We start from the raw sequence: 144179 nt of genomic DNA on the forward strand, positions 1-144179 counted from the left end.
TCACTTTCCTCACTCCCCACTCTCATTTTTCTCCCTCTTTCTCCTTCCTCTGCTCCCAAGTGCCATTCGCTGAAGATGATCAGCAGAGATGGAATCACCAACAGCAATGAACTTCTGGGGTTCAGACCCCAAACCAGCAAGCCAGGCCAGATGACCTGATAACGTTCAGCTGACCCGGCTCCTGAGGAAATGAGATTAAGGATCTCCAGCAAAAAATCTCCCTCTACCTGTAGCAGAATGTCTGGAAGCAGCATTGCTAGTACCTGTGGCCTCAGGCGCCCACTCTCTACCTCTTCCTCACCTCCACATCCTAGGAAACAAACAGAAAACAAAGAGTTCATTGTGGCTCAAGATCCCCAAAGGTGGCTGGCACAGGAAACTCTGGAAACCTAGCCTGGGGGTCCAGGTTTTGGAAGACTGCCTTCCTCCACTAGCCGGAAGATTTGCTGAGGGCAAATAGGAGGGACGCCCTCTCACGTCTCCTGAGCTGTCAGAAATCAGGTCCTGTCTTCTCTAGCTTCAAACCAAGCTCACCACCAGCCCACACCAGCTCCACCAATCTCAGGAAACCAACTCCAGCCCACTCTATCGGCAAGCAGGCGTTCCCCACCACCTTCTCCAAACTTGTGGAGTTTTCAGCCTCCACCTCTCCCTGTTCCTTCCCTTCTTAGCAAATGTGTCCCTCCACTGGATCGGTTTTATCCTCCCTTCTCCTTTGGGCTTCCCTTTGTGAACTCCCACAGAACTCAATTTCTTCTCTCCACAGCTTTTCCACAGAAGAGCCCCCACGTGCATCTCATTCTTTCGCTGCTTCCTCCGTGACACCACTCTGCCACTGACCCTGTGTTTTGTTTTTTAAATAAATAACCGATGACATAAACTTCCTTTACTTAAAAAAAAAAAATCCCGTTTAACTCCTGCAGGGCATTAAAGTTTAATACTATTGTTATAAAATTAATATTAAAAGTTTTATTAGACAGAATTCAACCACCAAAGTGGACAGAGTAGAAAGAGGGATGTCACTACCCCTGCCCCCTCTGTGCCCTTTCCTAGAGGTAAAGGCTACAAATGGTTTCATAAAAATGTCTTGATTTGGTTGCTTATGGACTTGGCGATTTATGGTCACTTACCATACCTTCTGCAAACTGGCATTTTTATTTAGCAATATGACATAGAGACCATCCCGTGCAAGTCTATGTAGGTAGGCTTCATGAAAATGTTCAAGTAGTATTCCATTCTATGTCTGTATTAACTTCAACTACATAGTCTCCTTTAGATGGATCCTGAGGCTGTCTCTGTGAACTTCCTCCTCCATTCCTGTGCCCATTCATTTCCGCCATGAACAGTGCTGCAGCACGCTCCTTACACACGTGTCTCTCCGTCCTTGGAGCACTGGACACCACTGCCATTCTCGGCTTTTCACATCTTTTGGCATCGTTGGCTCTGTCTTGGTTCTCTTCTGCCGTAGCAGACTAAGCTGTTTCCGGGTGCAGAATTGCCGTTCTGGATTCTCCCTTCTCTCTGTGACTAGTCTCTTCTGAAATGGTCAGGTCGATTCCTTTTCTCATCAGTTCTGATGGAGAAGCGCCCCTGCACGCCAGACTAGCTTTCTCAAATGGCTTCATCCATGTATTCCTTACTACGTGGAAGGTCGCACGCTGGAGCAGACACCTAGCCGGTCTGTGGCGTTGGGGTGGGGAGTGAGCCATTTGCTGGGATTGTTCTCAAAGTGCTAACACCCAGAAGCTCAGAAGTTCAGAACCCAAGTGACTGAATGTGGTGATATTGTGCTCCCCAATATATTGTGCACCCTAATAAACTTATCTGGGGTCAGAGAACAGAACAGCCACTAGATAGACATAGAGGCCAGAAAATGGTGGCACACACACCTTTAATCCTAGCATTCTGGAGATAGAGATCCAGATCTCTGTGAGTTCAAATCCACACTGGAAACAGCCAGGCATGGTGACTCACGCCCAGGAAGTGATGGCAGGAAGCAGAAAGGTATATAAGGCGTGAGGATCAGGAACTAGAGCCTTTTTAAGCATTTAGCTTTTAGCAGCAGTTCAGCTGAGATCCATTCGGATCAGCTGAGGAATTGGCAAGGTGAGGTTGGATGTGGCTGGTTCTGTTTCTCTGATCTTCCAGCATTCACCCCAGTACCTGGCTCCATATTTTTTATTAATAAGACCTTTTAAGATTCGTGCTACAACTGAACCAGCCAAATGAAGGACGTTGGATGGACTCTCAGGCCTGTCTTCTTGTGTAACCCATGACCTCCAATAACCTCCCATGACCTCCAATAACCTCTGTGCTATCTTCCTCCTTGGCTGTAGTGGGCACAGGGCCTTACACACATACTAACTGCCACAACTGCAAAGCTGTGAGAGGAACATTTCTGAGAAAAATGTGTCCACTCTTTCCAACCTCGAACGGGGACTCCTAGACACTCAAATGGTTGCTTCTTATGTTTAGTACTTCCTATATTCAGTAGTCATTACACATGTTTGCTGACATATATGTGACTGAACTAACCTGTGTTTGCTGGAGGAAGAATCACAGAAGCCCCTGAAATAGAGTAAAACCCCACATTTATCTCTCAATGGCACATGCTTCGATTGTGTTCATTTTTCTGCCGATTCACGAACACAGAATGCCTCCTTTTCCTAGGGCCCTAATTAAATAAAGAACTATGAAGGGCTTCTTATATTGGCAAGCAGTAGAACATAGTGGTTTAAGAAACACAATCCGTGGGCTAGGGAGTTGGCTTAGGAGATAGCGTGCTTGCTTTTGAAGTTGAGATCACAGTGCCTGCATAATTGCTGGGTGGGTGTGGCAGCTTGTCTGTAATCCTGGAACTCAAGGGGCAGAGACAGCATATCCTGGAGCAAGCTAGGCTACTCAGATTGATGACCTCTGGGTTCAGTGATAGACCCTGTATCAACATAAGGTGGACAGTGACTGAGGCAGAGACACCTGATGTCAAACCTGTGGCTTCTGCATGCACATAAGTTTACATGCAGCTCTGGAATCAGAGGTCCTGGGTTACTGAAGACCATCCATCACCAGTAATATGGAGCCATGGGTGTAGAGTTAAGCAGCAGGTTTAATGAGGTAGCCAGGCTGGAACACTTGGCACAGTGCCCAGCACACAGGAGGCACGTGACATTTGTCAGCTGCATTGTGGTCCTTATAATCGGTGGCGTCCGTGTTCATTTTTGATCAGGTATTTATTTTCCCTAACACCGTGGAAAGCACTGCCTGGGATAATTTGTCAGCTTAGGTTTTCACACTGGTGGGATTTCTTTCTTGCCTCTGTTTATAAAACAAATTCTTTTTGAGGCTGACTGCATGTCAGTCTTCCTGGCAGCACCTGGGCTGGTCCTTAAGCCTTTAGAGGAGTCCACTGGAGAGAAAAGGAACATGCTGTGGTCAGGGCTAGGGAGAGAGGGAGGATGCGGGAGTGGGGGTGGGGTGGGGTGGTGGTGGTGGTGGCGGTGGTGGTGGTGGTGGTGGTCAGACCTGCCTTGCCTTTTTTGTAGTTTAGAATGTTGCGGGAATCTCTGAAAAGCACGCCTCCTTTTTTCACACTGCAAGGTTTTGTTTCAAAATGGCGTTTCCTCACAGTCGGGGGCCTGGGTAGCTTCTGGAGTCTGGTTATTGGAGATGACGGTACAACCTTGGCTGCTTAGGATGGAAAGCTTCCCCATGACAGCGGCTCCTCAGGGTGATTCGGGAAACAGCATTTGTTCTGTTCATGCGCATGCTCCTGCCCACATCCAGTTAGGAATTTTGTCCAGTGGTGGCTGGTGGTTGTTTTGTTTGCGCTTTCCTGGATCTTTCCAAGGACCGTCTTAGTGTAGGACCCCACCCTCAAAAGGAAACAAAACAAATCAGTTAAAAAACAAACAAACAAACAAACAACCCAAGATAATCCCCCAGACTCAAATCTGTTGGAACAAACTCTTCTGACCTAAACTATAGGTTCTGCATGTCCAGAACTATAAATTCCGGAGAACTACATCAAGTATTTTAATCAAATTACCTCCAACAGAAGAAAGGAATTCCGGCCGGGCGGTGGTGGCGCACGCCTTTAATCCCAGCACTCGGGAGGCAGAGCCGGCGGATCTCTGTGAGTTCGAGGCCAGCCTGGGCTACCAAGTTAGTTCAGGAAAGCGCAAAGCTACACAAGAGAAACTGTTCGAAAAAAAAAAAAAAAAAAAAAAAAAAAAAAAAAAAGAAAGGAATTCCTTAGCAATGCCATTCATCATGCTTGGGGCTGCTTCCTTGCATCTGGTCTCCATGTTTCCTGACGCAAGGAAGGCTTGTCCTTCAGCTGGCACACCTGACAGGAAGTCCAGTTTCAGCTGCTGGACATACCAAGGGGAGAGAGGCTCTGCATTTCTTCTCTGTGACTCTGCATCCGAGAGAGAGAGAGGAAGCTCTGTGCTGGGTTCAAAAAAATCTCAGGTCTGCTGCCCTGAGAGGCTAGTATTCTCGGGGACAGACCCTCCAGGGTGACAAATGCATTCCACAGCTCAGTCACAGAGGGCTGGGTGTTGTGGTCACATCGGGGTTGCTTCTTTCTCCTCTCTTTCTCCCTCTTCCCCTGTCTGGCTTCTTGGTCACATCCTCTGTCACGTGAAATGATTGTTCAGATTACTACTGTAGAGTCAAAGGAAAGATTACCAGCCGAAGGACAGAAAGCTCACCTTGAACACTGAGTGTGACCTTGGACAAGCCCCTATCCTTTGTGAGACCCCGATTCTTTCTACGGAAAGTAAGGGGTTCCTTTTATCAGAGCACCTCTGAGATGCTACCACCTTCAACATTCCGGAGGTCCCAAGTACATTGTCCCGCCAAGCCAGTGACCTACTTGTAGAGGACAGAGAGAGCAAGCCATGGCTTGGAATTCTCCAGAGCAACCAGGTAGGAGGGGTTCCTCCCAATAAACTTGACCACAGATTGGAGCAGGCTGTTTCTCCGAAGCTCTGGTGAGGGTTGGCTGGGCCACACCTTTGGCGGTGCCCCAGCAACATCTGGAATGTGCTTATCAGAGAGCATCGGACTCCTCAGCCTGACACCTCCACCATCCAAATACCAAGGGAGATGAGGGCTGGCAGGAGGTGGGGCCCAGGGGATGGATGGATGGATGCCAGATCAGCATTTCCATTCTGCCGCTGTTGAAAGTTCTGCTCAGAAAGAACGCGCTCTGATGATGCCTGAACACACGGAATAGGTTGTTCTCCCTGAATGACGCGTCCTCAAGAGGAACCGAGGGAGGGCCCTTGGGGACACTGACAGCTTAGCGAAGTCACTTCTGTGCCTAATGGTTTTGAAAAGAATCAATTAGTTAGTTAATTAATCTAATTAGAGAGGTGGTGGCAGAAGCCTGGGGTTGGAAGTCGGGACACTTGGGCTCTAGCTCTGGCTCTGCCACTACCTGGCCGAGCAGCCTTGGGCAAGTTGCTTCATCAATCTGGGTCTTAGTGTTCCCTATTAGTATTAGTCTCTTCCTGCCCTGGCACTCCTCCACTGAGCTCTGGAGACAGAAACCATCTTGTTGTTAGAACAGGGCCAGAGCCACCTCCAGGGTTTTTTCTTCCTTCCTTCCTTCCTTCCTTCCTTCCTTCCTTCCTTCCTTCCTTCCTTCCTTCCTTCCTTTCTTCCTTTCTTTTTTTTTTGTGTGTGGTTACTTCCCTTTTGTGGAGGTGTGTCTCTGGTAGAAAAGTCACATTCTCTTCCCATGCTCTTCCACCTGAAGAAGACCTTTGGGATCTAGCCAAGAAGGTGGTGGGTGTTGTAGCATGGATGCTTGAAAAACTTAGAAGGGGGCTTTGGCAATAGTCACCTAGCTATGCCAAGAATGCCACCGGCCCTGTTGTTTGCTCAGGATGCTTGGCGTGTGTGGGAACCAGCATTTCCTAACTCTGAAGAGCCAGGTGCCAGGGTGAGGCTGTCTTCATTGTACATCCTAGCCACACCACGGGGAATCATTCTGAGCGCTTCGCTCAGGATCAGGCGCTTATTTCCTGCCAAGGATTTCACTGAGCTGTTTTGCATGGATCACCACACCCTCTCCTCAGAGTCCTATAATGCAGGTGTGAATTGGATCTGCATCTTACAAACGAGGAGACCAAAATGTAGAAGGGTCATGTGACCTACTCAAAGTCCAGTAGCTGCAAACGGCACTTGAGACTTGAATTCTGGGTCTATTGACTCCAACACTATGGCTTAGCTATCTTCCAGACCTTAATTTATTTAATTTTCACTCAAAAAAATCTATAAATAGGCATTACAGTCCCCATTTTACAACTAGCCCTTGAGAGCCTGAGGGCTAACTAGTTCCAGCTGGTTGAGATTACTGTAGGAGAGGCAGAACACAGCGCAACCCTTCTCAACCCTCAGGTCCTGGCTGTTGATTGCTCCGGGCCATACTTAGAGTTCAGTGGCTAAAGTTTAGTCTTTTAGGAAAAGCCCCACTGAGTTTGACAGGGCACACTGTGGGCTGGCCAGAGTGTCTGCTTCAAAAGCAGGGAAGAACAGACAGACACTGTACAGTGCTGTGAGGAAATCTCTAAAGAGTGGATGATCTCACCCAGCCCTGGGTCTGCTTGTCTCGCCTCAGGCCGTTCCAGCTTAGGCACATCTAGTCTCCCAGGGTGACTGGCCTTAACTTACCTCATGAGGATATTTATTTTAAGAATCAACTGAGATTTGGCTGTGAAAAGACTTTGTAAGTGAGAAATGGATGCAAACCGGATCATTATTATGGATAGTCTGTATCTCTGCTTTGATCTTTCACCAAATTGGGCGTTGAACTGTATCACCTTCAAGGTTCTTGAGACACAGTGCCTCATCATCTGAGCCTACTGTCCTGTGATGAAGCAGCATGAAGCCGTGTTAGCAGCTCAAGAGAGCGCCTGCCTGACTCATGAAGAGATGTCACACCTAGGATGTGAGGCATTCCAATGACTGCCTCGGTGACACATCCTTCATCCCAGAAAGTCTGGAATGGGGCATTCCTGAACAGATTCAGGCATGAGAAGAGCAAGGACAAGTTATAAACAGATGGCCCAGGGCTTAGGACAGGCAAGAGGTTGTTTTCATGTTTTTATGTTCTCGTTTTGAAAGGCTCTGCAGGTATAGTTGAGCGTCCATTTCTCTGACGTTATTACCCTTTGGGAAGCATACATTTCCATACACCCATGGATTCCTTCACACCAGGGCTTCGTGCTTCTCAGCCTACTTATTCTAGCAGGGGCTGGGTAGGGATTCCCTTGCACTCTTACCCGCTCAGTCATCCAAGGAACAAGAGGAGAGGAAGTCTGAGGACAACATCTCCCAGTGACTGGCCAGCTCTGCAGGATTTTGTGCAAATTCTTCCTCATGAGACAGTAGTTCCCCACTTTGACCTAGTGGTCCTCAGGTGGCAAGGGATGGGGAACTTAGCTCCTTTGGGGCTTTCTTTGAGTCTCCGAGGAAGACAGAAGCAGCCTCACAGCTTTAGCTTAGAGTAAGAACATCTCTTCATCACTTCACCCAACAGGCTGTGGGAGAGCCACCGGAAGAGCTCAGAGGCATGACGTGACTCAGCGGGAAAGGAGGGACTGTGGCACAATGGCAGCTCCCTCAGGTGTCTCCCCACTTGATCCCGTCCCATCCGTGAAAATAGGAATGCGAAGATATTGACATCTTTGTCTAATAATTAGCTGCTGGAGAAGTCCCTGCTTGGGGTGGTACAAAAACGTAGTTGTTCTCAGGCAAAGGAAGAAGGCAACCTTCAGGAAGAGGGCCAAGCCAACCAGCACTGATGGAGGGCCGGGCAGGGGGCAAAATTTGATTCTGTGTGATAAAATAAGATTTTTGTCCTACAAATAAGAATGAAAGGTGAGAAGAGAGTGAAGAAAGCTTAAAAATCAAGCCACAGAAGTTCTGACACAGATTTATGGAAAACGGGACTTAAGGATGATGTATGTCTGATGATTACCATTCCTGAGCTTATTATAGTGATCCACTCTTGGTGACATCGGAAAGAACTGGCTTAAAAAAAAAAAAAAAAAAAGACTGTGTCTACCTTGAGCTTTTGTTAACTTTGTTAGTCTTTCACAACTTGGGGAAATTGAGTCATAACAAAATCATGTATTTAAACTGGCTTTTTCTTTTTGGCTTTTAAAAACACCTATTTACTTAAATGTTACACAAAAGCTTCATCACAAGATTGGTAAATCTGTCCTTCTGTGTGCTCAACAACCAATGCTTAGAGGCCTACACCAATGAGGATAAGAGAGTCCAAAGGGACAGCCTACAGTTTGGTCTTTGCCCTCCAAGGGAAAAACATGACCCAGAGGAGGATGGCACCTCTCTGGTCATATGTCTCTTTAGTGGAGAGGCCACAGTCTCTAGAGGGTGGACAACTAGCCAGTGTTCATCTTAGAAGAAGAAGGCGGGATTACTAAGTTTGATGACAAACCTATAAACACTTTGTTGGATTTATTTGGTGGGTGATACTCTTTCTGTATATCCTTTGGCTTTCTTTCTTTCTTTTTATTTTATCATCAAAGAAAGGCTACGGTTGACTATGTGTTTACTCTTCCAGCCTACACCAAAGTTACTGTAGACTTTGGCAAAATACTCTTGCTTTTCACATTCTGTTAGCTAGATGATAGTGGAGTTTGTGTAAGTGGAGAAGATGTATAACTTCATTTATTATCAGGAGAAATAAAATTTGCTCCTTTTTATTCAATTTACTAAGACTTCTTCATAAGACTTCAGAAGGTCGAATGTTTGATAATTTCTGATTGTGTGCTAATGAAAGCCAGCACTTCAACCTTCTGATCAAAGAGTGTTGATCCACACTGTGGTCCTATTGTGAGGTGGTGCCTAACATCATCAAAGAACTGTTGATCGGCCTGGAACTCCGTATTTATAGGCTTAGTTTTGATTTTAACAATTCTTTAAAAATCGTAAAAAGACAAACATGTCTTAACTCCTCTTTAGACTGGAAAAACTTGGTTAATCACAAGAACAACAAGTTAGTCAATGTTAAGTCCTTGGTAAACTAAAGACTCCTTTATACTACAAATAGACTTTATGCATCAAAATAGACTTTGTGACATTGAAAAATCTTGTATATGCTTAAAATTTCTTAAAGGATGCTTATTTCTTACTATATAAATGTGTACTTTTAATGAACTATAAAGATGATGGAAAAAAGATATACCCTTTTAAAATTGTGCCTCCAATCTGTAACCATGGAAACTGAAGATTAATTTTTGAAAAGCCATCTACTGGTAATTTGTCTTTTCTATATTACCATCCTTCAGGACCCAGAGACTTCTTGTCCAAGCCCCTCCTTTGGAGTTTGTAGTTTATTGGTTTTAGTCTTATGAACTGGTGCTGATGAAAACTTGGAAAGAGGACAAGCTCCCATCCATGGGCAGTGGTGGGGAGGGGTGTCTTAATAAATACTGCTGACCCCACAGCTGTATAGATTGCTGAAAGAAGTGAAATTATCATCCCTGAGTCAAGGAGCCAATTTAGGAGGCTCTAACACCCAAAGGGGGAGATCAAAGAGAAGCATCCAGGGAGGCTGTCAGTTACTTCTAAAGAGGACCCCATGGTATCGAATCTACACAAGGGACACAATGTTGGTGGAGTTGACTTTGTTTTTACTTTTACTAAATATGATGCTTGTGTTACTGTTAGGGGCAAAGCCTCTTAATGGGAAGAATATTTCTAGTCTGCAATTTAGATAGAAAAACTATTGAACTAATCCAACTTTAAAATCCCCCCATTTTGTGATTGGGATCCCTGGTTAGTTCAACTTCTGGAGTCTAAGCTATGCAGGGAAGATTACATTGTACAGAGACTAGGTTTCAGATAGGAAAAAAAAAAATCAAAGCTTGACATCAAGAATTGAATGCTTGGGTAAAATGGGTCACATTTACCATGCAGGCACACTGGGCAAGAGTGATAGTTGTGCCTGCACAGCAGGGCATCTCAGTCTCAGATAGTACCCTTTCCCTAGAATGGGACACAGCCCTTACTGGAGTAATTCCACGGTAGCCTAGTTTCAGGATGAAGCTACCTGGAGAATAAGATTCCCAGAGTCTGTGTCTCCGGTGTGTCTCTTCAGGCCCATCAAAATGGTGGTACTGGGAAATGACTCAAGCCTCCCATCCAACTGGTATAGGAGCTCTGTGCTAGTTCAGTTGGCCAGACCCTTCACCCTGGCCTTCTTTATCCTCTCTTAGTGAAACTAATCTCGGGGCTAAGAGGCTAATACCTGTGTATTTTGGTGTCTATGTTGACTCTATAGGAATCCTCAGGAGAGTTCTAAACAAATGTAAGACTAAACATCAAATAGCTACAGGACAACAACTGGCTATCAGCAACAGTAAACGAGAATGTAAGGATGAGCTCTAACTGTTCTAACCTATAGGGTTTATCAGTCCTGTCAGGGATGCCCTTAAAGTGTGGGTCGCGATACCTTTGGGTGTCCAATGACCCTTTCATAGGCATGTCATATCAGATATCCTGCGTATCAGATATTTATACTACAATTTATATATAATATATAATGTACAAATATATACAGTAGCAAAATTTCAGTTATGAAGTGGCGGCAAAGATAATTTTAATGTTTGGGGGTCACCCCAACATGGGAACCTGTATTAAAGAGTCCCAGCGTTAGGAAGGTTGAGAATCATTGCCTTAAAAGAATGCCCAGCCAGCTGGATCCCTCAGCTGGATAATTCGGGAGAACAAGATTGCACTTACCGTGAAGCTAACAGAAAGAAAATGTTTGTGTCACGCTTGATGAAAGATGGTTACGCTTTTATCCCCAAGAACACAGCTCCTGAACCCACAATTTACCAGGGCCTTTCAAGGCTTAGCCACCCTGGCCAATCCATTTTAGAAAAATTAACTAATTAAAACAAAAGTGAAACTAGAACCAATAAGAGAAGAAGAAAAGGAGGAAGGCACTGTAAGAGACAAGTGGTTAGGGTCCAGTTTCAGTCTGAAGTACACTGAAGTTCATCAGAGTCACAAATAATCAAAGTGCCCTCCTCTCCCCTGGAGGGTGGCAGGTGCTGGCTTCTCTTGGAGCTCTGAGATCTGGAAGTTGTAGGAATTCTCCATGTGACTGCGGGCAGCCTCAAGCCTCGGAGTATTCATTACATAACACTTCATGTCTTAGACCAGTAGGATGGGGAATTTGGGAAGGTGGCATGTCCTAGCCTATGGGAAGACAGGACCAGGATTTGAAAACCCTTGACTTGTGCTGAGTCAGAGTGCCAGCCATATTGCACCGTTTCTCTGTGCTGATGTCCCTTTCCGCAGAACAGCATATTAAAAAGCTCTCTCACCAGCCTCCTGAATTGTCATTTTCTTTCCAACGGTGATGATGACTCCCCAGCTCATTGTTCCGTTCCAGCCATGGTCCATTTCTCCTGGCTGTTAAGGGTGAGGCTGTTTTGACAAGGCTGACTAAATCCAGAGAATAATTTCTACCCTGATGGGCTGCCCGTTGTTTCTCTTTCTAAGAGGGACCCCCTCACACATGGAGGACTGAAAAAGTTCAAGGTTTCAGACGAGGGTGACAGGGCAGAGGAAGGCAAGAGCTGTGTGGCCCCTGATGCCCGATCACCGCCACACACCTGACCCATCCCAGGACTCCCCGTCTACCCCTGGCACTCCTTCATTGTGCTGGCTTTTCATTTGTTTATGTTGCTTCCTGAGCACAAAGACTTGCGTAAGACATTGGCTTCGACTTCTACAGCGATCGATCGGCCGTGTGGTGGGGGCAGACTGGCTTATGGGCACCTGCCTGCGATGTGGCTGATGCTCCAGTACGTGCGTGCGTGCGTGCGTGCGTGCGTGCGTGCGTCCTGTTGCAATGAAAGGACAGCTGATTCTTTTTTGCCTAGGGTGACTCCTGGGTGGCTCTAAGAATGTGGACGAGTCACAGGTGGAGCATGGGTGGGAGGAAGCCAGTGTGCCTGGCAAGGGAAACGGCACACAAAGGTAACTCGTCTCTTTGTCTCCCTCTGTCACCCACTGTGAGTGACCGAGTGGGTGGCGATGGGTCAGAGATTGCTAGGCAGGAGGCCAAGGAGGCAGAGCTAGTGTACTGGCACACTCAATAGCCTATTTCCTATTTCCCAGGGCCTAGCAGGCCCCAGCCCCACACCCCTCCCTTTCCTCCTCGCTCCTCAGCACGCCTGCCTCTTTGCTGTCAAAAGCTCAGCTCTGACCCCCAACTCTGCCTCCACCCAGCCTACCTTTCCCCATCTTCTGCATTCCACGCTCTTTTTACAGCTTTCTCCTCCTGGATTATTGCAACACCTTCCTCATCAGTCTTCAGGACTCAGTCCCTTTACTGCTCCTCAGGTACTGTGCTTCCAAGGAATCTTTCTGAAAGCGTTTTCTTGCCTCGAGCATCCATGCTAGTCTTTCTAAGCACAATTCCGCAGATTCCACTTTCCACTGTGAACAAACAGGGCTGCATTCATATTCATGGCCTAGATGTCTTTCCCTCCTGCCTCTGTCTACTCACACAGGACCCTCATCTTTTCCTAAGTGCAACCCAAGGTTTTTGGGGTCCCTCGGGGAAATAAATGCCACCGAAAGCATGCTGTACCACCAGCACCGATCTGTACATACTTGCCGGTGGTCTTCAATGAGATCAGCATCTGCACTAAGGAAAAATTGAACTTCCATAGCAACGTGGCATTCTGTGGACTTTAGCTGATGTGATTTGAAAACAAATTATACACAAATACAACAACAAAAAGCACCATGTCCTTCACGGATCACTTGAGAAACACCACCCTAGCTTGTCTCATGCTCAGTCAAGCCTGGTCTCTCTGTGTGCTCTCTCCTCAGCTCCCTGGTACCCTGTTGGCTTCTTGGAGCTGTTTTTTTGTTTTTGCATTGGGAACTCAGTCCCCAGTTCCGCTTCCTCCTGGAGGACAGCCTTCCAGAACATGTGTGGAGCAGCTGCCTTTAAAAATGCACCTGCTGTTCAGAACATCTGCTCTCTGGTGTGAAATCTGGACTCAAATTTTAAAGCACAGTTTACTCTGCCCCTCTAAAACAAATTTTTCCCCCTGTTTTAACACAGTAATTTTTTCTAAAGAGTTTAAAAAAATCAACTATTGAAATATAAATTATAAACAATAAAGTGCACTGACGTGTGTGTGTGTGTGTGTGTGTGTGTGTGTGTGTATGGGTGTGTGTGACTTGTGTGACAGGTGGACATGCACAGGTATGTATGTCTGTGCATCTGTATTTGGAGGTCAGAGGTCGCCGGCATCTCGGGCATCTTCATCAATTGCACTTTGCCCTACTTTTTTTCCAGACAGGGTCACTTAATTTGGAGCTTTCAGATTTTGCTAGACAAGCTGGCCAGCAAGCTCCCAGCCCTCCTGTCTCTGCTCCCGAAATGCTGAAATTAAAATCGCATGCTGTGACAAGCAGCTTCTTATATGTGAGTGCTGGGGATCCAAAGTCAGGACCTCATGCTCACGTGGTGATTACTGATTGAGCCGTCTCCCCAGCCCAAACACACTCTACTTTTATTGTACAATTGGATGGATTTTGACCAAAGTATACACTCGGATGATCACCATCCCAGTTAGAGATGGAGCAAGGCCTGTTCCCCCTGGAAATTCCTCTTAGCACTGAGTTGCCAATCCCACTTCCGATGCAGGGTCATAGTGGGTGCCTCTGGCTGATTTGCCTGGTGTGGTAGTTTTCAGAGTCCCCATGATTTGTATGTATCAGTGGTTCAATCCTTGGAGCTGCTGAGAAGCGTTTCACTGCAAGTGGTACATTTTGTTTACTCGTTCTCTTGTTGATAGACATCTGTCTGGGCTAGTTCCAGCTTTCGGCTGCTTGAATAAGTTCTCCGAACAGTCATGTACAAATCTTTGTTTTGACAACTGTTTTCATTTCCCTTGGGTACATGCCTAGTAGTAGTATTGCCGGGTCATCTGGTGAGGATTATGATTAACTTCATTAGGAGCCAACATTAATCCCAGGTCACATGGCTTTGACAGAATCACATGACTTCTGGTTGGACCCTAGGTTCGATGATCCTTGCTGAACTGCACTTTGCCCTGGCAAAGTTCCTATCTGCAATGACCTCATTCCTTTGCTCCAGGGACTCGCTCTACTGGGTCACACAGGGAATTCTCTCCCTGGTTCTTCATCTGGGGTCCTCTAGAAGAGTCAAAACCTTTCAGTTTGCTTCCTGCTGCAGACACTGCTTAGCTCAAGGCCCTGTTAGAGGTCAGACTGCTTGCAAATTAAAAAGTGACCGAATATCCTTCTCTCCATTTCTGGAACCACTCGTGATGTAAGGCCAAGTCACGTTTTCCAACTGACTCCAGGAAATATGTCTCCATCTTTGCTCCCAGTGACACCATGTTGCCTTTTCATCATTCAGATTGGAATTTCCTTGGAAAAGCCTTTCTGTTGTTGTTGATCATGAGAAAGCAGGTGTCCTTGTTACTTTATCAGCAACCATTTCTCACTTCCTTCACTACCCTTCATAACTTGTAACCCTACGTTTGCTTCCCCAAACATTTCCTTTTCTTTTTCTTTCTTTTCACTAAAAAACTACAAAAGCAAGTTTTTTTTTTAAGGTTGATGTTGTAGAATATTATTTTAAGGCGTGTTACATTTGTTTGTACTGTGGAACATTTGTTTAATGATGCAAAGATGTGTTGCATTCTTTTATGTTGCAGTTGTTTAACTCTGTGAAGCTGTGTTGTTACTATGCCTGTGTAAAATACCTGATGGTCTAATAAAGAGTTGAATGGCCAATAGTGAGGCAGGAGAAACGATAAGTGGGACTGCCAGGCAGAGAGAATAAATCTGGAGGAGAAATCTGGGAGGAAAGGGGGAAAAAGCAAGAGAACAAGGAGGGGAGGACACCAGGGGCCAGCAACCCAGCCACCCAGCCAGTCACGGAGTAAGAGTGAAAGTAAGATATACAGAAGTAAGAAGAGGAAAAGCTCAGAGGCAAAAGATAGATGGGATAATGTAAAGTTAAGAAAAGCTGGCAGAAAAAAAAAAAAAAACAAGCGGAGCTAAGGCTGGGAATTTATAATTTAAGAATAAGCCTCCGTGTGTGATTTATTTGGGAGCTGAGTGGCGGGCCCCCCAAAAGAGCAAAAACAACCAGCAACAGGTTAGTCTGTCTGTCTTGTCAGTATGTACAAGGACCAAACACAGTATCTATTTTTAGTAAGTGCCCAAAGAACTCATGGATAATAAAATGATTACCCAAGCCATTTATCTATATAGGTTACCTGAAAATGAGTAACCCTTTCACACACACTCCTGTACTCACATGTGTGAACACACACACAGACATGCACACACGTATACATTATGCACATACATGGTACATACATTAACATCGTAACACAATTTGTCTAGAATTTGGTTAAATTTGTTTTCCATCATAAAACTTATACAAGGTTTTTTTAATATTCTGACAGATTATAAATTTCCAAGAGTGTGAGTGAAACAGTTAGCTTTGCCCACACTTGAGATCCATTGAGATCACACACAAGCTCCATGGCCCATACTCTTTCATCAGTCTTTCCTTATTTTCTCATTTATCTCTTTATTTCCTCCGGCTTTTCTTCCAATCATCTTCCCTCTTAAAAGAATTCCTTTGTAAGTTCTGATGTCTTGGACCTCTCATCTGCATGGTGAGGTGTGTAGGTATCATTATTTTAGCCTCACTTACCATTAGCCTGCCTCTAAGGCTTGCAAATCTTGGAATCTGGCATGCCCGACTTCACAGAAACATACATACTTGTGGGTCTTATTCCTCACTCAGGTTTAGCCAGTAGAAAAATAAAGAGTGACTTTATTGGTATGTTGTAGCGGTAACGCCCGCATTACCGATAACCGTTCACCATGTCCGAGCGAAGGGCTGCGGATTAAAAAATAGAGACAAGGCCGGGCGGTGGTGGCGCACGCCTTTAATCCCAGCACTCGGGAGGCAGAGGCAGGCGGATCTCTGTGAGTTTGAGGCCAGCCTGGTCTCCAAAGCGAGTTCCAGGAAAGGCGCAAAGCTACACAGAGAAACCCTGTCTCGAAAAACCAAAAAAAAAAAAAAAAAAAAAAATAGAGACAAAAGACAGCGGGTCATCCGCACGATTGGATGTCGAATGCCGTTTATTGAAAGAGGGAAGAAACCTTAAATACGTACAGGCTTACAGCACAAATGGAGGATCCCCGGAGGGCAGAAGTTTGCTGTCAATGGTCCACATTCCAGACTCAATGTTCTATATTCTTGCATCTAAGTAGTTAACGCCCAAAATGCAGGATACACAACAAGGAACTTCCCTTAAGCATTCAGAAGGGTGGATACCGGCAGGGAATCTGAATAGGGAGGACATCTGATCAAGGTCAAGCAAGCAAGGCTACAGCCACTCCCAGTCGGGGGGCCGGGGGCCAGGGCCCATGGCGCCCACAGTATGTGTGTTGGGGGAATACCATTCAGATCTCATATTATCTGTGGGATACATCTCTGGCTGGGGAGATGAGATTGGTCATCAGTTGGGAAAGGAAGGCAAGATACTATGCTTCCTCTCTTCATACAGAACAATAGGGGTTCAGACCACTCTGTAAATCTTCCTCAGCACTGTCCTCCTCACCTTCTGATAAAATGGGGCCCAACTTACTGAGACACAATCTCTGGGCCTGCTTGATGAAGAATGCTTCCTGGCTTACTGTTAGTGTGTGGTGTGCCCGCACTAGCAGTTGCAGATAAGAAGCCAACAAAACAGAATGAAAATAAAAATATCTCACCTAAATTTATGGGAGATCTCCCTACATCTCTGAGAAGACTTATTCTACCTGAGACATTTCTGGAAAAGCAGAGCCGGTTTAACACAGGGATACCATTGTACAAGTGACAAGACAGTGGCCTGGTTAGGTCTGCATGGTTGAGGCTGGGATGGAGAGGGTCCAGCATCTGGCTTCCCCATCCTGATGCTGGTGCCCTTTAATTTCATCCGTCTGTCTCACTAAAGGATATTTTTAGTACATTGTACTTATTAAATATAGTTTTATGTTCTCTGACCCGTCCTAAAAGCTTGTGAGCCAAATGTTTCATATCCCTCTGAGAAACATAAATTAAATAGCTCATTTTATGTGTTCTCTAATTGATCTTGCAGCTTTGTTTGGAGGCTCAACTCAGGCAGAGGTGAAGGAACACAGTAAAATAACCACTGCACAAGGAGGAGGTGGTAGTGTTCTCATTCTAGTGACTCCTTTGGGTGACCAAGGACACCCCATGTTCTACTTTGGTTTCTATTGCTGTGATAAGCACCATGACCAAAGCCACTTGGGGGAGGAAATTTTTTTTTTTTTCAGTTTACAGTTTATAGTCCATTATGAAGGAAGTCAGAGCAGGAAGTCAGGGCAGGATCTGGAGGCAGGAACTGAAGCAGAGGCCATGGAGGAATGCTACTTACTGGCTCATTCCCCCGTGGCTTGCTCAACCTTCCTTTTTAGACAACAAAGCCCACTTGCCCAGGGTTGGCAATGCCCACAGTGGGCTGAGCCTTCCCACATCAATGGTTAGTCAAGAAAATGTCCCGAGCTGGCATACAGGCTGGTCTGAAAGAAGCGTTTCTCAAATTGAGGTTTCCCCTTCCCAGACATTCTGCTTTACTCTCTGTGGCTGTGATAAAGACCATGACCAAAAGCCACTTGGGGAGGAAAGGGTTTATTGGGTTTATCCATCCCTAAGGCAACCCATCACTGAAGGAAGTCAGGACAAGAACTAAAGCAGGGCAGGACCCTGGGGGCAGGAACTTAAGCAGAGACCATGGAGGAATACTGTTCAAGGGCTCTTTCTCCATGCCTCTCTCAGCTTGTTTCCTTATACTACCTGCCCAAGGGTGGCGTTTGCCCACAATGATCCAGGCTCTTACACAACACATCAGTCATTAATGAAGACGATGTCCCACAGATTTGCCTACAGGCCAGTTTCGATGGAGGCACGTTCTCAGTTGAGGTTTCCTCTTCTCAGATGACCTTAGCTGTGTCAAGTTGACAAGAAACTAACGAGCATGCCTCCTTGAAATTGGCAGAGGGTCAGAAAACATACAAGTTGCAAAACATATCGGTGAACAGTGTGTGTGTGTGTGTGTGTGTGTGTGGTGTGTGTGTGTGTGTGTGTAAACTGAAGCCCAGAGAGGGGAAGGGTTGTCATCGGAGTTGTGCTATGGTTAGTTAGCTGCAGAGAAAGGAGTAGAACTTGGGTTTCAGTCCTCCCACAGCGATGCCCTTCTATCTACTTCATCATTGATCCTGTTTAGTCTGGTTAGAGATGTCTATACCAAGCACCACTGGTCCTGGTTAGAGATACCTATACCAGGCATCATTGGTCCTGGTTAGAGATGCCTATTCCAGGCATCACTGGTCCTGGTTAGAGATGCCTGTATCAGTTATCTCATTGCAAACTTTTTTTTTGTCACTCTAGGGCTAAACAAGATGAAGTGGAATCCCACAAGGGTTAGCAAACACTCTCCGTGGAGCTACTGACTATGTATGTACAGTGTTAGGTCTCTCCTTTTGGGGAGAAGACTAAAGCCTTATTTGTCTGGGACTTGGCTTCAGCATCTATCCCCAGGAAACATCCGTCTCACGTGGCATCCCTATTGCTAAAGGGTAAAGTTTACATTTCCTCAGAATGTTCCTGAAAGCTAGCCACCAGGTCTTCTAGCTGGGAAGACAGCGGACTCACAGTGAGAGGCTGGCAAGGGGGCTGGATCTGCCAGCGGTGCCAACACAGCCCCTCAGCACAGGCTCGGGTTGCCTCTGAGCCCCGATAGAGAGGCCTTGCTGGGTCTAGTGTTGTCCAGTGCAGGACATAAAGGGAAGATGATGGTCCAGGTGTGTCTGTGAGAGTTTCTAGATTAGGTTAATTGAGGTTTGGAGATCCACCCTAAACGCTGGCTGTACCATTCTGTGGGCTAGGAGTCCTGGACTGTATAAAAAGAGGAAACAGGCTGGGTACCAGCATTTCTCCATCTTTGCTTCCTATCTGCGGATAGTGTGACCAGCTACTCTGACCCACACCTTCCTTGCCATGATGGATGCTGTCCTCAGACTGTGAGCCCAAATAAACCCTTTCTTCTTTAAGTCACTCCAGTCCAATGATTAACACAGCGACAAGAAGACTAACTAGAGATGTCTCTGCTAATTTAAAAGAAGATCCTTACAATCAGCCATCAGACATCAAGTTTTGAGCTCTATTGCCTTTGAGCCATATGACCGAACATAACCTAGCTATTCATTTTGTCTCTTTGTACAAGTGTATACATGTTGTATCTATAATCTTGGGTTATGCTAAATGAGCTAATGCAAGGAAAACAGTGGTCACACTCCTTGACATATAGACATGTTGCAATAAATGTTAGCTCTTTTTATTGTTACCATTTTCCTTGCCGCCATTTTCGTTATCATCATCCATGCCTAAAGCTCTCTCTGCTCTGGTGGCCTGTGTTCAGTTAAGCTACTGTTGCAGTGACCCAGTGGAAACAACATGTCTCCCTAAGTCTACCCTTACCAGCGGGCTGGGGTATCCTAGTTGATTCTCTTGGCCTATTCCCGTCTTGTGCATGGGGAATCAACCAACTCAGACTTGAGCTCCTGGGCACAGTTGCCTCCCCTCTAACCAGATCATATTTCCCATAGGGAAGAGGGAAGGAAAGAAGACTAAGTTTCAGCTAAGCTCTTTGAGTACACTGTGGATGTCCTAACTCCTAAGGTGTGTCCACCGCGGATTCTGAGCTTAGTGGGTCCCTCCACAAATGCCATATGTAGACGCCAAGCTTGAGTTTCATTGTTAATTCCATGAATGGGTGACCTTGGCCAAGGTGTTTCATCCACACAAAGACTCTGGATTCTCTGAGCTCTGATGTGGAGTTGAGAGGGATGCCTTTACCAACAGGCCACTGAGTGATGGAAAAGCTTGCTAACAATGTGAAAGATGCAGATTTTGAGCTGGAGGGTGACCCTTGTGTGGGGTGCTCTGAGGACCAGGATCTATCTTAGGGCTTAATCTTAGGGCTTAAAAGAAGCACGCAAGACCATGGAACACAGTGTCACCAGACTGCTCCTGAGCTGCGAGAGAAGTAGTAGTTAGAGGCATTCTCAGCTGCCCTAGTATTTGTGTTCTGCCTGTCTTGGAAAATGGCTTACTCTTCTCTGACTTTTTTCAGTTGCTGTTGTCAAGTAAATGGCTTGGTGATGTCCTGCCATTGGTAGTCAAGGCACACTGGGTGGCTATAGTCATCATCTGAGATTCATTTTAAACACTGATATACTTACTGCCTAATGACTTGAGATCCCTTCCTATGTTGGGAGTGATGGCAGGAAGAATGATGGTGACGAATTACATTGTTTATAAAAGCAGTTTCTCTCTGGTACTGGGAGGCATGCACCATCCATTAGAAATGTGGCATCTCATAGGCATCATGGTCTATTTGTTTGTAGCAGGGTGAGCTGTTACAGATTTGGACTGGACATTAAAACAACATATCAGTTGTCACTAAGTAGAGATATAATTATAGTACAGCCTTTCTAATAAATGCCTGAGTTTATATTTGAATAATCATCTTCAATGATACCTGTTTATTTAAGGAGCATGTATACTGATTAGGATCCTAGACCAAGCACTTGTAACTCCAGGAGCATGGTAAGTTTAACATTCTTAGTTATAAACCAAAGATAATAGAACCTACTTCATGGGCTTGTTCTGAGTGTTAACAGAGACAATTCATTGATACGTGTAGCATCATTTGTGGCACAGGCAAGCACTTGATATGTGTTGAATACAACTATCACTAGTAGTTAGAAAGCAGAATAGGGAAAAAAGGGAGGGGAAGATTGAGCTGAGTCAACCATGTAAATGTCATGAAACTATGAAATATGCTGCCTGAGATTTGGCTGGCTCACCATGCCACCTTTCTCTGCTGGGATCTGAGCTCTAGATCTCAGTATCTCTGAGCAGTGAAAGTTCTCAGCACTCTCCCACAGTGTATGTTTTATTGTTTATAAGTTGTATGATACACTAATATACTATTAAATATAAGCATATGACATGCAATTTCACAAAGGCTAAGGTAGATATAAATATCAAGAGCATCTCTAACATTTTCCCATGTTCTTGGAGATTTCTGTGCTCATCTTCTATGAGGCTGCAGTCCTGAGAGAGCCCTTCTGTCAGACTCCATGCTGTGAAGGTCAAACTAGGTAATTCTAGACTCTTAGGTTTGCTTAGCATTGTGCTTTCTCAAACCACATACGCACATAGACAAACGTAAGAATGGTTTCTGAATTCTGTCAATGAAAACTCAATGACAACTTCGAAGGGTCTGCTTTTCAAACCCATCCCAACACATGGGAGGCAGAGGCAGGAGGATTTCTGGGAGTTCCAGATCAGCCTGAACTGTATAGCAAGACTTTGTCTCAAAAAACCAACGAACCAACCAACCAACTGAATATCATATTGAGTCTCTACTATATTGCAAATGCCACTGGAAGAATAAGAATGGGATGTATAGCACACAATCCCAACTACAGAGCATCTGGACTTCCAAAAGGGCAGAACTACACAGTGTGAATAGTATAGTACCATGAAACGTGTACAGTGAAAGAATAAAATCAAAACAAGAGGAAGGGGGGCTTTCAGGAAGCTCCCTGAAAAGGGTTCTAAGACAGCTACATCAACAGACAGACCAAGGAGAGGAGTGCTTGAACTAAAGGCCCAGAGTGTGAGTGTGCCTCCACATCCAGCAATCCGCATGCTGTCTGAGATGCTTCACAAGCTAGATATGTGGATTGTGAGGCAGGCAAGGAAGCCACGGTGATACCAGACAGGATGGTCGAGTGACAGGGTCTCTGCACCTTGGGCCTCAGGATCATATTTGGACCGAAGCTAAGATGGAGAATCCCTTAAGGGTTAGGAGGCGTGGCAGTCAGATTTTCATGTTAAAGGCGACTTGTGGTTGCTCTGTGGATGAAGGCATGAAGTTGGGAGGCTAGGGTCTCCTGAGATTCCAAAAGAGACAGAGAGGCTGAACGGACTTCATACAAAAAGTGATGTTAAAGAGGATGCAAAAAGCTGGAACTTAGGAGCCCGTCTTGGAATATGCATCACCCCCCTGCTTGTTCCAGGCTGAATTCTGTGGAGTTCTTCTCTCCTGAGAGGCAGTGAGACTTGATAGGGGAGCTTTCAGCCAATGGTACACAGGTATCGATGCTTCTGTATTTTCTAATGTTCTTTCAAGGTCAGCCAAACCATTCCAAATGACAATTTTTAATTCTATCAGGGATCTTTGCCCATCAGATCAATGGGCAAAAGTGCCACCCTATGACTCCTACAAGTCCTTCTTGTAAGAAAGGTGCTCCATGGAATCAGTCTTGCTTCGTCTATTGGGGAAGGTTCAACACGCAGAAGCCTCCCGCACAGATCTGGCATCTCTTAGTGAGGAAAGACCACAGGTTCCTAGGTTAGTTAGTACCACCTACATTTGCAGTTCCAAGATTTGGAGATATGAGCACAAGTCAACTCATTTTATGCACTTTGTTAACTGATATAGCAGGACATTGAGGGACAATGTGGTGGTCTGAATGGAAATGGCCCCATAGACTCATGTGTTTGGATGCTTGGCCCATAGGGAGTGGCACTATTAAAAGGTGTGACCTTAGCTGGCCAGTAGCGGTGGTGGCGCATACCTTTAATCCCAGCACTCAGGAGGCAGAGGCAGGGAGTTTGAGGCCTGCCTGGTTTACAGAGCAACATCCAGGACAAGCTCCAAAGCTACACAGAGAAACCCTGTTTCCAAAAAACCAAAAAAAAAAAAAAAAAAAAAAAAAAAAAACAAACAAACAAAAAAGGTGTGGCCGTGTTGGAGGAAGTGTGTCACTGTGGAAGCAGGCTTTGAGGTCTCAGATGCTTGAGCTAGGCCTAATGTGTCAGTTACTCCTGCTGCCTGGATCAAGATGTAGACCTTGATCTACCTGTCCAGTACCTTGTCTGCCTGCATCCCACCATGTCCTGCAATGACAATAATGGACTAAACCTCTGAACTGTAAGTCAGCCCCAACTAAATATTTTCCTTTATAAGAGTTGCCGTGGTCCTGGGGTCTCTTTGAAGCAATAGAAACCCAAACTAAGACAAAAGATGCTGCAGTTTCCTCACTGTAGCTAAAAGGTGATTTAATTACTGTCCAGTTCAAATCTGCTCCATGATGAGGTGCTGTCAATGTTCCTATATGTCTCCCGGTATGACTCGCATCTATTTCTAGCCATGTATTAGTCATATGTCTAGCACCGTAGTTGTGTCTTTGTCCAGCTTTAGTAGTAAAGTTGATAGTGTCTGTCTGTTTTCTGAAGTGATTGTGCAGAGTTCCAATACATTCACATCACTGTCAGCATTGCCTTTTAAAACGTACTTGCTTTGATATGTGATGGCGCCACTTTATGATTGATTTGATTTCTCTGATGACTCACGGAATAGACAATGACCACGCTTTTTTTTTTTAAAAAAATTTTTTTTTAATCCTCTCCATTTCTTCCCTTTCCAAGTTGCTCCAATTTATACTCAATATCAACTTCTCCACTAATGTTGCTCTAAAGTCACTCTTCTCCTAGTGATGTACACCAAAATGCCTGCTCTTTCACAGTTCTCCTTGGCTAATGTACTTAGGTCCTTCAAATGCAAAGATCCCTAAAGCCACCTCACAGTGGCTTAGGTCACAAAAACGGAGGAGGGAAATTAATTGTTAAACTTAATGACTGGACAGTCTCGGACTGCATGACTCCAGGGACATCTTGATTCAGACTTAAATAAGACCACTACTAGCCAGGTGGTGCACGCCTTTAATCCCAGCACTTGGGAGGCAGAGGCAGGTGGATCTATGAGTTCAAGGCCAGCCTGGACTACAGAACAAGTTCCAGGTACAGCCAGGGTTATGCAGAGAAGCCCTGTCTCAAAAACAAAACAAAAAAAGACAAAGCACAAAAATGAACAAGAAACAAACAAAAACCAAACCAAACCAAGAACACCTCAGACTGGGTATGGTGATGCATGCCACCAAGTAAAACAAAACAAAACAAAAAGCAAAGCAAAAACAATACCACTGCTTTCTGGTTTTCCTCTGTCCACCTGCTGTGTTGGCTCTATTTTTGTATGTGATAGCTACAGTAGCTGAAGGGACTAGAAGAGGGTGCTGGGTCCCCTCAGGCTGGGGTTACAGTCGCTTGTGATCCACCATGTAAGTACTCTAAATTGAACCAGGTCCTCTGGAAGAACAGCCAGTGCTCTTAAGCCCTGAGCCATCTTTTTAGTTTCAAGAATCCACTTATTTCAAATCAAAGCAAAAAACAAGAGACAAACCAAACGAAAAACCCCAAAACTATTCTATTCAAAACTTCAAAGCAAAGTGCCACCATGGGGTCCTGTTGATTCCTGTTGGACTGTTTGTGTCAAGAGTCAATTTGGGGACCATTTTTCTTGGGAGATTGGCTCTGTATAGGTAATGTATCTAACCTGAAGGGGGAAGAGGGTTGAATCAGCGGTGCTCAGGTCAGATGGGCAGAGAGTTGAGAGGCAATTGTTTCTTCTACTTGTTGACTTAATTCAAGGTTAGAAGCCTTGACCTTATTGTGGGGGTTTCCTCCATATCCATCAGTTATAATTGCCCACCAGTTCTGTATGCTAAATGGCCCCCTAAACTGTTCACTTTATCAGTACTCTCATCAATCTAGTCTAAGTGATTATCTTTTGATTTTTAAAATAATTTGTCATCTTTTCTTAAACCTTAAAAGCAGTGACAATGATACATAATATACATATGTGTGTGATGTATGCAGTTATTAGTGTACGGTGTGTGTGTGTGTGTGTGTGTGTGTGTGTGTGTGTGTGTGTGTGTGTTTATGGGTATATGAAAGTGCACTTGGATGTGGAGGCCTGCAGTTGATGTTTGACCTATTCCTCCATGCCTTTGTTTTTTGAGACACCCTCTCACTGAAAATGAGAGTTGATATGGCTGGCCCATGAACATCAGGGATCCTCCTGTCTCTGCCTCTAGCCAGCACTGGGACTGCAGGGTCTCTCCACTGTTTCTGCTAGTGCAGCAGACACCTTGCCAACTGAGCCATCTCCCTAGCACCAACACGACACTTTCTGAGGGCTTATTAAACACTCAACACTGTGCAAAGCACTTTTCTTTCAGAATCGCATTCAGTTCTCAGAGCACCTTAGTGAAATAATTACTATTTGGCACTGTAGGGAACTAAAGAAAGCTGCAATTAAACAAACTTCTTAACACTCAAAGGTTTTTGGTGGTTTGTTACTTTTCTGTGCTCCTGATCCCCATTATTATGTATAAAGACTCCCAAGTTTAGTGTCTTGAAAATGATAGCAACTGTTTATTTGTATTGAGTCGACAGCATAAGCAAGCAGCGGCAGGGAAGGCTTAGTTCTGATCCTTGCAGCATTAGCTCAAGCGTGTGGACAGGAAGACAGAGAACGGCTTTCAAGCCGGATCACTCATGTGGTTGAGACATTAAGTGGGAACTGCTTATAACTGTTAGATCAGGGGAGGTTGAGCCAGGGCCTGCAGGTTCTGTCCATATGGTTCCTCTGTTGGTTGTGTGTGTTTGCTTACTTGATAGTAACTATGTTCCAAGAGCCCCAGAAGATAAGAAGTAGATAGAGGGTTCAAGTTAACATCTGTACCTAGGAATCTACTGGAGTATCAATGAGCCTAGATTCAAAGGGAGGGACAGGAAGTGTCTCTTGATCGGTGGAGTGGCAAAGGGTTTCTGGATTAAGTCTTCAAACTGCCACATACTAGACTACTGGAATCTGTAAAATGGACTAGAAGGCTTTCCATGGTTTGGAATGCGCTAACCAATCCCTGATCCCATTTCTTGATACTTCTATGCACTTCCTTGGGTTTCTTCAGTGTACTATATTCTTCCTTACCTCAGGGTCATTGCACTCACCTAGAATGCTTTCCCCAATGCCCTACCTCTGAATCCTAGTGAAAAAAAGTCATTATGAATGCTAATCTAAGTTCTTATACACAGTGTGGCTCATAGTAGGACATCAGACATACTTTGAACAAAACAAATGATTGAATAAAGGAGGCCTTTCCATCCCTTCAACTGGAAGCTCCCTATCTGTCTCCAAGTCTCTTTGTGTTGTACCCCACCTCTCATGTCTGGGTAGAGGGGCTGCAGCTCTTCCTAAAATTCTGTCTTCTCTAAGAAGGTACCAGCTTCCCTGAGGATTTACATAGGTTGAACATCCAGCATCCAGCACATGCGTGAATGGAAAGTCTCGAGAGCTTGTTTTCATGGAATCTCTGTCTAATGCTTGCAGTGTTCCTATCAGTAACGCCACTATTTGTTTTGAAGCTTCTGGAAGGTAGGTATGATATTTCTCTGAGTCACAATTTTTTTATATTCTTAGAAAACAGGAAACAGATGTCCTCAGGGCCAGCAGAACACAGCTGGATTTTAATGGGCAGAAAGCACAGCAGGAGGGAAGCAGGAGCTTGCTGTACTCCCCGCTGTTCAATGAGTGAAATTTTGTTCTCATCACGCCATGGCCCTGGACAGTTTCTGTTCAGAGAAGGAGACAAACAGATTTTGTACCGGGGGTGTGCAGGTCATCAGGCTAGACTTGGTTTGCCACCAACTGGGGCTGTCTCTTAGCTTCCCTGGGAATTGTTCTTTATACTCTTGAAACAAGGACTCTAAGGCAAGACATCTCCATCTCAGTGCCACCAATTGGTGACTAGGACCAGGAGTAATATAGTGGAATGGTGAGCTGGTCCAGCTCTGGAGTCAGACCAGGTTTCAGCTTTGTTTTTTTCCTCTTCGATTCTGCGACTCACAACAGGAAGTTTTGTCTCTCTGAATCTTGTCTCTGTTATGTTTTTGTTTGCTTGCTTTAAGAGAGGATTTCACTATTCCTCCCAGACTGGCTTTGAACTCTCTCATAGCCTATGTTGGCTTTGAATTCATAATCCTCTCAGCTAGGATTTCTGAGTGCTGGGACTAGGAGTGAGCTATCACACCCATCCCATAAAGCTGCTTTGAGAATTCAAGCATGATAGCTCTATATGGAACATTTAGGATTTAGCAAGCATGCATTGAAATACTACAGTTACTAAGAAGTTCTTACAGGAGGATGTGGTATAATGGGGCACTTAGAATCTTGATTTTGGAATTAGATAATTACACACTTTAAAGACATTATCTATGAACTGTGTGACTTTGGCAAGTGACTTTCTGAACTTTGACTTTTTTTCATGCCCTTAAGGAAAAGATGAAAATGATATTGTGATAATTCAGTAAGATAAAATATATGAAACATGCTCAACAATGTCTAACACATAGCGTATGTTCAAAAAGTAAATAAAAGTTGTACTTTGAATGTAGCTCAGTATACTTAGTGTGGATTAGTAGGTGGAGTTTGGAGGTCCAATGCCCACCCCCCCAAATTTGTGTTTTGAAAATTATTTTTGCAAACAATTGCTCTTGATTGGGAGATACAGGGGATTCATATAGACAGATAGTGTTTAGTGGGCATAGACTGGGAACATATGCTATGGTGCTGGAAAGATGAGATGAGGACTTTGGGTCCTTTCTACTGCTCATGACAAACCGCTGAAGAAGATGAGCTTTTCCAAAATACAATTTGAATGTATATTATGAAGATATTAGAGGAAGACTGAATATGGAGAGATAGTCACTCACCAATAAATCTATCAGTTATTCAACCATTATCAAGCCCCTATATGCCAGATTCTACTGTTGGAAGATGGAGAAGACAGATTAATAAAATCCAAGGTGTAATAAGTACTAAAAGAGAGAAACACATCAGTAAGCTATCTAGCTTGAATTTTTTCTTTTTTCTTTTTGTTTTTTTTTTTTCGAGACAGGGTTTCTCTGTGTAGCTTTGGTGCTTTTCCTGGATCTCACTCTGTAGCCCAGGCTGGCCTCGAACTCACAGAGATCTGCCTGCCTCAGCCTCCTAAGTGCTGGGACTAAAGGCGTGCGCCACCACCGCCCGGCCTAGCTTGAATTTTTGAGTTTTCCGGAAAGGCTTTCAGAAGGAAGTGGTGTTTACACTGAAGGAAAAGGCTCGTTCTAGCAGAAGAAATGCCAAGAGCAAAAGAGTGCCTGGGCTGGAGAGTAGGGTGGGCGTGGTGCTCGAATGGCGTTCAGCCCTCAAGACAAGAGAGGTGGCTATGGGGACGTGGTAGAAAGGAGATAAACCAGCCCATGACCCAGAGGACAAAAGCTATAGAACGTGATGGAAACTGGGTGGGTAGGAGGTGCAAGGGGTCATGGTGACTGCTTAACATCCCTCCCCATGCTAGTTAAACCTTTAGAGTGCCTTCTACTTCTTGTTGGGCATCTCCAGCTGGGGGCGTGGGGGGGGCATTCCAAACTCCACCCTCAGCATGCCAAACAGCAGCTCCTCGGACCTGCCCTTTCCAGACCCTGCCTCTCAGAAAGCCCACTGAGGGTCAGCCCTCCCCGGGGGTTGCTCAAGGTCACGTCTACAGGGCATTTGAGACCTCGCCACCAGATCTGCCATGTGATTCCTCTCCTACCTTCCCAAGGGTCACCCAGGAGTTGCTTTGCTCTGTTTATTAGGCCTGGACTTATTAATTCAGTTTGATTGGCTTCTTGCATCGGCGGAGGATACCCAATGACCAGGGATCCAATACTTACCACTTTTTATGGGTACTTCTTGGGTATTTGCCATGCCAACTTCGCTTAGTTGGGAACTGTGTGTGTTTGATTTTGTGTTCCAAGCTGGTGAGAAGGAGGAACTTGTATAGCTTTGGAGATCAGAAGCAGAAGTGGCCATGGTTACTCTGTGCAGGTCATTGGGTTCAGATGCGGTGATAGATAGGCACGGTACTCTCTGGTAGATCTCAGCCCTTATAGCTTTTCATGATAGACAACTCCAGGCCCCATGATTTGTTTGTGGAGCCCAGTGGCAGAAGCCTCCAGCAGGCAATAGTTTCTCCTCCTACTTCTCTTTTGTAAGCCCACTGGTGGTTGTGAGTGCCCACTTTTCTGATTTACCGTTAGACTCCTTTCTGATCCTTCCAGAAATCTCCTTTCCCAGTTTCTTCCCCAGTTGGGTGATATCTAACTCTGACTTTGTTGTTCTATTACAATCACAGCGACTCTTCTCCTGAGTGAAACTAACTGGTGCGGGGCTTTTAAGCCTCCAAGCAGTTTATCCTTCAGTATTTCTGGTATGCCCAGGAAGCCAGGGAAGGGATGATATTTGTGTTTCTTTGCCCTAAGACACAGGTCATCATCTCCTCATTTAGTCCAGAACCAAATAAAGGTATTTGTTTAAGAGTCTGACTATTCTCCTTCCGTTTAGCCAAGAAGATCAAAACATAGGAAATGATAAGCCAGATTACTATGTAATAACATAGAAAAAGAAAGAGACTGAATGTTCCAGCAGGAAAGAACAGTGTGTGCAAAGATCCGGGGGCCATGATCATCTTGTCTACTGTAGGCTTGCCATGGAGATGAATAGATTAATGCATATGAAGAACTTCATCCAATTGTACTAAGCTGTGCAGACATGGACTCAAATTGCAAGGCCATTTATAAGGCAGACTTTGTGCTGTCTACACTCCAGCAGTCCTCTGGAATATTTTACTCTTCTCCATGCTTCTGCCTTCAGAAAACTAAAATTTCAAGGAACATACTGAAGTGGTTGGAGTCAGCAAGACCTAAAGTAGTTGACTCAGGGACTTCTTTGGCTTCTTCCTGAGCTATTGAGGAAAAGACACCAAGAGAACCCATTAACAAGTTCATTCTCTTCTCATACCATAAGTTTTCTTCCCCTGACACTTCCAATTTCTTTCTCTTCTGTCTTTGGGACAAATGAGAGTGAAACAACCTTTTGAACCTCAACTTTAATAACTACTTGCATCTAAATGTGGACAAGTTATCTCACCTCTCTGAATCATAGATTCTGCTTGTATAAGATGAGGATAACTTACCTCATGGAGTTGCTATATGTGTGGTACCTAATCAATGATTAGCAAATGTTAGATACTGTTACATAAAAATAACATTACTTTGTATTATTGTGTAGGATCAGTATGTTGTTGGTAGCCTTCATGGCATCTAAATATCATGTAGTGAGGGCATGAGAGATGGTTAAGAGTGCTGGATGCTCTTTCAGAGGATTACAGTCCAGTTCCCAGAACCCATGCTGGGCATCTCACACCTGCCTCTAATGCCAGCTCCAGGGGATCTGATGAACTCTTCTGGCCTCTGCAAACACCCACACATCCATGCATGCACACACACCCTTACACAGACACACAAATATATACATGCTTTAAAAAGAAATATATAGTGAAGGTCACCATGATCTAAAAGAAATCAGGAGATTGACAAGCTTGGTGGTTCTCATAATGCTACCATACATCTATTCTAGCATGTGTGAGGAGAACCAGTTGAACTCATCTACTCAAATCATCAGAGCTATGGTGAAAAGGAACCAATATTTGGCCCAGGTTCCGTGGCAGCCTCCATGCTGTCCATCTCCTGGTCTTTACAGCTGGACTTCTGTGTGCCTGTATGTGTTGACTCTAAATTTTCCTACTGCTTGCCTACAGTCTAATATCTGTTCTCACCTTGCCACTGAAGCTGGCTTTCCATTGGTGACCAATATCTTTCTTGTTTCTAAACTCGAAGAACATATCTTTATCTCCTGACCACTCCCACCTCTGGGGATGACTCCTTTGTCGGGTTCCCTGACGCTATCACACCCCTCCTCTATAGAGATTTTACTTTCTACCTTTGTAACTGCTGTTCATTTTCTAGTCTTTTCATCTTTTTTTTTAACTCTTGTTTTTATTTGTCTGATCATTCAGATCCTGTCCTAAGAATTCTTGTCTTCTTTCTGTGTACTTCACCGGGGGATTCATCCATATCCATGGGTCAGACACCAAGCTATATGGAGGTAGCCCAGTTCCCTTGCTTAGGCTTCATACTGTCCTATGTACCTCTTTACCATTGCTACAGGAGCCACAAGGGTGATTCAAACCAAGTCTGTTCTAAAAGGAATGAATCTCTCCATAAAATGATATTCTTTCTTTTATCCCGCTCAATGACTGGTACCTCAGTTGGCATGATATTAGAGAATCATCAGAGCACTTTACTTCTGTCCTTCTCATGTCTCTCATTCTTTATTTTTTTTTTTTGCTTTGAAATTTAGAAACAAGTTTTATTTAAAATCTGGAATACAATTCCTAAAATATCAACTTTTCAGAAAACTGTGGCTACACGATAATGCATTGCCTCTATCATGTTAGAACGTGCATTAGACTCAAAATACAAAAACCAGGAGACAAACCACCATCCTTCCACAATTTGAGCGAAGATGGAATGAATGCCTAAGGAACAACAAAGATGGATTTCCAGAGGATGGGCTGTTTACGTCAAGCACCATAAAAAAAAAAAAAGAGCACAAATGCATGGGTTTTCAGGTATATACATTAAGTTGAACCTTTGGCACTAGGAACCAGGGCATCTTATCACGTAGCATTAACACATATTAGAGAACCGTGTAGTGCAAAGGGATAGAACCACCAGCATTCAAGCAATGTTGTCAACTAGGCAATAAAATGTTCTACTGAATTTCTTCTTTGTCTAATTACTGCATACACTGGTAGCAACTTTGAAATGAGGAAAGGAGCCAGGCACTCCTTTTATTTTCTGCTTACAACAGAACAGGAAACAAGCTGAAACATAAGCTCTGTTTTACATTGACAGTTTTAAAGAACGTCAATTATACAATGAAAGGACTAAACAGAAGTGTTTACAGATACCAGACAATAGTGAGTGGTCAGTAGACCTTCACAGGGCTTTGCGATGGTACTCGGCAGAAGCCACTTTGTAATCACTGGCAGTAAACAGAGAGGCAGGATTCTGTGCCAGATACTTAAGGAAATCATGCAAATAGCCCAACAATAATGCAAGGCTTTTCTCATCAAAGTCCAACATTGCCCCAATTCTCACAAATAATCTCAGTAGGTGTGGAGCCCCGTAGATCTGCGACATTGGCGCATCAGGGTGAGCCAAAAGAACTTCAGCATATTGGGGCCTTTCAAACTTGTAGAGCAGCTGAGTGCCCAGAATCACATTGAAATACTCCTTTATCCCTCCCACAACTTCATTAACTGCATACTCCTTATTATCAACATTTCCCCGCGACTTCTTGCAATTGGCATACTCCTCAAGAATGGCATCTACATTCTTTTTAGCAGGGAGCTGGAACAACTGCTTCTGCCTAGTAACCAAGTCCCAGTCCTCTACCAGCCATGGTTTCAATTCTTCAGGAATCTTCACTTTCACCTCCATTCTATTCTTAAACGCTTCCTTGCTCTCCACAGTGGGGTCAGCCCTTTTCTTGTGAGGGGGCTGGGCCACTTCGCTGGTACTGCCACCGGCTCCATTGCCCGGAGTCTTCTGCTTGTTCTTCCTTGTCTTCCTCACAGAGCCAGAAGGGGGGTTCTCAGCGGAGTGACCCCCCTCCCACCTTCCTGGGAGGGTTGGTTCAAGATTCTTTGGCTGTGAACCAGCTGACTTCTTTCCTGAGGCAGCTCCCCTCATCTTACTTCTATGCATGTTGCCTCGAGCTGGCTTCTTAAAGTTGTCTTCTTCAGCAGATTGTTGTCCACAAGTTTGAGAAGCCTGCTTTCTGGAACTCGTTCAACCCTGCTTTTTATTCCAACCAACAATCTTCTTTCTTTCCCTTCCAAGGACTCCTAGGAGATTCCCAGATGGAATCTTACAGATCTCCTATGGTCTGAAGGATGAGGTGGGAATACAAGCCTGTATTCTGCAAACAGAAATGGTTCTGCAACCAGGGTCAGAGCTCCTGATCCTTATTGTATAGCAAACTTAGCTTTTCTGATGGTGACCCCTTTTCTCCTGCAGGGAGGCATTATGGGTTTGTGGGTCCGTTCTCCTTACGTCTCTCATTCTTTTTTTTTTTTTTTTTTATTTTACAACATCATTTATTTCAACATAATAGCCACAGATTCCCCTGTTCTCCCACTCTCGCCCCCCTTCCCCTTCCCCCATCCCACCCCCCATTCCCACCTCCTCCAGATCAAGGTCTTCCCGAGGACCGGGATCGACCTGGTAGACTCAGTCCAGCCAGGACCAGTCCCCCCCTCCCAGACCGAGCCAAGTGTCCCTGCATATGTCCCGATTCAAACAGTCAACTCATGCAACAAGCCCAGGACCCGGCACTAACACACGGCTGCCTCCCAAACAGATCAAGCCAAATGACTGTCTCACCCGTTCAGGGGGCCTGATGCAGTTGGGGCCCCTCAGCCTTTGGTTCATAGATCCTGTGCTTCCATTCGTTTGGCTATTTGTCCCTGTGCTTTATCCAACCCTGGCTTCAACAATTCTCGCTCATATAAACCCTCTTCTTTCTCACTAATTAGACTCCCAGTGCTCCACCAGGGGCCCAGCCGTGGATGTCTGCATCCAGATTCCTCAGTCCTTGGATGGGGTTTATGGCACAACTAACAGGGTGTCTGGCCATCCCATCACCGGAGTAGGTCAGTTCCTGCCGTCTCTCGTCCATTGCCAGCAGTCTTTTCTGGCAGTATCTTTGTGGATCTCCGTGGGCCTCCCTAGCTCTCTGCTTCCTCCCCTTCTCATGTGGTCTTCATTTACCATGGGGAAATGCAACTCAAAACAACTCTGAGATACCACCTTACGCCTGTCAGAATGGCTAAGATCAAAAACACTGAAGACACTTTATGCTGGAGAGGTTGTGGAGCTAGAGGAACTCTCCTCCACTGCTGGTGGAATGCAAGCTTGTACAACCACTTTGGAAATCAATATGGCGCTTTCTTAGAAAATTGGGAATCAATCTCCCCAAGATCCAGCTATACCACTTTTGGGCATATACCCAAGAAATGCTCAATCATACCACAAGAGCACTTGCTCAGCTATGTTCATATCAGCATTGTTTGTAATAGCCAAAACCTGGAAACAACCTAGATGCCCTTCAACTGAAGAATGGATAAAGAAATTGTGGCACATATACACAATGGAATACTACTCAGCAGAGAAAAACAATGACATCATACGGTTTGCAGACAAATGGATGGATCTAGAAAAAATCATCCTGAGTGAGGTGACCCAGACTCAGAAAGACAAATATGGTATGTACCCACTCATAGGAAGATACTAGATGTGGAACAAGGATGACTGAACTGCTACTCACATCACCAGTGAGGCTACCTGGAAAACGGGACCCCAAAAAAGACATGGAGAAATGGATGAGATCTACATGAACAGCCTGGTCATGAGTGGGAACAATGAAGAGCGACGGTCGAGGGAAAGAGAGTGGGAGATCCTAGCTGGATCAAGAAAAGAGAGGGAGAACAACGAATAGGAGACCATGGTAAATGAAGACGTCTCTCATTCTTATATTTTTGGTTGTGAGCCTGGCCTTTAACGGCTGAGCCATCTCTCCAGCCCACGTCTCTCATTCTTAATCACTGCTCTGTCAGCTCCCAAAATGTCTCTGTGGTCGGTTGTCTCTACGCACTTCTTGTTAGGTCTCCCTCATCTTTCCGTATCCTAGCAGCAGAGAGCAGATGAGGCTAGTCCACTTCCTGGGAGGGGTCTTAGGTGGCTTCTCTCCTAATTGTCCTTATGACTTAATCCCAGCATTGGAGTCAGGCTGTGGGGACTTGAATTCTGCCTTCTACTAGCTGTTCTTTAGCCTCAGCGAGTCTCACTGTCTTCATCTGTAAAATGGATCCAGTAACAAAATTGATCTTACACATTGGAGATGAGGACTGAGTGGGATGGCATTCATGAAGTGTTCACTCAGCTTCCTGCCCGTATTGCCACCCTGTTTACCTGTCTAGTCCCATTATCAGACTTAAAGTTTGTGTCAGATTCCTGATCTCCTATCTACTAGTATCTTCTAGTACTTTATGCAGAAAAATCAAAGATCACTGCCTACATTTGTTTTCTGAGTAGGTCAAGAGGTAGGAGGTATCATTGGTGTTTCTCAATGAAAAAAAAGGAAGCTGAAAAAAATTAATCAAAAGAGTACTACTCACCATCAACTACTCACCATCATGATTTTAAAAGTAATATAAGTCCAGAAAACGTAGAAGATACAAAACCAACAATGACAATATCATAACTATAGTTTTAACATCTAAAATCCCTATCATCAATATTTTATGTTTCATATAGCTCTTTTTAAATTCACATTTCTTTATTGTGGTAGAGATTAAATGACATGAAATGAGTTCTTTGTGTATAAACTGATGAAAATCCTTATTCCCCGTTTGAATTTAGGCTAAGTGAAACAGAGACTAATGCTTAGTATTTGCTATACTGCGAGCAGCTACTTATTAAAAGAGATATTTAGTCAATCACAAAATAGGTTAGGCATTTTGGCTGTTTAAAAAACAATGCTATCCTGTTAGCATTTCTTCTTGACATTGTTTCTCTGTCCTTTCTGTTAGTTGCTTATTGAATAGGCATCCCAGAAATAATTAACTTATTACTTATTGTTGGACATTTAGGGTACATTATTCTTCCTTATCCACATTAATACTGGGGGAAACATTCCAGTGAAAAATTGTTACCTCCATATTAGATAATTCCCTTAGGTTTTTATCCAAAAACAAAGAATCACCTTCTTATGAGTCTTCTTTTGAAAATATTCCAGAATTTTCTATTCAATTTTTTATTCATTGCTTGTAAAACATTCACTTACACTTTGTGACTTCTTTCTTTTTGATGATGTCTAAAGCCCAGGGTGATTTTCCTGGTCTCTATACAGGAAGGAGATGCTCTTGCTCACACATGAACAGACACCACCACTGACAGCCTTGAGGAATTAACTTGTCAACAGTGGTAGAGCAAAAGCAGTCATTTATTTTTTATTGATTATTTTATTGTTTGACAAGTTCATACATGTATATGTATTCTGATCACTCTCCCCGCCTGCTACCTTCTTTTATCTCCTCTCCACCCTGTCAGCCCCCACTTCTTCCTACAAGTCCATGTCCCACACTCAGTGTGTGTGTGTGTGTGTGTGTGTGTGTGTGTGTGTGTGTGTGTGTCTGTGACTGGTTTTTCACCAGGGTTGTTGTATTATTACAAGCTTGGCACAACCCATTTGAGCTTGGTGGGCTCAGCATTTGGTAATAACTGAAGACAATGGCTGTCCCTGTCCCAGAATCCATCAGCAGCCAATATTTCAGCAGGGAGTGGTGGGGCCCCATGAGCCTCTCCCTGATGTGTGATTGACGGGCCCAGTCTTGTGTAAACCCAGTGGAGGTAAACTTAGCGGGTGTGAGATCATGTTGGCAATGGCTGTGTTATGCCCTGCAGATAGCATTTCACAGCCTTTCTCCTCCCTCTCTTCTGGCTCATACAGTCCTCTTTGGAACCTCTTCTTTGATGCTTACTGAGCCTCAGAGGGGAATGGTACAAGTACCTATTTATGGATGGATGCAATTATTCTTATTAGCATCTTAAGTAACCATGGGTCTCTGCCTTCAGCACCATCCACTGCAAAGAGAACGTTATGTGATTAAGGTTGAAAGTAGCGTTTGTCTATGGTTAGAAACAAAAACATTTAAGAGGCAGTCTGGTGCCATGGTCAGTTTAGCTAAACAATAGTCATAAGATTCTCTCCCAGGGCCTATGACCTTTCTAGCCATGGGTTTAGAGTACCAGCCAGGTATGTATTCCTTTCCATGTAGAGGTTCACAAATACAGTCCTAGAGCGGTTGGTTAACCCCAAAGCTGTTGGCCTACTATTGTGCTGGTGGACATATCATGCCTGGCAGGTTGGCATTGTACTTTGTAGGGTTCACAGCTAGATAGGACCATTGATGGCTTCTTCCACCCCACTACCCCTGCCACAGCAATCTGCATAAAAATCTAGTGAAAACTAGCCATCAGGGAGGAAACTTCTAACCTGATATCTCTGTGTCTTACAACTAACGCTTATGGTAGCTTCAGCAACAGGGGCTTTACAGCTACTTTTGGTTGGCAGCCGGCAGCCAAGCAGAATGGCAAGAGCATGTATTGTTTGGGGGGGGCATCTTGGGTCTTCCTGACCAACAGCTCGTAAGGAGATACAGTGGCTAGGAAATGGAGTCAGTCTAGCTTCCCGCTAACAGATAAGTGGACAGTGTGCTACATACACACAATGGAACTATATTCAACTGTAAAGAAGAATTAAGTGATGAAATTTGCAGCTAAATGGATATAACTAGGAAAAAAAAGTTACACTGAGGGAGGCTACCCAGACTCAGAAGGATGAATGCTGAATGTTCTCTCTCAAATGTGGCTCCTTGCTTTGAATCTTTAGGTTTGTGCGTTTAACTTGGGGGGATATGTGGCAGGCAGGAAACTAGAGGGGGCCATGGTGGGGGCTAGCAGAACACAGTGAAGTGAAATATATGGAGAGGAATCTATGCAGAAGACTAGCTCAGACCCACACAGGCTCCCTGGTTGTTGCTTCAGTCTCTGTGAGCCCCTATGAGCCCTGCTTAGTTGATCCTGTGGGCCGTGTTCTTGTAGTGTCCTCGACCCCTCTGGCTCCTACAATCCTTCTGACCCATCTTCCATGAGGTTCTCTGAACTTGGTCCAATGTTTGGCTGTGGGTCTCTGCATCTGTTCTGCATCAGTTGCTGGGTGAAGCCTCTCTGACGACAGCTGGGCTAGGTTCTGGTCTATGAGTCTAGCAGAATATCATTGGGAATCATTTTATTGACTTTTTTTTTTTTTTTGTCCAGTCATGTTTGCCAACCAATATTTTTGAGAAGAAAGAATAATTAGAAAACTAGAAGAAAACAGAAGGGAAAAAAAAAACCTCTGCATATAAAAGCATTGATTTGGGGCCATTTTATTCTATCTTTGTCTAGAATTTTATCTAACAACCTCTCAGAGATTTAAAGAGACTCTCAAAATTCTCAAGTTTTGTTTTTGTTTTTTCTGTTCTCCAGGATACATCTCCCTGATTATTTCCTTTGCTCTCCTGTGGGATACAATTTTCATACTTCTCAATAGTCCAGTTACCATTTCTGGGGCAGGGCTCACTCTGTCAATTTCACTATTACCATGTGATGCTTCCAGTTGATTGTGGCGTTCCTGAGTGCTCTCAGCAACGGGACAACCACTTCTAAGCTGCACATGTGAGGCTCTTTCCTCTTTCACTCTCTGTCTCTCAGTCATTTACAACAACAGGTCCATGCTTCAGTCTTAGACTCCTCCCTTTTAAGAAAAACTGAGGACTATAAACAATTTTTGTTGGTTATAACCTAGTGATGTCAGATAAGAGACCAAAACTAAATTCTAATAACTGAGTTGTGAATTCATTTGAAAACAACGAAAATAAGTCAATAGTGTTAACATTATTAGCATATTGTTGTAAAAAAAATTTCCCATTTGAGACATGGAGGGATATAACATGATTTTACGCTTGTCCTGTCTTCAACATAGGGCTGAGCCTTGAAATTAATGCTTGAAGTGGAAAGTCATGGGTCTTCATCGGACCTTCTTTCCTATCTGGTTCTCTGGAACATCCTCTGAGGTGGCCTCTGAAGTTCGTGTTTCCACTCGTGTGTGATGAGAGCAGTGTGATTTAGCACACATGCATCTCCCTATAGCCCCGAGTCACAGACTGAGAGGATTCCAGGTTTTGTCCCACACCAAAGACTTTGGGCCTTTGTTGGCAACTTCCCCGATTGTGTCCCAGGCTATGGGGGTGGCACCTGGTAGAACGGGTAGTAGAATCAAGAGGTGCACATGGGTGTGTGGATGCTTGTGTTTGTGTGTCCACACACGGTATTGCCTAAGAGCCTCCCTTAGCTCTTGTCTGGGACTTACACCCACTGATCCCCATATAGGGATGAAGTTCTACAGACAGGAGGACACAGTTTGTTTGCCATCAGGAAAGGGGTACTTGTGCAGTGTGTGTGTGTGTGTGTAAACAAACAAAACCAACAACATCTCAAACACATCCTTATTTGTGGAATGAGACGCTGAGCCCTGCAGAGGGGAAAAAAACTTGCAAGTCATGCCCAGTTGGCCCAGGCCCCCAGATGTTCCATTCCCAGCACTCGGAAAAGACACCTAAGACTCCCTGCCTGGAGTCTTTCATCGGATCCACCAGAGTACCCCAAGGCACAGCTGGCAACTAGGGCTGTTTTTCAAGAGTTCAACCTCTGGGGACACTGGCCCTGCCTTGACCTGTCACGGAGTCTGAGGAGCTGCAGGGAATCGCTTCCCTTCCTCAGGACCCTTCCTCAAGGATTGTGGCGGTGGGCCATCCGTTTCAATGCCAGGTGGGTACTGTGTCCTGCGCAGTTCGCGCTGAGATTGCTTCCCTTCCAAAGAGCTGGTTGCGCCTTTTGTTCTTTGTTTATATTTCTTGGACAGTTGACAGTTCCTGAAAGCCATGCACTTCCTGGGTACAGAAGGGGCGGAGGTGGTTTCGGGACAATTCCTCAATGTCCAGGGCAGCAAAGAGCTATTTGAGGGGAGCATATGAGGCCCAGAATGGAGGGGAGGGTCTGTATGGGGCAGAGGCTGCCATAGCAAAGAAGCTGTACTCTCAACTCTCAGATCTCCAGGGTTCGCTTGTCTAGGGAGGAACCCAGCACTCTTTCTTAGGGGATGCCGCGCAGGGGACATCAGCAGCACGGAGAGGATAGCTCGCTCCTCCAGCTCCCTTCCTCAGCAGCAGGCTGACTTCTGGACTTTCACCAGTACTAGTTAACTTTCTGGCGATAGGTTTTGCTAATCAGGACAAAGGAAAAGTGTCTTCCACGACACTTCCCGCTTCCTCCCTCTATCCAGGGACACTTGCTGAGAACCTGCTGTGTTTGAGGCTCTGTCTTAAAAGCTGAGGATTCAGGCTGGGGATGGGGTGTAGGGTAGAGTGCTTGCCTAGCCTAGGAAAGGCCCTGGATTTGATAACCAGTGGTACATAAACTGGGTGTGGTGGGAGTATATACCAGTATTCTCAGCTCTGGGAAAAGCACAGACAGGAAGGATCAGAACTTCAAGATTATCCTTGGCTACAAAGCAAGTTCAAGGCCAGCCTCAGCAATGTGAGAGTCACTCTCAACAAATAAACAAACTAGCTGGGGGCTGGGGGTGGGGGTGGGGCTCAGCAATGAATAAAGCAAGCAAGTCTTCTGCTTTGTTGAAGCTGGCCATTCCTTTAGGGGTCAGATGATTGACAGGGAGGCAGTCGGTACCAGATGATAGGGTAGCAATTGATACAAGAAAAAGACTAGGGCCCAGATTGGAATGAAGGATGTGACGGGTCAGGCTAGGGGGAGATGGGCTCAGAGTTGGCCAGGGTGGGAAGCAGAGATGTGAGGAGATACTCAAATGAGACCTTGAGGGGGAGAGAATAATAATGTCCTGTTGAGGGGAGAAATATTGACCAGAATTATCACCCTTAAAAACAGGTGAAGTGCTAGCACTATCTCCTCCCTGTTTGTGACTGGTGGCCTCTTCCATGGACTGGATAGGCCTGAGCCCAGCTAACTCTCCTGACTCTAGCTGGCCTCACTGATACTGCTGCTGAATGGTACCTCTCCAAACAAATGTACTTAGCGAGCAAAAGAAAACAAAAATCTCCAGCCTTTCTTGAGTCTGGGTCAGTTGGTTGAATTTTGCTTCTTGGCTTGCTGCTGCAGCATCAGCCACAGAAGCAGCCAAGTGGGACCCGTACCTGGGAGCCCCTCTGATTGGCTGTTCCTGGCTTGCCCCCACCCCATCCACATCTAGTTCATATACTTAGAGAACAACACTAACATCTCATGTTTCCCCGGAACTTGAATTTCCTCTTGCAATGTTGTTCTGTTCTTCTCTGAGGACATTTTCTGAGAAGGAGAACTCTCTGTAGGTTTCTTTTCTTCCTTTTAAACTAAATATTGTCTTTTGCTCACACCAGGCCCTGGGCTAAAGGCTTTACACTCGGAATGTTGCTTAACCCTCACAACCGCCTTCGGGAGGCATTATTGTTATAATCATTCTTACTGAAAGACAGAAATGTCACACAGAAGGGTAGAGCTGGGCTAACGTTCTGCAGGCTCACTGACTAGTGTATTCTCCATGCCTAACATTTGTCCTCAGTCGGATAGGAGAAAGGGTGTTCTTGTGAAGGAAGCATTTGCCCCTTCACACTCATGGATCCTCTGTCTCATTGGCCATTTTGGTTCTCTTACCCCTGTGGTCATACCAAGTAAGCCATGCAAAGAGGCTTACTGTCCTGCATCCTATCTATAGAAAGCGCTGACATCTGCACTCTTGGCATTCCTGAGTAATGGCTAGACCCAGAGACAGCTAGCTACAGGCTGGCAGGCAGCCTGTGAGGCGTGAACGCTCCGTCTGGCAGTAACGCTGTGCCATGGATGGTCACTGCCTGAACCAACCAAGCCTTTTATTTTGGAAAGCAGCGAGAGAAGGCTAGGGCTAGAATAGCACCATCAGAGGAGGCAGCAACAGATGCTGGAGGTGAGAAGATGCCCACGCAGAGAAGATCCAGCCAATAGGACTAAATGAATTCTGGGGCTGACCAAGGTTTGGTCTCCACAGCATTTGGTTCTGCAGTCGGATGGTTCTTAACCCTCCCTTCCCTGTGAATTCTTACAGTATTCTTGTAGTAGCTGACCATACACCATGAAAACAAAGAGAGTTGGGCTTTGGTTGTGGGGTGCAGGATCCCTCTTGTATGGTTTGAGAGAATGCAGCACAGGAAGAGGAAGGACCCTTCCCGAATCATGCAGGGAATGGAGCATGGCCTGTCATGGCGGCTCAGCCTTCTCTTCTTGGGTCGAGCTCTTTCTAGAACCTCACGTAATGGTCCCTGATTTTTGTCAGCAGCGCCATTTCCTCTGAAGATCTTCAAGGGAAGTGACAGCTACGATTGGATAATGAAGGTCTGTGAGCAAGAAGGATCTGTTTCAGTGTCATAGAGAGAATGCTGTCTCACATGTTAGGGCCAATGGTCTCTAGAGCCCAGGTGGACACAAGACCCTTATAGTTCATGCACCACTGTTCTCTCTCTCTCTCTCTCTCTCTCTCTCTCTCTCTCTCTCTCTCTCTCTCTCTCTCCTCTTTTCTCTCTCTTTCCAAGACAGGGTTTCTGTGTAACCCTGGCCATCCTGGAATTAGCTCTGCAGATGAGGCTGGCCTTGAATCTACAGAGATCTGTCTGCCTCTGCCTCCCGAATGCTGGGATTAAAGGTGTGCGCCACCACTGCAAGATACCCCTTATTCACAGCTGTCAGTTAGAGTGCAGAGAGATGCTGCGGTTGTGTGTTTCTCAAATTGGGAGAGTGGGGTGGTGATTCTTCATCACTGAAGATCCCAGCACCCCAGAAAGAGTGGACTGTGCAAGTGGTTTCTGTAGCGTGCTTCAAAGCATCCTAGTTTCCTACTAGGCACATCTGAGGGCTTTACAACAGAAAAAAAAAAGTGTACCACCAAAAGCAACGACTCACACTTGCTGAAGAATATACATATCACTTATTTATAAACTATGTTCCATATTGGGGGTTAGGGCAAGATGCCATTTAAAGGAAAAGTTCTGCCACTGAGAAATGATTGAGGAACGTCTTTTCTGAAATGCCATACATCGTGAAGCCACAGTCGTCTATCTGCAGAGGGAGAGAGCAATGGAGCATTTACATTTCCCAGCAAAAAAAAAGGACAACAAACACTCTCCTTCCTGTTTCCCAGTGCCCCACCCGCTAGGGCAGCAGCAGGATTTCTCAGTCCTTGCTGGGCAAGTGCTGACCTTCCTGTCTTTGAGACATAAGCCCTGGAATGCCTCGCTACCCCGTTGGCAGGATGCTCTGCACCTGCTGGCTGTCCTGATTAATACTCCGGCTTGCTTGTGCCGTTCTCTAGAACTTCAGTTTCTGGCCCCGTGATCCTGGGGAGCAAAAGGTCAGAGGCTGAGGTGGCAGGCACATAGGCAGGCCAGTTCTTCCTCTGGCCCCCCATGCTGTAACCTTTTCTGGTTTAACCTCCATCCTTACCGAAGAAGTGGATTAACGAGTCAGGCCAGATAACCGGTTTCTGTCTCTGCTAGCCTTCCCACTTTGCTTGTTTATCTTTCTGCACAGCAGCTAAATACCTACGGGTACTTAAGTTTCTCTGTGCCGCAGCTCAGCTCGTCCAGCTTTGGACCCCTTCAAAACGTCATCTCCCCAACACCACCAAGGCCAGACTTCCTAATGCCAGACACAGGTGACTCTGTCTTCCAAAGGCACCTGCTCCCCAGGCTGCTTCCTCAAGCTGGACACTTGCCTTAAACTGGATTCCACCATGATAGCCTCGGGCACCACTCCCCAGATCTGTTCCATGTGGCCCACATTTCTTTGTAATTTAAATCCAGCATTAACACTTACAAAATTGGAATTTCATACTCAAAAAAAAAAAAAAACAAAAAAAAACAAAAAAAACCCTACATTCCTGTTTTCTTTTGAAAATTGCAAGGTGTGGCCATCCGTCTGTGCCAGTAATTTGCAGAATGTGAACAGCTGTTGATGTTTCTTGGGGGAAAATGGTCTGTGCTATTACTCTTTCTACTTGGCCTCTATAAATATTCATACTTTTAACCTCAGTCTTAAGTAAAGTAACAACTTATTGCTAAGAATTATTACTATGTATTGAGTTCTTTGCATAGTAGATAGCACGTTGAGGACTTCACATACACATGCTTTGTCTCCACAAAGGCTCCATGAGATATTTATACTATCATTCCTATTCCACAGATGCCAAAGCAGAGGCTTTGATGAGCTGAGAGCTGTCCGGAGCCACAGACTTACACACACATAATAAAAGGCAGTTTCCTCCACTGTGGAAACCATGTGATTCTCAGACTTGGTAGACTCCCTCCATGGAGATGGTATCCGTGAGTATGACCTTAAAAATCCTTTCAGCACTTACTCACATTTGGGGTTGAAGCTTGTGTTCCCAGGTGTCTCTGGGACTTAGCCTCTTGTATGTCCGTAAGTGCTCACCCAGTGGGAAATGTGAGTCCGGACAAGGTCAGGCTTTATGTAATTCTCCTCCTCCTGTCCCCAGTCTCTCCTCCCTCCCCCTCCTGACCTCTCTGCTCCTGCTGCAGGCAGTGACATTACCTCCAGCTTCCACTCGACTATGTGGCCATAATGACCTCATCTCTGGCTCTTCTTGCCTGCCTGTGGATGTAAGGATGCTTTGATCTGTGGATGCTTTGAGCTGTGTTTATACTTGCTCCATGACCCTGGCTTCAGATCTCTGCCTCCCATCTATTCTATCCCAAATCTACTCGCTGGGTCATGGATATATTCCTCCGAAAGCGCTCATTAGATCACATTATTGTATAGACTTCACTGACTCTCTAAATGCAAACACAGGCAGCCAGTGCTCATGGGCACAGCCTTCAGAACTCTGTGATGCTGGGAAGCTTCTCTCAACATGGTTAACTTGTAATTCCCCTTTACGGCTCTAGACCTTCAGCCAGTCAGAACTGCGTCGCCAGGTCTCAAATGCTCCCTGTGCTTTTTACGTCTCAACACCAGTCCTTGGTCCTTTGCAATGCTCTGTGCCTCAGCCTTTCTTAGGAAACGTCACTCCAGTGTTTGAGGTGAGTCTCAAGTGTTGTCTCAAAGGAGACTTCCCTGAACAAAATCCTCTCCCTGTCTTGTCGCCTTCACCCCCATTCTCAGCCAGAGAGGCAAACCTTCACCATTTGACAAGCATGTATCAGACATTCCTCATCATGCGTTTTTGTCCAGCATAATGGTAATCCTAAGTGTTTACAACATGGCAAGTGTTGCCTTAATGCTATCAGGTGGTGATGCATGCAATGTGGAAAATATAGAGTAGCAGATTCTGATTGACATGGTGATAATAAACATGTGAGGAATGTCCATACCCACCTGGACTTGTGACTGGGGGAAGCCTGTGCCACCGATGTTCAGACCAGCGAGCTCCACCTAGAAGCAAAAGTTCACCCACAGCTCTGGCGGGTCTGTTAACTCCTCCTGCGTGCTTGGTTAGACACTATGGCTGCATGACCTCTTTGTCGAGCTCTCCCTAAAGGAAATGCAGCCAGGAAAAGAAGCTGCCTCCGGGACCTGTAGATTCGAGGACAGTCATGTCTGCAGTGACAGGCTCTGTCCCGTTATGGGCAGAGAAGCGAACCACAGGTGAGGCCGGGCAACCATGCTGATTATAATCGAGGCTGCTAAGAGGTGATGCTCTGTCTGTAGCGCCACTCCGGAGAGTGCAAGTTCTACCTAGCAGTCACCGAGGTGAGCTGTAGAAATCAGAGTCAAGCTGGCTCTCCCTTGGGACTCTGCTTCCTCATCTTTCTCCCTATCTTTCCTACTTTCTTAGATGCCAGTGGTGACAACCACCCTGAAGAACAAGGACAGACACTCTGAGCTTTATGTGTTGTGTACTTTTTTGATCTGATACCCACAGGTACGTTCTATTATTACTCTTATTTTGTAGGCAAAGCAGCTCAGGCTCGGAGGAGTTCAGAAAGGTCTTCAGAGGAAAACCTAGCACATGACAGTGTCAGAATTCACACGCCATCTGGTGCCCAACTCCAGAACCCTGTGTTCCATCACATGATAGCATAGCTTCCAATGTTCCAAAAATTATACCCGACCATGGTTTCGTTCAATGTTACCTGCCCTTGGAAGCTTTTCTTGATTGCCAACCCTACCCCCACACATGTCTTGTATAACTGACTTGAACAGTAGCTGGCATTCATTTATTCAATGTTTATTACATATTCAACACTGACTCTGGGCTGGGCCCTGGGGATAGCTCTGCCCATCCTAGGGAAGTTACTGTAGGGCAAGATCAAGGCTTGTATGGGATCTGTCTGTTGCATTCTTATTCCTTTATTCTTATTCCTTCCAGGGCCAGAGAAGGTCTTTTCCTATGGGCACGCCAATGAAGCCATTATTAACAATCCGGGCTGAAGACATGGAAATTCAGGAAGCTGCCAAACAGGCAGGTGGAGACACAGCAGGCTGGTCCACCCCGCAAAGGGGTTCTGGGATGGAGATGTGCGTTACGATTCTTTCTGCAACAGTCCTGTGGAGCTCGACTTCCGAGTCCTCGGAAAAAGAAAGGAATGGATCTGCCCAAGCTGTGCTCTGTAGGAGTGTGGTGTTGGGGGTGTTTGCCAAGTATTCTAGAGGTCACTTGAAGTAAAATCTCTCTCCTTTCCCCAGGGCACTGCCATTCCAATGCCTCAAAGACAATCTTGTCTGGGATAAAGATGGAGCCAAGATTAGGCTGTGCCCTGTTGACTTCCCAGGCTCGGTCCAGGAGTGGCTCTCTCCATTCTCACCCACCAAGTTAAATGAACAGCATGTCCTTAGCCACATTTAAAAAGGGATATGGGAGAAAACTTGCTAAAAAAAGGGCCTTAGGCAGGGTGTTTAAAAACTGAAGTTTGTTTTTCTCAGTTGCTTCCCCAAAAGGACCTGATGGGTTCCTCGAGACCCCACTGGAACTAATGGCCCTCGGCTTCTCAATGGATGCAGTGGACCACCGAGAACCACAAGAAATTCATATACACATTTAAGTATTTAGGAATTTAAGTATCCCTAAAGTATACACATATAATTTAGAATGCAAATTTAGGGGCTTCTTGGAGTCCATCAGTGAACCCAAAGTATAGTCTTTTTGAGGAGACATGTACAAATATATAAAAATGACTTCAGATAGTATGTGACAAAAACAGCTTTTAATTTTAATTCCTCAGTATTTATTTCAATGTATATTAAAGTCATAATTAACACACTACACCTAGAGTTTTGCAAGTGTTTTTGCCTTGTACAAGATTAACTGAAAAAATGACTAAGTCGGTTTTAGAGGAACACGAAACTATCACTACTTTAGGGGGGATCATTGAGGCAGCAGATGAAGGACACTTTTGGGTGCACTGTCCTAGTTAGTGGAAGCTAATTAAATAATTCCATTGCACAATAAGGACATTAGTGGTTCCCAAGAGCTCCTGATAGCCAGAGGCAGACAGAGAAAGTCGTCAGGGTGTCAAATTCTAAACCAGAGTTTTCTATGACACTCTTGCTAGTCTGGCTTTCTGCTTGTGAGGTTTTAATCTCATAGGGGAAAAACACACACATATACACACCACACACACACACACACACACACATACATATGCACATAAACACATGCATACACATACACATGCACATAAACACATATATACACATACACAAACACATACACACATACACATAAACATATACACACATACAAATGCACATAAACACACACACACACACACACACACACACACACACACACACACACACCTGGTTTAACTCTGAAAACAGATAAAACAGGCTCTAACTCCATCCAGCTGTTATATTGGCACCGTTTTATAAGGGCTTTATAAGTAGATTCCTCAGGCTCTTCTCTCTGCTTACATTTATAAACAGAAAACAATCTCAAAAATGCCTGTCATTCCTCTCGCATTGTTAGAGATCTGCCTGTGTACAGTCTCAGAAAATAATGTTCTGTTTTCTCTGGAGTCTCTTCTCTTCTGCTGTTTTCAAGGGGAAGAATCAATTTCAGATGCTATGAAGCTTCTTTCTATTTGGGTTGTCATCATGCTTGGTGGCCCTAGATGCCAAGTAGAAACTATGGTACATAAATATGAAAGATGTCTTTAAATCTTCTCTATGGGTAAGCACATCTGGGGAGCACTGTGCTTGATTCTGAATGCATCCCTTTCCAAGGGAGGTGGGCATGGAGAACTGTGTCCAGAAAGAGGGCAGTAGAAAAGGGAGGGAGGGAGGCTACCGTCTACTGGAGCAACAGCTGACGGGCCTGGTACTGTCATGTGGACAGAAGAATCCATGGTCACTCCAAGGTTATCATTTACAGGTCTTTAAAAGGCTATTATGGGGTGGGGTGGGGCAGGGCAGGGCACACATGCAGCCAGTCTGTAGGACCCTAGGTGACAAATGCACCTGTCACTTCAGGAATCAGGAAAAGAGGGCAGGTGGGCAGTCAGCAGTAGCTCTAGGGAATTTATTACATATGAAATCTGACTCCTAAACAGTAGCAATAAATTTCAAAAACATTTAGAAATATCGTGTGGCCAAACAAAACATACCTGTGGGTTACCTCTGGCCTGTGAATGGCCATCTGCCTTTGCTGGCCCTGAGTTCTTTTGATTTTCCTGGCTAATGATGAATATGAGAACATGTGAGCCTCCTGTAATTTCCCCTCTTTTTTCTTTCTTCTTCCTCCTCCTTCTCCTCCTCTTCCTCTTCCTCCATCTCCTCTTCTTTCTTTCCTTTCTCTTTTTTCCTCACAGGGTCTCATGTTTACCAGTCTGGTTCAAATTTCCTTTGTGGCCGAGGATGACTTTGAACTTCTGATTCTCTTGCCTATCTCCCACAAGTGCTGGTATTGGAGATGTGTAACACAATGCCTACACAGTGATGGAACTGAACCCAGGGCCTTGTGTCAGCAAGCACAGCTGAGCTACAGCCCCAATCTGATCTATCCTCTCTCCTTCCTTTCCTTTACTTATTGTTATTATGTACACACACACACACACACACACACACACACACACACACACACACACATTTGCAAGGTGGAATGGGATGGGGTGGAGGTGAGCATTCCATGGCACATGCCTGGATGTCAGAGGATAACCTGTGGGTCCATCACATAGGGTACAGGGATCAAACGACCTTGTCAGACTTGGTCATCTCCTTGGTCCCACTAATTCCTCTTTCTTGTGTGCCAGTTTTGACTCAATATTCAGTTTTCAGTAGACACACAGACTCAAGAGAGCCTCTTTGAGAAATTTTTAAGGGAAGAAGTGTGATAGTCAAGAGCAAGCAAGAACACTGAAACCCCAAGAGTTGAGGGACTTCCTGGAGGTCCTGGCAATTTCAGGCAGCCTGGTCTCTCATGCCACCTAGGTGTCAGGTCCAAAGGAAACTCTAATTTCTACCAATTCTGGCACTTAGACAAAAGCTAGCATTCCTCAGGAACTCATGAAGCCAGTGCCCCTCTACCAAAAGGAGCAATTTCACTTATCCCTGGCAGAAGGGACAAATGGCTACCTGTGGTGCCTATTAGCATACCAAAGCGCATGCTGGCCTCCAGGTTCCCACAGTGTTAAAATTACCTAGCTTTATTTTTTTTGAACCTCCTCCCTCACCCTAAACTTCTCCAGCTCATGGGCCTCCCTCTCCCTAGCTACTCATTTCTCCTTATAGCCCTGCTATTTTGTCTGTGTGCTCTCTTGATTCTCTCTTTGTCTTGCCACCACGCCACCCCCAGCTCCTGCCTCTCTCCTGACCTGGTCCAGCCTGCTGGCCATGCCCAGTTGACTATTTTTCCCTCCCTGCTCTGGACTCTTCCAGATGGCTTTGGCTGCTCTCTCCCTCACACCTACAATAAGAAAGAGCCTTCCCCTTAACCTATACGATGGCGTGGCTGCGTCATCAGTTTATACATCAGGTAATTCCCTAACTGAACAAGTAACTTCCCTACACTTGTTTTCTCCTCTATGAAAATGAGAGACGGGATTGGATTGGGTCCTGTGATGGTGATGACAGCACCGGACCCCTCCCTTCAGGATTTCCAAGGTCCCATTCTTTCCGGCAGTTTTCACAAGTTTGCAGTAGCTGCCCTCTTGCTGTCAGGGTTCTTTTTGCTTCAAATGACTTCCTCCTTTCACTCTCTATATAACGCTGACTAATGCATGCCCTAGACAGACCTCCCCTGACCCCCAGACTAGGACCACACTCCATTACTAGACACAGTTCCTTCAGAACACTCACTGTATTTGTGTGCTCGTCAGATGATGGTTACTAGGTTACATTAATCACAATGAATGTGGTCTCTTCTAATTCTGTTATGTCTGATTCTGGGGTAACCAGTCAGTGAGGGCTGTCACACTGGGCAATAGTTCTCTGTGCCAGTTAATGCGTTAAAGATAACCTCAGAGAACACTAAAATACATCAGAGCCACCTTAAAGAGTGTAAACAAAGAACTTCCTTTTGGACTAATTTGATCAAAAGTGAGCCCAAATTTGAACTCTTCACTTCTCTCCCTGTGCCTTCCGTCTGTCTGGAGTTTGTGGTTGCTGATCTGTCTCTACCCTGTATGTTACATATGTCTGCTTCCGTCTGTTTGTGTTGCCTCTATTTGTTCTGTGTCTGAATCTGGGCCTATCAGCTGTGACTGTCCCTGTGTTTGGCTTTCCTAGCAAAGGTTTTGATAGGAAAGGCTTGGGGTTACGGTTTTGCCCTGCATTTATTGAGTAGCAGAGAAAACATGGCATGGGCGAAGAATGAGAGGTTCTTTACAGAAATCTCTAACAAAGTTTTACCAGGGAAGAAGTCACTTTACTGACCTCAGTAGGTCCCAACACTTCAAAGAGATGGTATCAACCTATATCTACATTGCTTGCAACATAAATGGTAGATATTTATAGCTTAAGGTTGATTCCAACCTGTTGGCAGCTTTCAGCAAATGATGAGCACAGCAAGCACGTACATTGTTCTGGATCAAGGGCATGGAGGAGTACGCAACCTCAGATTGAAGCTGTACATTCCGCATGGGCAATGAAGGGCACAGGAAGATTGGTTATACTGTTCTCTCAAGCGCAAGATAAACTCAAACAGGATGAGGACACAGGAGGATGACCACAAGCTAAGTCCATGATTTGAAATGATCTCAAGGGGACTAATTATTCTGTGAGGTCTTCCAGAAATTCAGCCTTTGGTTGTAGGAGTGGTCAAGAGATAATTTTCACAAAAATGTATCACTGCAGTTCTCCAGCTTTACCTCTGCCCCTCATACCCAAGAGTACAATGAACCCAGCATGAACTTCCGGAGTTGAGAAACCTTTACATACAGGCCAAGAGCAATGAGCAGTGTTGACATCCTTTGCTGTCACTTGTTAAGTGTGTGACCCTCAGGAGACTGAACTTCACTTTTTCTCGTCGTGTTGGTGGTGGCGACACCATTATCGGGGATGAAAGGTTTACTGCTGCTTGTTCAGAGAACAATTGCCAGGACCATTGTGTTACAAGAAAGCATCAGCAAAGGTCAGTTTGGAGAAATTGCTATGAAAATATTCTCTTCTAGGGAAGAATGTTTTCTCTGTGTAGCTTTGCCCCTTTTCTGGAACTCGCTCTGTAGACCAGGCTGGCCCGATCTTACAGAGATCCACCTGCCTCTGCTTCCCGAGTGCTGGGATTAAAGGTGTGCGCTACCACTGCCCGGCAAGAGGCAGACATTTATCAGACTGTGATTGCTCCAAATCACAGAGGATTCAACATCAACTATGATAAGGCCATTAAATTGATTAATACCACCCAAAGATTGGCTTTGGACTACAAACTGCTCAGGAGAATTTCAAGATGGCTAGCTGAGATGATCCAGATTCACAGACTACTCGAGCAAGGACTTGAGACAAGCCCTGCACTTTCCCGTTATGCAGAGACTGGACAAATGATACAGCTAACTCTTCCAGGACTTGACAATTAACCCAAAATTTTTCTTTTCAGGATTCCCTAAAGATGTCTTCACTCCCAGAAAGCAGGAAGTAATTTTAAGAAAACAACACCCACATTCCCAAGAGTGGGGTGGGTAGTTTTTGGTCGTTCAATGGCTTATGGATAATTGTCATTGTTTACGAAGGTTGGTTACAGGTTGTTAATTGTTAATGGTCAGAAAAAAATCTAAACAAAGGAGAATAGATATAGGGTACTTGTTTGAAAAAAAGAAAAAGAAAAAAGAAAAAAGAGGATATAGAAAAGAGTAGATTATTTAATCTGAAAAGAAAAAAGGAAGATATAGAAATGATAAGATAAAAGGTAGATTTTTGAATCTACTCAGAAAAGAAAAAAGAGAGAATATAGATATAAGAAGATAAAAAGATTATTAAATCTACTTTTAAAAAAGAATTACTTGTTTTAAGTAGGAAAAGTAATAAAAATTTTTGTTTGATTTTGTCAAATGTTATTGGACCGGATATTGTTAATGTATATAATGGAGTTTTTTGTCTGAATCTGTCAAATGTTAATGGACTAGACATTGTTAATGTAATTCTTGACTATATATATTGTATATACTTTTTCTTATATTAGTTATAACTTTTTTATTTTAAACAAGAAAAGGAGAAATGTGGTTGATATATTGTGTACCTCAGTAAACTTATCTGGGAACAGAACAGCCACTATATTAAACATAGAGGTTAGGCAGTGGTAGCACACACCTTTAATCCTAGCATTCCAGAGACAGAGATCCATCTGGATCTCTGTGAGTTCAAGGCCACACTGGAAACAGCCAGGCATGGTGACACATGCCTTTAATCCCAGCACTTGAGATCTCATGTCTTGCTTGGGAAAGACACATGCCTTTAATCCCAGGAAGTGATGGCAGGAAGCAGAAAGGTATATAAGGCATGAGGACTAGGAACTAGAGGCTTTTAAGCTTTTAGCAGCAGTTCAGCTGAGATCCATTTGGATGAGGACTCAGAGGCTTCCAGTTTGAGGAAACAGGATTTGTAGCTGGAGTTATCTCCAGTCCTGTCCGGGCTGGCAGCCACTCAGACTCAAATAAACCCCTTATATTACTTATAAACTATATGGCCATGGCAGGCTTCTTACTATCTAGATCTTACATCTAAAATTAACCCATTTCTATTAATCTATAAGTTGCCATGTGGCTTGTGGCTTAGTGGTACTTTACATCTTCTCATGGTAGCTGCTATGGGCAGCATCTCCTGCCTCAGCCTTCCGTTTCCCAGAATTCTCTTCTTTATCCTACCTATACTTCCTGCCTGGCTACTGGCCAATCACACTTTACTTATTAACCAATCAGAGCAGCACATTTACAGCATACAGAACATCCCACAGCAAGGATTGGCTGAGCAGTTGGTAAGGTGAAGTTAGCTGTGGCTTGTTCTGCTTCTCCGATCTTCCAGAATTCACCCTGAAAGCCAGGTAGACAGCAGGCTAGTAGGAATTATCAATAGTGGGTTAAACAGTAACCAACGGCATGTCTGTGATGTTGTGTTTATCCCAGAGCCTGTACACATGCAATCAACCAGCAACCAACACAAGACAAAGGCATGGCACGGACTCCCAGCCACGAGCCAAGCTGACTCACTTACCGGAGGCTGACTTACGGGAATGGAGAAGCCGGCATTTGATCTACGCACAAATCCTCAGGAAAATAAAGCTGTAGGGAAGTTGGGTGTCCTACACAAGAGCGATCAAGTAGCATGAAACACATCTGCATCCACACCCTCTTCCTTCCTATGCTTTCCAGTACTGAGCAATTACTGTCCTGTGTTCAGGAAAATTAGAGGTAGAGTGGCGACCGGCAGGCAGTAGGGGAAATGGTGTGCATGCGGCGTACTTTCCTCTCTTCGGTTCCGATGTTTTCATCAGTGAAATGCAGGGGTGGGGTGGGTGACTGTGCAATTCCTCTTTGTGCTTAAGTCATGCCGAATCTTCAGAAGGTGAGACCGAAATTCTCTTGGGGGAGACTCATTCCTCCAGCAACTATGCTAGGAAGAATATCACAGAATAGGAGATGCCTCGGATTGAGAATCAGAGACCTTTACAAAACCATGTTGGGATTGTATCTTTCTTCTATATTCTTCACGGAACGTTACTTGAGTGGAAATAGTAACACTAGTCCCAGTAGATTAATGTAAGATTATATAAGCTGTTGAAGGCTGTCTAACACAGAGTACTTCATTAAATGGAAACTGTTGTTATTATTGGGTGGGGTGGTGGCATCTGCAGTGATGAATTAAATTGAATATGAAATGTTCTTTACAAGAGAGGAACTTAACATTCCACCAAAGTGATAAGAGACACATAGTAGGGTGAAATGCTAGACAGAAGAATGCCCACTGAGACACAGATGGGCTGTGTTTAGAAAGAAGATAAATTCAACCGGAGACCAAAGGAGGCTTGGATGGGTGAAAAACTGAATCATGGGCTGTGGCATCCCAGCATGTGTTGGCAGACAACCTCAGCTTCCCTAAGGAACAGTTAAAGGTTGCAAGCAAGCTTTCTCTGTAGTCCATGTTCACCCTACATGTCAGCGGAACTGATGGAACCCACAGAATACTTTACATCCTACCTGAGAGCATCAACCCTACCTGCGAACACCAAATATATTGTGTATCCAAAAGGAGTACTGATAGCAGCATCTCATGACACAGATGAAGAGTGTGTGTGTGTGTGTGTGTGTGTGTGTGTGTGTGTGTGTGTGTGTGTGTCAGGGGAACTGAGAAGAGCAAGAACACATGCTGAGTGTCTTACTCACCGGTACTTCCAACTGGGGAGTTGAAAGAGTAAATGTCTTCTAATCAATCCCGTTTGCTGTGCAAGGCTCCTCCCGAAACTGCCCGTGCTCACCTACTCCCAGGGCTCTCAGAAAGCAAGGATGCTTGCACAGGAGGAGTGTAAGACAGGAGTGAAGAGAAGGAGCAGACAGCAGAACAGAAGCCGGGCCCACACAGCGCATGAGCGCCCACGGGCTTACCGTTAACATTGGTGCCTCCTCACTTACAGGAGACGTGGAGGGGAAGTTGGAAGGTCCCGCCAACACGGCGTGAACAGACTTGGGCTATTCTAGTTTCACAACGTGCCTATTTTGGTATCTCCGACTTTATAGGTTGTAATGGGATTAAACAGGAAGCCACAGGTAAAAGGCCTATTGCAAAATGCAGTGTTCCATAGTAACAGCTACTATTGTTGATGTTTTTAAAAATAAGACAACAAAGAGAGGAGAGTCTTTGCCAGGGTCTTTGAAGAAATGATGGCGAAGCTTGATGAGCCCTGCGCTCCAGGGCTGGAAGCTTTAGGGGTGAAATGTAGGAAGAACTGAGCCACCTGACCTGTCCAAGCTCTTTGTTTCCGCCATCTTCAGCCCCAGGAGTCTGGGCTGGGGCTGATAAACACAGCCAGAGACATATCCGGTATGTATTTCAGCAGCCCCTCCTTGGAGAGGACGCCAAAAGCAGGTTTGTTGTGGGAAGCCCTGGGGGAACTGAGAGGAAGAGCTTGGGAGAACATGTGGGAAATCAAGCCAGCCAAGAGAAATGAAAAACACATTAGCTGGTGTGAAGGGAAGAGGATGCAGAGCCCCGATCTGATCCATAGCTTGAAATATTTCCGTCATCTGCTGCAGAAAGGTGAAAGTACCTTCTGTAGGACCAACTCAATCCCCAACCTTATACTGCTGCAAGAAGACCACTCTGGGATTTTCGCTCAAAACTTCACACAGAGAATAACGGCAATCCCATCCCTCCGGGTGCAACCTTGTAGAGTTCTCACAGCCTGGCCTCCAGGTTCGTCTTCGGAGAGGACAAACTTTTTGTGCATAGTGTCTTTTCTGCCAGTTAGCTGCCTGTGGTTTGTGGAGCATGGCTATTGACCTCTTTGGGACTCTCATTCCCTAACAAGGCATCCAAATGGGACATTATGAAGTCTTTTCTAGGTTTAAAAATATGTGGGGTGTGGGGGAGGAAGAGAGAGCACAAACATTTCTTAAGTAGGACTGGTTGCCAAGTACTTTACATATTTATGCATAGCGTATCTCGAGTGAGTCCTCATGGTTTCCCCTAAAAAAAGGCACTGATTCTGGTTTAGCTGAGGCACCCAGAGGTCTGAGATACATCATGAAGTTGAGATTTAAAATCGTATCGATTGCTCTTCAAAGATCATGGTAGAATCATGGTAATAGATACATTTGCCTTCTGCAGATGCCACCCATAAAGCATGTACAGTTTCCTTCATGCTGTAATTAGACTGTGAAACGTCCCCCACAAGCTCACATGTGGGAACATTTGGACCCCAGTTGGTGATGCTCTTTTGTGACACGGGAACCTTCAGGAGCTAGGGCCTCGATGGAGGAAGTGGTCACTGGGGGGTGGTTTTTGAGGTTGTGTGGCCCAGCCTTGCTTGCTGTCTGTGCTCTACTTCCGGACTGAAAGTGCAGAGAGACCAACTGCCCTGCACGATTACAGTCACGCCTTTGCCTGCCCTGTTAGGTTTTATCCCCTGAAGCCGTAAACCCAAACAAACCCTGCCTCCTCTAAGTTGCTCCTTGTTAGATAGCTTTATTCTAGCAACCAGAAAAGAATCCAAAGATCTCAGTCTGTCTTGTGTCCCAGCTTTGGATATTTTTGAGAGAAGAACTCTAACTTCGGAAGTGGGACAGGCTGATACTTCCTCTTTGCTGAACTCCACATTCACTGATGTCATTGCATTGGCACCTTGAAATTGGTCATGGCATGACACTTGACATCATAGCTATAGATAAATATTGCGAATGAAGGGATGCTGCACCCACATGAAGGAAGGCCGACTCTGTGACTCCATGTTATCTCTTCTTTATCGTGAGCTGAGAGAATATGCACTTTGAATCAGATGGCGACCTGATGTTGCTGGGATGTCTGAGAGTGCCAGGCCTGGCCTGGCATAGACCAGCAGAAGGGTGTCATCCCCTGGAGAGCTGAAGGAGATGAGAGTCCCGCTCTGTCTAGCTAAGTAGAATCTCCTGTGATTTCGGGATCCATAGCCCAGAACTGCCTGCTTAAACTACCGCTCAGGCGAAGAACCTCCTCCCTTGCGCTTTGGAATGAGGATGGCGACAAGCCGAAAGTCAAATCTCTAGAAAGTGGTAACTGCTAAGGCATGGGTCTGAATTTCACTCTCATTCCTTCACTAGGATAGCTCCTGCCTTATCTGGTGAGCCGCAGCAGGGCACGGCACTGTGATGGCCAACAAGAAGGCTTGCCTTGGCCCCATCCCTGGGAGGGCTAGGGGAAAGCGTCTTTTTACCTTCTGATCCTACATCTGGTGTTTGACCCTGGCAGGCTTTGGTCTGGAGAGTAAATGACCAGTGGGACTGATAAACCTGTGCCACTGCCCCAACCCATGTGTTTTCTGGAAGTTTCCGCTCCTTGCAGCAGCTGCTCTGCTTCCCCAGCACTGACCACCAGCCTCTGGCCTGGCTGGAGAGATACAACTATCCCAACTCTTTTCCAACTTCCTCCTCAAAAGCCAGGTTAGCTTCTTATGCCGTGGTGTCCCATTCAAGGGGCTACTTGGCTTTAATTTTAAAGCATCCTTTTCTTCTTTGTGTTTAGAGTATGACCAACCTAAGCCTAGCCAGCAGAGTCTCCTTCGGGCAAGGAGACAAGTCCTTGAGTCTGTAGGACACAAGCAAGCATGCCAGTGACGTTTGCTGTCATCTTGCCAGATGGTGTTGCCTGTCTGGGCTTCTGCTTCCTCCTTTGGTGTTCTCCAGTAGAGATCTACTATCTATTGGCATTTTGTGTAGGAAGATACTTTATTGTCCTGCAGGAAGTTCTGAATTCTTGGACTCTAGCCACAAAATGCCATAGAACCGGCTTTGTCATGGTGACAAGTCCAAACACCCCCACACGTGTTAGAGGCCCCACTGGCTGGATGCTCCTCTGGGTCTGCATTTCCAGTGCCCTTGTTTCCTTATCTGGTTTTCCAGAACCAGGACTTCAGAGCAGCTTCAAGAACGTCACGGGGCTGGAAGGGGAGGCCGAGCGTGCTCCTGACCTATGGGGGGAACCTGTACTGTTTCGGTTTATGTTTTTTTCAGCCTGTAACAGCCAATAAAATAACTTGCTTGGTCAAAACCTGCTGTGGCTAAAAAAAAAAAAAAAAAAAAAAAAAAAAAAAAAAAAAAAAAAAAAGTGCAAAGCCGCTGGCCTGACCCAGAGGCTGCTAAATGACAGCCTTGGAGTCCAGAGCACTTCACAGACATGTTTTGTTTGGCATGGGTTTTTTGAGATAGTTGGGGCTAACGCCTAAAAATCGAGATTTTTAGCTTTGGGAGGAAATAGATATTGAGAACCAGAGAACAAAAAGACTTGGCAATACTGGCTTCAGATTTCCACAAGGGTGATGTGGGTTGCTGCTGGCTGATGGAGGCTGCCCCTTTAGGAAGAGCTGCCCTGTCCCTCCTTCCCTATGTCTGTCCCTATGGGCATCCGAAAGAGAATGTGAGGAATAGACTGCTATTTTGCAATCTAGAATACATGGGAGAACTTTTGAAATTCCAAGGCTAAAGCCCTAAACCAGACTAACTCGAGAATCTCTGGAGGTGAGGCCTGAGTGTACATACTTTAAAAATCCCAGCCCACTCCAGGTGACATCCAGTTTAGAAGCCCGCCCCTGGAAGCCCATATCTCTAGAGGGGTTTCCTCCTTCTATCCTATTTCCCTAAGGACCCCCAGCTTCTTCCTCCACCCTTGCGGTTGCCAGGACACATTGTATCAATTCTCTTGCCCTGTTGTTGAAGTCTTCCTGGGAGGTAGGTACGCCAGTCCCCAGCTTTTACTAGGTTCCTTCTTTCTAATTGAATCTTAATGTATCAGTAATGTGTTCTGTAAAGGCCCCCAAAATCTTAGACCTCTCTACCGGGACCTCAGCCGCTCCCACAGGGAAACTAAAGCACCTTCACTAGCCTCGTCTGTCAGCCTCTGCTACAGAAGCAAGTCCATGCTCCTGCCTCACACTTCACATCTGGAGGGATAATTTCAGGGCTCCTCACTCCTCTCTCTCTGGCACCTTATTTACCTAGATGTCAGAATTATCTGTGAAGCAGGGCTTCTCAACTCTGGCACTTCGGACAGGTTTTAGGATGGCTGACTTTCTGCTTTGGGAGATGTGGCCAACATAGGTTCAGCGCCACACCTGTCCAGTATCCCTTCAGGGCAGAATCACATGCACTGAATACCACTGCTGTATAGTAATTCGGGCAGGAATGAAATGTGCTGATATTCCAGTTCTATGCCATGACTCCTCTTGTATTCCTGGCATCCCCATTTCCCTTTATGGCCCTGCCTCAGGATCTAAAGTGGGTGGGTTCCGCCTACAGATATCAAAACCCACGGTGTGCAAGTCTCTTACGTAACCTGACAAAGGGTCTGAATACAGCCTCTCCCTTCTCCCTGTATATGTATTAGGTCATCTTTAGCTCACTTATTATATCTAATACCAAGTCAAGGAGCCATAAATATTGTACTGTATTGTTTAGGAAATAATGACGGGGAAAAACTGTTCATATTCAGTATGGATGCCCTTTTTCTGAATATCTGTTATTTGAATATTAAATTTTTTTGTTTTTCAATACATCCTGACAGCAATTTCCCCTCCCTCTACTTCTCCCAACTCCCGCACCCCAGATCCACTCCTCCTCCATTTCCCTTCAGAAAAGAGCAGGCCTGCCAGCGATATCAACCAAACGCAGCATAGTAAGTTGCAATAAGACTAGGCACAAACCCTCAAATCAGTTGGTTGACAGGGCAAGAGGCTGTTGTCTCTCTGATCCCACCCTCTCCGATTGTTTATCACCATGGCAACAATGGATTATCCAGTCACTCCACTGTTAATACATCCGGCATTCTTAGATTCCTCTGGTTCTCTCTGTTGAGACGTCTAAGTTGTCATCACATTTTACCATTTTGCCACCTCCGGTGTCTAGAACGTCTGGAGCCCCTCCCCCACTTCTTCCCATCATTCCCCTTTGTGCCGATCTTACCTCTCCTTCCCACCTTTGACGAGGACTACGGCAACAGCTTCGTTCCCTCGTTCACAATCCACTCTCCTCCCTGCATCCAGGAGCCTTTAAGGGCTGTAAACCTGCTTGGGCCATTTTTCTGTGCAGGAGCCTTCAAAGACTTCCCACATTTAGAATAAACTCCGTATTCCTTACTAAGGCCTGTGATGCTGAGCCGGCCCCAAACAGCGATCCCAGCAATTCCCCAATCACATCTTCCTTACTTCATTCCGGTCATATTGGCTGGCTTCCACTCACTCTACCCAACAGTTTCCTGCCCAGGGCTTTTGACCATCCCATTTTCTCTCCTCCTCTTCTTACATCTTACTTTCCACAGTTGGTTTCATCACCGGATTCAGATTTCAGCTTTAGTACTCTTTACCTTCCTAACTCCCAGTTTACTAAGTGTTCCTGTGGTGGTATTGTGTATTCTAATAAATTTATCTGGGGTCAGAGAACAGACAGCCACTAGATACAAAGGCTAGAAAATGGTGGCACTCACACCTTTAATCCTAGCATTCCAGAGATAGAAATCCCTCTGGATCTCTGTGAGTTCAAGGCCACATTGGAAACAGCCAAGCATGGTGACACGCCTTTAATCCCAGAAAGCCAGCCTTTAATCCCAGGGAGTGGTGGTAGAAAGTAGAAAGATATATAAGGCGTGAGAACCAGAAACTAGAAGGTTTTGGCTGGTTAAGCATGTGGCTGGTTAAGCTTCAGGCTTTTGAGCAGCAATTCAGCTGAGACCCATTTCGGATGAGGACTCAGAGGCCTCCAGTCTGAGGAGACAAGACCAGCTGAGGATCCGGCGAGGTGAGATAGCTGTGGCTTGTTCTGTCTCTCTGATCTACCAGCATGGACCCCAATAACTCGCCTCAGGTTTGATTTTATTGATAAGAACTTTTAAGATTCCTGCTACAGTTCCTGAAATCAAGCGAATGAATGCGTCACGTTAATACCTTTCCAACAAATTTTTACAAACTGGAACTACTACGTTTATTTTTAGTTTCACGGTTGTCATGCATTTTATTCCACTAGTGTGTGTGATGTCCAAACCTCGTGTCTTACTCTTCCTGGCTCCCAGCACAGGGCTCGGCACACAGTATGACCAAGCAATCCCCTGGAAGGGATCAGTGGATGCAGAATGGTTTGCTTCAGGGCTGAGCACCCCCCCCCCAAATGCTCTCATAGCCAATGTTGACTGCTTTTCTTTACGTACTGACATTTCATGATGCCCCACAGACTCCGAATCAGCAAAATGTCAACGCGTAGTGGGCTACTGGGAATTCCATGAGTCACTCAGGGGATAATTGTCATCTTTGTGTCCCTGTGACCACAATAGGCTTTTGGTGGAGTGGTACTTATTTCTTAACATCTTAGGGAGGTGGAAACCCAGGGGTAGTCAAAGCACGGCCTCTTCACTTGACAACCCAGGAACACACCATTTAACATCGTGGTTTGCTCACCTAGCGCCGGTGCGTCACACACGAAGCGGTAAAACGAGCTGAGGAGATAGCCCAGTCGGCAAAATGCTTGCAGTAAAGCCTGAGGACCTCACTTTGGGTCTCTGAACTTACATTAAAAGCTTCTGGAGGTGGTGGTCCGCACTTGTAATCCCAGGGCTGGGGAGACGTGGAAACAGGTAGATTCATGGGGCACACAGCCCAGCCAACTTCGCCAGCTTGGTGAGCTTTAGGCCAGTGAGAGACCCGTAGTTGTCCTCTGGCCTCTACATGCGTGCTCACACAAGTGCTACTCCCATACAAGCACATACACCACAGAAACACACACACACACACACACACACACACACACACACACACACACACGCAGAGAGAGAGGCCACTCTCATATAAGCACACACACAGAGAAAACACACACACACACACACACACAATGTAACACAAATCTTAAAAGGTCTTATTAATAAAAAACTTGGGGTGAACGCTGAAAGATCAGAGAAACAGAACAAACCACATCCAACCTCACCTCGCCAATTCCTCAGCTGGTCCTGTTTCCTCCAACTGGAGGCCTCTGAGTTCTCACCTGGATGGATCTCAGCTGAACTGCTGCTCAAAAGCCTAAAATCTTAACCAGCTAAAAGCTTCTAGTTTCTGGTCTTCACGCCTTATATACCTTTCTGCTTTCTAACCTCACTCCCTGGGATTAAAGGCATGAGTCACCATGCTTGGCTGTATCCTTGAACACACAGAGATCCAGGTAGATCTCTGCCTCTGGAATGCTAGGATTAAAGGTGTGTACTACCACTGCCTAACCTCTATGTTTAATATTGTGGCTGTTCTGTTCTCTGACCCCAGCAAGTTTATTAGAGTGCACAATATTTTGGGGAACACAATACCACCACAATAAGCCACTGCATCCTTGCCTGGCAGGCCAAACCACCTTGAGCCACCGGTGGAAACCCTGCTGTTCTCGTGGGCCAGACTGCCATGCCCTGATGTTTAGTCCCGAGCTCTGGCCGTGATCTGGACCTTGCAGAAAGACTGAGACTTGAGACTTGATTCTCATCAAAAGCCCAGGATTAACAGAAAATCTGGTGTCCAGAGTCTGCGCTGCCTCCTCACATCTGTCTTCAAAGGACAGCTGAGTTATTCAGGGAAATATTATAGTCTGTCCAGTTAAAATAGAGGTGGCTTAATGCTGAGCTTCCATTGTCCATCAGCACCATAGGGAGGGAGAAGCCCATCAAAGTGAGTTGTTAAATGTCACTAGAAACAAGAGATGAAAAGTCTCGAAGGAAAAAAGGAGACAGAAGGATAATAAGAAAGGAAGGATGTGTTGGAAGCGGAATCGTGAATGAGACCAGTTTGAAACCTCAAAGTTCAAGGAGAAGAGGATTGGTAAAGGAGGGGGGAGGGTCTTCTGTGCTTTTGTCTCCCTCTGCTAGAAACATGGCAGGTGACATCATACAAGTCCCTTCCCCTGTCCAGTCTTAGGTACAGTACAAAGACTAGAACAATGAACACAGTAATTCCCAGAGTTTTACTTGCCATTTAGACTCAAAACTCCAAACAGATCCCTGACTAGAACTGAAGATGTGGTCTGATGTTTTTTTCAATGACAGGCTGAGATATCAGTGGATGATTCCTTTACTTAGGTACCTAGCTGCCATTACGAAGCTCCTGGTCACTCCTGGACACCACACCACTCCTTTTCTCAGGCCTCCAAGTCCACGGGTGTTGGGTTAGAACCAAACATAAAAGCCTTCCCATTTACATGCATGATTTTGAAGATTACAGAATACACCTTATACTTATACTCTATTACATGTAAGTCTCAAAGCAAGTCTGAGAAGTGATGTTCTCAAATTACCCACAAGGGAAGCCAAAACTCTGTAGGAGTAAATGATCTTCCCAAAGTCACCTGCCATGCCAATCAATAGACATGTGTTCTCAGCTCCTTCCTGCAGATATCTCTTGGCTCAATACTCCAAGGTCCTGCATGCTCTAGTTTCCCTATCTTGTTGCTTCAAGGCAGGTGTGGCTAGTGGGAGTCGACGATCTGATCCTGGAGGTGAGAATGGGAGAGGCCAGGTATTTCTTCTGTTCTTTCTGCCTGTAGTGGCAGTTGATTTGCGGGCCGGGTACGTCTAGGTCCTGTCAAAAGTCTTGCCTTTCTGGATCTGGTAACATGGTCTTGTGTGTTCCTCCAGGCTCAAGAGCAAGGGCATCTCCCTGTTGTTAATCTTGGTGGCACCCCAGCTCCCATTAGCTAAGCAGTGTTTCAGTCACATGTACATTTGATTCTGCATAAGGGATTCCCCCACCTTATCCATGGCACGTATGTTCCCAGCCTTCCAAGTGGGAGCCTGATATAGAGGGTAGTACTGAACGCTATAGATAATGGAATGAGCCATTAAGTACTTAGCAGAGTGAGGGATGTACATACAGTGTGGATACTCTGGACACAGTTCTAAGTGTGATGGAGAGGGATATAGTAAGATTTCATCATACCACAAGTGTGATTTTGGAATTTTTTATTTAATATTTTTAGGTCGTGTCTAGCCACAGATAACTAAAACTAAAGAAGAAGAAATAAAGGAATAAATATATGTGTGTGCACTGTCCTATTAAACAGTGGGAGTCTTCCCACAATTATTTAAACCTTTGTAGTCTTGGTCATCTAGCCTCTAGCATAGAGATTGATATTACAGGCACTGGTGTCCTGACATTTAATCCTGGCAGGGATTAAATTATGTAATACATTCTGTGCCTAAGACAGTAGGAGGCACATAGAGAGTCCCTGTGAGGTGACCATTACCATTCCATTCCATCATCTGTGTGCTACAAGGCGTTGTACTTTCTTATCAGAGCAGTTATGACATTGTCTTATCATATTTTATGTGTACATCCTTGTCAGCTGTGAGCTAGTGGAGGATGGGAAACTGGAATGGACTGAATTGTGTTCCTGCAAAACTCCTGGTTTACAGCCTTGGGCCTCCTCAGCACCTCATGATTGTATTTAGAAGTTAGGTTTTGAAAGAGGAGATGAAGCTAGAAGGGGCCCCTGAGAGTGGTCCTCAGTCCACACAGGCTATTGCTGGGATAAGAGAGAGATGCTGTAAGTGGATGTATATGGACAAATATACCAGTGCAGCAGCTCCAGCAGGTGGCTATGCACAGAGCTCAGGAAACCAGCCAGCAGATACCCTCATCTTTGCCCTCCGCCCGCACCCCCCCCCAGGGCGGTGAGAAAATAGAAACGCCTATTGTTTAAGTTACCTATTCCAACATATTTTGTTATGGTAGTCCATTAAACTAAGGTCGGAACTAGACTTTTGTTTATGCATTCAGCAAACACTTGGGGGAACCTCTCCAATGTCCTGATTTGTATAATAGGATACACAAGACTGATAAAGCAAAGAAAGACACAAGCAGCCTTTGTGTTCAAGGAAGCTTCGAGTCTGGTGGGCGAGACTGATAATCAGAAGATGAGAAGAGCCGGGATGGTTTGTGGATGAGCTAGAGGGGATCTTGTGTTCAGAGCAGGGTCAGGTGGGGGCGGCTAAGAAGGGGACATTCAGATGTGCCGTCTCTGACACGGGGGCAGTCAGTGCTCACAGCCGGTACTCTACAACACTGTTGACTTTTTACCAGAGGAGCGCCAGGCTGTTTTATTGCCGTGACACGATGTCATCTCTGAAACACAGAGATCCACACAGACACCCAGAGGTGTGCTTTGTTAATCTCCTAGGGGTCACGCAGTTCACGTTGGCAGTCAAGACTCGTCATGGCAGAAAGCGGTGGTGTCTCTGTTCTCTATGTGGGAATGCATGACTTCTTTGAGTTAAGGAGAGAGAGAGCGGAGGGCCAGGCTGCCCTGTGTAGACTGTTTGGGGCATATGGGAACTGTGGCAGTAGGAAGGCTGAGAATGAAGAGGAGAGGAAGTGGGTTCTCACTTCAGCCCCGCCACAAGCAGGCTGTGACCTGGGTCCACACCCTTCCCCTCTCTGGACCTTCATTTCCTCTTCTTCAAAAACTAAAGAGGTATTTTATCTCTTAGGTCCCTTGTGGCTCTGTGAAGTCTTTCCTGAAATCTAGCAATGTGGAAAGGAGGGGGCAAGGACAGAGAAAAAGGAGAGGGTGGAGACAAGAGAGAGAAGGAGGTTGGAAAGCAGAAAACAAAAGAGAAAGAGAGAGAGAGAGATTTGTGGTTTTCCACCTTCCTCGCGTCCCTTAGCAACAATGGCAACCCAGGTCCCTTAGCAACGATGGCATCCTAGGTCCTGTGGTAGTTCATGGTAGTGATGGATTCGGCTGTCTAAGCCTTGACTGCACCAGGAGATACAAACAAGCAAATTCTGGAAATCTCTGGCCCAGTTTGATTACATGCACCCTGGGCGTAATAATATCAAAACCACATAGATGTGGTGTTAATTAAATAGAACAATGATTATAACACCTTTAATATGGAACCTGGTACATGTACTTTTGCTAGGATAAACTGAACTTTCAATTGTTTTCCAGGAAGTTTCTGTGACTATGTACTTACTAACCTGCGATCCCAGAGCTACATATGAATCCCATCATGAATGTGGTATATGTTTATGTGTCCTGTGGTATCGAATATGAAGGAGGAAATTTCTTAAAGAGAATTTGGGGGAGCCATTGGGTATGATGCAGGCCTCTCTCTCCTTACAGTCCCATTTCAAAGCATGCTCTGTCAGCTATAGGTTACAGAAACCATGGTTTTCTTCAGGCTTGGAGTTAATTCCGAAGGGTGGAGGGGTCCCGAGTGCTCACAGAGAAGGCATTAGCTCAGTGGGACTGAGAAAGCAGGGCCTGGGTTTGAAAATGTGGAGAAGGGATGAAGATCTGGACATTCACATTACTCTAAAATGGAAGGCAAAGATCAGGGTCAAGTTATGGAAACATCAGAAGAAAACGGGCAACGAGGCTGAACAGGATGGTGGGTCAGAGTCCTGATTGGAGGGTGTGCAACGCAAAGCTGAGGAGTCAGAACTCCATTCTGTAAGCCATGTGAAAACGGGTCCAACTATCATTTCACTTTATTTGTTTTATGTGTCTGTGTGAGTGCCTGAAGGTATGTGAATGTGCCATGGGCATGCAGTTCCTGTGGAGACCAGAAGAGAGTGTTGGGCCCCTTGGAACTTCCATGTGGCTGTGAGCTGCCAGGTGAGTGGTGAGAACGGAGCCTAGACTACTTCAGCAGTCTTGGGAAGGTACTGGGCACAGTGCATATGTATGTATTAGAGGCTCACTAGCAAATCTTTATTGATAAAGTTAGAAAGTTGAGAGGCTGCAACCTCGATATCTCAACTAGGTGAGCTTACTCATTGGACAATCACTTATAATGTGTCCTTAATGGATTTCTCTAAAACATAGTTCAAATCTGTCTTTTAATTTGGATACCATGGTGGCTAATCTTGATTGCCAATTGACCGGATTAAACGATAACAAAGAGATTAGTAAAACACATCCCCTGGTGTGTTGGTAAGACCATTTCTTGTGGGATACCAACTGAGGGAGAAAGACCCACTTTGAATGTGGGTTATATTAACCAGCAGGCCGGCCACCATGAAGAATAAAAGTGGGAAAGGGAGGAGACTGCCTTGTGCTTGCAAGCTCGTCTTTCCGAACAAGTGTGTCCCTTGCAGCTGCCGTCGCCCGCATCAGACACCAGCCGAATGAGTCTTTGACTATGAACCCCACTTTCAACTCCCCAGGGAGCTTCCAGGCCGGTAGCCTTGGACTGGGGGGTGCATCGTCAGGCACTCAGTTTCAGGACTAATGGCTAGTGAGCACGCTAGCTCTTCAGGCTGCAGATAGAATCCCAAGCAACTGGCAAAAGACACGTTTTCTAAGGGACTTCCAGTAAGAAAATCTTCATTTCTGTGTACATGTACCTTTTCTAAAATCATGTAAACTTTTCAAATACAGGGGCCCATATACATACATTCACTCACGCCTAGCTGCACGTGTGTATGCATATTGTATAATTGCTTCTGTTCCTCGGAAGACCTCTGGCTAGCACACGTATTTGTAGTCCAAAACTCATTCTGCAGCAGGATCTCAGTTTCCCTGCATGGGGGTGGCTCCACCTGGCCTGGGAAGAACAGTGCCAGCCCCCCAGTGCAGTCTCCATCATTGTTTGCTATGGGACATCTTGGGCAAGACAGAATTCAGGCCTCACTTTCCTTAAACAAGGGAGAGAATGTGTTTGTTGGCTTGGTGTGTCCCTTCGTCCCTCTAAGCTCTTATGTCTGTATTTTGGAAATCCCTTCATCTGCTGTCCCCGAGAATCAGTGGGTTTCAACAGGGAAACTTCTGTGCAAAGGTGATCAGGACCTGCCCCTCTTCTCCCATGCTGAGCTTCAGCCATTCATGCATACTGGTCTTGGTTTATCTTTCAAACTAGAAGTTTTAGAAGCACAACCACTAACCACAGATCTTTAACTTAATAATAAGGTCATCATCCAAGTCAGACAGCCTGAGAGAAGCCGCAGAAGGCAGGAGCAAGTTGAAAACGGTTCTGTTGACACTTCCTGGAACACAACCGAATGGCTCTTACTCGACTACTCATGGAGAGGAGTGCAAGTGTGATAATGATGTGGATCAATCAGGGGGACAAGAATCAGTTTAAAAGCTTGTTTTATATCATGTGAAAGTACAATATAATGGTAAGGAGGAAAAGCAGCATACAAACCATAATTTAGGTTAATCTCAATTTTATTGAATATATACTGTATATTCACCTATCACGTATATTATACACCTATCATATATATTACAGAGGGGAGAGAGAGAGAGAGAGAGAGAGAGACAGAGACAGAGACAGAGACAGAGACAGAGAGACAGAGAGAGAGAGAGAGGTGATCTGGGAGAAAAAGGCAATATTCCCAGTGCTAACAGAAACTCTATTCCAAAGGAATATTCAGAAGTCTGATTTCTTTCTTTGCTTCTTTATACGACCTTGGCCTGTCAGATTTCCTTCAGTATGCAGTTGCTGGCCCAGTCATTCAGCAAACAGTTCTTAGCATATCAAGGATGAGTCAACCATGTCCTAGACACTGGAGGTCAAATTATGAGCAGTGAGTCAAGCTCCACGATGCGGTGAGTGGCACACACACACACACACACACACACACACACACACACACACACACACACGCCCAGTGATTGAGGACAGACAGACCACATTTCCACCTTCCATGTATGGTGCCTTTGAGCTGAGCAAGAAGCTCAGAGAGCAGGGAGCAGAGATGTGCCATCCAAGGGACCTGCATGGTTTCCTTCAGGGAGCCAAGAGCAGCCCAAAGCAGCTGGGGCCTAGTGTGCAGGGAGTAGCCTAGAGTGTGGGCACCAACGGTGCCAGGCCTCTAAGACCTGGCATCTGTGGGTATGTGGTGGGGCCACCGGAAGCATCCCCATTGGGAGTGACTAAGATGGTTCTGATTACAGATTGGGAGACATTTCTGGGGTGGAGGTAGAATGCAAACAAGGAACCCATTAGTAACCCCCCCCCCCCCAAAGTTAACCAGCTCAGTGACATGAGTTTCTGCATGGGCAGTTTCAAAATGGGCAGATTTTTATACAACTCAATGATTTCTATGGGACCTTTAGTGTTTAAAAATAAGAACTCTATCTGTGTGTACCTGTTTACCTTTTCTGAAAGCATGGACATTTCTCCGACACCAAGCCAAATTCAAATTCACCCCTCTTTCATTTCCCATCACATTGCCCCGCACCTTCTGGGTCTGAGCTAGTCAGGATGTCCCTGCTGGTGGGTGTCTGCATATGTGATTTGTTCTCAGTGTGAGATTCCCTTGTGGACTTACCTGCTGAGGACTTCGCTCTGAAGACAATAGGAGACAGAGAGAGCGCCTTCTGCAGAGCCCGGCTTCTGCATTTCAGAAACTTCACACACGTACAATGAAAGAGGCAGATGCCAAGAAAGTAGGGACAGAGAAACACTGATGTTTAGAGACCCCCAAGGGCCATGATCTTTGAGAGAGAGCCCACCTGGGCAGACGAGAAATGGCTCCTGGGAAGGAGCTCCCAGTTGGTACAAAAGCACCTGTCCCAGTCCCTAGGATACTGGGAGATGAGAAAGTGTGGGACTCGGGCTATTTATAGTTGGGGGAAATGAGGCACAAAGAAACAAAGTGACTCACAGGCCAAGGATTTCTGACTTCAGGGCCTCCTCTTGGCTAATGTGAAAACCAGACTCCACTTACAGAGTCATGTAGTGAGGCGGAAGGCGTCTGCTTGTGCCCAAGTGGCGAGGAGTATTAGGGGTAGGGTAGGCTGGGCGTGAGGGGACAAGCATCCTCTGCAGAAACTGTGACAAATGCTGATACCGTTACCAACACTCCCATCACCCAAGAAGGGCTGGCTGCCATGGACGGTAGAGCTCATGTAGCGAAACAGAACAGAATCAAACAAAAGCACTAATAGAAACCGGAGCCAGCCAGATGATAATCCATGCGGAGAGCGCGCAAACCCGGGCAAAAATAGATCAGAGACACTTTCCCCAGAGACACAGAGCTCAGAGATCCTCAAGTGAAAGATTGGGGAGGGTGAAGCGGGGGCTAGGAGTGGGAGTCACACCCAGCATCAGCAAACAAGCCATGGCCAGTGGACCCAGGACTGGGAGGCACCGTTTTGTCCCCCTTCTGAGTCAATCATCAGCATGTCTCCTCCCGGACAATTCTGGGGTTGAAGTCTTTACTAGAGGAGCAAGGCCTAAGAGCAGACGCCAGTCAATGTGATCTCGGAGCACCTGTGCACACGCTGCTGCACACGCTGGTGTGTACGCCGGTGCCCATGCCGGCACACACGTGAAGTGTTTTGGTATGTAAGGCTTTCCTTTGCTAAGTGGTGTGAATAGGTAGCATTCCTGGACGATCCGCCTTTGCGGCTCCAAAGGCACCGCTCAAGGTAACCACCAGCAACTTTTTCTTTTACAGCCAAGGAGGGTTAGGGACTGGGGTTGAGGCTACAGGCTTACCTGAGTCAAGGGTCAGGTCAACTTGTCCCCAAGCCCGGACAGACACTTTCCACCCTGAAGGAGGAAGGGCTGTTGTCCTTTAATGTATTTTTCTTCTAGTTTCTCTGCCCTAGTGTGTTCTCTCGAAGGAAGGAAGGTACTAGAGAGCCAGGCCATCCCCTGCTCACCCCTCCCACTGGGGCCTGACCTCTTGGCATATGGATTAGTGGCTTTCTGAAGAAGTCTGAAGTTCCTTGGAAGTTTGCTACTGTGTGGATGGGGACAAACACAATCACCCACGACACTGACTTTTATTGAGTGTCTGCCACTCGGGGGCAGGAAGGCTGGGGGGTCCCTTGTGTCCCTTTCGTCACTCTTCATTTGTTCCAAACAGGGAGATGTAAGGATTGCCATTCCAGTCTTATTTTTTACAAGGGGAAATAAAGTTCATTCAGGGTTTGGAAGCTGTCTCCAGGTCATAGAGTCCAGGAGAGGCATGGGATTTGAACCATGTTGGAGTACGTTAGGGCCCGGGTCTCCAATACCTGACAATATGGTTTTGTCAAATACTACAAGTCTCACAATCTAGATTCTTCTGCACCCTTTCTTCTCTGCCAAGGGGGGTCACAAGCTTTGGGGTAACATTCGAAGTTGGTAAGCCCCCCCCCCAAAGGTCAGGGAAAGATCTAGAATGACTAGACTATAAAAAGACCTAGATGAGAGCCTGGGTCATTCCTGTTAAAGGACTGACATCCCGGAAGAAGAAAAGTGCTTGGCTTACAGATGTTAGGAATGTATGAAGGGTAAGCATAGAAGGGATGGATATAGGCCTCAGAAAAGATGTAGAACGTGGAGATTCTTTGTAAAGGAAGCTGTTGGCGGAGGCGCCTCTCCATTGCGTGTGAATGTGCGTGCCACAGGCAGTCAGAGAGCTGCCTACACAGAGCAAGGATATCCTCTAGTGTCCCCGACAGCATTCCATTTCTGATTTAATAAGTCCCCAGAAACTTGCTCATTACCTACGATACTGTTCCAATTGTTAGAAAGGTCTAGACTCGACGTTGAACCAAGCACCTGCTTCCCGGATGTCTGCATCCCTCGAGTATCTGCCCTTTGGTTTATAGCAACCGAGTTCCATTTCCTTCTTACCCAGCAGCCCACTGGATATAGGAAGACAACTTTCAGTTTTTATACTGGCGTTCTCCAAAGTGTGCGGAGCCGAGCAGCCGGTTTGCACGATGTTACTAGGTGTCCTTATAAAACAAACAGATAAAACGGACTCCATAAATAGCATCTGTGGGGCAAGCCAGGTTAAACCAGGCCAGCAAGGTACACTTCCTGTAAGGGTCTCGGAGCTTTTATGACACGCCCAGAGCTTGGATTCCAAAAGGGAAGCACAGCACAGGCTGTTCTCTAAACCTTTGACCTCGGAGCCTTGATTTCCCCCAGTTTACTCTTTGCTGGTTTCCGTAAGTACCAGGAGAAACGGCGTTTAGAAACTCCTTCTTTTGCACATCTAGATACTTGCTGTCCTGTTCCTGTGCTGAAAGCTGGGTGACCCCTGCTACTTATTTACTTATTCAGAGATTTTTTTTTTTTTTTTTGCCATCTCAATTTTTCTCTCCAGGGCTATGAGATACCAGTGTTGCACGGTCAGTTACTCTTTTCTTTCTTTTCTTTTCTCCTCTTCTCTTCTCTTTTTTCTCTCTCTATCTCTTTTTCTCTTTTGAGACAGGGTTTCTCTGTATAACTCTGGCTGTCCTGGAACTCACTCTGTAGTTCCAGGCTGGCCTTGAACTCAGAGATCCACCAACCTCTGCCTCCTGAGTGCTGGCATTAAAGGCGTGCACCACCTCTGCCTGGTGATCAGTTATCTTCGAATGTCATATAAGCAGAAGATATTCTGGAAACAAGTATGTATCATGTAACATTCAGGGCAAATTTACAAAGAAAAGGATCTGCTGTTCACCTGAACTTCAGATTTCACTTAGGTGGTTTCTATTTTAATTTGTCAAATCTGACATCCCTCCACTTGAAAAAAAAACTGACCCTCCTGCCCCCTGCAGAGTAGGATAGACTATGACTAAGGAAGGCTTTTCAACCCTGCTTTTCCATGAGATATTTTTAAAGGAGAGGTAATTAAATTTTTATGGATTATTAGAGTCCAGTCTGAGGTTGACAGACACCAGATATCTTTTGGAACCTAGTAGCAAAATCCAGAAGGCCATTTCCCGCCCTTCACCCCTGCTCACAAGCATGTGCATGCTTTGCTGAACGTTAATTTTAGAGCCCAAGTTGGCTATATGCTGTTGCTAAGTAGCCCTAAATGGTTTTATTTCTAGTCTCTTCTCATCGTCTGTCTTCCCATTTAGATCGAAACTAACAACGGCAAGACAAGCCATGTGTCTTCATGCCACTGCTGTATCCTGGCCGTTAGCAACGGCTTGGGCATAGAAAATCGTTCAAAACGAATTAATGAATTGCTCACAATCTCCCTCGGAAAGCTGAATAAACCATACTGGTTACTACTCAGACAAGAGATTGCCAACACATCTCCTCAACTTGGGGATGTGTCATCCACCCCAGACTTTTCCAAACCTATTACTGTACCTACATACCACTCACCTGTGCTGAAGGCGATTCTGTTGGAGACTGTTGTGCAAAACAAGAACATCTAATTGCTATGATTAAAATAAAACATTTCAACCACACACAAGCTGTTTTTTTAAGAAGTTGAACTACTTCCCGGAGCCTGCAGTTTTTTTTTTTTTTTTTTTATTGAGGTGTGGAACTTGGCCCTTAAAACAGATTGGATCATCTCCAGTGGATGTGGGATTGGGGTAAATCGGCTGGGTCTTCCCACAGAAATGTCCTGAACTCGGAGTCGGAGTTGCTGGCTGGGCAGGCATGGGGAGTGGGGTCCTGGGGTCCCATCACTTCACAGGGGGGGAGCAAATGCCTGGCCACTGAGCAACAAACACAGAGGATTTGGGGTGTTGCTCTTAGTCTTGTTTGCTAGAGCTAATCAACGGTGACAGCATTCTGGGGACAGTCCCTGGAGCAGGCACTTGCTTATCATTAGCTTGGCACCTGTGGCTTCCATGCCGGGGGCTGTTAACCCTGACTAAGATGCATGCAGCAGAAAGCAGGGGACCCCAGGGAGGAGTCCTGGGTCTTAGGAGAGTGACAGAGTCGGGGAACACCACAGAACTGGTGTTTTTGAAAGATAAGCATGAAGATTGGAATTGAAAATCAGCTCTGCCCTGTGCTTAGGCTCGTCTTTTAACCTCAGTCTTCCTATCTGTGAAATGGAGTGCCCACACTGACCTTAGGGTTATGGTGAGGGTTAGACACCATGGCCAATTTGAAAGTCCTTTGTAAACTGTGGAGTGCTGGGTCAGCCTGGAGGGTCAACACTACCCAGTGTCCCCTTGAACACTGCCATCTTCAGCAGCTTGATGGGGCTGGCAGAAGGCCACCAGGATTACAAAGAAGAGTGCCCGACGGAGGAGAAAGAAACATGCTTCCTACCCAGCCTGAAGCAAAAGGAAACTATTCTGGAATTCCTCTTAATTGGAAAACAAAATATCAGTGGGTGGGTAGTCCTTGTGTGATCCTCAAATCCCCCAGGACATCTTTATGAAGACATAGGCTCTAGGTAAGTTTAATTCCTACGGAATGTTTCAGAGATCTCCCTGGAGCCTGCCACTAGCTCTACCCATGGCCCTCCTCGGCCTTGTTGTTCAACAGGAGCCCAAATGTACACAAACATAGTCCCAACGCACTGAAGGGGATATAATGCGGCCGTCACGGCTGACAAATTCCCCCACTGCTTCCTCCACTGGGCGACGCTGCCGCCATCAGAGGCAAGTTCCCAGTGTGTAAGCTTGTGCATCTATATGAGCTACTGTGGTAAGGCAATGGAGGACGCAGCCATCCCTGACGTCACATGTCACAGAGCTCCATGGCGATTCCTGTGGCAGTGCCAGCAGGTCTTCTGAGTCCTCTGATTCCCCTGTGGCGCCCTGTGTTTATGACTTAGGGTTGCCCGCTGTGTGCTGAGAGCACACCAGCCTGTGGCTGCCAGGGCCGCCGCTGCTTACAACTCTGAGGAGGCACAAGGCAATCTTTATGCAACCTGACCTGCCCATCCTCCTCTCCTTGCCCAGGCCAAGAATAGTCAATGATCATGTTCTGGAAGAAACCCCACCTTGTCACTGGACGCTCTGCGCCAAGAGGAGGAGGAACAGCGCTAGAGGCACATGCACGGTGCCAGTCAGCCAAACCCGGGGCAAGCAACAAAGGCAGAATGCTCCTTTCACATCCACGGCTCTCCCAGTGCTTGCCCCAAGGACTGGTTGAGGCCCGGTAAAGAGAGCACTCCTCACCCCTCAGTGCCCTCCAGTGCCCTTTCTTTCTCCGTTCTTATGTATGATGTATGTTTGTAAACTGAGAGGCAGTTTCACAAACACATGTGCAAATATTCATTTTAAAGAAAGCACACGTGTACGCACACCTTCTGTGTGCAGTGATGTGCGTGAAAATCCCTTTAAATATATCTTTAGCGATAGTTCTCAAAATATAGACCTGACCTCTGTGGTCAATGCATCATCGGTGTAGACGTGCTCTTGGGATAAAGACTAAGATCCCAATGCAACCCAAGACTCTTCATGGTGGGGCTCCCTTGGCTACAATTGCAGGGACAATCCACAGCTTCTTCCTTGTTGCAATGCCAGTTGCAATGACTTACATATACTTGATTTTTCTGATGCAAGAGACTTCCTTCTAGCACAAGACACTGGCATGTGCTTTTCTCTCCAGGTAGCATGCTTCCCCTCTCTTCCCTCTTCTAGGAATTATCTATGTATCATTTATATGTCTATTGAACCTTCATTTCTTTGAGGGTACCTTTACAGACTATTCTGGATTAGTGAAATTCTCTAAAAACTCCATATTACCTTCATAGTACCTATCACAATTGCAACTTTACATATTCCCACATATTCTATTTAGTGTGTGTGTGTGTGTGTGTGTGTGTGTGTGTGTGTGTGTGTGTGTAGGGGAGGTTGTTTAAGACTGTTCATGTCCTACTTATGTATGAATATTAATATGGAAGTACTTAGAAAAGAATGAATATGTATATATATATGTGCAAAAATACATGCATGAATATCTTTGCTCATATGCCTGTATAGATGTCTGTCTTACTTTATTTTTCTGATGCTATAACAGAACACATGAGACACGTTAATTTATAAAGAAAAAAGGTTTATTTTAGCTTATGGTTCTGGGGGCTAGAAGGTTCCAGATTGGTTAGTTGTGTCTATTGTCTTCCAGCTCAATGCGCAGACAGGTGTGAACAGGAGAGACAAAACAGAAGAGACAGCTTCACTTTATAACAAGGTGCTCTTGTGAAAAAGGACCCACTCCCTGGAGAAGGGTAAGATTCTTCCTAATGATGTAGCCACCCTTAGAGGCCCCACCTCACAACACCACCAAAATGAAAACCAAATTAGCGTATGACTCTCAGAGGAGACAAACCATGTTTAAAATACAGCAACATCAACGGGGTGTGGGCACGCCTAATCCACATTGAGCGAGCAGCGATCTCTGTGACGAGGCAGCTGGCTACCAGTGAAAAAAAAACAAAGAAAAAAAAAAAAAAAAAAAAAAAAAAAAAAAAAAATACAGCAACATCAATGTAAGAGTCTGTGTGCTTATTTGGGCGTGTGCAACTGTGGGCACATGCGTGTGAGTCATGCTATTCTCTGAATCTGGGTGGGTCTCCTTTCAGATTTCTAAGTAGGAGCATTTATGTACATCAAGAGAACTGATTCATATAGACTGTAATGTGGTTTGACTTAGCCCAAGGAAGACCGTTGGGAAGGAAGGAGCTATGGGCAAGGAACCAGAATGAGCGACTACCTCCGCAGTCCCATGCAGAGGGTTGGGGAGCTGGCGACAGTGGTGGGTATTTAATGTCTCATTGTGATTAATCCCAATTGTATGAAATGCCTCTGATGCTGGAGACATTTTATTATGATCCTCTTCCTCTTTCAGGTCACGCTTTGTCATTGTTAAATCGTTTCCACTTACACTGTATTATTAGAGAACAGAGAAAAAGCATGAATCTGTGTATCGAACAGAGCGTTTATGTGTGTGAACACACACTGCTATGAAGGATAGGAAGTGCAGGTCTTTACATCCATGCCTGTATTTCATGCTCTGGAGCGGGAAGGGAAGAAGACGACAGTACGGTGTTCAGAGCACCTGACTGTGGCCCTGGGAGCATCTGTTCTAAAGTCCTCTGAGAACTTGAGGCCAAATGCAGTTTTCTGGCCTCCAACTTCATTAGTACTAGCTAACTAAATTTCAGAGATGGGACTTGGGGTGTGTGTCTTCTCAGGAGGGCCCCCAATCATTTTTTGTAGGTTCTGTAAGGTCTGTAAGCATCAAATAAAATGCTTTCAAGACACTTAAACCGATGCTACTCCTCCGGCAAATCTGTAGGAAGAGATGGCTAAGCCTGACAACCTCACCCTGGAGGGAGACCTTCCACCCTTTCAGCCTAAAGACACCAGATGAGGAGGGGTTTCCCGAGTGACATTATGAGCAATGAAACAAGAAACCGAAACCAAGTGTCTGTGAACAGAATTGACAGATTAGAACACGTATCAGAAGAACTGTGAGTTTCTCGAAAAAACCACAACCAGCCCCCACCTTCCAAAACATAAAAAAAAAACCCCAAAAACCTCAAGAGAACAAATCCCAAGCCTCAACAACAGATGGACTTTTTTTTTTTATTATAAAGAGAAAAGCTAGCCAGTAGACCAGCAAAAGAACTGGATGACAAAGAAAATCCCCAGACAAAGGCACTTGTGGCTTTTCGGCACAGGCCCTAGTTTTCAAAAGCCATGTGGTGAGGCTGAACGGCAGGCAGCCGTCTGGAGGATTCCAGTTCTGCTGTGTCATGGGTGTTGATGTTGTGATTTTAAAAGTTGTTTTCTCTTCCTGGATATGAACACATTTAGAAAGTCCAGCTTCCCCTCAGAGTGTCTGAAAACTAAATAGAACAAGCCAGCAAAGACCTTCCCCTCTTGGGCTGCTGCCCTGTCTTGCTGGGTCATCCCAGTCACCATACACCTGGGTGGCAGGTCTAGTGAGCTCCAAGTGAGGAGTAAATCGGGGTCCATCCTGGGTTTCTAATGCTCATACTGAGCAAGGCCGAGAAACGGGGAAAGCATATGGTTTTGAGGCGTCAAGGCCTCACCGAAAATGGAGACTTAACTCGGAGCAAACAGCTGTGCGTCCCCAGATGCCTCTGGCTGCCCCCCCTACCCAGCAAGAGAAACTCACTCCACCTATGCTTGGACTAAATGGAAGTGGTTGGTGCTGGGGTTCCGTGAAGTTGATGCATAGTGACAAGCTGCCTGGATGGTGTGGGTTCTCCCTGCTGCTCCCAGGACCACAAAGGAATGAGACCCTTCAGAGACACGCTCCTGGAGAAGGACAGTTATATCCTTCCACTACACACCTCGTGTAGTCTCCCCCCTCCTTCCTCCTCTCTTCACTGCTTTTCTCCAGGGAGGAGAATATCCTATGGGGCTCTGGTTTCATTCTAGTGGATCATGTGACCTTGGGCGACTTAGCCTCTTCAAGCCACTTTCCTTACTCATAACATGACAACAGACTCGATAGTTCTAGGTTTCAAAGCTGCTTCTGGATACCACACGAAGGCCTGACAACCCTTGAGGCGGTGCTTGGCCCGAGGCGGTACCTGTCGCTATTGACCGTCACCCTGCGAAGCTCACAAGAGGTGCTGTTGGAGCAGAAGCCTCCTGACATGCTTCCCACACGTAGCTGTTGGTCACTCCGTGGCTTGAACAGACTAATCTGAACCAATGCCGGCAGGTGGGGTTGGAGGCATGGAACAATGCAGAAAGAACTCAGGCCCGAGAGTCCAGCGGTTAGTGTCCTATGTGCTAAGAACGGGCCAAGATCATGCTTTCACCAAGGTTTAGTATAGAAACAGCTGTTTCTTCCTTTGGCAAGGATGGGAGCAGGGAGCATTCTGCTTCATTTACAATGTGTATGTCTCTGAAAAACATATTCTTCAAAATGTCGTCTGATTTTTCAAAAATTCTGTGTTCGTATGCCTTTGAAAATAGTAGACCTGATTGTTCTTTTTTTTTTAAAAAAAAGGATTCACAGCTGTTCGTATTAGAAACCTCCAGAGAACTTTCTGAAGTGCAGATTCTTGGATATTCAGGCCAGATATTCTGAGTTCAACTTTTAAAGAGTGGCAGTTCTTTTGTACCCCAATGTGTGACAGCTTGGGAGGACTCTGTATCACCAAGCCAACGGGTCACCAAAAAATGATAATATCTGGGTCACATCACATATAGAAACATTTGGGAGATTATTTGTGAAAGTGATAGCAGTGAACGCAAGCCACTATGAATGATCTAATTCTACAGTGGTTTAAAATACATGTATACGCACTTGCATAAACATGCTTCAAAATAAGATTGAAAGCATACACATGAAATTCAACAATGGTTGTCTCTAGATGATATAGCATGATGTGTGAATTAGCTTTCTTGGTGCTGTCATTTGCTTTAAAGTATTCTATATTAAGCATCTACTACCCATTTAATGAGAGGAAATGTGCTTTAAAAATAAAGGCAAAGCGACCAGATGTTCAACACCGAAGACATCCTGAACTCCTATAGAAACTGGAGGATGGAGGAAAGGTAGGTAGGTGCTCATGACACCCAGAGCACCTCTCCGAAGACAAGATGAAATGTGTAGAGAGAAGGAAGTGGCCTGCCAGAGGTTCCCAACCCTGACCATTAGTGGCTGGGCTACCACAGGCCTTCGGTCTCTAGGTTAGGGGCTAGACCATTTGGAGTATTCTGTGCTGGCCAGGGACCTGCCTTGCTTTCTTCCTGCTCTGTGAGGGTGACTGACAGACCACAGGAAGTGTGGTGATTCTGAGGGTGGAGAAGTATATAATAGCCTTTGCAGAGAGACCTTTGTAGCTCTCATTACGCTCTCTGTGGGAGTTAGTAGGTCATTTGCAAAAGGCATGGGAAGAGCAGCTGATGAAAAGGTCTAATAATGTGGAAAACTGCTTAACCTTATTGCTCTATTTCTGGATGCTCCCCATGGCCTAGGACTGTTGAGACCCTGATTTCCCCGGGAGGTTTCCTAGTTATGAATGTGGTGAAACCTCTGAAATTCAGAGGGATGGGGGAGAAGACTAGCTGGAGTGATGAACACAGGGAAATCAGGTCTGTTATTTTCAAGAAATGGGATCACAGATGTGGAAGGAACCTAGGCCAGCTGGATGTAGAAGACTTTGTGCTTCATCCTAAACAGTGTTTCATCTTGAATGCTTCCAAAGATGGGAGGCTCACTACTCGGAAAGGAACCTATTTGATGCTTAGGAAAGTCTTCCTTTACCTGCCCTGGAATCTGCCTACCCATGAGGCCATGCTTGTATTCCAGTCTTCAGAAACAATAGACACTGCTTATCCTCACACAGTCTTTCAACACTTGATAGCACCTCACAGCGTGTCCTGGGCAGACTGACTGTCCTCAGAATGCTCAGCTATTATTTCCATAACAAATGTCATCAACTCTAACAAGAAACATGAGATATTTAGAAATCTCTATTTAGCCTCTACAATGAACAGCTGTACAAATTCAGGGCTTAGCATAGCTTGGATACTATCTGTAGTGGCTTCATTTTATAGATAAGCAAACTGAGGTTCCCCCTTCCCCCAGAAACTGCATTATTCAACTATAAAGAGACAGGGAAGGAGGAAGAGAAAGAAAGTGAGAAGTTGAGCTGACCCTCTACACCCCACCCTCCTCATCCCAGTTGTAGGAATTGAAGTTAAAATTGTTTCATTTCACCCCACCTGTTATCATTCACAAGACACCAGTATTTCTTTCGTTTTGTTTCTCGAGCACAAGGTTTCACTGGGTAGCTCTGGCTATCTCAGAACTTGCTCTGAAGACCAGGCTGGCCTTGAAATTTACAGAAAATACGCTGGTCTCTGACTCCCGAGTTCTAGAATTAAAGGTGGGAGTCATGAGTGCCCTGAAAGACACCAGCATTTCAAGCTCTTGAAAGTGCTTGGGAAATTTGCTCTCCAAAGTATTTTAAACATTTCTCGATCAAATTATATTTGTATTGTCTGCCAATAAGGAAGGCTTAGCACAGAACTGCCCCTGTGCTGACTGTACAGCTGAAGGGAAGAATGGAAGTTATACGATTAATGAAAAGCGTCACTTGAAGTACACGCGTCCTCCTTGTTCTTGGTAGTCAGAAATTAATTGCCCATTGCCTTAGAACAGCACCCGTCTAGAACAGCCCAGACCAATGTCCCCAAGGCTCAGCTACCCATTCAACTTACAAGACCTTCCTGACTTTGGAACTGAGGGTGACTTTGCCAGGACCTGTGGCAGCCTGGGCTTTGGTTTTACCCTGTTGTGTTCCCTTTCAAGTTTCATATCCTTTTTTTCTATGTGGCTTCATCCTCTAAGAAAAGATGAAGCCAAGACCCAGAGGAGTCAACGAGGCACTTTAGTGACTGGTTTCCTGCCCCAGACCCCAGCCATCCAACAGTCGCATGTTTTGAAGGGACATTCCTCCTTGCCCCCACCCACGACAACCTCCCTCTTCTTTCAACAAGGTATTGCATTTCCAGTTCTGACGCTTGTTTTGGCACACATCACAAGCGTCTCCCCGCCCCCTGCCGCTTCCTGCTTTGCATGGGTGCTAGGCTCCTTGCGTCCTCGGATCACACAGACCTAGGTTCTGATATTTACTCGGCAGCTAGCTGGCTGCGTGGCGTTTTGAACATCAGTTGCTTTATTTGCTAGTTGACAACTATTCCAACTGCATCTGAAGATGGCAAAGATGACCCAGTGCTCAACAGTGGCCTCACATAACCCTAGGCTTCAGTTCGATTTCATGGCACATGGCCGTTTAGTATTATGTCAGGGCCCAGGAGGAGGAGACCACAGCCTCTACCTCTCTCATGCTGCACAGAGCAGGTGTGCTACGGATACTCCAGGACTCTTTCCGGCACAGATGGAGCTGGCAGCCAATCGACCATCACAAACGTTCTCAGCAGCATGTAAGGACAGCTCCTATTTCCAGGCTCCTTTCCCCTCCTAGATTCCTTGCCTCAGTAATTATCTTGCAGGCAGGCCCACCCTGGCCTGCCACGGTTCACACCTGTCAGCTTGCATCTCAGGATAAGGTTCTCACTTGACAGACACTGAGAACTTGCTGTCCAGGCAAAGAAAACTTTATGGTGACGAATCCAACACAAACCTTATGTAACTAGCATGTCAACAAACAGGAGACTGGAGAGATGAGGGGGGAAAAAAAAACTACATAAAAGGTGAAAAACAAGGGGGGTTGCAATAGGCCCATGGTGTTCTTATTTTCCAAACCCCCTAAAACTGATCAAAGTTCTTAAGCTTAAAGCATTCCTAAAGGGACTCAAATATTGCAAAAGTCTCTTTTAGCTGAGAATTGACATTGACCTTCATAGGTGAAATTTTAACAAAGTGCATTAGAAGTACCTTTAGCTGAGAGAATGTAGGCATAATCTTGACTTATTTATTAATAATAGTTCTTGTCTACTTAATTAACAAATAATGACAGGTAGGTTTTTAATATATATTAATTATACATTACAATTATGCATTATATGTTAAAACTGTGAGGAATTCTAACCGAAGCTGCTTGAAATTACTTGCTGGTCATAAAGAGTTAGGGGATCTTCCTGCTTCCCTAATGCAAGGAATAACCTAGTAGATTCGTTTTAATAAAGGAAGTTCTTGTTCCTTTTGCAGAGGATTTATTTAGTGCCCGATTTTTGTATTAAAGATACAAAAACATTTGCCCTGACAACCAAAGCATGGTACAGGCCCAAGGAAAGGCTCCACCACTCAGACGAGGGCAGAGCTCAGTGGTGATGGTTTCAGCAGAACACAGCAGTCCCTGGCAGGCAGTTGGGCTCCTGGCTTAGCCCTGCTCTAGCATCTTTGGTCACTTACCTTGAGCAGTTCATCCCCTCTGTTAGGCTTTCAGGCTGTTCAGATTATGAGCTCTTCCAAATCCAAGACCTCAGGAGTATGGGGTATGTGTAGAATATATGAGAAACTGCTGTACCTCCGGCCATGAGGCCCAAGGAGGAGGAGGAAGAGGGAGGGGGATGGGGGAGGAGGAGGAGGGGGAGGAGACTGGCATGAAAACCTTGACCAAAATGGGAAAGCACAGAACAATATACATTGCACTTTGCATAGGACCGGCTTAGCCTCCTTGTGAGAGATCGATGCTCACCAGAAGCCCCAGTCACTGAGCTTTGGAGAAGCAGGGGGGCTGGTGTTGGGGACCTTGGACAGTAGGGAAGGTAGAAGTAGAGTCAGCTTTATGAGCGAAAGACATGGCAGCCAACCTCGCAGGCTGATCCTCCTCTCCAGCCCGCCGGGGGTTGCCAAGGAGGACGATCCACTCCGTGCAACCTGGGCCATGCTCTGGCTCCAACACACAGGCAAAAATAGAATGGGGCTGCGAGAAGAAATGTGTTTACTTTTGTGATTTCCCTCTGTGCCTCTTAACAGTATTATAATCTCTCTGCAAACAGGCAGTGAGGGCCTGCGGGCCTCACCTCTACTGATAAACCCTCCCAAATAACTCGTGCATGAACCTAAAACCTTAACTTCTTGTGGCAACCTCTGGGGCAGCTGGGACCCAAGTGTAGAAGGCAATGGGATGAAGAAGAAAGAGGAGGGGCCGATAGGGTTGTCATAACTGAGTGAACTGGGGAAAAAAACTCCTCTCTTAGGTGTGTCAGCAACCCAGCATTTGTAGTAAATAGCAAAACGCAGCTACTGATTTAGACTTTCAAAGTCTACACTAGGCTTTCTGCTAAGGATTACTTTACCCTTAGGGGTAACAGGTCACGGCCGAGGTTATCTTGGGCTATGATTTATAAACTTGAAGGGTGCTACTGGAATTAACTGGGAACAGGTCTGCTGCTAAACATCCTATAATGCATGGGAATGCCAGGCGTGAGAAAGCTTGATTTACACAGACGTGCAGAGAATCGGGGGAGAGGACACATGGGACAGGGTCTGGAGGGACGAGAGGCTGAACCTATGTTCAGGGTATGAAGTATTCACCAGCTACGTCTTCCAGCTTTGCTGTCTATGACCAAGGTCTTCGATTTCCCCTGGAATGCTGAGATTCCTGAACAGCTTTTACACAGAACATCTTCCTCCCTCTGAATACACCAAACCCTGCTGCAGTACAAAGGGCATTACTGTAAGAGACGGTGATGATATAAATATACACAGTTATTAAACAAGCCGGGCTGGAAGGTGGGTGGCAGGGACATGTGGGACAAAACATATGCCCATAACTCTGTCTCTGTGAGTCAAGGTTTCCCGGGCGACAGCACAGAATAGCAACTGTAGGACACACTGGATTATGCTGAGAGTGGGCGGGACTGATTTGGGGCTCAAGTGAAATCAGGAAAGATACCGGTTTGCATCTGGAGACCCAAAGGCCCAGGGAAGGAAGGGCTAGGCAGTCAGTGCATGCCATTCTGGTATCCTTCCATATTAAGCCACTCGGCAGTTCTGACACATAGTTACCTGTGGTTTCCAGTGGGAAAGACAAGGACACTCCAGAGTCAAGAGGTTTTGGAGAAACAGGTGCAGTGAAATCATGGTCAAACAATTTATTTACTGTAAACTTTAGACTTCGCTCAGAAAACAACTGAAGCTGTCCCTCAAATTCCTGCCTACAACACTCCATTTGAGCAAATAAGTGGAGTGGGAGAGAGTCTACATTCACAGCAGAAAGGTCCAAGACACAGGCTTGTCAAGTCCAAGGGTACAGGAAGGAAAATTTCCTTCAGATACAAATTACCAGCAGCAATACATAGTATCCCTAATACTTGACCAATGAGGTAGATACATGGAAAAGTCATCTAACATACAGACACAGTCCTCTAGGACCAACACACTTCAGACAGAAACTTTTAAGTTCCATGCAAAGAGGAACTGAACTACAAGAAACAAGTAAGCACTCAAATACAGTCTCTCTCTCTCTCTTTTTGCAGCTTAAAAAAATAAAATAAAAAAAAAGACAGAAGGATGCACCCCTTCTGCAAATCTCTATACAATTTTTTTTTCTAAAGTTATTACACTCAAGTTAAATAGTCTGGTTAGTGTCTTGTAAGGGAGGGAGGGGGTCTTAAAAAGTAGAAAGCCTGTATTACAGCCGTGAGTCATTTGTACTAAAGTTCCTCCCTTGGGAATCAATGCTAAGGCTAGGCACAGTACCTTGACAGTTCACAAAGCTTTCCATGCCCGGGGGGTCCTCACACAGCAGTTCATTTTCTTTTTCCTGCCCGAGCTGACATCCACTCACTTCCCCTGTGTAGTCTGATCTACCATTACTGTTGCTGGAGTAGCCGTTCCCGTAGGCTTTGGAAGAAGACCTGCGGAGACACAGAAGCTCCTGGAAGGCAATCCTGAAATCTGGACTCCGACAGTAGATAAGGGGATTGAAAGCAGAGTTGACATAGCCCAACCAGTTTAGGAGGATGTAAACTTCCTTCGGGATGAGGTTGTTTCGGATCACATGCACGATGTTGACAATGAAGAAGGGCAGCCAGCAGAGGGTGAATGTGCCCATGATGATGCCCAAAGTCTTGAGGGCTTTGTGCTCCTTCAAGCAGAACTTGGAGGACCTTCGGAGTCCGTGCCCGCTTCGCCCATCCTGCTCCACCTGGCTGAGGTTTTGGGAGTGGAATCTCCCCTCCGATTTGTCTATCTTCTGGAGCTGCCGTTTGGCCACCTGGAAGACCCTGGAATAGACAAAGACCATGACCACCAGAGGCACGTAGAAAGACACAATGGAGGAAGCAATGGCGTAGGCCTGGTTCGTGAAGAAGTCACAGCAAGTCTCGTTGAGATAGCAGGTGATGGCTTCCTTGTGTGTGGCACGGTACCAGTGCATCTGGATGGGCAAGAAGGAGGTAAGGCCGGATACAACCCACACCATCAGGATGACCATTCGGGCCTTATTCTTGGTCAGCAGGCTCTGGTACTTGAATGGCGACGTGATAGCAATATAGCGATCCACTGCAATCACGCACAGGGTCTCAATGCTGGCTGTGACGCACAACACATCAATGGAAGTCCAGAACTCGCACCAGAAGTTGCCAAAATTCCACATTTTCATAAGGATGTGACTGGCCCCAAACGGCACCACCGCTAGCCCCATGACTAGATCGGCACACGCCAAGGAGGTTATGAAGTAGTTGGTGACGGTCTGTAGTCGCTCGAACTTGGCGATGGCTGTGATGACCAGTACGTTGCCAAACACGATGGCCAGGACGATAATCGACATGACGATGGCCATGCCTACCACCCACGCTTCGTCCCGCTCCTGAGTGATGTTGTGGTCTGGCGCACGGCTTCCGTTGGGTGCCAGCAAAAAGTCGCTGTCGTTCCCGGGTAGCCCCATGGCTGGCAGAAAGCAGGTGAGCGCACCGGCTTTCGGCGCCCTGGCGCTCTCAGGGGGTGCACCTCCGACGGGGCGCAGCCGGCCGGGGGCGGACTCCTGGAAGCTTCATTCAGCGGCTGTGCTGGGGGCGCGTCCTGCACACTCAGCTCGTGGGGTGCTCCGGGCTCGCGGTGCCTGCTAGCTGCAGCCTGAACGCAGGAGAAACAGCCTCGCAGTGAGACCTGCCCGTTATGTGCACCGGACTTTAGGGGAATTGCCCCGTGACGTGCAGCAACTTTGGGCCAATGGCACGACCGCATGCCCGGAGGGGCGAGGCACCAAGGACCAACCCTCCCCATCTAGCCCGCCTCCTCCTGGGGTTGGACTGGGCGGGGCCCAGTTGCTCCCCCGGAGGCCAAGCCACCACTCCCTCCCAGCTACCCTAGCGGGGCCCTAGAGAGAGAAATCTGGGGCTGCTGTGCGACCCGCCACCAAACGTAGTCTGGAAGTTTCACCTGCCTGTGCAGATCATCTCTGCGGGGGGCGAGGTCTCTGGACGCAGGTGGCACACAACGCGTTTTCCATCAGGAACAGAGAGACTGAGCAAGCTCACTCGGACACGCACACACAGGCACAAACGCACCCGGCTGACATGGACATGCTCAGACTTATGCCGAACCAAAGCCACAGACACGGAGACACACCCGCGCCCGCTGCTCACGCTGAAGACGACAGCTGTCTCCTGGTCCAACACAGAAGGGTGGCTGTAAACAAACACAGGGGCACCTAGAAGCACGCAGAAAGAAACGCACACAAGCGCTCACGGGGGAGGGGTGTGTGTGGACTGCGGACCATTCAGACACTCAGGTCCACATCCAGGTACCACCCTCCTGAAGCGCTCAAAAATCACACCCCTTTTCCCCATTCCCAGACTCATATTCCCTTTCATTTATTTGGCAAGAGCACGGGAGGTGACTTCAGCAGCCACAGAGTTTCTCAGCACACTCTTTGAAAAATAGTTTTTGGCGTCCTTCCCCCTTGAGGACTTGCAGGCACCGAGGCAATAATTTCACCCTTTGTATTTCTTAGGAATCAAAGTATTTACACATTTGGGGAGAGCTGGGTAGTTTTGTTTTTAATTCTTTGGGAGTGTGGTATCATTTCTTGTTATATGGTGGATCTCTGAGGATGCGTTGAAAAATGAAAATGTAATAATTTTCTTTTTAAATTTTTAAAAGTTAAATTCATTTATTTTATGTGTATGGGAGTTTTATCTCCATGTATGTCGGTTCTCCGTATTTGTGCTTATTTTGAAGATCAGGAGAGAGCATCAGATTCCCTAGGACTGGAAATACAGAATGTACCAGGTCATAGCTGCCATGTGGATGCTGGGCATTGAACCCATGTCCTCTGGAAGAGCAGTCAATGCTCTTAACCACTCAGCCATCTCTCCAGTCTGAAATATTTTCATTTCAAACAATTTCTTCAATAAAGCCATTGAAACTATAAAAATGCCATTTCATGTGTTGGCTGGATACTTTGTTAATCTTTTAAGCTGGGTCATGTGAACCTGCTACTGTTGGACTATTTCTGCCTTGAAAAAAAAAACCCACAATTTCATATAATTCATTACATTAAAAACATGATGTCTGGAGACCATTTTAAAACTACAGAAAGTAAATGGTAATTGGTTTCCCTCCCTTGAAAAATCAGACCAAGACTAAGATTCATGCAATACTATACTGTCGGTCTGGCAAAGGACTTGACGGGAAAGAAAATAATTTTCAGGGTTTGATTTCACATGTATTATCTTTGACAAACTGCAAGTCTTTCACACTGCATAACCAAACACAGCTAGCAGATTACATAATAACATAACAATGGCTGACATTTGGGGAACAGTCTGCTGTGCTCCTGTTGTACATTATTGCATCTAATCCTTCCCACAGTCCCATGGGGGTATTTTTAGCTCACTTCTCCAATGGGGCTCAACGGGGTAAATAGTTTGCCATGGACACGGGCCAGGCAGTACCAGATGCCGAGGCTAACTCTATCTGGTTCTAAGATCCATTTTTTTAAAAACCTTTCTAAGGTACTGTGCTATTCCATGAAGAAAAAGGGGTGGGGGAGGGTCCAGAAAAAACCTGCAACTGGGATCGGAGCACCTGTGTTCCAGGTGCAGCCTTGGAACTTTTACATTCCTTTCCTTAGTCCAACCACAGTGAAGAGATCCAATCCCCTCCATCTCTAAGGGAGTGCACATACAAGTGTGTGTGTGTGCACGCGTGTGCACGTGCGTGCGGGCATGAGTGTGTGCGTGTGTGTAATGATAAAATGTGATAGTGTGGCAAAGTCATCTACACTGGGATGAGTGAGAATCAAATGCTATAGAAACTGTGAAGTGCTGTCACATAGATAAATATCAGACAAATGTGAGTTTGCCAGTGGACTTTATGTGATTTACTCCGTCGATTAGAACATATTACTAGTTTCCTCCAGCAGCACTATAAAACTCTTTATGAAAAAAAGTAGCTGCAGTGTTTACTTCAGAAATGGGGCTTAGAAATGAGACCCCCGGGGACCCTTTGACCTTCTGCAGTAGTCCACACTCTTTTTTTTAAAGTGCCTCAAAATATTTCCCATAAAACCCACAAATATCAATTAAAGATGTATTATGTTCACATAGCTTTCAAAATACACCCACCCCATATTTGTGTTTTCCAAAATTGGCTCTGGTCTGATGTGTTTTAGGAAGAGGCTTTGTGTTATGCAACAACCTTCCTTAAATATACATCTACCCTGAATTGTGGAACTAAAACATTTAAAACCTACTTCCTGTTTGTGAGGGTGTGGAGTAAATAAGCTCATAGTTTAATCTTCCTCAACAACAAAAAAGAATAAGGCAAACCTTTTTTAGGAAACGCACTGATCAATCTTTTATTTGGTATACACTTAAGTTGCCCTAAACTTTAACCAAATAATTTGGGAAACATCTTTTTAAAAAACCTCGCACGTACCAAATCAAGAAGAGGAAATAACATTCATCAAAAAGGAGGTCCCATGATGTTTCCCAGCAGTTTTGACAAATAGACACACTCTTTCCTCCTGTGGCAGGAATTTCAGACTGTTATCTTTTCTTTGACTTCCTTTTAGAATTCTAAGTCTAGACACAATTAAAACAGGGAAGAGTTTAGCAGATCATTTAGTTTATTTTTTTTCGTTTGAAAAAAAAAAAGAAATGAGGGGCTGAAGTGAAGAAATGGGGAGCGTCCTGTTGAAGGTGTTAAGGGAGTTGAATCCAGCTCTGCCCTGAGCCTGCTGAGGTTGCTTACACGGAGCTTGAGCGTTTGTAGAGTTAAGTCATACGACAGTAGACTAAGCCACCTTTATCTGATGTAAGAAAAATCGAGCTCTTTTATGGTGATTGATAGTGTCTAATTACATATTTTGTCAATCCCTTAAGACACTGATTTGTCATTTCCTGCCTGCCAAACAGGAGTAAAAGCCACAGTTTGATTTATCTCACGAGTGTTTGAACAGGAGTAAGGATCTGTGCTGCCAGAGAATGCCCTTACAGCAACCACTGGGCAGCTAAGGAACCTCCTCCTGGGTCTCGGCTCCAACAAGAATTCTTCCATCTTTATGACTCTTGCGCAGAGAAACATCTGTGGAATTCTTTTGTTTAACATGCCTATCTTTTAATAATATCTCTAGATAGGATTATCTCACCATATTTAGAGTAAATGAAATTAAATGCATGTAAAGTACTACACATACTATCTTCAGAAAGAGATAGTTATTCCTATTGTCTTATCTTTTTTGCATTAAAAGATAGATATGGAACACATAATTTGTCTCATTATATCATATGTGTGAAAGGACCCTTTAGATATGAGTATCATGCAGTTTATTTTTCATTTGAGTTATGTTGAGAGTAAACAAAACTCCATTCCCTTGAGAAAAGGAACAAAACATTTCCAGGGAGAAGAATGAACCTGAAAATTATTACCTCTGGCATTTGAGCTTTCTAGTTTGGTGGGATGATAATGGTTTGGGGTGAAGCATCTTAACTCCTTACACAGTGTGTCCCCCAAAATCTGGGGAACCATCTCTAGTGAGGAAAAACCCACTGGCTTTTTTTATTTCCCCAAGGTCCAGATTTTGAACTAAAATCTGTCTTCTTTCCATTTATGCCCACGACTCTTAAGTCTGCCCCCTTGAGGTCACTCAAGACAATCACTTCTCTCTTTCCTAAGGCTGTCCTTGAGCTCTTGAATGGATCTTTCTCCTCTTGAGGTTTAGTATTCCTGGGTCTGGGATACCCTGGACCACTGTGGTCAGTTTCTCCCCACAGTGTTTCACTTAGCTGATGATGTTAACATCGATACCTGGACCATCCTAGAACAAGTCATCAGTCATTGGCAGTCACCTTGGCAACCATGAAGCAGAGCAGAGCAACCAGCAAAGCTCTCCAAACAGGTGCTTATGCCAGATGAATTTAATTTCCTGCCATGCTTGGGTTTTATGAGAGACACGCTAATAAATCCTCTACATCCCAGGGGCATTGGACAAAAGGAGATGGTATTAAATTAAAATAAGGAAGGGGGAGAAGGTGGGGGGGGGGAGGGAATAATTCAGTTGACTACATAAAGGACTCTTTGACCTGAAAAGAATTAATCATTCAAAGGGACTAAACATCAGCAGCTTTTCTCAATTGGGATTTTGCAAGAGAATTAAACCCCACAGAAAATTATTTGACTAAATATCCTTCCTAGTTCCCCTAAGCTGGTACAAAAGTGTCCTCCTTAGGGACATAAGAGGGGAGTTGTAAGTGTGATGGATACCCAGGGCTCAGTGTGTAATTCTCTTGCTGCAGAGGACTCAAGGGAATGCTTGGAGTCTCCTTCAGGAACGGGAACAAAGAGTGTGTGATGTGTAAGCAATGGGTGTCTGGATAGGAGGGAAGTACTGGGTGCATCGACAGGGTGTGAGTGGGGGATGAACACGCCTTAGATCTAATCCCAGAAAGGCTGCGGCATTCTGAGTAACCCTAGCAAGTCACCTCCTCTCTTGGAGCCTCAGCTGTGACCTGTGTAATGGGGAGCTTTCCACCAGAAATGCACTAGCCTGCTGTGGGAGGAAGTGACTTGAGGGCCATTGAGGAGATGAGTTCCTGACTGTGAAGAGCCACTGTAGAGTTGGCAAGGACAACTTAGAATCCTACACAACAACTTGTTTGCAGCTCCGCCATTCACTTTCTGCTTCTCACCATCCTGACTTCACTGTTCTGAGAAGAACGTATAACATGACTTTAACTCACGTTAAAAACTCAGCTACACTTATCTTTTTTAAAAGATAATTTTATATTCATCCCTAACCACATGTGGAGAAGTGGTCTCGCCTGCCCTAAATAGAAAGTAACCATGAAAACAAAACAACGTTAGTACATTTCAGCTTGATTTTGCAGCTGGCCAAAGTTCTGAGCCCAAGGTAGCTTCTCGTCTTGAAAAGCAAGATTCACAAGTGTTGGAGAGACATCAGTAGTATTCTAGTACCTAAAGAGAGTGCTTCCATGTATCCCTAAACACTGGATGGCAGTTGAGAAGGGAATTACTCCTTGGTAGTTGAGAAGGGAATCAGTCCTAAGTAGCCACTATCATTTGATGGACAGATGCTGATTATTAAAAAATTTTTTTTTATTATTAGGAAACCAAAGATATCTCAGCATGAGACTTGTGCTAACAGGATAAAGTGCTGTGAATGGGCATGGACTTTGGAGCCAGATTGGTGCTCTTTGGGCAACATGATTTGGTCTTCTGGGCTTCAGAATGTTAAAATGCAAGAGGAAGATGAAACCTTTTCTGTGGTTGAGAGGCACTGGAAAGCATGTGTGAGGTGCTAGGCTTGGACAGGGAGGGAGAGAACCAAGAGACGTGTGGCAGGACAACCCAGCAAGCTCTCCTTGGGTTTACCTGGGGGTGAAGAGATGGATCAAGGCTGTAGAGGGTCATTATCAAACAGGGTACAAGAAGAACAGCAGCCTGATGTGAATGAGGAGGAGGGGGTGAAGAATTCCGATGGGACCACGTTTTTTTTTCATTGAGTTTGAGGTATTGGTTAGCCATTGAAATGAAAGCTAAAAATATAATGATTCAAAGATAAGTAGATCTGGAGATATATGTGTGGGTGCTTCACTTTGGAAGTGTTCTGTGGAGAGCCTTGCTCTCAGATGTTTTCAATGATCAAATGAAATAGTGTATTTAAGGAACTTAGCATAGTGTTTCCAAGAGAAATGTTTATCCTTGCTGTCGCCGTCACCGTTGTCATCATCATCATCATCATCATGAGTTTTCTGAGATAGATTCTATTTCAGGAAATCCTATTCATTTCCTTAAGGGCAGCCCTTTAAATGAATAAGTAAATTGGTGCAGCAGGGGAAGGATCCTGTCTCTACACCAAATTACCTATAGTGGATTTGGGAAAAGGTTTTGCATTAAATTGGCTGGCAGCTGCACTCAAGATGAGAATTTGTTTGCAAGTTTTGAGAAAGGAAAGTCTTTGTGAAGGAGAGGCAGCCTAGAGTAGGAAGAAGCAAAGAGCCAGGCAAAGCCTGATGCTTGGAGCAGCGCTGGAACAAGCCTGGAGCCAACTGCTTCCTCCAATTGTTAGTGGGAAAACCCTGAACCAGTTACTTAATCTCCCTGTGTTGCACTTTCCTTATCTATAAGTGGAGCTGTTGATAGCTCACAACCTCGTGGGTTGCTATGAGTATCAAACAAGTTAGTATCTGCGATGTGGTCAGGATTAGCTCGGCAAATAATTTGTGCGACATTCATGGCTGATATTAAACCCAGAGCATCTATGGAAAGATCTATTACTGACAGAATCCAGAAAACAGGCTACATACGGAGAAGAGATGGGCTATGCGACTTGCACTGAAGGACTCTCCTGCGTGTGAACTGCCTGGTGCTGTGGCGTACGGCAAGGAAAGGCAGGGTCTTGTGGGCCCTGAAAGAAAGGAGCGGAGGGGTTGTGGTGATGGAGCCATATCTGTCAGAGGAGAGGCCGGAGGAAGCAGAACTGATGGGGAAACCACAGGAGATGAAATCAGCCATAGGAATTAATCATAAGAAACAACAGAGGATGGGGGACTCTTTAGGAAGAAAACATGGCGGTCTTTCTCCAAAGCAGAGACTTCTGCTGGGGCCCAGAAGGAAAATAATTTCCTGGGTCAATGTCTTATGACTTTTTTGTTGCTGTGGTAAAACACCCTCACCAAAGGCAACTTATGGGACAAAAAGAGCTTGTTTGGGCCAGTCATTCCAGAGGTCTGAGAGTCCATCACAGCAGGGAAGCATGGCAGAAAATGGCCGGCATGGTGATAGGAGCAGGAAGCTGAGAGGTCACGTCTCAACCATAAGCCTGGAGCAGAGAGAATGGACTCTCAAACCCTGTCCCAGTCAGGTAATTCCTCCAGCAAGGCTGCACCTCCAAAACCTCCCCAAACACTGCTACCAACTGTGAGTCAAGTGTTCAAATACCTGAGCTGTGGAAGACACGTCTCAGTCAAGTCACAACAGTCAAGGACAGGTCAAGATGTTCCTACTGACTGTGGGGAGGGAACATGGAGAAACCAGTCCTGGCACTTCCTGGTACTATATGACAGTCCCTCACCTGGCCTCTGTTTCCAGATACATAGTATGATAAGGTCAAATCAAGAGACTTTAGAGATCAGTTCCTACTATATTGTAGTCAGTTGGTACTTACTATGGAATCTGAAAAAACAATAAGCATATCTTTTGTTGTTGCTGTTCATCATGTATGTTACACACCAGGAAGTGGACTTGAACACCTTTGTGCTATTTTCATTCATCCTCTTAGGTGTTTATCCTCTTTTCTGTACAACCTTATGAGTTGAGGCCAAACTATTCCCATTCACGGACTAGAGAGTAGAGGTTTAAAGACACAGGGCACTCTGCCCTGGGTTGAGCAGGAAGCAACAGAAGAGAGGCTTCTCGGCTGCCTCCATCTGCTCACGAGCCTAAGTCTCAATCACTGTCATAGGACTCAGACCCAGCAGTCTAAGTCAAAAACAAGGCTGTGCATTCTACCTGCTGCAGAGGAAGCATCCAGTTGCCAGGGTCTCACACTTGAGCCTTCCACACTACTGGAGCTAAGAGGCAGTAGTTTCCAATCACTTATGGGAACAAGGCCAAACAACCAAGATTTTGAGCCAAGCGCCCCATTCATGATTTCTGAAAAGAAAGGCAAGATACTAGAGTTTGGAAGTTGTTGGTCGCGAGCCTCTGGCCTTTGCTCCTGTCTTCGTTCATCTGATTTCCTTTTATGCTCATCTCCTGCGTGGGTCTCACTCCCCACCCCTGCCGGAACACCCACATGCACATATTCAAGCACATATGCTTACTCAATTTTCTCCAAGAAGACTTGCTGACTGGTGGACGGAGTTAGACGCCTCATCTGAAGGCTTTTGCTTTGTTCCACACACTGAACTCACTATAACACTTGTCTAATAATAATTTGCTTGTCGTACTATTTTGTATTCACAGTGTCCCAATACAGGGTCAAGGCTACAGAAGATAAGTACTCAGCATGTAGGGGTATGCACGCCTCTACCCCAGACCTAGACACCCTTAAAGGACCCGGTAGAGGCTAAGCATTGAAAGGAAATGAAGAAGGAGGCAGGGTCCTCGGATAATAGTGGATAATAGCAATGAGTACATAAACTTGGCTCCTGAATAATCTAGTAAATACCATGCCACAGCTACAAACTGGATTTGATGGGTGGTTGGGGACCAGTTCAGTACCTCACCTCCCACACAGACGCTAGGAAGGAAGCACAGGAAGATTCCCTAAGAAGAGGAAGAATTAGATAAGAGGAGGACTCCAGACAAGAGACTAATAGAATTTTTACAAAGAACATGAATTGGCGTGGCTGTTTAGAAAGTGATTTGGCAGACTGTATTAAGGTGTATGTATTCTTTCATCTGGAACTCCATTGCTACAAAGTTCTTTCTTAAATGTGAGATGTGAAAGCTATTCTAGCAAAGAAATATTCTTAAGTGCTAATTGTTCAGGAGAGTAAATATCTAAACAAATGAGGAGAAGACCATATACTGTATTGTGGTATGCAGTCATTAAAAAAGGTACTAGATATATGGGGAGTGACTCAGGAATTTGTCCTTAGTGTACTATAAGGCAAAAAAAAAAAGAATTTAATATTTACTTAAAAACAATTCCATAGCACTTCCTCTAGTAAACCAGTCTTGCAGACTCTCGGGGTCATTCTGCAGGTTACTGCATGTTGAAAATTTATAATACTGTAGCACTAAGAAGATTGATTGTGAAAAGACACTGTGTTATAAAGATTATGAAAGAGGTGTGAAAGGAATTCGCACTTAACAGAAGGCTGGTTTTGCTAGATGTGCCAAGAAAGATGAAAAGACATCATAAAAATGTTCCTTCAGGCTTTCGGGAGAGGGCTCAGTCAGGAACACACCTCTACACAACCATGAGGACCCATGTTTGGACGCTCAGCATGCATGTAAACTCCAGCCGTGATGGAAGAGATCTGCAATCCGAGTGCTGGGAGGTGCCAACTGGAGGCTCCCTGGAACTCACTGTCCAGCCTGGCTGAACTGATCAGCTAGCTCCAGGTTCAGCGAGAGACCCCATCTCCAAAACACAAGGTGGAAGGCGGCTGGAGAGGATGACTGGGCAGAGACCCCTGGACTGCACACACGTATTAAGCATACCCACATTCATATGTATACACAGAGTTTTTCATTCAACTGGGGGCCATGGAGCTGGATTTGAAAGCTGCCTGGGTTTTTGGTGGCTGGACGAGGAAGGAGAGAATGACTCAGAAGACAGCACAGACCAGAGTGTAGAAGTGGGAACCTTTCGTCTCTGCTTGAGAAACAGCAAATATTCCTGGAGGTGCCGTTGCCCGATAGATGAGAAACAGAAGGGAAATAGATGAGTTGGACTGTGCATTTTGAAAGTCCTCGGATACTGAGATGAGGAGTCTCGGGTCTAAATAAACCACAAAAGGAGGTGGCTTAGGCCCACACAAAGCACAATCTGGAAGAATATAGAAGGCAAGCTAAGTGAGTCCATTCCACAGGGTGTGCTCAGGAGCCCCATGGCAGAGAGCACATGAGGGAAGAAGCAGGTTTGGCAAAGGTCAGGATTTGGTGCTGCTTAGGGCAGCTAATAGTTTAGGTTTAAAGAGGTAGGGCTAGGGACCGGGAGAGATGACTGAGGCAGGACAGACAAGGGTAAGAGTCTTTTGATTTGAGCTGTAGTTCTTAAATGTTTGGGTTGTGCCTCCACGGAGTTCTGGAATATACTATCACAGCTGTAATAATCACATCATTCTACCCTAGCTTGAGGGTAAAAAGGGGATTTGCAGATAACAGCAAAGAAGTAAAATTAGAATTTTTTTTAAAGAGATCTGTTTACAAGGGGAGGAGGAAGGATGTAAGATGAAACCAGGAAATGAAAATGATGATGGCAAAAACTTGAACAAGGCGGAAGCTTCTAGAAGAGAGCTGGAGCCAGCTGGAATGGTTCTGAGGGCCTCTTTTCCATGCTGAGTGTGTATGTATGTTATCTTTGCATACAGCTTGCTGATGGGTCCTTTTTGATGGCCCAGCAGATCAACAGGGCTACAGATCATTCTATCTCAGAGGTGCCCTGAAGGATCCGCTCAATCAGCAGAGCCCAGCTTCAGCAAAGGGGCCTCAGAGGCGGCCACAGACATCGAGAGAGGCGGTGGGAAGCTAGCACCAGCCACGGTGGCCCTTCCGAGTCCTTCCTGGAAGTCAGTGTTTGCACACACTCTCCCTGGTGCTCCCTAGCTTTCTCGTCCCCCATGCAACGCGTCTGTGCTTACTCCTGTCTTAGTTTTGAGCTCAATTATCATTTCCTCTGGAAGTCAACTTTCCCACCCTCGATTCACTACCGAGCCCCTTGCTAGCTCAGTGTGCATCACAATTCTAAAACTTTGATTTTATTTGTGAGATTTTTTTTTTTTTTTTACTCATCTCTTTTTCCCAAAGACGTCTCAGGGCAGAGACAGCACAGGTTTTTATTCACTTTTGCTGAAGGCCATCTCAACTAGAGCTGCGCATGTTGACGCTCAAGAAAGTGTTGTGAGAGGCAAGCTCCCATGGTCCCGTTACTTTTCTCCTTCATTCTGAGTGTTCCCGGTCCCTTCAGCAGCTGTTCGCAACACGTGGGTCTCGACCCCCCAAGAGGGGTCGCATATCAGATATCCTGCATATCGGATATTTACACTATAATTCACAACAGCAGCAAAATTACAGTTATGAAGTAGCAATGAAAATAATTTTATGGTTGAGGGTCACCACAGCAAGAGGAACTGTACTAAAGGGTTGAACCGCTGCTTTAGGGACTGTAGGACTAGGACTCTGATCACTTACTTCCCCCTCCAGGGACCTGTCACTGAGGCCTATCAGCCCCACACGGTCTTTCTTCACTTCCACTCTCAAGACCTCACCCTCAAGGCTCACAGTCAATGCCCTCTTCGGCCTTTCCCCAATATCAAGTCAGCCTTCCTCTGCAAGCTATCTGCTGTCAAGCAAGGCACATTTCCTTCCCCCCCCCTGGTAAACAGAGGGTTCCCAGGGCTACCAGACAAAAACTGCTCTGGGGTCACTCCTTTTAGGTTCTTGGTTCCCTCTGTGTCACTTCCTCAATGCCTCAAGTCCTCTCCTCACCAGAGCGGCCCCTATTGAGGCTGTGACGTTTTGTGTGTTCGTTCCTTTTTTATCGACGTTTTGTGTGTTCGTTTGTTTTTATCATCACTCTAGTAGACTCTTCCATCACTCTAGCCTTGGCCCACACCAGCCCTTCCTTACGCTAGCTGCCTCAGGAGTTTCCCCAACCACACAGCCTGCTCCTGCTATTGATTGGTACCGAGACTTCAATTAATTCAACCCTTGCCCTCACTGGCTGTAGCAGTGCCTGCAAATCGGCGTTCACAGGCTGCATCTGGCCTGCAGATGTTTTTGGGTTTAGCCCGCAGGGTTTAAAGAATTAGCCAGTCTCCAGCCGTTAAAATTGGAGCTGCACGTATGATTTTAGAAGTTTAGCTTCTCATAAAATCATCAGGGAACCAGCCATACCAGAAACGTGAAAACAGTAAGTTAGAGCAGCCTGGGAGAGTTCTCTCTGTTGGGCCACATGAATTTCCCAGTCTCTGTACTCCCTAAGTTCTTATGGTTTTCGGGCTAAGTGGTCAGCTGTCACCAATCAACACAACCACCAGTGTCATCCCACAGCGCCATTTCTTAGTGCTAGTGTCCCTGCCTTCTGAAGGCCCCGACCTTGCTACCCATGTTTGCCTTGTAAGAACACTCAACTTCAGACTGGGGGAATGGCTGAGTGGTTAGAGCGTCTGCTGCGCTCTATGAGAACTGGAGAAACATGAGAACTGGACTTCAAATCTCCAACACCCACATAAAAAAAAGCTGGCGTAGCTGGTATGCATTTGTAACCCCGATGTTGTTGGAGGGTGGAAACAGGAGAATCAGCGGGGCTTGCTCACTGCCAGCCAGGTACAAAACATGGTACGCATGAGGCCTACTGAGAGAATTTGTCCCAAGTGAGTAAGGCAGGACATCTGATATTTTCCTTCGGTTTCTACACTTGCTGGGGCATGCAGATTCACACACACACACACACACACACACACACACACACACACACACACACACACCTTAAAATTCACAGATCATCTTTACTTTTTATGTGTGTAGGCTGAAAATATGGATATTTTAAATTTTCCTTTTCCTATTTCCCTGCATTTTCTCCTTAAACCTGCTTTCCTTTTGCGAAGACAAAATTCAAGCAGAGGAGGTGCCTGCCTATGTTCAGCTGTGGATGTTAACCAGGAGCGCTTAGCTCCCTTTGTACTATTGGCTCACACTACTGGGTTCACTATCTAAGTAGGTCACGTCTTATCTCGTGGTATCACTCTCAACTCATCAATTAAGATAAATTCAGATCACTCTTCACTTTCACATTCTTGTCACTGTCTTATGGAGGTACAACACGCAGATACGTAAGCATGTTAAGTATATTTCATGCATTTTGTGAGGTATTTTAGTTAATTCTTTTTAGTTTGTGTATGAAATAATGTGTTCCACTATGACATCCTCTCATATTATGTGTTCAGGAATGTTCATAAAGAGACTCCTCCTCTGGGCATGGTGGTTTGTGTTTATCATTCCAGAACTTTGCTGCAAAGGCCCGAGGTTTGCAAATTCAGTTCAGGCCTGGATTATGTAACAAGTTTTGGGTCAAGAAATTCAAAGCAGAAAACAACTAAAAGAGACCAGTGTGTTCAACAACAACAGTTAGTTTTAAGTAGTGCCTGGTGTGAGAGAGCTTATCCACCTGTATGAGCTCATTTGACCTTTGCTATCTAGAGAGGCAGGCAGAACTAATTGCACTTATGGAAACAGACTGCTTTCGGTCTCCCAGTTAACGAATGGCGCACTGAGATGTGAACTGAGTCTCCCTAGTTGCTAAATTCTCAACTGCACCATAGGAAGCCGAGAGACAGAAGGCTGGAGACAGCATCGCTCTGAAACAGATGCACACAAACACTAGGTCTTCTGCATGGAAAAATCAACTCTCAGTCACCTCCCACTTGCTTCCTTTCCCCTAGACCACTACTGCCCCTGCAGTCACTCTTTGGTAATTTCTCCCTCTGCTTCTCCAAGGTTGCAGTTCAACATTCCACGCAATGGCTCATTTTGGAATCAGTTTGATCAAGAATCACTGTGATGGAGAAATCCAGGGCTGGCTTCCTTCCTTTGTTAGGACACGGTGACAGAAGCCACAGAACCAGAGACAGGAAACGCTCTACTCACACACATGGCGGTGAAAGCCTGGGGCAGAATCCTGTAGATTTGAAAGTCTTCGGTATCACTCAAAATTCCCTGGTGTTTTCCATTCCAATCCCTGCACACTGGGAAAGGCCCTCAAGTCATCTTGCTCCCTTTTCCTGCCATGGAAAGTGAACCTGAATCTCAGAAGAGAAAAACGTTTGGTGGAAGGATATGGTTGGCACGTGACAGCCGTCAGTAGAAACCTATTTTCAGGACTCATTCCTAATCTCCTGTGGTCCATACGCCTCTGGTTCAGGCTGCTCATGCACATAGGGGCTATTGCCTCTCAGCTCCTCTTCGACTTTCGTGATGTAGATGTCGAGGTCTGCAAACTCTCTTTCTGAGCATTTCTTGCTGGCTATCTTGATGATCGTGTTGGCAGCAAAGGACAGTGGGTACTGAACCTCCATCTCCTTTCAGCACCCCTGGACAAGCTGTTCCCCTGCTCTGAAGTCCAAATGTTAGTCATGTGATTCTTCCCCTTTCTGAAATCTGTTACCCAGCTGGGAACTTCCTGTGCACAACATCTCTCTGGCAGCCTCTCCATTTCCCTTCTGTTCTCTCGTTCTTGCTGGTGGTAGGGTCTTCCCGAAGCTTCTCACACATGACTTTTCAGCCTTTTGTCTGTACAACGTTCTGATAACTGTGCAATACCTTCCTTGCATTAAGTGCCTTTTATTTTAAACAACCAGCACATATTCTCATCTTTGAACTCAATATTTTTTTTCTAGTTTTTACAGCTTTTTACCTTATGAATATCCACAAAACCACAAAACAGGTAATATCTGAAAAATAAGATGAGGCATGAACATTCATTCGAGAGGTAGTTATTCAGGATCCATCTGGGTTCTGAAACATAGGGACGAGTAGCCAGGACTACCGGGAGTTTGGAGTCTTACATGCAGGACAGGTATGATAAGAGCTGTGGTGATGGGGGCACTGGGAGGACAGGAGCAAGGCCTTGCATCTGAAATGATGACGTGGCAGAAGGCGAGGACACACTTAGAAAATACGATGTCACCGAAACCTGAGAATCAAGTAGGAATTAGTGTGTCAAACAGGTTTGTGTGTTACAGGAGGCTGGTAAAAGAGCCATCGAGGGCAGAGATGAGAGATAAGAAAACATGTCAAACAAGGCCTGTTCAGGTAGCGTTGTTTTGCTCTCCCAGATATCTTCCCCGAAGTCCTCACCCCCAATCAGAATGTGACCTTGTTTGTAAATAAGGGTTGTTGCATATATAATTAGTCAAAATGAGGGCATAGGAGAATAGGCTAGGTGTCTCATCCAAAATAGCTGGTATCCTTAGACAGGGGCCAGATCTGGAGATAGACAAGTGCAGAGAGGCAGAGTACCATACAAGTAGGAGGTCAAGATGGGAAGGATGTGTCTACATTCCAAGGAATACCAAATAATGCCAACAAACCATACAAGTAGGAGGTCAAGATGGGAAGGATGTGTCTACATTCCAAGGAATACCAAATAATGCCAACAAACCATACAGTAGAGGTCAAGATGGAAGATGTGTCTACATTCCAAGGAATACAAATAATGCCAACAAACATAAAGAAAAAAAAAAAAAAAAAAAAAAAAAAAAACAAGAGGATCAAGATGGGAAGGATGTGTCTACATTCCAAAAACCAAATAATGCCAACAAACCATACAAGTAGGAGGTCAAGATGGGAAGGATGTGTCTACATTCCAAGGAATACCAAATAATGCCAACAAACCGTGGAAGTCAGGAAGAAAACCCACAGAACAAGTTATATGCTTCTCCTTGGCCCTTAGAACCAGTTAGTCCTGATAACAGAATCACGATTTCAGACTTCGACTGTGGGATAAGACACCTTCTCACCTGAGCCACACAGTTTCTGGTACTTTGTGGAGGCCGCAGCTGATACAAACCAGCAAAATATCATAAGGACTAGTGGTAAAGAGTGCCACGTGGCTTATTAGGTACAGCTTTCACTCGGCCAGTGCTTGTAGGATGTTGGGATCTGGGCTTCTAGGTATTAGCTGATTTAACCTCCATGACCACTAGAAGAGGCAGATACCACTTATTGTCCAATTTTCACAAATGAGGAGAGTGAATATAGGAAATTTAGATAACTTCACTAAGGTTATTGATTTCATATTTGAAGTTAAGGTTGAGCTTTGAATCTAGACTGAGAATCCATTAACACCATGACCCCATGATTGTGGATTTTTTGTCTTGAGAGTAATACTCCTATTTAGAGACTTTAAAAGAGTCAGGTTACTTGAAGTCTAATTTATAAATGATAAAATGTACTCTCTTTTTGTATGGGTTTACATGGAATTTCACACACAAATAATGTCACCATCATGAATTGAGAACCATCACCATTGGAGGCTTTTAAGGAGAGCAGTGACATGCACAGTTTTGATTTTAGAACTGTCATTGTAGCTACAGTGTAGAGGATGAACTGGACAAAGTTGAGTGGACATTGTCTGTTATTAGAGACCATTTCTCCTGGAGACTTCAATAAGGAAATCTGGGTTGACTCTAACTAGAAAGGTCTTAGGATCACCTGAGATCCTTTAATAAAGACTCTAAAAAAGTCCCCAGTTAGGTGGTATGCTGTCAATAGGGAGGAAACTTTGTCTGATCACTCAATTAGGCTTGGCATGGTTAGCAAATTCAACTGAATTATGTGAATTAGGTAATTGCAAGCTTAGATTATAAAACCAGGTCTCCATCTACAGCAGTAGAAGGGGAGGCTTAGACCAAGCTTCCATACGTAAACCTAACAAATGTCAACTGCTCTCCGGAGTCACTTACCTGCGGTGGGTCTCTTGAGTGTTTCATGCCTGTGACAACTAATTCCATGTACCCTGTGTATCTCATTCCTTGTATCTTCTTTTCATTTCTTCCCCAGAAGTTCTTTTCAGCAGACCTTCCCAAGGACTCTAGAGGAAATGTAGTGTTCGTCCCATGACTCACTTGACAATCAGTTTCTTCCTCTGCTTTATTTTCTTTGTGGGCACTTACCTCTCTTTCTAAAACATTTTATTTCATGTTCACCCTTTCAGTATCCCCCAAACTCCTTGAAAGCAAGCCTTTTCGTAATTACTCTATTCTTAGTGTCCTGGGTCATACCTGACACACAGCGGACACTCAGTAAACTATGGAATGAATGAAGCCATGGTTCAATATTGACGGACTTTGATGCACACGGTCTATATTTTTTCACATTTCTTGGTTAAGGAAATTAGGCCCATGCAGGTAAGGATGTTTGCTTAAGGTCCAATTCCAGCACAAAAGAAGTGTGTTAAGTGGGTGGACTTCAGAAACTGCCATGCTGGATTGACAGGTGAACTCTAACACTTGGAAGTAATGGAAGTCAAATAAGTTGCCTGACTTATTCATAATCTGTTCATAATCTGTGAACCTGTTCAGCTCACTTATAAAATAAAGACAAGAAACCTTTAAAATAACATGAGGAAATAAATGTAAAACCTATCAAATAGGGGCAAAACCTCTCTGGTATCATTCCTGTTAGGTGGAAATGAGATGATTCAGCTGTAATATTTGGTGAAGGGGAATTGTATAAAGCAAAGTCTCCATAAATAGTAGATGTTGCAGTTTCTTCATGACAACCCCCAGCACTCTTCAGGTATTTCTTGGCTTCCGAAGAGTGTAACTCATCTCTCACGTGAATTTTAAACTTTAGATGAGGGAAAATACTAGAAGATGGGAGAATTTGTGGTGAGAAAATGAAAATGGGGTCCTGTGATGGGGAGACTCACACCAGAAGAGATTAGGTCCTTTTCCTCACAGAGAAATAGTTTCTTCATCTGTAGCATTGACAGAACTCATTCATAATCTACAATGTGTCTAATCATTAAAATGGAAGTAGGCTACAGTTAATAGTTTGTGCTTGGTAGAAAGGAGATGTTAAAGGAAGATAATCTGGCATTGTATCTCTTTTTTCCCTTCTTTTGCAGTAGTGGTCTACTTTGAAGTGCATTTCTTTCCCAAATGAATGACCATGGCAGATCTACATGGCTGCCCTTGTGGGATAGCTTTGTCTATGGGTGTCTAGGTGTGTGGGTTGTCTCTGCTTCATTTTTAAAATGTATTTTTATTTTTTTATGTGAATATGTCTGCTTGTCTATGTGTGTGTCTGTGTACGTGTATGTAGGTGCTCAAGGAGGCAAGAAGAGGGTGTTAGATGTTCTGGAGTTGAAATTATTCGATGATTACTTGTTGTCCTATTTGAGTGCTGGGAGATGAACTTGGTTACTCTGGAAGAGCAGCAAGCACCCTAACCACTGAACAACCTCTCCAGTCTGCATTATTGCTTCTTTTGAGCTGAAGTAGGTGCTCCTTGGATTCTCTTCAGATGCTGTGCTCCTTCCAAAACCACGGTGTCAGGAAAGTTAGGTGCTTCTGAAGCTGTCAGGGATCATCTGTTCTGTGTCACTCTCCCAGCCTTTGGTGGCTTACTGGTAATCTTTTGGTGTTCCTTGGGTTAAGGCATATCACTTTGCTCTCCTTCATTACCACAAAGCATTCTCCATGTGTGCATGACTGCATAAACTTCTCCTTTGCATCAAGGTTCCAGGCATATTGGATATACATGGCCTCATCCTAGGCATATTGGATATACATGGCCTTGTCCTAGTTCGTCCTCTGCCATGTTCTTATTTCTTAGTAAAGCCACTTTTACAGGTTCAGGGGTTTAGAATGTCAACATCTCCTTGGGACAGGGACATGATTCAACCCCTAACAGCAATCCTTAGAACCTTAAACAATACCCTTGAGTCTTCCCTACAAGAAATCTAAACATGAACTTTTGGTCCTATCTCCCATGGAATTAGGTTTTCTGTTCCCGAGTGTCACAGGTCCAGGAGTACAGCAAGAGATTCCATTCACTTCCCATCACAGGCTCATGTTATGCTTGTGGCTAATCAAAAGACTCTTGTGTTTCCCATGCTAATTGTCAATATACTTTATCCATCTTGTACTTGAATAGTCGATTTGTTGACACTCTATGCCACACAGATTCCTCAAAGATTAATCTTGGAGAGACTCAGTTTTTTTTTCCATGAGAACTGGAGTCATTATAAACTCTAGGTTTATAAATAATTATTCAACTGATACTCACTTCTTCATGACTCTCTGACCCAATCACAGGAGGATTGACTGAAAGTGATCTGTCTCATTAGCCAGAAACAAGAGTAGGCATCTACCTATACATACTTACCAGCATCTGCTCTGTCCCTGGTGCTTCACTGGTAGGGCCTCTAAAGGTCCAGACACCAAGTCCTCAACAGATTTTGGATTAGGCTGAGGTAATCTGCCTTGGGCACAATAATTAACTTAAAAATAGCCACAAAGAGTGAAGTATTAAAGTTGTAAATAAACAAAAGATCTAAGAATGTCAAGATAAGGGTGGAGTACGTGATGAGAATCTTAGAAGTGTAAGGCTGAATTCATTCTCTTTAAAATTTGAATATTTTGCTCATTAAATAATATTAATTTTAACCATAAAATATTACATATATGTTGACAATATTTATCTCAGTTACAACTCAAATTTTTTAGATGGCCAAAGACTCAATTCACCCTAGTTCTGACCTTTCTGTATGTTTATTGGTAAAACAGAATAGAGTTTGGGATCAGTATCTTGGTGGGGAGTCAGGATACCCAAGCCTTCCATCACCTAAGCTGCATCACTATGTTCCTGTGCATTGCTGAATAAATTCTTCAAACTTTCAGTTTTTCCAACTGTGGAATTATTTGGAGAGACCCTTGGTTTCAAGGCACAAGTTTATTACAAGATTCTGTGATGTTAATCAGAGTTCTTGTTGGAGATCAGGGGACATACATTCTGCTACTGGTTGTAGTTAAGTAACTTATTATCTTAGTTCATTTTCTTCTGCCATAACTGAGTAAAACTAACTAGGTAACATATATATTATGTATGTATGTATTTATATATGTAATGCATATATACACATATATGCACACTTTTTTTTTTTTCAGATCACATTTCTAGATGCTGGGAGGTCTAATGTCAAGGGTTGTATTTGGTGAAGCATCTTACTAGAGACTCTGATGACTCCTGAGATAGTGTAGAGCACTACATCGTGAGAGAGGGATAGGCAATGATAGAGCCAAATAGGCTTTTTATAACAGATGTATTCTAGAGATAGTCCATTAACCCATTAATCTATTAATTCAGAATGGACTGATTCATCCATGAAGTCAGAACCCTCATGGCCCAACTACTAATTTAAGTCCCATTTCTTAATATCTCACAATGGGATTAAGTTCCAATGTACGTTTTGGTAAAGGCAGTCAAACTGTGATGCTTCCCAGTTAGAAAGAGACAGGCTTGGCTTGCTTCTTTCCAATAGGAGGGAAATTAAACTGATCTTCAAGGCTCCGCTTCCCCTGTCATTCTTTGATCCTGTTTCAGCTTAAGAACAACCAAGAATATACAAATATCCCAAATAACGCAGGCAGCTCAGAACATGACCAGATATCAGTTAAAAGCAGCTGTACTTCCACAAAGGGACTTACTCAAGAGCAGAGCTGGCAGTTTGGTGGATGCCATGGAGATATCTCTAGGCAGAAAGGCAATTCAGTGACAAATGAGTAATGTCTAATTATGGTTTAATTTCGAAACACCCTCATTTAGAAATTTGAGTGTATGTATTTTGGTGTCACTCACCTTGAGAGCACGTTATTGAACACCCGTCTGTCCCCGACACTTGCCTGCACACTACAGGCAGTGCTGGGATGAGGCTGCGCAGTGATGGCCTTTCCCTGCTCTTCTTCAAGGTCCTCCAGCAAAGGGGGCACGCGGGGGTGGGGGTGGGGAGGTTGAGGCCATCTCAGAGCTCCGAGTCTTGTATTCGTTCTTCATTATGCTCCATTCTCACTTTGTCCTTGATGCCTTTGACCACCGGCCACTCCCCAACCTGCTCCCCCCCAAACCCCAGTCCCTCTGGGTTGCTTGCATTCTTTCCTCTCCTCTTCTGCAACCAGAGCCACCACGGTACAAGGACACTTCTCTCTCTCTCTGGGACAGCTCATCCTTTTCTAAACAGGACAGAAAAGTGACCTTACGTCTTCATTGGTTATGCACTCCAGCATATCAGTTATTTACATGGTTTTATAGTAACCCAGACTACCCAAATTCTTGGCTTTGCGGGTTATTATGCAACAGCACTGTTTTCAACTCTGAATAAATCTTAGCTTGTTTTAAGATGGAGTCTTTTTGATGGGGTTTCCTGTCTCTCTCTCTCTCTCTCTCTCTCTCTCTCTCTCTCTCTCTCTCTCTCTCTCTCTTTCGAGACAGGGTTTCTCTGTGTAGTTTTGGAGCCTGTCCTGGATCTCACTCTGTAGCCCAGGCTGGCCTCGAACTCACGAAGATTCGCCTAGCTCTGCCTCCCAAGTGCTGGGATTAAAGGTGTGCACCACCACCGCCCAGCAGTATGTCTCTTTTTAATGTGGAAAGAACACAGCAGCCAAAAGATCCCAGCATGCTGCCAGCTGCAGCCTCCTCTTACTCTGAAGATGCTATGAATTCTCTGGTGCTGAGCTATGCTTACCTATGCTGAATAGAGCATTACCTATGCTGAATAGAGCGTTTCCTGTGCTGACTCAACTTTTCATTGTGTAACACTGATTCACACACCTTGAAACTCGTGCTCACAGAAGGTGCTTTGGGAAATGCAAACTTACATAACTCCCAGCTCCTGCCTGCATCATCATCACACATATATTTACCATCACCAGAATGGCTTCCCCTTTCTAGAAGCTGGGCTGGCTTCTCTGTGCTCAGATGAACATTCACACCAGCTAAACCATGACCAGCCACAAAATTCCACTTACTTCAGAAACCACAGTTTTGTGCAATGATTGCTTAGGCAGCTGTCTTTCAGAAGCATAAATTATATGTGCCATTCCACTGCTCAGATCCCTCCAGTGACTTCCCAAGACATGAAGAAGAAAATGTACTCCTAGGGCTCAGAGATCTGCCCTTTCTGAGTTTTAAACTTAGTTTCCTGTCTTTCTACTCTTTGTTCCTCTCTGGTCACACTGGCCCTTCTCAAAGACACCAAGCTTATTGCTGTAGGGCTCTTATTGTTGCTTTGTCTCTAGGTAGACTTTCGTAGCCCTCACCCCTTCCCCCGCCCCATGGCTCAGTATCTCTCTCATTACTTAGGTCTCTGGCCAGTTCATTCTCCGTCTCTGGACCTCAAGCTCCTACCTCACTGCTTCACCCATCCGCTGCTAATTCCTGCTTCTGTCGCCTTGATTCTGTGGTTTCATCGTACTTAGATTTTGTTGTTCATTAGCTTGCTCCTTTTCTGTCTGCTGCTTCACAGCAGAACGCAGGACCTGAAAGAAGAGAATTTGCTTGCCTTCTTCATCATCCCATCTCCAGAGCCTAGAAGAATGCCTTGCATGGGGTAGATTCCAATAAATTATTTATCAAATAAGTGAAAAAATGTGTTTGGCTGAGGTCCAAATTCTGGGTGATTCAGTGAGGTAACGGAGCCTCTACTTCATTCCCACCTTACAGAGTCAATTGTTTTAATAAGTAAGACTGCTTTATTTAATTTCCATCATTATATGTATCTCAACATGCATCCTGACTGTTGCACTGTAAGTTAAATAAGAAAGAAGTAGTATTCTACTTACGATTTCATAGCTTTTACAAATGAAAGATGCTGTAGACATGGTTCCTTCTAGTTAGCAGAGATCATTAAATACCTTAAAAATATATTTTTTAAAATGTGTGTGAAAGCAACAAACACTTTATTTAACTTTTCTGTTATTTTAAAAGTCAGAACTATTTTGGCTATGTAAATTAACTTTGATCTTTGTGAGGAACCTATCCCATCCAAGTGTTTGCTAATATTGATAGATTTCATTTTCTTTGTATTCAATATAACAAACTGATTCACAGGCAGTAGGGCACAGACCTTGATTTATATACTCACTGACTTCTTGACTTACCAGAATTATTTTTAGGACTCTGGCAACTGTAAATGAATTTGGAAGGAAAAATGAATCAGTAAACAAACAAATAAATAAATAAAAATAGAAAAAAAAGAGGAGCTTTAATTAGTTGAATTAATCAGCAAGTGGGATGTACTCAATTCTGACATCCATTTCTGGGACGGCAAGAGGCAAGTGATGTGATCTGAATGCTGTAGAATAGGTCTTGACTCAAAGTTGGACACGTTCATCCCTGAAACTGTGATCATACATGGTACCCTTGTCAGACTGATTGACACGTGGAAGGGGGCGGAATTCATGAGGTTCATAAACTACCACTGCCCAGCTGACGTTATAATTGCTGGTGTGTGTGTGTGTGTGTGTGTGTGTGTGTGTGTGTGTGTGTGTTCTTCAGTGGTACAGTGATTTGTAATTTGGGCAGGGATGGTGATGTAGTTACGCTTTAGTCATTCCTGGTCCTGTAAGTTCACCATTGGTTCACCAAGTTAGACTTGGATGAATCCTTTCTTTGTCCGCTGGTGCCCCACCTGAAGTATAGACATTTCCTTACAATTCCTTGGGGGGAACACAGTGACTCACTTGCTCAAGCTTCCTGTACTACAAAACTAATCCCAATGCATCATAACCCCTGGGGACTCTGCTCTCATGAACGGGTTAATTTCATTGTGGGAATAGATTGATTATTTCTAGAGTTTGTTACATTCAGTCTTCTCTCCCTCCTTTCCTCCCTCCTTCCCCCTCCTCTTCCTCGATTTCTCATTATCTCCCTCCCCCTTCCCCCCCTCTATCCCCCCCCCCCTCCTCTTCCTCACTTTCTCATTATCTCCTCCCCCCTCCCCTCTTATGTTTGCACACTAGTGTGGATGAAATCTCTCATCAAATGCCAACCCTTGATCTTGGATTTCACACACGGTAAAACATAGATTTCTACTCTTTATAAATGATCCTGTTTGTGTATTCTGTTATAGCATCACAAAACATGCTAAGACAGCAGCTCCTAACTTCTTCAAGTCTTAGTTTCTCCAACTGCAGAATAGGCATACTTATATTTATCCTGCTTAGAGCTGTTTTGAAGATTATATTAAAAAAAATCCGTGTGCAGTGTTGGACACAATTATCCTGCTTAGAGCTGTTTTGAAGATTATATTAAAAAAAATCCGTGTGCAGTGTTGGACACAGAGGTAGATGATTGCTTTTTTCTCACTTCATTTCATCCCTTTTGTCACTAAATTCACTGCCTGGCACATGGTAAAGGACAAGGAAGTGTTCATTCATGCAGTTCTCCACGCAGACAATTTCTTTCACTAAACCAGACTGATCCATCATCAATGCATGTCTTCCGAGGGTCTTTTCTATGTCTGGCTCTCTACCTGGTATTGTAAGGAGATGCACATGTACTTGTGAGACATGCTTGAGATGCTCATATCTTAGAGATGAAGTACACATGTATAATAATACAATCTGAAAAGTAGGTAGGCCTATGAGGATTGAAAAGCAACCAGGAATAAGAGACATCTGGAGAAGCCATGCTTCGGCAGATGAACACTGCCTTTCATGCAGAAGAGGAAAGGACCCTTCAACGATGGCAGCAAAGGCATCAATGGGAAAGGCTGGAAAGGGAGCCACGGGATGACAGGGTGCAGGGATGGTGGTAAGATTGTGGGCAGGACAGGATGATGCAGGGAGGCAACATGGAAGGATGCATGGTCTGGTGGCTGTGACGGTGTCAGAGGGCCACTTCTGGTGGTGTCAGAAGTCTCTAACATTGGATACCAAGTGTGATGTTGTCCGTAAAAGGTAAATTATCAAGAAGAATTATGAGTGGGATGGGAGAGGATATAGGTGATACTGTAGGGAAGGAGATTCCATTGGGAATGAGTCTCTAGGGGACCTGGGGGTGGGTGGGTAAGTAAAGGCTATGGCTTTAGAGAAAGGATGTTTTTGCAGAGATCAGAAGTGGGATGGGAGAAGTGGGGGCAAGTGGCTGGTGGTATACACATCCTGGCTATTTTTCCACAGGTCCCTACCCAGCGTTATCTCCTCTCACCTCCATGATGGATTTTTAAAGACTGGTGGCTACTTTGAGGCTTATATAAAAATGAGGTTCCTTATACTTCCCCATTATCCAAGGGTGTGAAGACTGCCATGCATGTCCCAGTCATAACTTCTTTTGATAATTTACCTTTTGAGGCCGGGCTACCCTTTCCTGTTAGCTTACAGAGTGAGTCAGAGTCTTAGAGGAAAATCGGCGACGTGGAGTCAGGGAGAGAGGAAAGAGAAGGCCTTTCAGGCTGAGAGGAGGATTTAAGGAAAGAAGGCCATCAAAAGCACTGTGAGAGAGTGTGCTGGAGAGAGGAATGAGGAAATAAGGGGCTGTACTCAGGAGAGCACGGGAGACCACACACAGACACCAAGACAGAGCTAGAGCACACTTGGAGCCACACTGCCAGCGGGGTTCTCTTCAGCAGACAGCACACCCACACTAACTCTGCCCACATCTCTCTCTGCTCCTGAGCAGGCAATACCACCCTCTAGACCTGCTGAAGGCACAGTGAGCTGTGGTGCACGGGGAAAGTGGTGGGCTTAGTGGGTCTGAGAGTAGGCAGGACCCGAGTTCAAAGCTCACTTCCCCACTCAGGTACTTCTTCCAAGGAGCTGTGGGAGAGTAATTCATAGTCTCTCACACAGGCTGTTCTGCTTCACCCAACATGTGTTGTGGCCTGAGAAATACCAAGTAAAGGGGGAAAGGCATGGTCATCACTGTTGGTTTGAAGGAAATTGTGCTCTAAAAAATTCTGTGAAGCTAAAAAGCTGCATGCACTATTTAGGTATTTTTCTTGCTATGAGCCCAGAAGTGGGATATACTTGTTTCTGTTCACTGGGGTAGCTTTTCCTTGGCCTTCTTAATATCACTTAACATCTGGTAAACTTACTTTCACTTTCTGTCAGTAAGACTTTATAGCAATAACTTATCCAAAGTGTTTTGCGCTTAGACTATTTCGTTTCTTCTATGAGGCCCCGTAGCCAGTTAGATAGATGTTCTTGTTGCTGACATACTAAGATACCCCGGGTGAGATTTCTTAGAGGTCCCATAAGTTTTCCGCCTTCAATGTCTTGTCTGTCTGTCTGTCTGTCTGTCTATGTATGTATGTATGTATGTATGTATGTGTGTGTGTTTATCTCTATCTATCTATCTATCTATCTATCTATCTATCTATCTACTTATCTATCTATCATGTGTATGTGTGGACATGCCCATCATGTAGTTAAAGGTCAGAGGGCAGCTTTTTGCAGTCTCTCTTTCCACCATACTGATTCTAGGAATCAAATGTATGCTGTCAAGTTGATGGCAAGAACCTTTACCCACTGAGAACCTTGCCCGCTCACCTTTTTTTTTTTAAAAATATGCTAAGTAACATTGGTACTCTTCCACAGACCTGTAGTGCTGATGAAATAACACAGAACTGAGTCTCCTAGGAATGTTAGATGGGACACCCATGAAGTCTCACCGACAAGACTGCCTAAATATGAGCTGAACGATAATAGATATGCTAATGTGGCCAGGGAAAAGTGAAGGAGTGCTGAGGGAAGGAGGGAGAGAGAAAGAGTCTTCCCTAGGGAAGAACACACCAACTGGTCAACCAGTATCAAATGGTCAGCCCTGAAAACATACGTGCCGGTAACATTACACAGACTGAACAGGTTGTATTTATATATTTGGGAATATACATGTACACACACACACACACACACACACACACACACACACACACACACACACACCAGCAATTAATAAAAACAGAAGTCACAGATTTGAAAGAGAGCAAGGAAGGGTCATATAGGAGGGTCTGGAGAGAGGAAAGGGAAGGGGAATTATAAAAAATAACACAGGTAATTGTGCCTTAAACACATGGTAAGAACTGCAGCGGGGTGTGAGGGCTGAGAAGAAAGTGTAAGGGGCAAAGGAAACAAGGGTAACCTCCCCCAAACTCCATTTCTAGTTACTTGTCATCTCTGACACTCACTGTCTCAAACTGTCACATTGTCATTTTTATCCCTGGGTTGTTGTGAGGGTGACAATGGATGGCACATGCCACATTGGTCCTTGTTAAGTATGTACTGAGTATCAACCTCTGTGTGTTTCTGTCATGCAATCTAGCAAAAATCTACAACTCACTTAATTATTTTTTTTAACACATGGTGGGTCCTTCTCATGCCAGCTTATTGGTAGATGTCATAAAACCAAAGTCTCCAGGAGCTTAGACTAGTGGTTTGAGAACAGACTGAGTCATACAGCTTGTTTCCAAAGTGAGTCACTTGGTAGCCAGGGCTTTGCCTTGGTAAGCGTCAGAGCTGGGGAAGAAGAGAGGCCCATTGGCAGGGCTGGTGCCAGATGGGATCAGATAATAGGGTTTGTGCTTTTTGAGGGGGAACAGATCTATAAAGACCAACTAATGTTTCACTGGATGAGTTATTTAAGTTTACAGTTGCTCCCGATGTTTACATTTTTCTGGCCTCTATTTCTCAAAAAAAAAAAAAATCTCTTAGAAAGATAAGCCATATTTGTGTGACCTTGGCTCAGTCTCCTTCCTCTCTGATTTTCATTATAATCCTCTACTAAGTGATGGCACTGGTCTAGTGTCCTCCCTACAATCCATTCTGATTTGGTGTTTGGACTCTCAAGGTCTGTGGCTGGATGGAGTTTAGGTGGATTCTTTCATGTCAAAGACAAAGCAAGCTCCATTCACTTCCTGGATTCTGACACATCACCCTGTAATTCCTGCCTGGCTCCCAAGGCACCTCATGCCAACTGGTGGTTTTCCTTCCTGTCGATTCGATAGCTCTGTTGTCTCTCAGGCATAAAGGAACTAGAGCTGGTGATGGGGGAGATTCAGAGGTCCCACGTAGCCCAAAGGCCATTCGCTTCCCCAAGCCCCTGCTGATAGCTTAGGAGCCAGAGGGCTGGTCTCGGTTTCCAACAAAATCGTTTGTCTGTTACTTCCCATTTATGACTGGTTGTTGTGGTTACCAAACAGATGGACATACATGGCATTTACTTTTCCTCTTGCTCTCTCTTGTTTCTAACAGCAAGGTGGAGCCACTGTGGGATTAAGTTAATGATATGAGTCACTGGGTACAGGGCATGTTTCCATTTGTTAGTGTTTTATTAGTAGTGCTATTGAGGTGTCATGTCTAAGGCCCATGGATACTGGAGGCCTAGACTGACCCCTTCTTTTCATCTACATGGGTTCCATGTCTTAAGTACACCAACGCAATTACTACATATCCATTCTGTAATGGAATACACGCTCATTGATGTGGGGCCCAGACGTCTCCACACCTGATCAGTCTTCATTCAGGCTGCTAATGGTTGGAATTATTGGTAAGTTTCAGAATGGCTCAGGTGAATAGACAACTGAATTGTGAATGGAAGCTCAATTACCAACTATTATATAAGCCTCCACCTAGCTCCACACAATTCCATTGCTAGAAACTAAAAGATAATCAACTTTATATATTTTGGAGCCCAGTCCTCTGTTGGATGTGGGGGTTGAAGGTCTTTACCCGTTCTGTAGGCTGCCATTTTGTTCTATTGACTGTGTCCTTTGCCTTGCAGAGGCTTTTGACTCTCACAAGGTCCCATTTACTAATTGTTGATCTTAGTGTCTGTGCTATTCAGGAAGTCGTCTTCTGTGCCAGTACGTTCAAGGCTATTTCCCACTTTCTCTTCTGTCGGTTTCAGCGTAACTGGATCTATGTTGGGATCTTTGATCCACTTGGACTTGAGACATGGATCTATTTGCATTCTTCTACACGCTGACATCCGATTATGCCAGCACCATTTGTTAAAGATGTTTTCTTTTTTCCATTGTGTAATTTTGACTTCTTTGCAAAAACCAGTTATCCATAGGCGTGTGGATTTATGTGTGGGTCTTTGATTCGATTCCATTGGCCCACTTGTCTGCTTCTATGCCAATACCATGCTGGCTGTTTTTATTGCTATAGCTCTGTAGTAGAAATCTGGTGCGAGGAAAGCTCCCAGGAAACTACAAGGATGATCCCAGCTAAGACTCTTAGCAATAGTGGATAGTTAGCCTGAGCTAGCCATCTCCTGTGATCAGATTGGTGACTACCCCAATTGTCACCAGAGAGCATGTATTTAGTAACTGATGGAAACAGATGCAGAGACCCACAGCCAAACATTAGGCTGAGCTCAGAGAATTCTGCTGAAAAAAAGGGAGAAAGGATTGTAGGAGCCGGAGGAGTCAAAGGCATCACAAGAAAATCCATAGAATCAACTCACCTGGGCTCATAGGGGCTCATAGAGTCTGAACCAACAACCAGGGAGCCTACATGGGATCGACCTAGGCCCTTTACATATAGGGACTCACAGAGTCTGGAGCAACAACCAGGGAACCTGCATGGGACTGACCTGGACCCTCTACATATTTGTGACAGTTGTGAGCTTGATCTACTTGTGAGACCCCTAACAACTGGAGCAGGGCCTGTCCCTAATGCTTTACCTGGCTCTTGGGAACCTATTCCTTATATTGGATTGCCTTGCCCAGCCTTAATACAAGGAGAGGTGCTTAGTCTTACTGCAACTTAACATGCCATGCTTTGTTAATACCCATGGGAGTCCTGCCCCTTTCTGAACAGAAACAGAGGAGGAGAAATAAATAAATTAATTAAATTTTTAAAAAAGAGAAAAAAGATAATAAACTTTCAATTTTCTCAGTGAAACCTAATAACCGGGACATATAATTTTCAAACAGTTTGTTACAAGCAATGAACAATTGTCCCATGCACCATAAACATTAGATCTGTTTAAAAGTTCCATACATTAACTATGAGAATCAAGAAGGAGGCATTTTTTGAAAAAAAAATCCCAAGGGATCTGAACACAGGATGGCTGAACCATGTGTGCAGTTTTAGAAAAATACAGATTCTGTATACGTATTATTTTCATACAGTACACTGCAAAAACAAGACTTTCACCTCCCTCAGGTCTCCCAGCGCTTTGCCCATATTTGGTGCATGTGTTGAGATGTGGCTAAGAAATACAGCCAGCTGTAAAGTGTAGGCAGCTCTTTGAGAAGTGGAAGTGTTTGGATGCAAAGGGAGGGAGCCGCCTTGACAGAAAGAAATATGGGAGTGGTTGGGAAATGCAACCGCCAATAAACCAACAACATTTTTGGGCTGCTAGAAAGCTGATCTAATCTTCGGCTAAACTATAGAAGTATGAAGAATATAAAATCACCCAATATGCTAGCCTTCCAAGTCCACACTTGGAGAGTTATATTCAGGGTTGAACATCAGATTAGCAGAATGTTGTGCTGTTGGGAACCATACATAATTGTGCAAGGTTAGAACATTTGGGAGAAGAGAAATGGGGAGGCAAAGATGCCGTAGGATTCCATCTGGGTATCATTCACCTGTGTTGTCTCAGTCAGCCCCATCCCTTCCTTCCTCAGATGAGATGGCCGCAGAGAGGCATAGCTTGGGGAATCTGGAAAAAACAGATCCTAGCTTGGAGATTTGCTCAGAGTAGCCTTATAACGGACAACTCGCTGAGAAGGAAGGAAGCAGGCAAGAGTGGGAAGAGGCAGGCTGCAGCGAGTCTCACGATGGCCTTAGCCCATTCCCCGAGGTCTGGACCTAGCATAGGTCTTGAAGTTGTTTTGAATTGAGGCAGAGGAGCTGCGTACCTGTTTATCTCCCTAATCCAGCCATTGGATGTGGGCTGGCTGCATCCAGGGAGGACACAACCATGGTTAGGCAGCCCTCTCGACTCCAGTGACAGGTCTAACTGTGTAGCTGCCTGGAGAGGATGCAATGCCAGTGCTTCCTCTGGTCCATTCCGATCTGGTCCATCACAATACCCACTGCAGTGCAGTGGAAGACAGCCACCAGTAGCTCTAGGTTTATATCTGTCTAACTCCATGACTACAGAGAGAAACATTTTCCTGCTCTCATTTGAGTTTTTAAAAGTCTAGAAGAAGAACAATGATGGCACTGGTTTGGGTCACAGACTGTAACCGGAAATTGAGGAATTATGGCGAGTTGACTTCGAATCTTGTTTTCCATTGTGGCAAGATAAGCAAAGCTAGGCAGGATGGGGGAAGCACAGCAGTGACGAGGTGGCCACCCACATTTAGTCCACTTCATCCGTCCTGAGAATCAGGAGGCTGCTTGATTCTGGATGACACAAGAAAACATAACCCCATGGGCAAGAGCGCTGTCATTTCGTAATTCTTATGCCTTCTATGGAAAAGACACTCCGTGACTGCAGGCATTCCGGCACAGGCCAGATGTTGCCCCCTTCTTTCTAGTCCTCTATGGAGAGGGTTTCCATATTTGGATTGCATTGGAATTCCTGGAGGAGGTTTCAGCTGATGCCAGATGTTGGGCTCCATGGTGAGACACTGACTCGGTAGGTAGGTCAGAGGTGGGGTTCAGACTCTCTTTTCAACACTCCTCATCTGCCTTTTCCTATGCTGTCATGTGTGGAAACGTCAGCACTGAATCAGATATTTCAGCACTGTTGCTCTGATTGAATTACTTTTGTGTTTGAAGTTCCAAGGTAGAGTGTGGGGGAGAGAGAGAGAAAGGAATTGCACAAGCTCGTGCACTTTGTCATCTCATTATCCAGGAAGCAGGATTCTGAGCCAGCCAGTGGAACAGAATTTAAAATCCACTAGACTAGATTCCTATAGGATCTTCCAGTTATAAAGACTCATTAAGAACATGGATTTTCCAGGGGGAAACAAAGTATCACTGTTGTTGGCTGTTGTTGGCATTTGATGAAAAGAGGTTTGTTGAGCATGCCCTTTTTATCCTTCACGTTTTAATTGTTTGAGAATTTCATACATGCGTATAATGTGGTTCGATCAAGTCCACTCCCTCATTCCCTTCTGACTATTTCCTCCCCCTCTTACCCCCACAAATTTTGCTTCCCAACTTCATGTGCTCTTTTAAAAATCCACTGAGTTCGCTTAGTACTGCCTATATGTGTGAGTCTGTCTTTTATTTATGAATGCTTCCTCAGTCCGGCATAAAGGCACAACATCCATGGACTATGAATAAGAAAACCTCATATGAGTTCCTTTGGAAATTTTTGCAGGCCAGACATGTCTCCTATGATTCAGTAAAAAGTGATTATTTTGGGAGCAACAAAAGATACTCTTTTTTAAAAAGTACAAACATATGCAACACTGCCAGATGAGCTAAAATAGATTTTAAATCTATGAACTCTTGTTCATAACTTCTGGCTGCCATTCTAAATGTGCAGGAATTTAATTTAGTTATAATCCTGTGCTTATCTTTCCCCTTTGAGCATTATTTTATGTTCATGTCTTTATGTATCTTTATGGCCTTTGTAGTTCTGGCATGTGAAGCGATGTACTGCATATCTTTAATTCCTATGACTGACTTTATTCCTCTGATTTGGAGGTAACTATGGGATTTCCTTCTATCTTGCCACCATTACACAAGGTACTGTCCTGGACCATTTGGTATCTGCCCTCACAGGTGCCTTTCCCAGCCCCAGAATCTCATCTCCCCAAGGAGTTCCCTTCCCTCTATCACCTAGCATGCGACCCATAGGCTCCTCATCTGGCAGGGCCACCTCTCTATTTTCCCCAGTGCCGAGGACCTTCCAGCCACAGTTACTAGGTGAGGTGACTAGCTTTATCACATGGAATGTGCCAGAGATATGTAATGCACTGTGGTAGCAGCCGTGAACATGACCATGAGTATTCTTGAGTTCACGGCCACCATCTTATCCATATTGATCCAATAAACTATTCAAGAATGTCTCTCTGGCAACAAACATTCCAAAGCCATTTGTTCAATGAATGACTGACTTCAACAATCATTTCTTTTTTGGAGAGTGGGATCAAGTTTTCAATGAATGTTAAATAAGAATTTCTTCTAGCTTTCCAGAAATTGAAATAAAACAATCATATAAATTTCTGGAAAATAGAAGGTATGTCTCACTTTTCCTTTTATTACCAATACAGCCTAGTTTCTATCATAAATTGATAGAGAATTGCATTAAAGGTCGTTTTCACAGGACGGTGGTGGTACACACCTTTAATCCCAGTATCTGGGAAGCAGATGCAGGTGGATCTCTCAGTTTGAGGCCAGCCTGGTCTACAGAGTGAGTTCCAGGACAGCCAGGGCAACACAGAGAAACCCTGTCTTGAAAAACAAAACAAAACAAAACAAAATGTATTTTTCAAGATTTTTATTTTTGTTTATTCTTAGTGGTCTTCCACTTATGAAATAGTAGGACTAAGTCTTCATCAGAGAATGATCTCTTACCCTATGGATAAATTATCTTTCTTAGATTCTAATTAGATTAATCCATAGTCAATTGAATCACTTAACATTTAATAATTTTTATTATTGACACATGTCACCTGCACATGACATTTATTACACATGAATAGAGTATACTTTGCACATATTCACTGTCCTTAAGAATTCGTTCATGTCACTAAAAACTCAAGCATAACATTTTGAGCGATAAAAGGTGTTTTTCCAAGTGATAGAGTACGTATTGTCATGATGATTTCAGCACACAACAAAAAGCTTCTGGTCCACTTCCGCTTTAGTGTTGTTCTCCAGAGGCAAGCGTTTTCAGCTTTCAGTGAAGCCTCGATTACCTGTTTTGTCCATTCTGAGTAGACTATACTACCATCTCTTATTTTGGTTCTCTCCTACCCTCCACTCTCAGAAATTCCGAGCCCTCAATTCTAAGTTAGAGAGTCCTGTCTCTTCTCCCTCCATCCAAGATGTTGAAACCGTGCATCCAAGTTTGCCTTCTTTTTTCCTCTTTGCATCCTTGTTGACTTATGCCTAGAAAAGTTGTCTGTCTAGTGAGTGGGTTCCAGGAAGGAGTAGAGCTAAATCATATTTGTAACGTCCCATTTCAAATAACTTAAAACTTCTAAGAGTGAATCAATGAATAAATGATAAAAATATATCAACGAATGATGACAGACAAAATATTCTCAGTGTCCAAGATTCAAAAGGTACAAAATGTTTTGGAGTAAAAGCACTCCCTCTTACCATGGCCTCTGGCCAGCTTGTTCTCCACCACCAATGTCAACACTTTCTTGGCAGCTTCCAGTCATATATTATGCAAATTCTTGTGCATGTTATTTTGCCACTTTATTCTCAGGGTTCTGCTCTGTCTTTACCTCACACTTAACAGTATATCTTTAAATGTGAGAAATGCTTTCTTCCTTTATTTCTTTTTATATATTCAGTTAGTTTGCATGTTGTGATACAAACATCTTACACATGCCTTCTAGGCAAGCTTTCTAACACTATGCTATGCCTCTAGCCCTTGACATTTTGGAACAGGGTCTCACTATGTATCTTAGGGTATACTTGAAGTTTTTTATGTAATCCAGGCTAGCCTCTGACTCTTTTTTTTTGTCAATAGTTTCCAAGTGCCAGAGTCACAGAGCCTGTAAGATAAACCCCTTCTGCTGAGAATCTTGGTTTGGGGAGTCTAGCTCCTATACTGTGACAGGATACATTTTTGTTATTTTAGATCACTTGATGTGTAGTAATTTATTATGACACTCCTAGGAGATTATGAAGACTAATTTGGACATAGAAAGAGCTAGTAATGTTGGTGGAATCTGAAGAACTGTTGATGAATCTATAGATATTAATAAGATCAACTATTCATACATGTTTACATCCTAAACATTTGAGCTACTTTTGGGTGCATATCTTATTTAAAAAAACCTTGATGAATCAGATATATATCCATTAGATCTGCATACAGCTCAGGATATCTGTACCAATGAATGCACCACAGCAAGCCTTAGGAAATATTGTATGTAGGGGAAGCTGAGGAAAGATACGGATGATAGGTTATGGGTTTTAGAAAAGGATTATGAAGCAGAGAAAACCATAAACCAGTATCTGTATTAACATGACATTGCAGTATTTCAAAACAAATGAGTTCTCCACAGGTTGGTTGTTGCATTTCTTCTTCTTCTTCTTCTTCTTCTTCTTCTTCTTCTTCTTCTTCTTCTTCTTCTTCTTCTTCTTCTTCTTCTTCTTCTTCTTCTCCTTCTTCTCCTTCTTCTCCTTCTTCTTTTGGTTTTTCTTTCCTGGATCTCGCTCTGTAGACCAGGCTGGCCTCGAACTCACAAAGATCCACCTGGCTCTGCCTCCCGAGTGCTGGGATTAAAGATGTGCACCACCATCATCCAGCCTATCTTGTTCTTCTCTTAAAAACCATTAGATTGAACTGAACCAGGTGCAGAGACACAATGAGGCACATCAAAGGGTCAGTCTCGGTCCCAACACCATGCTTCCTACATGAGGATAATGAACTAACCCTCTGGAACTGAAAGCAAGCCCCACTAAGTGCTCTTTTTTTTTTTTTTTTAAACAAGAGTTGCTGTGGCCCTGGTGTCTCCTTGCAGCAATAGAATGTGACTAAGACACATGGAGAATGGAATGTATTAACGTATCACAAGAGCATGGCGTGTCTTATGCTTCTATGTCAATTGACAATGAAGGAAGCTTGTCATTTTCACTTTAAGTCTGAGAAATCTGGGTTGCAGAAAGCACAGTGAGCGCCCCTGTTTTGCTAGGAAGGCAGGATAATGCTTCTAGTCTGGATCCTGGCTCAGTGTTCTTTTCTAAACCATGCTGCCACCACACACTCATTCACACGCAGCTATACATGCATGCATCTACAGCTCTATTTGTGTGCATACATGATATATACATTACCAGAAGGCAAACTCCACAAACTATTAGCCCATCACCATTTTGAATCCCACTCATACATGAAGAACACCATTAGAATTTCAGTACTTGACCTACATTGCCATAACGAGCACCAGATTCTTCTTTCTTTGGGAAACAGGTGTGCTGCTCGTCAGTCATGCAAGGTTGGTTATCTTGTCCTAGCTTCCTAGTTCATAGGAAATACTTCATAGATCCTGTCACCTTGGTTGGGAGGTTCTGTGTCCCAGCCTTTCCAGGAGGACTTGAGTGGATATTCATGGTAAGAAAGTTATATTTAACTCCTGAACTCTCAACCCTCGGGACTCTCGTGGCTCCGTTGCCAAACTGTCAGCTGAGATGCTTTCCTGCATGCCACAGAGGCTTCTTTATGCTCAGAAGAGAGCTCCGATTTTGCTGTGACTTGGCAGCCTCTGCCCTGAGCTGGAGCCACTCTGGGAAAAGCTGTGTTTACATGCACAGGCAGAACCCTTTCTTCCATGTGAGGTTCTGTTGCAAGCTGTGTGGAACAGGCCGTCACAGAAGGCTTCATTTTCCCAATCTTGCTATTGGTTTTGTTTGTTTGTTTGTTTGTTTGTTTCAGTAACGACAGATTCCACGTCAAACCCACAGGACCCAGAGATGATTGGAAAGCAAGGGTATAGCTGTCAATCACCATGAGCATCCACAGCTAGGACATCATGCTTACTCCGAAAGCCGGAGGACAGTCACAAAGACATTACATTCATTGATTTTTTTTTCAAAGAACACCAGATGCTATAAACAGCATATACAGGACAAAACACATCAATCACTACAACCATTAGTTTGCTGTGGAATGACGCAGACTTTGCTCACTGTGGCAAAGGAGAAGGCAAACAAGTTTTGAGAGCAGACAGAGCCAGTGGTAGATTCTGTCTTCAACCTTCTACCCTCGTTATTAAGAAAAATGGTACTGTATCTTGTCAGACTTCATTTCCTTCTCTGTAAGATGAGAGTCATGTCTCCATGGAGGACTGAAGAAGATGGGGTGACTATGAAACACCCAGAACTATGACTTGGCCTTGAAGACAGTCAACAAGCGTCAGTTCATCTCTGTATTTTCTTTAAAGTTTTCAAAGACAAAAGTGCTGGAAGATGGCTTGGGTGGCTGAGATCTCTGTGAAAACAGCTTTGATAGTTTTGATTTGTGGGAATGCATTTTTAAAAATATTAAGCCGGTGTTTTTATTCTAAGTAAATCCCCACTAGTTCCTGGAGTTTTTATACCCATAGTTTAAGAGTGCACAGCCAGATAGCAGCCCTACCAACTTCCAAGAAAACAATGTGAGGCAGGGAAAGATTTCTCAAATTTGGGCTTTCATGTAATAAGTCAAACAAGGAACGCCACAATGCTATGAGTTAAGAAAGGAAGTGGATATGAAGGAAAGAGAATTCTTAAAAGACAGAGGGGGTGGGGGTGGGCCATTCAAAACCTGGAGTGAAAGTAGGGTCACATGGAAACATGAATCCTTAGTGAGACTGTGGAGCAGGAGTCAGCATGGGAGGTTATACACTCTGGACCTGGTAAAGCCCAGGCCGATGCTGGCCAGTGTGGCAGGACAGCACGAGAGAAGTCATACTTGAGGAGGTGACAGGGAGTGCTGGGGTGAGAGTTAGGGACCTTGACCACCTTAGCAAGGTCCAAAGCAGAGATGGGAAAGAATAGAAATATTTGATGCCTGGAGGGACTGTAGTCGAGTCGTGGCGCTCCTAGATGGCAGTCATGTTGTGATCAAAGTCCATAGTGGAGAGACATGGGCTGTTGGGCATCATGCCTTCAACCCCAGATGTATTCAGGAGGTAGAGGTGGACAGGGAAGGGATGAAACATGGCTGGTATGAGTAGAGATGCCCAGAGACAGGGACCAATATCAAGGAGGTTCTATAGCACAGTCCACAGACTGACATAACTAACTCCCCAATCCAATAATGTCATTGACTGTGTTTCCTTCTGCTTAAGCTCCCACTGAGCAGGACAGCAAAGTTCTCCTTCGGAGTTTAGATTACATATTGCTCAAGGCTGTGCCTCAGAGGAGGAGGGGTGCCAGAGTGATAAACCTAAATTGGATATCAGAAAGTACACTTCTTTCGGAATGGTACAGAACTATCCCTTTCCGCCCATGTGATTGGTTGAGTGTAATTTTATACACGCTCAAAGACAAGCCTTTACCTTCTAAGCTTTTCAATAGAAAGGCTGGGCAAATCCTCAGCAGAGCATGTCACACCATGTATTGTGAGCATCTTCCTGGTTGCCTGTCTTACCAACATGAAGGGACCTAAGGCCAGTGTTCAATGCTGTTGGCTTTCCACATCTTAGCTAGGACTTGGCACATGATAGATGTGCCATAAATATTTATAGGATTATTTAATGGCTGCGCCTTCTCAAAAATAACTGGCAAGAATCTTTTGCATAAACAAAGCATACACAACTGCATCTATGAACAAATACGTAAAAGAGAAAAGGCAGTGTACACATTGAACCCGAGGCCCTTATTAGGAAGGCTGAGTCGAACGGGGGGAAATTGACCATTTTGTTTGTGAAGTCCGCTGATTCCTAGAAATCATAAGGCCTGGAAAATTTCCTAGAATTCATTGTGCTCTTTATAGAACAGGATTGCATAGTGCTGTGTTAAATTTAATACAAAGCTCACAAACTCTACGCTAAATTAGATGCTAAATTACACTCTACCAGAATGGTAGGAGCTAACAGTAGAATACAACTTATTCTCAAAATTCAGGATGTTTTGCTTATTACTCAAGTGTTTTCCAAGATACAGTAAGCATGCTAGTGGTAAAGATGTTGACAATGTGAGGATACGCAGATGAATACCAATTTGTGTATTTGAACGAGTCCATGTATGCTATCGCAAATCTTAGCACTTTGGGTAAGGCGAGATAGAGATAGGCACCCGAGAGTCAGGGCTGCTTTGCAGAGCAGTGTGAAGCAATAGCACAGGCAGAACCCAGTTACAGCAAGATGTGTAGGAGGCGCTTTCGGGATCACCAAGGCTAGAGATGCTCGAACGTTAGGTGGATCATTTTCAAGTTTGTTGTGGCAAAATACCAATTCCAGAAGCCTGAAATGCTACAAATGTCTATTGCGCTTCTTCCCAACAGGAACTGTTTGAAAATTCAGAAAATCCAGGATAGCTGTCCTCTTGTGGCTCTTTGCCATGGGGCTTATCTAATGTCACATTTAGAAAAACAGAGAAGGGTTTTAGTCAAAAAAAAATATTTTTACATGCACAGAGAGGGGGGAGAGAGAGAGAGAGAGAGGGAGAGAGAGAGAGAGAGAGAGAGAGAGAGAGAGAGAGAGAGAGAGAGAGAGAGAGAAAGTTCTGAACTGCATAAACTTGCAGCTGCTTTGCAGTCCTACTCCAGGTAGTCTGGCCACAGGCGTGTGCAGTGCCCACAGGCCTCAGACAGTCTCTCTGTATGTGCGTGTCCATAGGCCTTGGACAGTCTGTCCATGTGTGCAGTGTCTGTGGGCTCAGACAGTCTGACCTGTGTATGTACTGCCCGTGGGGCTCAGACAGTCCGACTATCCATGTGTGCAGTGTCTGTGGGGCTCAAACAGAGCTGTTTCGCAGACCATCAGAACACATAGAAATGGCTTTCCACATTCTGTCATCAAAGACGAGACAACCGTATTAAGCCGGTCTCAGACAGATAAATATGTTTCTCTCACTAGTGGTTCCTAGATTTTACGCAGTTACACAAAGTCATGAACATATATAAGACAGAAACGTAGAAATGAAACTGTCCAGGGGTATTAGGGATCTAATGGGGCAGGATAAGAACTGAGAGGGCAGAGGTATATGGGAGGGGATGTGTATAATATGTGTTAGTATAAAAACTTAAAAATAAATAACATTTAAACCATTTTTCTAAAAGGAGAAAATGCAGACAGAGCATTAGTGCTTTGGCTCCTCCCCAATCTCATTTCTTTGTTTGTTTTTGTTATTTTAAGACAGATTTTCGTTCTGTAGTCCAGGCTAGTCTCAAACTCCTGGGCAATCTTCCTGACTTAACTCCCCCATTTCTGAGGTTACAGATATGAGCCACCACGCCTGGCTACTTCTTTTGAGTCTCTGTTTTGCCTGCACCAACAGGCTGAGAACTTCTGTGGAAAAGGAAGTTGTTTTTCTATGGTAGCTCACTCACACTGCATTTCCCAATTGAGATAATCCCATTCTTAAGACTTGGGGAAGGGCTTCCAGGCTTCTGATAAGAATTGATACACAGACGGCAAATTTCTGAAAGCATTTAAAAATAGAGCATTATTGCATAGCTTGACCCACGTAGGTGTTAAGAGCTTGACTAACTTGATCTGGAGATCTGTTTACATCATTTTCTGGTTTGACACTGGGCTAGTGGATGACCATTTATCTCATTAAAAGTTAAGGTTAGGGCCAGACTGAAGTGGGCTACACCCAGGCCCAGCTTGGTGCTTTGGGGAGGGTGACCTGTCAGACAAAAAGGATAATTTTGATGGTGATGACTTTGATGATGTGGAAGGAGATGAATGACTCACCTCTCTATACATGACCAAATATGAGCGAGCTCACATCCCGGACACTCCAGCTCATCATGTATGCCACTGTGATAGTGGACCCAGTGTGGGAGACAGACCCTTGACTCACCTCTGTGAAGAAACTCAAGGCCTGAAATATGCTCATCTTTGTTCACTGCCATCTGCCAGCTGGGAGCTATGAGGGCTGGGGTGGTCAGCGAGCTCTCTCAACTGAGCAAGAGCCTTCCTGACTTGACCTGGGTCTCATTTCTATATTCACTTTATACATGCAAATCATAAAGGTCACCCTTCCAATGCCCACCCTTCACCAAGTTAGATTCATTGTCCAGAAAAGAGTGATGAAAATAAAGCTTACCCCATAGAGCTGTTGTAAGAACTAAACACAGTAAAAACAGACACAGCTCCTGGGCTAAAAGACATGCTCTCATTATGTAGCCCTGCCTGGCCTGGCCTGGCCTGGAATTCACTATATAGACCAGGCTGCCTTCAAAGTCACAGAGATCTGCTTGTCTTGACCTCCAAGTGCTGGGACTAAGACTAAAGACAGGAGCCACCAACCCTGCAATTGGTGTTTGTTTGTTTGTTTGGTGCTAGGCTCCATGAACTAGTCGGCATGCCCATGCACACAGATGGTTGCAACCATTTGGTTCTATTTTCAGAAACAAGCACAGAAAGCCTTTTCTTTCTTATGCAGGAGATTTTTTTTTTTGGGGGGGGTAGAGGTCACAATGGCACTTTGGTACCTGAGGAATCTGTGAGAAAGTACCAGAAAGAAGGCTGTGTGGGACTCTGGGTGAATGCCAGTCAATCAGGACATTTATCTGGAAACCACCCTGTGATTTGGAAATGGAGCTTTATGCGAAGGTGGGAAAGGGTGGGGTCGCTTGGGGCTTTCGGTGTCCCGAACCACTTTAACCCTCTTCCCCTTGTGAGTGCAGGGCAAGGTCAACAATGAGGCAGGCACCCACCCCACCTTCTCTGTACTATCTTCTCCATCTCCAAGAAACACAAACAAAATAGAAGGAAGGAAAGGACACAATGGGCAAAACACTAAGGAACATTTGCCTTTTCGAGTCCCTGGCAAGGAGCAGGGTTTTCTGTGAGGGGCACAATGATGTGGACATTTCAAGTATCACAAGACCTCAAGCTTTCATCAAAGCTTCAGAGGATTCAAATGAGCCTAGTTCACCTGCCTGTTTTGTAGAGGATGAAGTCCACAGAAAAGATGAAAGTGATCAGTGGATGATATCTGAGGGGGTGGCGGCCAAGAAGAGGCTGCGAAAGGCTGAGTGGTATGTCCAAAAACCTTCACACTTACTTCCACGCTGTCCATAGGGAATGTCATATCTATGTTAGACAAGCTTCTCTAGAACCAAGGGACAGACAGATAGACTAGTGAGTAGACAGATATACAGTATTTATAACATATTGGCTTACATAATTATGGAGGTGAGGAAGTTCTATGATTTGCTGTAACATTCCACGTAGACAAGATGGTAGTATTTAAAGACATGAGAGCCAATGGCAGGGATTCTGATTTTGATCTAAAGTCTTGAGAATAAGGAACATTTTCTTTTTCCTTCCTGACTACTGTGAAGTGAATGGGGAGATTGATAGGCCAGCTCCTCGGTCAGGCAGGGTGAAGTCAGGCTCTCTCCAACTCTTTGTCTTCCTAAGGCCCTTCGTGGGGTCTGTACTGACACTCAAGAGGGTAATCTGCATTTTTCAATGCACTGACCCAAAGGACAAACCCTCCCAAGGCGTCTACACAGACACCTGGGAAGTAATGTGTAGCCAGCTCTCTGGGTGTCACAGCCGCCTCTGGAAGAAGGAGTAGTTTCAGGTGGAGATGTTTCTGAAACTGGAGCCTGGAAGTGGTAAAGTCAGAAGAGAAGAGATAGACTCATGGACGCTTTAGCCATGAGCATTTAGTATGTGTTGAAGCAGCTGGGCAAAGGAAGTCAGGGTCCTTATCACCTAATGATTCACCACAAACTCACCTCTGTCTGTGGCCAAGCCACACTGCAGAGGTTGGAAACTGGCAGAGAAGGGTGTTTGGAATGCAGATACCAACATCATTTAATTATTGCCGTGTGCTCCCTGTATCCCTGTCTAAATCAGGCAGCTGCGTTGAGTGAATAAGATAACACATGAAACCACTCTGCTAATTTGCTGACATGATTAATAATAACTAAACACGAGAAAGAGTGATGAAATACTGAATCCAGCAGGTAACACTTTTGCATGTAGAAGCTACTTTTGTTTTTTTTTTTTTTTTTTTTTTTTTTTTTTTTTTTTTTTTTTTTTTTTCGAGACAGGGTTTCTCTGTGTAGTTTTGTTTCCTGTCCTAGATCTTGCTCTGTAGACCAGGCTGGCCTCGAACTCACAGAGATCTGCCTTGTTCTGCCTCCCGAGTGCTGGGATTAAAGACGTGCGCCGCCGCCCAGCTAGAAGCTATTTTTTTTAAAGTAACAGTTTTCCATCAAAGCCCACTGAGAATCTCAGGTGATTCTTGTTTTCATGTGTGTGGATATGGCCTTCTAAATGGGAAATTCTCTATAGTTGAAAGGGATCTAGGTACAAAGGTATACCTTAAAAGACAGCGTTACTCTATAATAAGTTCTAAGATGTACAAAGTTTATTGTTGCTATCATTTGGATTGTGAATGTCTCTGTGGTGATTTGAAAGAAAATGACTCCTAAAGGGATAGGCACTATTAGGAGGTGTGGCTTTGTTGGAGTGGGTGTGGCCTTGTTGGAGGAAGTGTGTCACTGTGGAGGCGGGCTTTGAGCGCTCATATATGCTCAAGCCACACCCAGTGTCTCACACCACTTCCTGTTGCCTGCAAGTCAAGGTGTAGGACACTTGGCTACTTTTCCAGCACCATGTCTGCCTGGACACTGCTATGTTGTACCATGATGAAAATGGACTAAACTTCTAAAACTGTAAGCCACCCCAATTAAAGGTTTTATTATAAGCATTGCTGTGATCATGGTGTCTCTTCACAGCAATAGAAACCCTAACTGAGACAGTCCCCCAAAGCCCGTGTCTTGAAAGCTTGATCCCTGCTGAGGGTGCCACTGGCCAGTGGGGGAAGCTCTTGGAGCTGAGGGTGAATGGAAGCTACATAGCTGAGGTGTGCTCTTTTTGAAAGGGGTATTAGGACCCTGGCTGCATCCTGCCTTTCCACAAAGTAAGTGGCTTTGTTAACATGTATGTCACTATGTTTTTGCCCCAGGCCCCTAAATGATGATAATAACAGACGATGGACAGAAACTGTAAGCCAAAAGTATACATTTTCTGATTTTAAGTTGATTTGCTTGTATATTTGGACATAGCGACAGATACTAACACATTGTGACAGAAATTCCTTTGCCGTTTTTATAGTAAGTTGGAATGGAGCTAGCCTGGGCCAGTATTCTAAGAGCCAGCTTCTCAAGCTGTGAGTCATGACCCTGTGGGTGATCATGTAACTGAATGTGAGGATCACAAAAGTTTGGCAACCGTAAAAGGTTTCCGAACACACAATGACGGGAGAGTAGTTGGAAATGGAGCATATGATGAGTCCAAAGTGGAGCGCTCATCCACGCTGCATTGTTTGGCTTCACCATGGCCTCGGTTCTGCACACACTCGGTGTGTGTGCACTTTGTACTATGTGCTCTCGGACCCACCCAGCACCGGTGAACCTTGCCTGAAGCAGCTCGGCTCGGATTTGAGACTCTTAGTGTTGTGAACTGCAGGGTTGTTACTGTATATATAGAACGCGCTCTGTTCTTAAAGACACACAATGCTTTGATTATAGAAAGCAAAGGCCTCCTGCTTTCTTACTGTTATTTCTCAGCATGGATGTATCAAATGAGGTCATGTTTGTATTATTATGTCATTTGAATTGTTAACCTGAGTTTCATTAAAAAGTCGTTACATGGATTTTGGTGTGGGATTAGGACAGACTTTTTAATAATTTCTGAAATTGTCTTAAGTATGCAGTTTGAGACAGACTGTTTATGCAAGGCGACATTCTCAGCATTGCAATTTAAAAAGTGAAAATACAGAGCAGTTCTGAAAATGTTGAAGTTCTGTGCCACACGGTAACACATGTTCAGGTCAAGATTTAATTTCTGTTCACTCGTTTTTTTTTTTTTTTTTTTTTTTTTTTTTCAAGACAAGTTTTCTCTGTGTAGCTGTATGGCTCTCCTGGAACTCACTTTGTAGACCAGTCTGGCCTGGAACCCACAGCGATCCACCTCCTTCTGCCTCCAAAGTGGTGGGATTAAAGATGTGCGCCACCACTGCCCTGCTAAGATTTAATTTTTTTTTATGTGAAAATTAGTAAATAAATCTGTCTCATCAAAGTGTGAAAATTTGCTTGGATCTCTAATAAATAATAAAATTATATGTATACCAAATAATTGTTTTGAACTATTTTATGTTATTTGTTATCAGTACATGCTTGATTTGTATGTTTTTAATAAACACATATAAACTGAATATTATGTGAAAATTTTTTCCACCAAAGGTTCTTGAATATAACAACTTTAAGGAACCCTGTTAGGGAGGGTTCCTGACTCCATAACTTAGCAGCTCTGTGGCTTTGCCAAATTATTTCAACACTTTGCAGGTAGATACTTTTATTTGTAAAATATAGAGCTTTTACCATAGCACCTAGGACATAGTAAAGGTCTAATAAACATATGAATGTTTACTGCTATTTTTTGTTAGTTTTACTTTATTACTAGAATTTGGTGTCCAGAAAGAACATGAGTGAGGCATGTGCACTGGCTGAAACCCCGTTTTTCTGCCTTGCAAGCTAGCTCTTTCTTAAGAGTCTTGTCCAAGTGGAGGGAAATCTGGGGTAGTGGGGGGGGGAGTGGGAGGAGGAATGAGAGGGGGATCTGTGGTTGGTATATAAAATGAATAAAATTTTTTCTTAATTTAAAAAAGTCTTATCTATCCCTATTGAGCAGTCTGTGCTCACAGATTTGGCAGCAAAAGGTCATTAAACAGCTTATCAGACTTTTTAGTCCTGACTCAGTTTCCACTAGCCTCCCCTCACCTCCCCACACTATCTCATTCCCTACTCTAGTGTGGCAGCTCATCTTAACTCCCACAAAGAGTAATATTGACAACCCCTACTATGAAGAGACTATAAAATCACCTCAAGACTTTGAAAGACTTGTCCCTTCCCTTTTCTGTACTTTCATTTATGTATAAAATGAGAGGGGTGTAAAGAGTTGATAACCAATGGATTGCTGACTGGAGACGAGCGATGTGCTGGGTGGGAGAGTGAAAGACTGAATTGTACCAGCTCCCAGTTCTCACACATTTCATAGTTTACAGATGATACTGAGGGAAATGGTCAAATATGAAGCTATAAAGATTCATTAAAAGCATCAATCCATCAAACAGTTAATTCCTCTTCCCAAATTTTGTGCTTGTTATTTGAGAACTTTGTACGTATTTTGATCATATTCCCTCTCTCCCCAACTCCTACTAGAAACATCTTTTCTTCTTTACTCACCCAACTTTGTGTCCTCTTTACTTTTAATTTTTTAAAAATCATCCATAGACATTTTTTTGCTGCCCATATATTCTTGGATTCTGGCCTTCCCCTGGAGCGGGTTTGACTTATCAGATGCCACACTCTTCAGGACTTTTTGTCTCAGTAGCTATGAATTCCTGGTTGCTCCTCAGATAGGGGTTGTCCTTTGTGCACACTTCTCTCCATGCTAGGTCTTGTTCTGGCTTGAATTTGAACAGGTCTTGTACATGTGACCACAGCCTCTGTGAGCTCGTATGTGTAGCTGCCTTGATGTGTTTGGAAGACACTGTTTTCTTGTATTCTTCTACCTCCTCTGCCTCTTATTCTGTCCCCTGTTCCCCAATGATCCTTGAGCCTTGGGAGGAGGGGTGTAATACAGATGTCCCAGTTAGGGCTGAGCATTCCACAGTTGCTTGTTCTCTGTACTTTGGCCAGTTGTGGGTCTCTGTGTCAATCACCATCTACTCCAAATTGGTGCTCTCATGATGGTTGAGTTGATTCTTAATAGAAATTTGAGTGAGCAAGTGGAGAACAACTAGTGTTTTAATTATACTATCAGCAAGAACAAAGGATGGATGGAAAGAAAAGGAAACAGCCTGTGCAAAGACTCAAAGGTGTCAAGGAATACAATAACAGGATTCATGATAGCAGAACAAAGTTGGTGAGTGGGTAAACATCAGAAAATGTGGCAAGGATAGAGTGGGAAGTCGAGAAGATAGATTTTACACTCAGCTTTGTCCTCTTCCCTGCACCAACACTACCACTAGGCTTTTTCAGCATCAAGAGAGGGATCTCACGCCAAATTGCTTCTCTTTTCTCCAGAATATCGTGCATACAGTATTTGCTGGAAGTATGCAAGGATGAACTCATACACCACCTCCTCTTCACAATGCTATTGTATTATGAATTCACAAATCTATCAGACAGGCCAGAGCATGCAGAATGCAATTATTTCCCCAAAGCCCATCAGATGGCAATCAAGCTCTTATAACACATTCAAACCATGAGTCTGCATAATGTCTCTTCTAAATGTCATCACAAAAGAGTCAAAAAGTAAGAAAATGAAAAAGTTACTATAAAGTCAGACTAATTGATTGTTAAAGAAAGTAAATAATATAAATGTTTTTGGTTTATGGGCACACATAGCCTGAAAATTGGATAGTAAGGATATTACATGCAAATGGTGAGCAAAAGAGAGATGAGGCCATTCTTATATCAAACATCAAAGAGTTCAAGTTCAAAAGCTGTCACAAAAGATAAACAATTTTATTACACAATAAGGTAAAATGTGTCAGTTCAAGAAGAATTTTAACAATTATAAATATGTATGTACCCAGTGTGGGAGCACATCAATATAGAAACAGTAATGGATATTAAAGGAGAAATATTAATAAAAGGGTAGTATGAAACTCTATTGTTCAGCTTGTATTAACAGGTAGAGCAGACAAAGTCAGTGTGGAAGCAGCAGCCGTGAATAATCCCGTAGACCAGACAGACGGAAAAGCATCCACAGCACACCACAACCAGTGGTCGCAGACTATACATCCTTCTCAGGTACTCTGCAATGCTGTCCAGAATTCATTGAATGGAAATTAAGCACAGAAGGAACTAACTTTACTATGATACAGGCCACAGCTAACATCTCTAAATGGTGAAAAGCAGAAAGATTTTCCTCTAAGATCAGAAAGAAGTCAATCATATACATTCTCACCATCTATTCAGTGGTTTACTGAAATCTGTAGAGTCCTTAGGAAAGAAAAGCATGAAAGGAAGAAGTAAAATTCATTCTGCAGATTTCACGATATCATAAGTAGAAGATAAGTCAAAGACTTACATAAACACATTCGGTTCAGAACTAACAATGAAATATCTCAGGAGGATTTTTTAAAATCTTACTTAAAAATTAAGGCTGTGAAATATAATAATTAGTCAAGGATTATATATGACAATCTTGATACTGCTGAGAGAAAATAAACACAAATAAATATAAAGTTCCTATGTTCTGAGACTGAGAAGACCAATACAAAGGTGTCCATCTATGATACTATACAGACTATCATTATCAAAATCCCAATGACATTTTTTCACATAAATAAAAAATGTAATCTAAAACATATAATGAGCCACAAAAGACCTTGAACAGCTAAAGCAATTTTTAGCCATAATAAAGCTCTGCTATTATGGTTTGTGACTTAAAAAATATTGCAAAGCTATATTAATCAAAACAGTTATGGTGCTGGAATAAAACAGACATTAGAACAAAAGCAGAGAGAAGTAGGTCCAAGCATATACAACCAACTAATCTTTGACAAGGGTGATAGGAATAAACAATATCTTACCAGCAAAAGATGTTGGGAAAGTAAATTAGGCAGATGAGAAGGGATGAAGGTGGGCCCCACTATACATAATCAACTCAACGGAATTAAACACTTAAGTAATGCCTGGCAACATAGAACTCCTGGAAGTTAAAAGTAGGGGAAGCTTCTGGATAATGGATTTGGCAGTGGTTTCTGAAATATAGCAGAAAAAACGAAGGTGATGAAAATGAACAAGAGAAATTATATCAAAATGCTCTGCGCAGCAAAGAAATCGACCAACTAAAGGAAAATTCATCCTAATGTAAAAAAGGGAGGCCATGGCCCTAAACCTCAGATGTGATAAATACATAAGAAGTCTCTCTGCTCTGCTGTGGGATGGTCTGTATGTCAAATTGCTCTGATTGGTCAATAAATAAAACACTGATTGGCCAGTGGCCAGGCAGGAAGTATAGGCGGGACTAACAGAGAGGAGAATGGAGAGAACAGGAAGGCGGAGGGAGACACTGCCAGCCATCGCCATGACAAGCAGCATGTGAAGATGCCGGTAAGCCACAAGCCACGTGGCAAGGTATAGATTTATAGAAATGGATTAATTTAAGATATAAGAACAGTTAGCAAGAAGACTGCCATGGCCACACAGTTTGTAAGCAATATAAGTCTCTGTGTTTACTTGGTTGGGTCTGAGCGGCTGTGGGACTGGTGGGTGACAGAGATTTGTCCTGACTGTGGGCCAGGCAGGAAAACTCTAGCTACACTGCTCCATAGGAAAAACCCAACAAATGTTATGATTTTAAAAGGGCAAAGGAGTGGACAGACATTTCTCTAGAAAATCTAGACATTCAAATGGTTCATAGGTATGTGAAGAGATGCTCAACCACAAAGAGAGACCACCTTATACTTTGTACTATAATTATTATATTTTTATTTTTAAAAGATGAGTGCTTGAAAATACACCCAGAAAATGAACCTTTGTGTGTTATTGTTGGGGAAACAAATTGCCAAAACCATATAAAGTTTCCTCAGAAAATTAAAATAGAACTGCCACATGATTAGGGAATCACACTTCTGGGCACACACCCAAAGGATTTGGAATCAGGATCTTGAAAAGACATTTGCACTCCCCTGGTCATTGCAACACCATTAATGATAGCCAAGATAATGAAGCACCCAAATGTCCAACAGGGTATGTACATCCTTGGCATCTACACACAAAGAACATTAGTCCTTTTCAAAGGAGAAAACTTGGCCATCTGTGACAACATAAATATACCTTGTGGACATGCTAAGTGAAACCATACAGACACAGGAGGACAAGCACAACGTAATGTCACTTACATGGTAAGGCTAAAAGAGTCAAGACTCCTGGAAGCAGAGAGTCAATGGTGGTGGGCAGTGCCTGGGAAGAGAGGGAAATCTAGACATAATAGTCAAAGGGTCTGAGGCTTTGCTATACAGGATAAAAGAGTCTTAAAGACGCAAGGTACAGCACGGTGCCTAGATTAATGATATTGTACACTTAAAATTTACTGGAAGAGTAGAGCATATGCTAAATGTGATTATTGCATGCACGCAAGTAGCATATAGGAAGAAACTTGTGCAGGAGATAGATGTTTATGGCATAAATTGTATACTATATTTTAAATACATAATATTTAATGCATAAACTCACTGAGTTGTATGTATTAAATATGAATAATTTTTGAATGTCAGAATTTAACAAGGTGCACTACTCTTTCTAAAGAAAGGTGTCCTAGAGTGAAGACCATAAGAAAGAGGGCAAGAAACACACACTATACTATTTTGGCTTTCAAGCTTAAGACACTGACTAATACCTTTTAAAGGAAAAACTTACTTTCTTATGGTCCATAATGTTAACCCATTTATTTTATTATAATGTTGTTTACACACATAAAAATAAAAGCAGAAATAAATTGCTCATCTTATGGTTGTATCAAATAAAAATAGCATAAAGTTATTTATCAAATGTAAATAAAATTGGAAAACAGCTAAACTTTATATGGAATAAAAACATGAAGGAGGTATTCCAGGTAGAAGTAAATCTCCCTACACTTACCCTGTGAGGCTTTTTGGAGTTCCACTTGGCTGTATTCCCCTGAACCTCAGTTTTCCATCACAGAGTTTCTATTCTTATCATTGCAAAAATTTTTCACTAAGAAGTTCCATGACGTTATTTGGTTTTCACTTGGTGTGAATAGATCACTTATTCCTTAAGGGCATTTTTATTTTCTTTTTCTCCATGAACTCAGAACAACTTACTGGTATGACTTGAGGCAATTGTTTTTAAATTCAGTTAAAAAAAAAAACAACCCAAAACCTCATGAATTAGTTAAAGAAGTGGCATAAACCTTAAAAGTATTTAAATGATCATAAAATTCAAATGAAGAATTATACTATCTTTCTCTGTCTAGGGATTTTTTAGGTGTCTGAGATTCACAGATGCCACAGAATAGTTCACTGGCTCTTCATTTTTTTCACCAGCTTGCCTCTGTGGCCATATCCTGTGCCTTATCACCCACTTACCTTCACCCTTACCCACACTCTGGCCACTGTGGGATGGGTGGGGAAAGGAGGGTGCATTTAAGCCAGGCGTGTGCAGTCCATGTGAAAAAAGGAGTAGGCTACATTTCCATCCCTTTGCTTCTCTCTCTGAATAAGGAGGAAAGTTTCCCATTGATAAGACACATGGATACAGAAAGCTGATGCCAAGTGAAAAGCAGAAATCTGTCACTGATATGAAAAGTGAAGTTATGGGCCATAGACACCACCAACATCTTGGATAATCTTGCAGGTACCAACAAACCAGCTCAAGTGAATTTATGATAAAAAGAAAAGCCAACTGCGCCCTAGACCAGAAGAACAATGATTCCACCTGGAACAAGGCTTTCTTTTTCATTGTTCTCTGCTCTGCTCTTTGCTTTCTTCTAAGACACTGCACAAAGGTGATAGAGAAAGCATGCATCTCATTGCAGCCAACATCGGTCTTCTTGCAGCTTCAACTGAATCTACAAGCCTATCCCTGATGTAATTTGTGAGACCTAGAGTTCAATGCTCTGATTCGCATGCCCCATCCTCACATTGATGGATAATGTTGTCATCTCTCCTAAAAGCACATGGCTTGAAAATGAGTAAATTGTAGAAGGGCAACGGATATTTGGTGGCAACCAACCACATCACTGAATCTGATGTGTTCCAGTTTCTTTGCGAATTAATTTCAATAATCATCATTTTTTGCTTACCTCTCATGATGAGTGTGAGAACCAAATGAGGCACTGGATATAAAAACATTTGTTAACCAACAAATGCAGACAACACAAAGTATCGCAGTTGAAAGGGCTCACTATTTCCCTTTCTCAAGTCTACAAGAGCAGAATCCAACTGCATGGACATCTGTATCTTGCTGACTACTAAGCCAACTCTCCTGGGATTACTTCCTCTTGCAGAGTCCAACAGTTTCTCCCTTGTTACACTTGTTTATGTTGCAGAATACTACTTCGACTGTGTGAAGGTGTGTTACATTGTTTATGGCATTTGTTTAATGATGTCAGGATGTGTGTTTAATGATGTAAAGATGTGTTGCATTTGTTTCACCTTGCCTGCCTAAGGCACCTGATTGGTCTAACAAAAAGCTGAATGGTCAATAGCTAGGCAGGAGAGGGATAGGCGGGGCTGGTGGGCAGAGAGAATAAATAGGAGGAGAGAAGAGAAGAAACAAAAGAAGAAGAGAACAAGGGAGAAAGAGAGGGGCATGCCCGAGGCAAGACGTCAGGCAGCTGCCAGCCAGCCAGATGTGAGAAGCAGGGAAAGTGAGATATACAAAAAGAAAAAAAGGTAAAAGCCCTGAGCAAAACACAGATGAAGAGAAACAGGTTACGTTAGAAGAGCTAGCAAGAAACAAGCATAAGATAAAGTGAGCATTTCTAATTAATATTATGTTTCCATGTCATGATTTGGGAGCTGGTTGGTGGCCCCCAAGAAAAAGCCTGCTACAGACCCCTAGTTCCCACCTCCTCTTATTTCACAGACATAGAAAGCAGGTGCAAATTGCTTCTTACTGGAATCTTGAATTAAAAAAAAAATAGCCACAATTCTAAAGAGAAGGTACCAAGAAAGTAAACAACACATTGAAGGATTCCTTGGTTTTGAAACATATGTCAAGCATTCAAAGAACGCCACATTCTTTGGGCGTCTTCTTCCGGACAGAGGCAGTTGGAATCAAGATTTGTTGCTTGTGCCAATAGATTGGTGTTTAGATAGGCAGATTCCCCAGGAGGGATTCATGGATGGACAGAGGTAACAGGAGGAACAGATCTGAGGCCCCGTTAAATCTGTCCTGTGGCAACAATAACAGATACCATAGGGGCTGCTTGTGGGGATTCTTTGATGTGAAAACAATATTTAGAAAGAAGCTGAATGCCAAGGCATTCTCACAGACATGCTCTGATAGAACTTTTGAGTTGTCAGTTTCAACAAAAATATAGGTGAGCTTCCTTGATTTTATAACTTCGTTGAATATGAATCCCATCCTCCATTCCAAACAGATTTGATGTAACTTTCTTGGCGTTTTCCTGTACAGTCCATGCTGACATAAAGGTTATGGAAATTTTAATCAGTGTTTTGGGAGGGATGGCTTGGAAATGAATCCGTTCCCGTGAGCTCTGCAGGCTTTTCTGCACAGAGCACCTTTGTGTAAATGACAGAGGTGTGTATGCTGCAAAGAGAACAGTGGGAAGCGTCTTCCCTCCTGGGTAAGGCTGCCCTTTGCTGAGTGCACAGCTGGCCGGGGGTTGGACCCTGCTGCACATACACTCAGAGTGGCCTGGAGTCCTGGGTCACTTGAAATTGGGGGGACAGAAAAAAACAACAACAACAAAGGAACTGTATTTGTTGCATTTGTCAATGTTTTGGAACCTTGCAGCAGAAGTGGAGGTCTTGAGGAAGGGCTTAGAGGAGAGTTAGGTGAAGAGCGATTTTGAAATTTGGGGGCATGATCTTCAATGTAAGACATTCCTGTTGTGAATATCTGGGGTAAGGTCTGGAGATGTGTGTCTTGGGAAGCTGCTGGTGCTCAGTGCTGGTTTCCTTAGAGGGTGCTCTGCACAGCCTACTGTGACCTCTGTCCCCTCCTCACTGAGCAGCTCATTGGGTTTCTTAATGTGTGGTCAGAAATAGCTTCTGTTTTAACTTGTAAATGGTCATTTCATAGTTACTTGTTTTTCCCTCTGTTGTTTTTTTTTATTTAAAATTTTAAATTATGATATTTTTATGAATTCTTGGAGAATAGCTTTTGAGACATGCCTGCTCCCTCTGAGGGGCTCCCATGTCTCTGCTCTTGAGTTCCTTTTGGATTTTGTCATGCTTGGACAATGCTTCTAGCTATGCTCTGTCTCATTGGGCTTTCAAATTCTGTGATCAAACACTATGACCCAAAGCCACCCGGGGGGGGGGGAGGAAATTGTTTATTTCATCTTAGAACTCTCAGATCACACTTCACCACTACAAGAAGTCAGGGTAAAAATTCAGGGCAGAAAGCTGGAGGCTGGAATGGAAGTAGAAGCCGTGAAGGAGTACTGCTTACTGGCTTGCTCTCCATGGCTTGCTAAGCCTGCTTTCTTATACCATCCAGGACCACCAGCCTGGGGACGGCACTGCCTATAGAGAATCCGGCCTCCAGCTTTCTGCCCTGAATTTTTACCCTGACTTCTTGTAGTGGTGAAGTGTGATCTGATTGATATGATTCGTTAATCAAGAAAATGGCCTGTAGACTTGTGTCATGGAGATATTTTCTCAACTGAGATTCCCTCTTCCCAGATATTTCTAGGGTTGTGTCAAGTTGACAAGACTCAACCAGTATCTGCTCTGCAGTACAATTTTATGAACACATTGTATCACCTAATATTAACCCCTGAAAACCTTATACTCTCTGACATCTAGGAGTTACCCACTGGAGCCTTCAGATTATATCCTTTCCACAGATGTATTTATTTTATTTAGTTTTCACAGTGTTTAAAGCTATTTTTTTCCAGCTTTTAGAAACCAAGCTCTGGGCTGGAGAGATGGCTCAGCGGTTAAGAGCACTGACTGCTCTTCCAGAGGACCTGAGTTCAATTCCCAGCAACCACATGGCTCACAACCATCTGTAATGAATCTGCACCTCTTCTGGCCTGCAGGCAAATATGCTGTATACATAATAAATAAATAAATCTTTAAAAAAAAAAAAAAAAAAAAGAAACAAGCTCTATCCCTCTTATGTACCAATGGCCCCGTAAATATAATAACTAGCGGGCAATGCCCAATCAACTCAGTTGAGTCTCTAGAGACTTGCCACAGACTCTCCACATTCCTGCATTGCAGCTCCGATGCAAAGGGGGATGGTGGGTCCCCCTTCAGGTGGGGGCTGTGGGCTCCCTGTTCTACCTGGTTTTTTTCACCGTTCTCTTTCCTTCTTGGAGCCTGCTAGCTGTCTACAGTCGTAACTCCATTACTAAGTTTTGAGTTTTACACAGTACCAGCTGTTCAACAGGTGCTTTATGAATATTTACAGATTGGCACAATGAAAGACTAAACCACTCCAGGAGATGTGGGCTTGAGTTCACCTCTCCATCTAAGCTGCCAGATAGGAATTTATAAAAGGAACCCAGGAGTCTATGAGACTTGTATTGTGGTTTCTCCCAGTCAGGAGTTATGAGCCAGTTCCTTATTTTCAGGAGATTCATCCAAATCTCTTTCTTTGCCAACTGCCAAGTAGCTAAGCAGCCCTCCTCCAGCTGAAGGAGACAGCACCAAACTTGGAAATTCCAGGGAGCGCGTTGTTCTTAACCAACCTCTGAGTTTCTGCACAGTAGTGTGCTCCTCTCCAGAGTCGTCAAATTTGGCTTCAAGTAACTCTCCATCGAAAAGCCCCTTGGGGTATAAGCTTTTGTCTAAGAATACCCCCCTCCCTTACCACTCCTCTTGACTGCTAAGATCATTGGTAGGTTATTATTTTTTTTTCTGAGATAAAAATGGAAGTGTTTTCAACTAAGATGTCTTAAACATAGTCTCATCTCTGCCATGAGACTTTACATCTTTCAATTCAACGTTCACTGCCAACCATTCTGCATCTTCAAGTACAGCATGCTTGCTGGCTAGTCATCTATCAGCTTGGCACACAAACTTGTTATCTGAAAGGAGGGACCCTCAATGGAGATGATGCCTCTATAAGATCCGGCTGTAAGGCATTTTCTTAATTGGTGATGGGCAAGGTCCCAGGCCATTGTAGTGGTCCCGTCCCTCAGCCGATGGTCCTGGGTTCTTAAAAGAAGGCAGGCTGAGCAAGCCACGGGGAGCAAGCCAGTAAGCAGCACCCCCGATGGCCTCTGCATCAGCTCCTGCCTCCAGGTTTGAGTTCCTGTGCTTGATTTCCTTTGATGATGAACAGCAATATGGAAGAATAAGCCAAATAAACCCTTTTCCTCCTCAACTTTCTTTTTGGTCATGATGTTTCATTGCAGCAATAGAAACCCCAACTAAAATAACACGTAAACCACTCAATAAAATGTTTGGAGACATGTAAGACATTTTGCAATTTATTAGTGGTGGGTTAGTTTTTTGTTTGTTTGTTTGTTTTTTTTTCTGGTTGCCTGCTTTTAATTCAATGCTGTTTCCCCCTCCATAAATATGATGGTACTAATATTGTTTCTATTAAAATACATTTAGTAAAAAATTAAATATGTGTTGATAAAATAAGGAATGACAGTCCCAAAGGAATGAAGATGTGGCAGAAATGCTGACACAGTGATGGGCATGACAATTCTTTGGAAAACACTGAGTGTTGAGATACAATTTGAAAGGGAGGCAGGCTGCCGATGGAGCTCAGTAGGTAACATCTTTGCCTACCGCCCAGGATATTGTGGGTTTGATCCCAGCACTGCATGAACTAAGTATGACAATCTGTGATTGTAATCCCAGCATTGGGAGGGGGGGGTTGGAGGCACGAGAGTCAGAAGTTCAAGGTTATCTTCAGCTATATAGGGAGTTCAAGGCTAGCCTGGGTCCCATGAGACCATACTGCAGGGAAAAAAAAAAAACCCTAAAATTTGGTAATGTCTCGGGTCCTCCTTCTTTAAGGGATGGCACTGTCTCTTTGGCCTCAGCTTCCACCATTTTCTTTTCTGTTATTTCATTTTTATTCATGATCATAAACTTGACTTTGAAATCCAACTAGAGTAAGAAGTGAATAAGGAGAACATGGGACCCACCTGCAATGGGAATAAACAGATGGCAGGATGTCTAAGCGGGTAGGGTAGAGGGTGATCTCTTGAGCTAAAAAAGGATAGGTCTGATGGCTGAGATAAATATAGTCATTGTCCTCAGAGGACAATGGTGACCATGCTGCTTTTGTTGTTTCTGGAATCAAAATGCCCCATGGCATCCATCACATCCATCACTCCCATCACATTGATGTCCTGTTTCCCTCTCTAAGACCACATGCTTGCCACCAAACCACTCAGTCTTGGCCATTATGGTCTGTGTTTGGTTCAGCAGCTGCTGTTGGCAAGACGCTAGGATTTTTCTACTCCAGGACAAAATTCTCACCATCAAGTTTCTCTCCCTACACACGAACTAGCTGCTACTGGGTTTAGGACACGTGAGGGCACAACTGTGGAATCTGGAAGGGATCCCCATGTCCACATCTGTTCTCCCTGTCACTCAGAACACAAGGGCTTCCTGCCGTCTTTGGAACTTTGTCTGTGAATAACTCAACGGAGAGGAAGCCCAGGGGCTTTCCTTCGCCCACAGTGCTGCAGAACATGAAGGGTTAAGCAGACTGGCTGGGGCTTCTGTAGGCAACGGAGGCATCTTCAAAGCCCAATGGCTTAATTACTTTCCTCGTTGTTTTTCCATTACATTAGCTTGATATAAGAAGAATGTGTTATAATTCAAATGTCCTGGGAGGTTTCCCAACCTCTCACAGCAGCTTTATAAATGTGAGGTCTTGTTCTTGGAGTAAGGGAAGTTGTTCTGTGAGGGACAACTTTGGCTCTCACTCCTGGCTCATCCCTTTCTTTCCTAATCTCTTTTGCATGACTGGCCTCTTCCCACCCTTCCATTCTAATGCTGCCTCCTCACAGAGGACCACCTGGACGACCCTATGAACCATAAGTGCTCTCTTTCTTTCTTTCTTTCTTTCTTTCTTTCTTTCTTTCTTTCTTTCTTTCTTTCTTTCTTTTTAACACAGCATCATATAGCTCAGCAGATAGCTTTCTTTTCTACTCACCCAAAACTGGAATTTTCATGCACTCTTTATTATATATCTCTTCCTCTGTATTGAGTTCTTCTAGTCAGTGTTCTGCTCACTACTGTATCTCAGGTGGTCAACAGCACACCCATGCATAGGTACATGCAAATGGTTGCCAAATGAATGAATGTTCTTACTGCATTTGTTCTTCATGGATTCTGTCTCATCCTTCAATGTTCATTGGGTTCACGAATTACTCTTAGAAGACCCCAGTGCCTTCCATAACCAAGACAGTGTGATCCTTCTCCCCATTGAGTCCAAAATCATTACCTATGTGCATTTACTATAGAAGCAAACATATAAAGTTGTAGTTGAGTTAAAGGGCTATCTACCGCTAGCTATCTGAATATCTAGCATGATTTCCCACAGTGTTCATCTGTGTGTGTGTGTGTTTTTTTTAATGTAGTTTTTCTCACATTGAGGGAAGAAAGCATTCTCTTCTAATGACTTTAGTTTTATTCAGAACTGACAAGGGTAAGAAGTGAGAAGAGACAGAAACAACAATGTGAAAGGAGGTACAGCTCTCATACTTCTGGGACATCTAAGTTAAGTATCTATACAACTCTCACTGTGAAACTGTTAGTCTCCATGCTTACCTCCATAGACTACGATAAACTTTGCCATCTAGTGGTAGAAACATAGAATTGCAGACATATATTGCATATTTAACTGGATCCTCCTTTTGCTCTACAGTTAACTGAGTACCAATAATTGCTCCTCATGTGGCTGGCTAGTCATGTATTGGTCAATATATTGATCACCTAATGGACCCTCAGGAAGTCAGGTTTCCTGGTGTAACAATTGATTATGGGCTCTCTGGTTCATATACAGTTGCTCTTTGGATTCATCAGTGTCTATCAAAATTGTTAACAAACTGGGGATATTTAATGAGAAGATTTCACAAACAAAAAAACTTCTACATGAACTTGGGGATTTTCTGGGACAC

The 144179-nt window shown here is 44.4% G+C and overlaps 2 protein-coding genes and 3 long non-coding RNA genes across 5 annotated transcripts; 2 read left to right on the plus strand and 3 right to left on the minus strand.

The window, feature by feature from the left end:
* Positions 1-31880: 31880 nt before the first annotated feature.
* Positions 31881-33067, minus strand: LOC114707381 (mortality factor 4-like protein 2). The gene has a single exon (XM_028890099.2). The coding sequence runs from the start codon at positions 32741-32743 to the stop codon at positions 31973-31975; it is 771 nt and encodes a 256-aa protein (XP_028745932.1). The 5' UTR covers positions 32744-33067; the 3' UTR covers positions 31881-31972.
* A 10550-nt stretch (positions 33068-43617) lies between these two features.
* Positions 43618-47303, plus strand: LOC119086280. Its single transcript, XR_005089529.1, has 3 exons — positions 43618-45448; positions 45534-45620; positions 46068-47303. It is a non-coding gene; the product is annotated as an uncharacterized LOC119086280 (long non-coding RNA).
* Positions 47304-68090: 20787 nt separating this feature from the next.
* Positions 68091-73337, minus strand: LOC119086281. Its single transcript, XR_005089530.1, has 3 exons — positions 72884-73337; positions 69108-71511; positions 68091-68339 (listed from the first exon to the last, which is right to left on the minus strand). It is a non-coding gene; the product is annotated as an uncharacterized LOC119086281 (long non-coding RNA).
* A 159-nt stretch (positions 73338-73496) lies between these two features.
* On the plus strand, positions 73497-75818 carry LOC119086282. The gene is made up of 3 exons (XR_005089531.1): positions 73497-73916; positions 74428-74626; positions 75596-75818. It is a non-coding gene; the product is annotated as an uncharacterized LOC119086282 (long non-coding RNA).
* Positions 75819-84007: 8189 nt separating this feature from the next.
* Adrb2 (adrenoceptor beta 2) lies at positions 84008-86048 on the minus strand. Its single transcript, XM_028890095.2, has one exon. It carries the CDS (start codon positions 85821-85823, stop codon positions 84567-84569), a length of 1257 nt encoding a protein of 418 aa, XP_028745928.1. The 5' UTR covers positions 85824-86048; the 3' UTR covers positions 84008-84566.
* Between the last annotated feature and the right edge of the window lie 58131 nt (positions 86049-144179).

Source organism: Peromyscus leucopus, chromosome 19 (genome assembly GCF_004664715.2).
Source record: "Peromyscus leucopus breed LL Stock chromosome 19, UCI_PerLeu_2.1, whole genome shotgun sequence".
In the NCBI taxonomy this organism is placed as follows: domain Eukaryota; kingdom Metazoa; phylum Chordata; class Mammalia; order Rodentia; family Cricetidae; genus Peromyscus; species Peromyscus leucopus.

Coding starts and splice junctions, on each gene's coding strand:
- Adrb2 (XM_028890095.2), bottom strand. CDS start 85,823: ATGGGGCTACCCGGGAACGACAGCGACTTTTTGCTGGCACCCAACGGA.
- LOC114707381 (XM_028890099.2), bottom strand. CDS start 32,743: ATGCATAGAAGTAAGATGAGGGGAGCTGCCTCAGGAAAGAAGTCAGCT.